We start from the raw sequence: 144,179 nt of genomic DNA, 5'->3' as shown, positions 1-144,179 counted from the left end.
TAATTCTGTACTCTTGAAATATTTCAAAGCCTAGTCTGGACACCTATTTTTAAATCTTAAAAGGCAGGTCATTCAAACCCTCTAGAATAAGGGAAAGAAAGCAAAAGAATAGGTGCATTCCAAAAAACCGTAGAGATGGACATTTCCTTTATCCTCTTTAACTTAAAAGTCGATATCTTCAGACCACTAGGAATATTGTTAGCCTTTTCTTGATGGCAAAAGGGCCATTTGTCTTTGCAAATTCATACAAGATGCATACGTGTTTAGAATACTTCCAGGTAATGTCCCTATTTCCTGTGGAACGTAGTGGAAATACTGAAGGAAAACTATGATGTCATTCATTTTTCTACACCTCAAAGTAGGCAGACCAATTTGCCAAGGCATATCTGGTTGAAATGTTGGACCAATGAAGTTTTATTATTATGCAAATTCTGTCACATATTTTTCAGTCTCAGTATAACCCTCACAGGGTCTAATATGATCTCATATGAGGATTTCAACTTATATTAAGCAAATAGTGTTAGGCACTGGGATGCCAAAGTAAATAAGATGTATTTCCTACCCTAAAGTTACTCATATTTAGCAGGAGAGCAGCCCAGTTAACAACCAACTACAACGCAATGCAATATGTGCTTATTAGAGATGTGTGTAGCCTGCCACCTAAAGCCAGTTAAGGAAGAGGTTACTTTATTTCACCGATTCTGAGGTGCACATTAACAACTCTGAAACTGAGAGGCATCTTACAATTGATGGTCTCACAATTATTATTGACAGATTTTTTTTTCCTAAACGACACACAAAAACAATGGTGCATCTTACAATCAATGGTATCTTCAATGAAATACATTGGTTGTGTCCTAGGGTCACACAAGAGATGAGAGAAGGTGATTCTTGAGCTGGGTCTCTGAAGAATGAGTAGGATTTTCTCTAGGTGGAAAAGCAATGTTCTGTGGCAAAATCCACCAACTCTAAGCTTTAGAGTCGGAAGATCTAAGTTCTAACTTCTGAGACTTTGGGCTATTTGTTGTTCAACAGTGGGAGTGTTGTGAGGACAACAAATAACAGCTAATTCAGTGTGTGCTGTGTGTCTGGCAATGTTCTGAAGGCTTTAAGTGTATTAACTCGTTTAGTCCTCAAAACAAGCCTGGGAGATAAGACGCTGTTATTAACTCCTTTTTAAGGAGGGGGAAGCTGCAGAGATTAAATAAATTGCCTGTGATTACACAGCAAATAAGTGGTGAATTAAAACCCAATCACTGATATGAAGCTTTCAAACAAGCGCTTATCAGAAAGCCTCTCTTCATGACGGACGATGTGTTATACAAATATTCGTTATTATTTATTGCACGGAAGAGGGCTTTTCAGGTTAAGGGGACAATCTGAGCAAAAGTCACAGTATTTTAAAGCGATCAGGAATTTCTTTTGGCCAAACATTTTTGGTAGAGAAAAGGTTGGTATGGGCTGGAGTATCATTAGGCAGGAAGCTAGAACGTTATATTGATGTCAGATAATTAAGTGCATTGTAAAATATTTGGCTTTTGGACTTTAGATTATAGAGAAGTGTTGAATATTTTTGAGCTGGGGAGTGACTCAACCGTATCTGTCATTTAGAAAGATGAGAGTCAACAGTGGGAAAGATGGATTCAAGTGGAGCAGGACGAAAGGCAGGGAGACCAGTTAGGAGACTGACTCTTTCATGCAGGCCAGACAATTAAGGCCCAAACTTGGGCTGCAGTTCAGATGAAGAGTAGAGGGTCAGGGTGAGAAATATTTAGATGGAGATCCTAGTCAGCCCAGATGAAGACAAGATTGCTTGCCCTCAAACAGCGTGTGGGAGGGATGGATATGTATTGTCAGAGGGCAGGCAAACTAGCCAATACAGGAGAACAGGCCAGGGATTTGGCATCCAGGAACTGCCAGGTAAACCCGGCTGATTCGCCAAGATGTCCCATAGAGATTGCTTTTTTGTTTTATTTTGTTTTGGTTTGGTTCTTAATTTGATATGCAGAGGTCAATGCTCTAATCGTGACCATGCATTACCTTATGTGTTTCTCAAGCGACCCAGAGTGGTCATGGTGGCTATTAGGTGACCTGGAAGGAATGGAGTGGAGTGGCCTACGTTGGTGGCAAAGACTTCAGTTTCCAGAGGAGTCTGGTAAGAAGAGATTCCACTGATAGTCAAGAGTAATCGAGTGTTCGTTGTGCCCAGAACACCAGGGTAGAGACTAAACAACTAAGACAGAAGATAGATGAGCTGCTTTGGTCAGCTGGGAGGTCAGAAAGCGAACACCTGAAATAACACAGCAAAAAATCAAATGAAAAAATGAACAATGCAGCATAAACTGAGCGGAGAGAAGCAGTTGCCTCTGCCACGTGTGGCCATGGTATGCACTCTGGTTGGCTTAAGCTGGATGGAAGCTTAAGTGGCCTTAGTGGAAATGCTGGGTATTCTAGGCAGGTTGAGGCAGGAGTGGATTGGGACTGAAGCAGATTCCTGACAGCTGCCTCAATTGCCTCTGGTTCAATTTTCATAATCCAAAAACTGTGGCAAAAAAAAAAGTTTAGGGGGAGACAATCTCACCAAGAATCTCTGAATTTGGGAATGTAATATTTACAGCTCTGTGATTCTATTCATTAAGTTCTGAGCCACCACCCCGCGAGCCATGGCTGGTTCCTCATTAAACCAGAGAGCCCTTCCTCCACCATGGGAGGAAGCAGTGACCCCCACAGAGCAGTGGGATCGTGTCATTCTGTGTCACCCTGAGCATCGGACCTGGATGACCCCCATGATCCTAACAGAGGCTCTAGGGATCAGCAAGGCGCCATTCACCGCCAGCGCAGGGTGGGAGCTGGGAAGCTGGGTCAGGCAGATCCCCCCAGCCCCCCACCTCAGTTTTCCAAGCAGTTCTAAGTGCTTCCCAAAGCCACCAGAGCAAAGAAGAGGGAGGGTACGGCATTTTCTGGGGAACTTGGTCTGCCTAGCCCAGAACTGACTAATAGAAATATACTTTGAGCCACATATGTCATTAAACAAAACTTAGCAGCCACACTATGAAAAGTTAAACGGGTGAAAATATTATCATTTTACGGGAGAAAATATTATCATTTCAACATGTAACCAATATAACATTTTATTTTATTTATTTTTTAAAAAAATTTTGGCCACACCCTGCAGCATGTGGAATCTTAGTTCCCCGACCAGGGATCAAACTCAGGCTCCCTGCACTGGAAGGCAGAGTCTTAACCACTGGACCACAGGGGAAATCCCTAAAATTTTACTAATGAGGTATTTCACTTAGTTCTTCTGCACTGCTCTTCACATTCTAGTGTGTAATTTGCACTTACATCTCAGTTTGGAACAGCCACTTTTTAAGTGTTCAGTAGCCAGGTGTGGACACGCACAGGTCTGGATACCTACACATGGGGCTGTAAGCAAAAGAGCCAGAAACTTTTTCTCTGGTTTCCCTGGGCAGAGGCTGGAGTTTCTCTTCTGCACAGGGGGGTCTTGAAGCCCCTCATCCTCTATACTGAGGACTGCACTGCATCCCTCTCATGTAGTTTGCCAAATTCTGAAAACTTTCTTAAAAGACTGAAAGGGGAAAAATGTATTTGCATGTCTAGATTCGTGATATCCAGGCCCTTCAACACAGGGCTCAGGGTAGGGGCACATCTTGCTCTGCCCTAAGGCTGGTATTGGAGGCTTGCTTGGTAACTTTATTTCAACTCCGGGATCAAGCGAAGGCAAAACCCAGTTCTGCCTCTGGACATATGTGTGTCCTCTTTTCTGCTTGAGGCAGAGTAAGAAGGTTTTCTGCCAAATATACCTAAGGGCTTATTATTTCCTTTTATGGATCTGGGACTGGACAGTCACAAAGGGCCTTGTCAAAAATCCCTCTGCTGCTGGTGCTATGCAAACAAGTTACTTTCTGATTGTCAATTATCCTATAGATTTCTCTAATTGTAGGTAAATAGCTACTCACAGGTTTGTTAAGCCTTTTAAATAAATGTGTATGTTACCGAAATTCTTATTTCCACAGCATTCTTCACTCATTCCAAATGTATGTCAAACCTGTAAAACATTTCCCCGGAGCATCAGTAAAAAACAAAATCTCAGGAATATCAAAATTGCTGAACAGAAAAAATATATTCCTGTTCCAAAAATGGGATATTTCTATATAATAAGAGTAAACAATCAGAAAAGGAAGGTAGGAAAATTCCAATTTTAATAGCATCAGAAATATTAAAATAAACGTAACCAAGGATGTGAAAGACATGCACTGAAAACTACAAAACATTGCTGAAAGAAATTAAAGAAGACACAAGTAAATGGAAAGACATCCCATGTTCATAGATTGGAACACTTAATATTGTTAAGATGTCAATACTACCTAAAGCAATCTGCAAATTCAATGCAATTCCTATCAAAACCCCAATGGCCTTTTTTTCTAGAAATAGAAAAAACATCCTAAAATTCATATGGAATCTCAAGGGACCCTGAATGGCCAGAACAGTTTTGAAAAAGAACACAATCGGAAGACTCACATTTCCTGATTTCAAGACATATTACAAAGCTACATATTACAAATCAAAATAGTGTATTAGTGACATAAAGACAAACATATAGACCAATGGAATAGATTAGAGAGCCCAGAAATAAACCTTCATATATATGGTCAAATGATCTTCAACAAGAGTGCCAAGACCAGTCATGGAGAAAGGATAGTCTCTTCAACAAATGGTGTTGGGAAAACTGGATATCCATTTGCAAAGGAATGAAACTGGACCATTATCTTACAGTATATACAAAAATTAACTCAAAATGGATTAAAGACCCAAAATTAAACTCCTCAAAGGAAGCATAGACAAAAACTTCAGACACTGAATTTGGCAATGATTTCTTGGGTATGACAAAAGCACAGGCAACAAAAGCAAAAATAGACAAATGGAACTACTTCAAATTCAAAGACTTTTGTGCATTAAAGAACACAATCAGTACAATGAAAAGGCAACAAACAGAATGGGAGATAATATTTGTAAATCATATATCAGATCAGGGGTTAATATCCAGAATATATAAAGAGCTACAGCTCTAAAGCAACAAAAAATCAAATAGTCCAATTTAAATATGGGCAAAGGGCTTGAATGAACATTTCTGCAAAGACAATATACAAATGGCCAACAGGTACATGAAAAGATAGTCAAAATCCCTAATCATCAGAGAATTCAAACCCACAGTGAGATACCCCCTCACACCCACTATGATGGATATTTAAAAAAAGAAAAAAACAGCAAAATATAAGTTTTGGCAGGGATGTGGAAACGTTGGATTCTCAGGCAGTGTTAGGATTGTAAAATGGTGTAACTGCCATGGAAAATAGTATGACAGTTCCTCAAAAAATTACAAACAGAACTACTGTATGATCCAGCAACCTCATTTCTGGGTATATACCCAGAAGAATTAAAACCAGGGTCTCAAACAGATATTTGCACATTCACGTTGACAACAACATTATTCATAATAATCAAGAGGTAGAAGCCACTCAAATGTCCATTGACGAAAGAATAGATAAACAGTATGTGGTATGCACATGTAGGGAATATTATTCAGCCTTAAAAAAAGAAGGAAATCTTGTCGTGTGTTTTAACATGGATGAATCTTGAGGCCATTATACTAAGCAAAATATGCCAGTGTCAATGTACAACTCCATTTATATGAGGCATCTAAAGTAGTCAAATTCATAGGAACAAAAAATAGAATGGAGGTTACCAGGGGCTGGAGGAAAGGGGAAGTGGGGAATTATTGTTTAATGGGTATAGAGTTTCAGCTTTGCGAGATGAAAAATTTCTGGAGATCTGTTTCACAACAATGCAAATATACTTAACACTACTGAGCTATACGCTTAAAGTGATTAAGATGGTAAATTTCTTAAAAAAGAGATGTGGTCTGGCTCTTTTCCTTTCTTAATGCACCTGTGGTTCATTAAGATACACATTCTTCCATGAACAATCTTACTTTCTACTCAAGCAGTGGAGATACACACAATTATCAATTCACAGACATGATCTGAGATATTTTAAGGCAAAATCTGTTTATGGGTAGGAAGACAGGATGGTGCCTTTCTCCCCCCCCCCCCCCCCCCCCCATTCATTACACACCTGATGTCTTTTTTTGTAATCTAATCTCTAAGTGACATCACACTCAAAAGGGAGGGAAAATACATGGTATGAACACTAGGAGGAGGAGACCATTGAGGGGCACTTCAGAGGCTGCATAACATGCTAGTGGACTATTGTTTTAAAGGTACAGCTCTATACAGCACTTGTGCTTATCATGTTCTTTACCATAGCTTTTATTAGGTACTTTAAATGGCCATTTCATATGGTTCTTCCCATTCTACAGCTGAGTATGTCATGTAATTTGTTCAGGGTCACAGAGCAATAACCATGATTAGATCTCACAGGTCTGAAACTATTAGGTGTTCTATTCCATAGGATATCTTTTTATTACTATTAAATACAAATCATCTTTTTAAAAAATTTATGGAAAATCAAAGGTGTGCTTTATGGCACTATATAAATAACAGGTTTTGGAGAAATTGTTTCATTTTTATTTGTTATCTATAAATTTACTCTTCTTCATATGTCACAATTAGTTTATTTGAATCAGAACCCAAACAAGATGTATACATTACATTTGGTTATTTTTTCTCCTAATTTTCTTTTCTTTTAGAGTGATCTCCTTCCCTCTTCCCTGCTGATTTTTTTTTAATGTCATCAACTTATGGAAGAGACTGGTTTCATTGTCTTATACCATGTCCTATATTGTGGATTTGCCTGTTTGCTTCCTCCTGGTGTCATTTAACTTATTCTTCCATTAACTTCCCCATTTCCTATAAATGAAAGTTAGCTCAAGAAGCTTGATTAGATTCCGTTTCAATTTCTTTGATGAGACTATTTCAGAGGTGGTGCAGCCATTGGTAATTTAATATGTTCCTACAAAATCAAGCAATGTTGGATTATTTCAGGAAGCATTTGGAAACTTTCCTAAAGACTCACTGTTATAGGGCATAAAGAATTCCCAAATCCAGCCACTAGCTTCAACCTTTTTTTCTGCTCCTTGCTAATGTTGGCCAGCATTGATTACCTATTTTTGTCTAAAACAGAGATAATAATGTGAGTGTCTAGCTGGATATGGAATGTGTGCTAAGAAAGAGTAGGTATGTATCCTTCTGGTTCTGATAAGCAACAGAAATGAACTCTGCCTAACTTATTAAAAGTACTGTATTAAAAGCATATAGGATAGGGCTTCCTAGGTGGCACAGTGGTTAAGAATCTGTCTGCCAATGCAGAGGACACAGGTTCAATCCCTGCTCCAGGAAGATCCCACATGCCGTGGAGCAACTAAGCCCGTGCGCCAAAAAAAAAAAAAAAAATTGTTCTCAAAAAGCATATAGGATGGATTATAGAATCTGTAGGTAGGCTGGAGAACCAGGCTCAGAAAAGGGACAGAAACCCCAGGAAAGCACCCAAAACCAAGGTCACCCACAGAAACCTGCCGGATGCTCTGCTTCCACCACCAGCATTAGATACTCATGCCATTTGCTGCCCTAGACCCTGCTCAATGAATGAATTCTAAACCATCCCTTTGTCTTTGTGTTAGTTGCTCAAGGTTAAGAGTTCCAGGCAAGAGCAACTAATTTGCCATTTTGGCTCACATGTCTATACCTTGTTCCCAGAGGATTGGAAGAGAGAATATCTGGACCCTTTGGCATCCACAAGGGTAGAAATACCCTTAAGACTCATAAAATGAGAGACCAATCGTAACAGAAATGGATTTTGGAAGCTGTGTAGCCACAACCTGACAAATATCCATTGCACAAGATGAATTGGATTAATGGTTGGACCTGTTTAAAGGATAGATAAATAGGAATTACTGAGGGGAAGGCAGGTTTTCAAAAAAAAAAAAAAAAAACCAAACAACTGCAATCAAGGGTTTAGGCTAAACACATACATCTGATGACCTATAATGGTTCTCAAATATTATCATGCATCAGAATAACCTGGAGAGCTTCTTAAACTACAGAATGCTGGGCCAAACCTCCAGAGTTCCCGATTCTGTAGATCTAGGATGGTGGTACAAGAGTTTTACATTTCTGACGAGATCCCAGGTAATGCTGGTTCTGCTGGTCTTGGGTCCACACTCTGAGAACCACTAATTTAGGTTCCAGGTCAACAACTCTATTATGCTCTCATGGAGATATGTGTAAAAGTTATAATCCATGATTCAAGCTGTAGATGGATATGTGGGTGAGATAACTTCTGAGGATTCTTCACACATGTGAGTCTATGGTCCAATAATATCCTGTAAATATAACTTCTTTTCCATATACCATTCAAGTTCTCAAAGCCAGCTATCATGCTTTCCCAACTTATTTTTCTCTAAAGTCCTTGATACCATTACTGTCCTTCTTGTGTCACAGATTTAATTTTGTTCATCACCCTAGTCGCTCACCTACGGATTCTTTTCAGATGGCTGTTGTTCCCATTAACAAGAGAGACCCAGAGTTTGCAGCATCTTCTAGATGGGGTCTGACAATTATAGAGCAATCACAAGAAATACCCTCCTTATTTTGTTCCCTAAATGTGTATTAGTTTCATTCAGTGGCTATATCATATTATTAGCCTCATTTTGAGGTTCTTATCCATGAAAAGTACAATCCTTCCTCCTTCTCTTCCTCCCTCCTTCCCTTCCTTCCTTCCTTCCCTTTTTCCTTCCTTCCTTCCTTTTCTACTCTTCCTTTCTTTCACACTGCAAGCCTTAATGCCTATAGCTTCTCATTGTAAAATTGATTGCAGAAGCCTACGTTTAGGATTTAACATTTATCCTTAAGAAATTTCATTGTTTTAGCCTTGACCTATCACAGTTGCCTATAATGATACTCTAATTTTAAATTTTCCATTTGATATAATTATTGCGACTTGAAATTTTGTGACAGCTAAATATATGATTAGCACAATCATTCATTCATTCGTTCACTTATTCAGTAGGTATTTATATGTCCTACCATACTATAGTCACTGCTCTGGTCCTGAGCATTAATAAAATGTCGATCAGAACAGGGCCAAGGACGGAGCCCTGTTGTACCTGCTCCCAGACGTACAGAGGCTGCTGATCAGCACTCTGAGGGCATGGTTATTCTAGTCATTACGCCTCACCTAGACCTACTTTCACCTCCTTCCCTGACTCTATTTTGTTTACACATGTATCTTTAGGCTTCTGACAAACGCCTGATGAAACGAGGCACACCATCAAGAATCCCATCCTTTTGCTAGACCAAGAGATTCTGTGTTTCAAACAACATTGTGGGTCACGTCTGGGGTCCCTAGAACTGGACGTGCACATTAGCTTTGCACCTAATACTTGAACCTGTGGCAAGTCACTTCAGTTCTCAGGGCCTCAGTTTCTTCATCTCCAAAGAGGACAACAAATCCAATCTTGTGAGGTCGTTTATGAGGATTAGATGTAATGTATTTAAAATGTCCAGTACATTCTACTTTTTGAACTTGGCAGGTGAAAAAAATAGTAAGAAGAGCAGGATTCCCAGTGATGGGAAACTAGATTTTTTCAAATCCTGTATAAATTCATGAAAAGCTTTGATTCGGGAATTTGAACATCAGAAAATTAAACAATATATACAAAAGTGATTATCAAATAATTACTTTTTTTTTTTTTTTTGCCAAGAGGCTTGCGGGAATCTTAGTTCTCCCAACCAGGGATTGACCCCTTGGCCAGGCAGTGAAAGCACTGGGTCCTAACCACTGGACTGCGGGAATTCCCTAAGATATTTTATTATAATCTTTAACATCAATGCAATTATTTTTCTATTTAGTTAAAATATACAATATGGTCATGTTGGTTATTTCCTTTATAATCTGTAGGAGAGTTTCCTTATTATTATTGTATTAATGTATAATAGAAGTCTTTCCTAAGGTTCAGAGAAAATAAACAATTTTTATTTTCTCCGTGCTTCATATGTAGAATAAGGACTTTGTATAGAATTCTGGAAGGATTATATGCTATGACACTTTGGGAGTTACTCAAAAAGAAAGGTTAAAGAGACACTAATAAAATATATATATATTTGCATCTGGTTTTTTAAAATTAGAGAGAAACAAAAAAAATGTTAACTGTAGTTAGGGAGGGATATTAGGTGGGTGGAGGACAGGGAGAGAGGGAGACTGTTTTTCCACTATTGAAGCCTTTGTACCTTTTGAACTTTGTACCATGTGCATATTTTACTTATTCAAAAGATAATCCTTTTTAAGCATTGGAAAAATATATTTTTTTCTTTTTCTTTTTCCAGCCATGCCATGTGGCTTGTGGGATCTTAGTTCCAGGACCAGGGATTGAACCCCAGATCACAGCATTAAAACGCTGATTCTTAACCACTGGACTGCCAGGGAATTCCCAGAAAATTTTAAATTACACTATCCTTTTCCCTGAGAGCTTCTTTTTATTAAATTTCAGGGGGAGGGAAAAAAAATTCAAAGCTTTGATAACAAAAAATACAAACTAAATTCTCTGAAAAGTCCCATTCAAGTCTGATAATGTATATGAGTTAAACCAGTTAAATGAACTACATTAAAACTGATTTACTTTATGACAACTGCTAAACTGTGCCTGCTGGGCATTCAAATGAACAATACATTGTTTCTGCAAAGATGCCTGATTGATTGCAAAAACTCTAATAAGAACATGGAATTTTTAAACATGGACACTTTTAAAATATAACAAGCAGGATAGTAAGCTCGATGTAGATGTTAAAATATCAAAATCTATTTTTTCAAAATTTTTGAGTAACTGTATTAATTTTACACATAAAACTCTTTTTGTAGTTTCATACTTGATTTTTGTGACAAAATCGTATCCTATGAACTATCAACCGTTTACATAAATCCTGACTGCCTGTTTAAGGCAAATAAAACAACGTTTTCCAAATAAGACTGTACACGAGAGAGAGATTTAAAACATCAACCATCTCCTAGGACTGCTTAGATCATTTGCTTTAATGAAACAAAGTGAGAGCCCTTCAGTTTGTAAAATTTCATGCAAAAATACTTGCTTAGGAAAATGTGTATCTTGAGGTATTAGACAGCATCCTTGAAATTTTCATTGCCCCAGAAACTGCTGTGAAGCAGACCCTATTGCAGAGACCTGTTTTAGGTGATTTGGGAAATGCCAAAATTCTTGCACTTGAGGAGTAACTGAATCCCTGAGGATGTAATAATTGCTTGAGAAAGTCTGTAAGAATCTGTGAAGTATTGGAATCAGACTATCGAAATTATATTCTACAAATATTTCGTGTAAGTATATCGCATCATAGAAGACATTGATTATCCATGCACTTTCAGTGCAAGAGGACTCTTCCTTTCATTTTGTTCAGAAAACCAGAAGAAAATGATTTGTTTCTCGTAATAGTCATATAAAAGTTTGCTTTTAAACTACATATGAAATTTCATGCTAAACAAACAGTTGGAGGAAAGACTTCCCCCTGATTAACCTGTTGCAATGCTACCTTCATTGTGAAGTTCCTGGCACAATAGCAGGTATTCAGTAAATGTAAGACTTCTTGTCTCCTTCCTCACCAACTGCAACAGCCCAGGTCTCCCAACTCCTGCCTCCAAGTTCTCCTAAGTGGTCAGTCCAATTGCAGACAGGAGAGAAGACCACACCAAAGGGCCACTAGAGCAGGAGAACCAAATCTGCTATTTCTGTTGGCATTCAGGGAAAACTCCAATTCACAAGGTGTAACCTCAGACCACCCAGAAAAGCTCTAGGCGCATCCAGAAAGCATCTAGTACATCTCCCAGAGAACATTTCAGGGGTTCTGAAATCTTTACCAGATGGTGTCAACCCAGACCCAGTTGGATGTAGATGTGAGAGCCAATGATTTTCCCTGAAGGTGTGTGTAAGGCATTGCTGCTCTTCAATAAGCTGTGTCGTGACCAAGCAGACACAGGCACACCCCTCAAAGCTAATATTCTGTTAAACAATTACCAGGACTCACTCATGGCGTTCCAGCAGATGTCTAAGGACTCCCAGGGGCAAAAGGCCCCAACCGAAAGGTCTGGCAGTTGTTCCAATGCCACATCAGATTACTGCAGCGCCTTCTAGCCACGCAAATTGAAACTGCCCTGGTCAAACAGTTCCTAGGAGCAGCACAGTGATCCTTTAACTAGCTCTTTGATCTTTTTTTTTCAGGACAGGAAGAGACTCAGAATAATAAAAAATATAACGATAACTACCTTTTACTGTGTTGCTTTGTGCCAGACACTGTATAAGTGCCTAGTATCCTACACCAACCCAGTATTTCTTCACAACGACTTCCAAGGAAGTATTATTTGCATTTTGCAAATAAAAAAGTTGAGGCTCAGAAAGGTTAGGTAATCTATCCAAGTTCATATAGATAGCAAGTGGCAGCTCAGGACTGACTGGCATTAATACCCATGCTCATTCCACTCAATACACAGCTTTATAATTACATGTAGAGGTACAACATGCTTCGTAAGGTAAGAAGTCTCTAGCAACACAGGCTTTTGTTGTTGTTGTTGTTAGTAAATGAAAAAACATGAACGTACATAGCCGGTTGCCTGGCATACAGTAGAAACTCAGTAAATGTTTATTTTTTAAAAATCATTATCTCACATCCTGGAACATGTGCAGTGGAGTAGGATAGGCACACAGTGGTCCTCTACAGGACTTTAAATGGGTTCTAGGGATGACTATTATATATTTAAAAATAGCAACCCTCACATGGTTCCACAGTAAGTCAGTTGGCCAAGACAAAAATAGTTTCTAAACATAGCAAGAGCAGAAACTCAATCTAGGATACCAAGTCATGGAAAGCAGTGACAGCGGTTACAACAACAAAAAAAAGAGGAACATACATAAACAGATTGTGCATTTGTATAAAATCATCCATGCTCCATTTCAGATTTGGTACATCCCTTCCCTACAGCAGAAAGTACATATCTACATGTGCAAATAAATAAAGGTGATATATTCTTATTTATTCGTCTGCAATAGCATTATTTGCAAACCTATTAATTTTGAAACGTCAGTACTTATTAACACAAACTAATATGCATTTTCTTAAAATCTTTAGGTGGAGGAGAGAGTACAGTTAATGTTTAAAACGTTTGGGATGCAGATGCACACATGGCTAGACTGGTAGATAGCTAGAAAGGATGGGAGACAGAAGGTACATTCCTAACTGTTCCCTCTGTGTTCAGTAAATTTACAGTGGCAGACTGAGAAAGTTGGGTTAACGCTCCATCATTCTGTCATTGGAAACCCTGGGAGTTGGTGTGCCAGATAAAAACTCTTGTCACTATGCCCAGGGCTCATTCCCCAGGATCATAGTGGCTTTCAGGAGAAGAGATGAAGCTTAGGGACTCCTTTAGTGCCCTACTTTTAAAATGTTGTCTGGAGCACACAATTAGTTGCTAGGGTGCCCCAGCTGTAGGCATGATTATTTAGGGAAGAAGCCGTGAAATGTGTGTCCTTAAATCGCATAATCTTATTCCATAAACATCAAGAAGAGCATGACAGATGGGTATGTATTATAACTTGAAGTAGTGGCACATCCCATCGAGCAAATCTTTCTGTAAGAATACAAATATAAAAATAGACACATTTAAGGAATGCATTTTTTGAGTACAATATAAAGGATTAAACAAACAAACAAAAAACACAGAAGGTTTATAAAATTGGTTTACAAATTTAGGAACATTAACCTTTCTCCTTTGGAAAAAAAGTTTGAAAGAGGTTTATTTGTAAAATATGATGCAAAGTAGAGGAGGATTAGGGACAAAAACATAGGAGAGTAGTTAACAGCACAGGTTTTGGTGTCACACTACCTGAGTTCAGGTCTCAGTTTGGTCAAAGGCAAGGAATCTCACTTTCTGGGCCACAGTTTTCTAAAACGTCAAGTGGGGATAATCATAGCATATACCTCACAGGATCATTGTGAGTGTTAAAGTCCTATATGCTAGCTGTCGGCCTAGCACCATAGGATTCTAAATATTAGCCCTTGTCCTTTACAAAAGTAACAGAGGCAATAGGTGTTACTAAGTACCTGAGAAAAGTGGATTACTATAATCGAGGGCTGATTTTCCCCAAGATTTAAGTTAAAAAAGACAGATTTTGCTTTATGGCAAAGAAACAATAAACATTCAGCAATGAAGACTACCCAGGGACTTCCCTGGTGGTCCAGTGCTTGAGAATCCGCCTTCCAATGCAGGGGACATGGGTTCGATCCCCTGGTTGGGGAGCTAAGATCCCACATGCCGTGGGGCAACTAAACCCGTGCGCCACAACTACTGAGCTCGTGTGCCTAAGTAGAGAAGAGAAAACCCACACGCCACAACTACAGAGAAGCCCACGCGCCGCAACAAAAGATCCCACATGCCGCAACTAAGACCTGATGCAGCCAAAAAACAAAAAAAAAGACTATCCAAACTTAAATAGGAGGTTATTAAATGAACCTTTTAAATACAGGACATTGCATGGCATAGCATATATTTTCAATGGCAGCTTTGCACATGACAGAAATAATTATTTAAGTGAGGCACCTTTTGTCCACTCTAAAAGAGCACTACATTATAACTTATGGTTGGGAACTGAGACACAATCTGAGTTCTTTGCCTTCTGACTTGTAAGAGTACAGCATGGAAAATCCAGAAAAATGGACAGATGAAAGAATTTCAAATGACTTATATTTTAAGTGTATCTTTAGCAGAACAGGGTCATGGTTTATTCATAACTATTTCATCTCAATTTTTGGTTCAACAAGTATTTGTTGCAGGCAAAGATACATGGGTTACAGAGATGAATAAGATGCATTACTCTTTTTGGCCTTATACATTCCACGTGTGGATTAAAGAAAGAGTCACATGCTTTAGATACTTGAGGTGACAGAGGAAGCCTTATATTGATATAAAAATGAGAGTCAAATGTCTCTTCTCCTCCCAAATAAAAAGCCAGGTCTGTTGGTGCCATGCAGAATGGGGCTGCCTGCTGATAGAATCATGACAGCATTTTACTTGAGAAAGAGCTATGAATTAACTCAAACACGAGGGTAAGTTCATGGCTCATCTGTCAAGCTAATTTGTTCATATAATGTGAGGAAATTGTTAGAGCCTGAAAAACTTTAAGATAGATTTAATCAGCCCTTTCCTTTATTCACAAATTGGCCCTGTAGATTTTGTCTGATTTCCAGGAATAGTGACGGTATTTTGGTATTAGATTTAATTACTTTGCTCTGTGCTCCCTCAGCTCTTGGCATTTCTCAATATAATACTTTTCTTATTGTATTGTCTTCCTCCTGTAAATTCTAAGTTTCATTAATTGAGCCAAATTATTTAGAATATAGATTACAAAAAAGAGTTGTGGGACACAGACCCACTTCAAACAATTTCTCAAATGGATTAGTACATTAATTAATCCAGTGTTTCCCAAACCTTATTGTTACTCTTTTTTTTTTTGGCTGTGCTGTGAGCCCTGTGGGATCTTAGTTCCCTGGGCCCTTGGCAGTGAAAGAGCCCTAACCACTGGACCACCAGAGAATCCCATGCTCTTTACTTCTGGTTTTTGTCATATCCCTGATACCTGTATACTTAGATACTTAACATTTTCATTGATTTGACATAAATTGACTAATTTTAAAAAACAATCTCGTCTTAAGAGATGTTGTTTGTGAAATCATAGGTCCAAGGTACTAGACTTCTTAATATACACTAAAATAAAAATAGAACTATCTAAATAAGCACACACACACACACACACATTTGAGCCACTTAAAATAGTCTTCTACTCACTTTGGCGACAAGAAATTAAGAAATTAATGAAAGAACGGAAAGGCCTCTTTCAGCTTCTCTAATCCATCCCAGAGTTTCACAGAGTTTGAGACCCAGCCAAAGACACCAGCCAAGAGAAGTTAGGGGTAGAACCTCAGTCTATAGTTTGTCACAAGTTTAGTGTTTCCTTTTTTTTAAGATTTTTTTTTGATGTGGACCATTTTTTAAAGTCTTTATTGAATTAGTTACAATATTGCTTCTGTTTTATGTTTTGGTTTTTTGGCCCCACCCCAAGGCATGTGAGATCTTAGCTCCGCGACCAGGAATTGAACCTGCACCCCCTGCATTGGAAGGGGAAGTCTTAACCACTGAACACCAGGGAAGTCCCGGTTTAGTGCTTCCTTTATCATGTTTGGTTACAAACTGTGCCCCCAACTAGCTGAGTAGCTATTTAAATATGGGAATTCCTACCAAATAAAATAACTTTAGTCTTGTGTAAATGGTGCCAAAGAAATTCTGTCAGCAGCCAAATTCTGTCAGGTCCAACTGCTTAAGATCACTAGTATACTTACTTTCTTATTCACCAAAGCAAGAGCTGTCTTCAATTCTTTAAATGTAGTAAAAAGAATACATTAACGCACGATTTTTTTTCTTTTTTGGGTTTTGGGGTTTTTTTGGGTTTTTTTGTTTGTTTGTTTTTAATAAATTTATTTATTTATTTACTTTATTGGCTGTGTTGGGTCTTTGTTGCTGCACACGGGCTTTCTCCACTTGGCGGCGATTGGGGGCTACTCTTCCTTGTGGTGCACGGGCTTCTCATTGCGGTGGCCTCTCTTGTTGCAGAGCACGGGCTCCAAGCGCATGGCTTCAGTAGTTGTGGCACATGGGCTCAATAGTTGTGGCTCACGGGCTCTAGAGTGCAGGCTCAGTAGTTGTGGCACATGGGCTTAGTTGCTCCGCGGCATGTGGGATCTTCCTGGGGCAGGGATCAAACCCATGTCCCATGCATTGGCAGGCGGATTCTTACCCACTGTGCCACCTAGGAAGTCCAGTTTTGGGTTTGTTTTTAATGCAGGATTTTAATAATAGGGGAAACTGTGTAGAGGGAGCTAAAAAACAAGTATATATGGGAACTCTACTTTTTGCTTAATTTTTCTGTAAACCTAAAACTGCTATAAAAGTAAAATCTATTGATAAAAACAAAGGATGATATTGAGGCCAGTTGTTTACAACTGGGTTTATATCTAGCTGATATCTTTCTCATTCACTTTATTTTAATAGCAGTGTTTGCCATGGGGTATAAAGAAGCGTTCATTGCCAGGACAGCTCTCAAGACCAGACAGAGATGAGAGCACAGCAGATCTGGATGGCATATAGGTGTATACACCCTGGACTGGATATGAAATTTGCCTTTCATATTATCAGGGTAAGATAATGACTCTATTTAACATCTTCAAATTCCATTCATGTTGTTACTAGGTAAGTGACACAACAAAAGAGATCATAATTCTCATCCTAAGATTTCAAAGCGTAAGTGGTAAAAATGTGACACCCGTTTTAAAGAAATGGAGGCAAAGAAGTCTAATAAATATTCCACAGAAATTCCAGCAGTAGATATTCCTAAATAACCTTAGAGCAAAAATAGAAATAAAATTCGAGATTCTTGGGCCTGGTTATCCCATTATGCTGTTCCTTCTTACAGTGATTATTCTTTTAAAAACAACGTAAAGAAAGAACACAGTCTACTGAGCCCTCATATCACCCACATTTTAAAGAGAAGGCCATTAAAAAGAAGACACATTTTAAGTGTTATTTCTGTATAGGCATAGTTATATAAGGTCATCCAGGGAGAGTTTTGTGTTTGTGGACATCGATTTTTAAAGTATTTATTACATTCTTGGTTGTATATTTTTTTCCATGAAAAACATTGTTGTATGATTATAATATACACTCCCCTCTGAGAGATAAGCCATGGTTAGTGCTAAATTTCCAGTTGATATTCTACTTAGTTAAAGGTCTATGAATTCAAAGGCCTTGGAACCCACTCCAGGCACTGAAATAAAACAACCTAGTGAGGGACTTCCCTGGTGGTCAAGGGGTTAAGACTCTGAGCTCCCAGTGCAGGGGCATGGGTTCAATCCCTGGCTGGGGAACTAAGATCTCACATACTGCATGGCGTGGCCTAAAAAAACAAACAAAACCAAACAAACAAAAAACCATCCTAGTGAACAGACTTAGTCAAATTAGTTAAAGTTATCTCCTGGAGAAGAGATACCATTAGTTCAATCCAATGGATAACTACTAATTGATCACACACCTTAGATACAAACCATTGTTGGGTACTCAGAGACTATGGGAAGGGTATAGTACACAGTATACATCATATGAAGGAGAACGCAGCTTTGGTGGGTGGGTATTTCGGTTTTGTGAGCCAATAATTTTGTAAACTTTAGGACAAAAAGATTGGATGACAAAAAAACCCCCAAACACCCAACCCCCCAAAATTGCCAGTTTATGTGTTTGGCTGAATGACAGGGCTTGTAGGATCTTAGTTCCCCAACAGGGATTGAACCCATGGCCTGGTAGTGAAAGCAGTGAGTCCTAACCACTGGACCACAGAGAATTCCCAAAAGATTGCTAGTTTAAAACTACCAGCTCTAAAAGCATTTCAGCAAATGGAAAGCAGCTATCACCTATCATGTCTGTGTACTCCCTGTTGTGCCTAACAGACTGTGCTGCACACAGGACATAAAACACTCATGTCTTTGCTGATAACTGAGCAAAACTTCCCCCTCCAAGAATGCAGAGGGAAGCTAAACTGAATAGGATCACACCTCCTGCCCAGGAGTCTGCAGCTGCCTTTCTTTTAGTACTTGGTGAGGAAGAATTGTGAACCTGTAGGAAGAAACAAGAGGGAGGAGAGAACTAAGTAAACCCTTCCCCAGTTAACCAGCTTTCCCTTGGCTTAGCCACCCTGCCCCCACTCCCTGTATGGAATTGACTTTCCCTTCCCATCCAAACTTTCCTAAAAATAACTTCCTAACCTCTCTTTCCTGTCACCACTATTCGCTCCCAATCTCACACCTTCCCTTAACTTCTTGAAAATATAGCTGACTTGTAAGAGGAAAAAAAATAAAAATAAAGAAAACCCTAGCAAAACCTGTGAAGATTTAAAAATCTTTTTATGTTTGTATTGTTTTGCTCAGTGATGTTCTCTCTTGGGGATGGGGTTGCAGATCTCTGTTCTAGCGCAGTTACTAGGTAATGTTGAACTTTATCAAGGAGTTGGCTTCCAATGCACGAGAGTGGGTAGTCTCAACTGATTGCTATTCACAGGCATTTTATTAAGTGTAAGTGGCCATGGGCCAGGCCTACAAAGTCAAGATGAGGCACAGCACTGAGTCATTTTCTGATCAATTCTAAAGCTGCAAACAGTATTGGAATTACCTGTAAGACAAAATAATAGTACAAATTTACTTTTCAGTATCTGAAATTTAAAAATCCATATGTCTCTCAAAGACAAATATCATATGATATCACTCATACATGGAATCTAATTTTAAAAAATGACACACATGAACTTATTTACAAAACAGAAACAGACTTACAGATATTGAAAACAAACTTATGGTCACCAAAGGGGAAATGTGGAGGGGGAAGGGATAAATCAGGTGCTTGGGATAACACACACACTACTACATATATATGATAGATAGCCAACAAGGACCTACTGTATAGCACAGGGAACAGTAGTCTATATTCTGTGATAAGCTATGTGAGAAAAGAATCTGGAAACAAATAAATATATACGAGGGTGAGTCAAAAATTATCCGCACTCCAGTTATATTAAAACTTCTCTTGGCCGTACTGTCTTATCAGTTCTCTACATTCAAGGCTGCTGTCTCCCCAGTCATGGCTGTGCAGGTGTGAATGTGTTACATCAGTTCATTTGTAACTGTGGTGTGAGCAAAAATGGATGCCCCACTTATGATTTGCATGAAAGAGGAGCAGTGTGCCTACCAAGAAAAAGTTAAAAAGTCAACCATCAGCTGGAAAACTGATGCTTACATTATTCTGAGATTCTCAAGGGCCAGTATTAGAACATTATCAGGAAAAACGTTCAACAATCAACAGTACTCGTTGCAGTGAGTTGCTTATTGAAGAGCTGAAGCCTAAGCTTTGGATTAAATGCAGAGGACTGCTATTCAAGGACGTTGTGATCTTGCATGACAACGCACATCCACACACTTCTGCCTACACGGTCAACACTCTGCAAAAACTTCGTTTTGAGGTGTTAAAGCATCCTCCGTGTAGTCCTGATCTTGCTCCATCAGACTTTCACCGGTTTGGTCCCCTGAAAGCAGCCCTATGAGGACAAAGATTCACTTCTGATTAAGAAGTGAAGACAGTGGTGTATTCATGGCTCGCAGCTCAGCCTAAAACCTGTTTTAATGAGGGAATATGAAAGCTTGTTGACAGATGGACAAGGTGTATTGAAAAGCAAGGAGATTATGTTGAAAAATGCTGTATTTGTCTTTTCTAAAAGTTAATTAAAATAAATTCTACAGCCAGAGTGCAGATAATTTTTGACTCACCCTCATATAGATGTATAACTTTGCTGTACACCTGAAACTAACACACTGTAAATCAACTATAATCCAATAAAATTAAAAAAAAACCCATGTCTACATAAAACTATATCCTAGACTTTAAAATATTTATTTATTTATGTATGTATTTATTATTTATGTCCTGTAAGAGCCACATGGACTATCATTAATCTGTATAAACTCTGGGAAGGAAAATTAATTAATGGCAGTATTGGAATGGCAGAGTGAAGGAACTGCCAGGTGTGCCAGGCACATGCTCTTACCATCTCAGAGACAGTCAAGAGCTTCATGAATCAGGAACATTGTCTGTAAAATTCTTCTAAGTTTCCAGGATGTTTATAACATCCCCATTTATTAATTTTATTATCCTATCTCTTTCCCCAGATGTCAGTTAGTGAAACTCTTAAAATTAGAAAAAAAAAAAAGCCTACATGGTCGTACCAAGGGTAGCAGGGAAGGTGGAACTAGAGAGACTGGGACACTCCAGCCCCCTCACAGGCCCCCTCTTCACCTCATTGGCTGGACAATACCTCCGTCAAGAGGCAGGAAGGGGAGGAAATGGAAAATCCAGAGGAAGATTCTGAGGAAGCATCTCAGGAAAGACTTTGGGGCTCCGTAGCAGAAAAGCCACGTTTCCTCTCAGAGAAGCAATTTTGGGATCTTAACTCTGGTTTTCTTTATTTTTAAAAGGGAACCATATCAGTATCCTTCTTATAGGGTTAATGTGAGGATGTAAAATGCTGGGCATAGTTCCTAGAACATAGTAAATGCTCCAATTACTATCACTATTGGCCCTAGAATCAGTAGAGTCGTATGGCCATAGTCTAAAGAAATTAAATCAGGCCAGAAGTCAAGAGAGAAGCACAGATGGCCTCCATGTCCCAACTGGTCATTCATCTCCTCACCTCCATGTAACCTCAGATGTGGAAACTGAGGTTACAGAGGAGAAATAACATGTCCAAAGTCACGGAGCTAACTAATGAGCAGTGAACTGAGGTTCAATCCTGTGTCCATTCACCTCCTAATGCTACTTGCTTAATTCTTCTATATAGTTCTGTCTCCTAATATAAACATAATAAGAAATGAAAGTTAAGTTCAAAGATTTATTTTTGAAGCTGAAACTAAAAAAAAATTATTCCAAAGTCAATTACCTGTATAATTCTACACTTTTCCTCTATTTTCACACTAAGGGGGAAGAGGTTATATGAGAGATCATGAACATTTTTTGAATTTCTGGGTCAGCTATCACCCTTCCCCTCGCAGGTCTGATTTTCAATGAGTAGAGAGACTCATCAAAAGTTGCTTAGCAATGAGTGTCCCTGAAAAGTACTGCTTAAAACAGGAAATGCTTAAGCAATGAATTAACAGTAACTTGTTGTGTCAATGTGTGTTCTTAAGGGAAACAGAAAGAAACGTACTTTTGAGAGAAGTAGGGCCAGCATCGTTATTTTTCCAAATGCTTTAAGAGTTGTGGTTTCATGTAAGATTTACTTTCAAGCTGCCCACAAGTGTTGCAGTTCCAGCTTCCTGCTCTGGTCTCCCTGAAAAGCCTGAAGGAACTCTGGCACTGAAAATGCTCTTGTCCAGAGCCAAGGATTTAACACAATTCTCCCTCATTACCGAGAGACCTGAAACCTCAATCTGCAGAAAGGTGGGAAGGAAAGAAAAGGTGAGCAGACCCATGGGGCACGGTAGAAGGGTGGGTTTCCTCTCCTCTCCTGCCATCCAAAAGCTAGGCATTTACTTTAATTCTTTCAGACAAGGACACCATGCATGTCATTATCTGGTTTCTTTAAAGTCCCTTAGAGTCTCTGCCAGCTGCTTTGGTTGATGTTTTCAAGCAGTGAAAGAAAAAAAAAAGTGGGGAAGGAAGGTGACTAATTCTGCCCAGAATTTTTTTTTGCCCTTAACATTCTTCTCTAAATATTCAGGTTACTAAATAGAATATAACAATGATATCTTACATTTATAAAGAAGAAATATAGCACAGTGGCTCTGGAATCAGAACTAGATTCCTAGCCAGCTCTCTTACTAACTAGCTTTAGACCTTAAACAGGCCATAAATGTGAAGATGTAGCTTTTTCATCTGTAAAACAAACAGAGATACTATCAGCTTCATAAGGATTAAAAGAGAATATATACAAAGTATTTAAAAGAGTTATTTTTAGTATTATACCTGTAATGAAACTGTACCCTTATTCTGTTGTACTCTGATAAGGTCCTCCTTTTGAGGTCACCAGGTAAGGCTACTCACCTTATGGGTAGGAGTAGGGTAGGAGTAGTGTCTTCCTTGAAGGGCTGGACATTCTTGATGTTAATCATCCAGGGAAGGGATGCATCTTCCATTAGAAAACTGGAATTAGACCAGAGACGTAACACCCTCCCTTTTCCTGGGCCTAGACCCCAAGGAATCTAGATATGCTTAAGGCTGCTCATGCTTGGTAAGGTTTAAAAATGGCGAGGTAGAAATCAGTGGCCACAAACTTAAGATGAAGCTCTATCATGTAAGCTAGATCACATCAGGCAAGCAGCAGATTCTAGTTGTAAACTGTGTAAGACCTGGAGTCAGACCACCTCCTGCTGTGTAGCTGAAACAATGGAAAAGCATACTCTCCAAGTGGGAGCTGAATCTCAGGAAAAAAGGTGGGGTTTGACCTCTGAGTACTCTTTCCTGCATGGAAGTGGGGATTCCTTGCAAGTTCTCTAAAATTTTCAGAGCTTTCTGTTACATTTATTGAGTCTCATGAAAACTCTCAGACAAGGAGCTTGGACATTGCTATCTCCATTTTTCTAAGTTAACTAAGTTTTAAACAGATTACATGCCTTGCCAGGGTTCATGAGGTCAGTACAGGGCAATGGGTGAAGAAAATTCAGTTTAAAAAAAAAATTATTCCTAGTCCAAGGAGATGTCCATGATCTCCATATTTGGAAAGCAAAGGTGCTGTGAAGATTTTTTTTTTTTTACTATCATTTTGCTTTATTCACACCACTTACCCTTTCCACTTTACCCACATCTTAGGTAACTGAATCAACTGTATTCAGAAGAATACAGAAGAATGTGTCCCTCATGGGCACAGAACTGATGCCTGTATGAAGAAATTTAACACACTATAAATTCAATCATGCAAAAAGACATAACCTATACATATCCCTCTGGCCCCACTCACTTGCATAGTGGGCTTTTATTTTGTCTTTGGATAACTATTTTTTTTTCACTTTGTGGAAAGTTTTCTAGAATAATTACAGACTCCTATGTCTAATCAGCCAATTAGTCAGTTGAAAAGTATGTATTAAGCTCCTAGTATGTGCCCCAAATTGGGATAGGTACTGTGGGTATACAAAAGGAGCATATATTAGGATCCAGTCTTCAAATCTAATTGGGGTCATCCAAATTTAGGGAGTGTTGTCTTAAATATGCTGTAGGAGTTCAGAGAAGTAGAGATTAATGTGGCTTGAAATCTAAATAATACAAAGCTGTGCTTCTCATTGTCATTGAGAAGACTAAGTTCTGTCCTAATTTTAAAAATGCACATTATTTTAGACATAAACATTGAAAAGTTGTTCTAGGCACTGGGGCTATATGGCAAATATAGCACTTCCTGTCCTCAAGAGCTTACAGTTTGGTAGGGGGAAACAAGTAAATAAAGTGACAGGGTCTACAACATGGCTATGGTACCTCAGAGGAAGGAGTTGACAGGGAAAGTTTCAAGGAGTACATGACCTTCAAGGAGGTCACTGACAACAGGGAGGGGACAAATGTGTGTCTGTGGGAGAGTGAATGTTAGGGCAGAGATAGAGGCGGGAAAGGCGATCCAGAAAAAGGAAACTGAAAGCAGCATGTGAAAAGGCATGGTACTGAGCCTGAAGACTAAAGCTGGGGTTTCCCACGTTTATTTCAGACCTTCATCGTCTATATGGAAAGAGGTGTCTTTAAAAAACAAATAACTAGACCATAAAGAGTATGAAATTTAAACATACATGAGTGCTGATTACTTTCCCCTATTTTTCGCCATTAACTCACTGTTCACTATTGCATTCATTTTATACAAGTATCTATCTTCGAATAAGAGCCATTTTGTGAAGATTCAATCATTTATAGTCAATTTCAAAGAGAATGCTGATCGCAGCACCATATAAATATCTTCTACAGAAAAAAATACTTATTTTAATAAAGAATATTTGCTTTCTTTAGGGTTTACCGAGGGATTATAGAACCAGGATAAAAGGAGCATAAAAACTCAGTAAAACCATTAAATACCTGACATTTTGCAGGCCCCTTGATGTTTACAGTTAACAGTTTATAGTAGGTTTTTACATAAAATCAAGTAATTTAAATGAGTACATACATGCACTTAAAAATCATCTAAAACTCGTTTAAAATATATATTCGCTTGAACCACACCATTAGGCATATTATACAAAAACCACTTTTAAAGAAAATATTCTAGTATAGTGAACTTTTTCCTTCACATGAGACAAAAATTTAACGTCATGCTACAGCTTCAAACTTTAAGAAAAGCGAGATTTAAAACTTTCCCTCAGTAATGTTAACTGGAGGGCTTGTCAAATTTTACAAGCAAGCACATCTTCACGTACGTAACAGTGAGGATAAGATGGGCACGTTTTTGTTGCTATGAGAACCTTCTATTTTGTACCAGAAATCGCAGCCCTGACGACCCAATGTTTGCGCCTACTTCACACATGTTTTTCTACAGCGATTCCGCTCCCCCAGTAATAACAGTCTAATGGCTCTGGTTTCCTCCCGCGCCGGCCCAGTTCTGTCCCAGCTCCAGCTCTCGCCCGCCGTGCAGTCCCCGTCTCTGGGAGCGCGCGGCGAGCACCGGACGGGAGTAAACGCGGGGCCAGAGGTGGGGCAGGTCCGGCCTTCCCGCGGGCTGCGGATGGGAAGGAAAGGCAGCGGGACTGCGGGTTGGTCCTCTCACCCATCCGGACCCGAGCCCTGCACCCAGCTCTCCAGCTGCCTTTTAAAATCTGCAGTGAAAAAACCGAGCAACGCCACATCCTACACGCTGGAGGGGAGGGGGAGAGCAGTGTGTCCACAAATGGATCCGAAACAAGGGAAAGGAAGGGTTCGGAACTTTATTATTAAATACGTCCTCCACGCCAGAAAAGTCAGGGCTCAGGTCTCGGTACTGGAGGGACTAGGCTGAAGCCCCGGACACGGCTTGGGGGGCGCGGGCGGCGGGTCCGGGCTTCCGGTCTCCCGGGCACCAGACGGTCGCGGCGGGAGGGGGGAGGGCGCGCGCTCGGAGCTTTCCCTCCCCCACCCCCGCCCAAGGGTCTTCTTTCCTCGGGATTCGGTGCCGCCCATCCTCCAGGGCCGACTGGCCGCGGGGCTGAAGGGGGCCAGGACGCCGCGACCTAGCTTCGCGCCAGGCCTCTCCCCGGCGACGGCGCCGCAACAAGATGGCGGACGACAGAGATAGGGAAGGCACAGGTAAGAGGCGCCGCGGGAGCGCAGCCCTCGACGCCCGCCGCGACCCCGGGCCGCGCCGGGGACCTCCGGACAGGGTGCGTCACCCTGCCTCTGCAGCCCCACCCGCGGGGAGAGGGCTGACCGAGCCGGGGCCCGCCGCCCGCCCCGCAGGGGAGCCCCCTTCCCGCGTTCCGCCGCCTCGCCCCGCCCCCCCCCCCCCCCCCCGCGGTGTCCTCATCCCGCCCCTCCCGCCCCTCGGATCCAGCCCGGCCCTCATCCCGGCCCCCTTCCTCGGCCCTCCTTCCGAGCCCTGAGCCTCGCTTCCAGCGTGGGTTGCGGCCCAGGCGCTGGCAGGGAGGGCCCTAATGGCGTCCTCGTTCACGGTCTCGGGGACGCCGCTGCTAGCCCTCGCCCGGGGCTCTTGCTGCCGTAGGCGCCACGCCGGCAGCTGCTCAGGCTGTGGGCCCCGGGGACGGCCAGGGTGAGGAGCGATCGGGCCACCAGGGTCTGGCGGGCTCCTCCCCGGCCGCGCCGAAACCCCGCCCGGGGGGCCGGCTGGCGTTCGAGGCCACCATTTATCCTCGGTAGTGGGGACGTGGGAGGACGGCCTGGAGGACACTGCTGCTGCATCCGCGCCTCCAGGCTCCGAAGTGTCTGCTCGGTGGCAGCACTGCGCTACCCGCCTGGTGTCTTGTCTTAAACAAACAAAACCCAGAAAACAACCTTAATAAAGACGAAAGAGCAAACTCCAGAGGGCGCGCGTAGAGCCCAGCGCGCCGACCGGTCCAGCGCGCGCGGTCGCGGCGGCAGAGGCTGGACTGGGCCTCGGGGCGCTGGGTCGCCAGATCGGAGGGTTTGTTGTGTTTCATGGGCGGGGAAGCGAAAACCCGGTTATCCATGTTTATTTGCAAGGCCGTTACGTTGTTTTAATTCTGAGGTTTGATTAAAAACATGATCCTTGGTTACCATCCTCCGTTAGGTACTCAAAAATACTAGTCTGTTTATTTTGGTAATTGGCGAACTCATCGCAGAAACATCAAAAAAAGCCATGAAACTGTAGGGGTAAATAGAAATGAAAATAATACTCCACGTTTGTTCTTGAGTGCTTGAAACATATCAACACACCATTTTTCTCAGCATGGAACAAAGATGTAATCAGATTAACGAGTAATATTTACAAGTGTAGAAGCCAGCCCCTAAGATATTTAGTCACTTGTCATGGTGACCACATGAAACCGCCAAAGAGCTACCTACTGATAGCAGTAATAGTGTTGATTTTGTTTTTAATGGTACCGTTAATCTGAAAAGTCAGACTTATTTTTTACATGTTACCTTTCCGATGCCCTTATAATTTTATTGTGCTGCTTTAAAAGTATAAGGGACATCCTAAGAAAATGATTACTTTTTTAATATTAGTTTTAAAACTTCCCCAGAAAACTAGATGAGTTAGTTACTTTTATTTATTAAATTCTTATTTATTAAAAAGTGGAAGAATCATTAGGAGATAAATTAACAAGTTAACCATGGATTTTTTAAAAAGATTTGATTAGGTCAGCCTGAGGAAAAAAATGCACTGGATTATGCTGCAAGTACAATTTTTTTCTTTATTTAAAAAAGATAGATTGAAAGCTTTTTTTCTTTTCCAGTTTTCAAAAATACTTTTCTATTTAAAATAAACTAATTCAAAGAAGAAACAATTCGGTCTACCCATAGAAGTAATGACTGTTAAAAGTTGGGTGTCATTCAGTTGGCATGTGTGTAATGCCTACCATATGGAAGGCATTCTGATTAGGTTAGAACTTTGGAGGATACAAAGATTGAAAAAACCATTTTTTTTCTCCCAAGGAAGATGAGATCCGTAAGGGAGATAAGACATTCACAAGTAGGAGGGAGCAGTCGGCTGGACTGAGCAGCGTGTGTGCCAGCTACTGTGCCAGGTGTGTTATATCCTCTCTTGCTGTGGGCAGCAGCCTGGTATCACTGGGAGCATATAAAAAAGGAAGGAGCTCAGTCCCTGCCCCTGACCTACTGAATCAGAGTCTGCATGTAAGCATACCTGCAGGTGATCTACATGCACATTAAAGTTTGAGAAGCACTGTTATATGGTGTGTCTCATTTACTCTTTACAACAGTTTTATTATGAGTTAACTGTAATTGCAGTTTGAAGGGTTAAAAGTAGGGTTGAGGGTAAACTAGAGACTTATTTGCTGAAATCATCTTTGTATACACATATTCCACTCCTATATTCGATTCTCAGCTCTGAAGTTTCAGAATTTACATCTAACCAATTAATTGGAATAGACCAGGCTTTGAGGATTCACTCAAGCTAACTAAACTCAAGAAGAGTGATATGCGAACCTGAATACTGATTTATTAATTTACATAGGGGTATGTTGATACATTGATCAGAAAGCTGACCTCTACAATATTGTATATTGTTTTATGTGTAGTAAGCTTTTGGAGAGGGCAAATTTATATTTCTAAAGTTGCTTGATGAATGTGGAATCATGCAAAAGGAAAAGGATAGTTTTGAAGGATATATCCGTTACCTGATAAGCTCCAAGAGGGTGGGGATCATTTCTTTACACTCAGTGTCTTGCAGAGTGTACAGCACATGGTAGGAATTCAATAAATATTGTTGCATTCAGATCGTTTGTATTAATTAGAAGTGTTTATGTTTTAATCAAAGCATTATTTACTGTTTCCCCCAAAATCTGCAGTTAAAAGCACATAAAACTATTGTTAGGGGTTCTTTCCTCTTCCTTTCAGGTAACCTATATGCTTTTATTTCATTTGGCTCAACAAACATTTTTTTGAGAGCCATGGTATTCATTGGCATGTCTTTAAAAAATAACAATATATGTATATTTTAAATTGTTCATATTTAATCTTGAATTTTTTTAAAGTTGTAAAGGAGGATTAAGTTTCTGGGTGGCCATCATATCTAGTTTTTCTTCAATATTTAGGGATTAATCTTGATAGAGGTAGTGAGGATATTGGTTGAGAAAAAAATAACTAAATCTATGATGGGCTATTTTGCTCTATTTATAAAATTTTTCTCTGAGATTATGTACATTGAAATCATGCTTATTTGTAACATTTTTGTACCTTAACATAGTGTAATTTATCTTTTTTCCTAGATTAAAAAACGTAACATAGTTATGTTACCTAAAAAAGAATTAAAAATTTTAGAATCAAGTTAATTTTTTAAAAACAATTTTATTTGTTTTACTGAAAGGAGAATGTTCGAAATGAAATACAACATTACTTTTGAAGTTCTGTCATTTCTGTATGTTTGCTCAGCCAGAGCATTACAAGTTTTTTTTCTTTTCCTCTGTTTTATTTGTTTAAAATAGAGAATCAATGCAGTTGTTGATTCTTTGCATCTTTAAATCTTGCTTTAATGTTTTTGTCTCCTAGAGAATTTTATATAGGACTGGAAGGATATTCTATTTGTGATTAAAATCATGTCTGGGAAACAGACTGCTTAGGAATAACATTCTAATTTTTGGCAGGGTAGTGAATTTTGGAAGGTATGTCAGTTTTTTTTTGTTTGTTTGTTTTGTTTTTTTCTTTTTAAATAAGCCTCAGACACTCAAAGTTCTTTCTAGGATTTACTATTTTTGTTTGTATTAAGCTATTCTTTTGACCTTGCATGCTTTGATAATATTGCCTTGTAAAGTGCTTCCAATCAATTACCACATCCTAGACGGAAGAAGTTTTACAAGTTTGTTTTGTTGTTTCCGTGTATTGTGCCATTCCTCTCAAAACCCAACATTTGGAAACCTAAAGTAAAAAATAGTAAGTGAACTGTTGATGGTACATAATATTGAATAGTAGAAAACGCGAGCTTTGGAGTAAGATTTGAATTTGAATTACAGCTTCCTCAAGGTCTGTCGGATCTTAGACAAGATGCTAAACCTAAGGATCTTCAGGTTTCTCAAATGTAAAGTGGGAATAATTATACCTATTTCATAATGTTGTTGTAATGTGGGCAGTATCTTTTTATTCATGCTTATAGCCTCATCACCTACCACAATGCCTGTCACTAAAGGAATGCTGAATAAATAGGAAGGAAAGTGGTCGGTACATTCTAGGGAATTAGTAGCTGTTTAGATTAGTAGATTCTATATGCATGACGTGGAATCTAAGGGTTAAGAAAAACTTAAATCTAAGTCTTACCAATTATTGATCACACATGATGCATTCATACATGTTTTTTGGGCCGTTTAATAAGTTTTCTCCCTATTTTAGATGGATAAGCATTTAGGTAGAGACTAACTGAAGAAGAAAACTAATTCACAGAAACCTAATTTGCTTCCTCTAATTCAGAATTAATAAGTTTAGAGAGGGAATTCCCTGGCAGTCCAGTGGTTCTACTGCTGGGGGCCTGGGTTCAATCCCTGACTGGGGAGCTAAGATCCCGCAAGCTATGTGGTGTGGCCAAAAAAAGAGAGAGAAAAGTTTGGAGAAAAATTGGACTGAAATTTATTTGTACTAATCTATAAAAATTTGTCAAAAAATTCATAATTTAAGAAATCAAATGGACAAGGGGATACCACTTCATACCCATTAGGATGACTACTATTAAAAAAAATCCAACAAAATAATGTATTGGTGAGGATGCAGAGGAATTGAAGCCCTTGTGGACATTTAACTGGGAATGTAAAATATAAAATGGTGCAGCTCTTGTGGAAAATAGTATGATGGTTCCTTAAAAAATTAGAAATTTCATTGCCATATGATCCAGCAAGTCCACATCTGGGTATATATCCAAAATAGTTGAAAGCGGGAACTTGAACAGATATTTGTGCACTTGTGTTCATAGCAGCATTATTCACAATGGCTGAAAGGTGGAAGCAGCTCAAGTGTCCATCAGTGGATGAACAGATAAACAAAGTGTGGTATATACATAAAATTAAATATTATTCAGCCTTAGAAAGGAAAGAAATTCTGACATATACACTGCATGGATGAACTTTGAGGACATTTTGCTTAGTGGACTTATCCAGTCACAAAGACAAGTGATTACACGTATATGATTACGCTTGTATGAGATACCTAGAGTAGTCAAACTCATAGTAGAATGGTGGTTGCCAGGGGAAGCATAAAAGGGAGATTGTTGTTTAATGGGTATAATTCTGAAAACTTGGCCTCTGTGCACCAGTGCCAAATTGAATCTCAGAGACGGAATTTTGGGTGAAGTAGAAAAGAATAGCGTTATTGCTTTACCAGGCAAATAGGAACACAGTGGGCTTGTGCCCCTCAAAACTGTGTGTCCTTCCCCAGAAGGATTTGGTGAGGAGTTTTATAGCAGTGGTTCAAAGGTGGGGTTCCTGATAAGGATTAGGGTGTGTGCAGGGCCTGTACTCCTTTAATCTGGCCTCAGGTGATCTGATGAGTTTCTGTGGTTCCTTTAATCTGGACTCAGGTGGTCTCTTGAAGAGCTTCTCTGGTTCCTTTAATCTGGAATGAAGAATGCTAAGAGCTTCCAAATGTTGGTGGTTTTAGTTCTGTAAAGAGCTCAAGAATGTTATGTGTATTCCTTGAGGAGGAACCAAGACCCTGCTGCACTATTGTTTCTTGACTGCTCCTCTCTTGTTTGTGTATCCCCTCACTTCCCAGATTTGCTCACATTTGCCCTTTGGGACTCAGGGAAGGTCATGGAGGCTAGAGTCTACTCCCTACAAATAAGAATTAGGGGTCACAGAAAGGCCTCTGTGCCCAGGAGCCCCACAGAGTCCTGCTTAGTTTCTTTCCCTGCTTTTCTTTGATACTTCTCAATCTTGAGAACAGATGTTGCACAAGAAAGGGAATAATCATTTTGGATAGGAACATTAATCATAAACTTGGAAGATGAACTTGGTTTTAGGGGGATTCAATTTTATTCTCCTTTTTGGTTTATCTTTCTCCAGATTTTCAGGGAATGGGGCGACTGCGGAAATGGGGCATAGTCCCGCCTAAATTTTGGGGAATGAGTACCAAATTAAAAATATTTGAGTTCCAAGTCCTGGCTCCAAGTCTTATATGATTAAGACCTCAGTCCCTTGGTCTGCCATTTTGGTGCAACAGACCCAGTTAGAAGTAGGAGGAGTGACGACTGGAACTTACACAATGGTCACTTAGTTTTACCTTGGGTGTCTGAACCATAGTTATTCCATTTTGACTTTCAAACGTATTCCCCTCCTCAGTGGCCAAAGCAGATGTACAATCCATGTCCAAAAGGCCACAAAATAGGCCACTTTTTAAAGTTAAACCATGAATAAGCCAGAGTGACTTCCCCATACCTCAATATATGCAGATTTTTTCCCTTTCATTTCCCATTTTGATTGCAGGTCTTTCAATAGAAAACATTGATGATCAAAATAGCTGTCCCTTGATGCTAGGGTGATTCAGCTGTTTGCTCTGGGTGTAGATCATGTCCCTCCTAGCACCATGTCCCAAGGTGCTAGGCCTCCTTTATATTTGCTTTGGTAGTCCACTTTGGAGGAAAACTGATTAGGTATTGTGAACAAGCTCAGGGGTATATTAATGAGGAAATGCTTTATATGCCATATACTTTATCATTTATACCCAATTGTCACACGAGCGTTGTATATGTGCTTTTAGCAGTAGAACCAGTTCAGCAGTATGATGTGAAATTTATCAGAGACCTGTATTTGTCAAAAGGATCCTTCACATAAATCCTCTTGAAGCACTTTTGCAGAAGTATCAGGGTACAATATTGGCTGTCTATAAATCACAGAAAGACTTAAAAAGTCATGGTTATACATTTGATCACAATGTAATTGACAAAAGAAACTTAGTTATTGCTGTGACATACAACGTTTAAAAGTAACTGGAATTATGACTGATAAAATTTTACCAGGACATACTAGATTTTTAGGAGTTACTTGACAATGCTTCCCATGTAATTCAGCTTGTCAATTTAGCATTTCTCTGAGATGCCTTAAGTTTCCTCTGAAGCATCTAAAGTTGATTGGAGGCCAGAAGAACTTTTAAAATGTGCCAAACAATACTTAAAGTGAAAAGATTTCAAAGGCAAATACAGATCACTTAAGGGCAAAGAAACTCAGAAAGCTGTTATCAAAAGAAGTATTCCAAAAAAACTTCAGAGAGAGAAACCAAATCCATTCTTGCCCCAGCCCACTCCCAACAAAATCCATTTACCCAACTGGATTTAATCTGGTCTTAGAAAATCCTGATCATGCACAGCTCTTTTCTCAGTGTCCTTTTTCCACATATTTTCCATCACATTCTGCATCCATATTGTTTTGTCCATTAATTTTTTCCCATTCAGAAACAACCAGCTCTAGGACAAGATGACTTTCTTTTCTCTTTGTACCATCAGCCTATTACCTTACTGTTTTCTTTCTTTATTATGTAGCTGCATAAATGCTTGAACATACGAAATTTCTCCTGTCTTTCCATTCCTGTGACAAAACAACTCTAGCTGGACGATAATATAGTAAGTTAGGCTACCATTCAAAAACCACCTTTCCTCATTTTCAAGAATGTATGTTGGCCAAACAGAATTACAATAGCATCTCTTTCCTTTTTCTTAGTCATAGGTTTATATGGTCGACCAATCCTGGTTGACCAGTCTACCAGGATTTTCCCCGGGGGGCTATCAGATGGAATTTAAGAAGAAGCACTTCTCCTGCATGGACTAAGAACAAACCAAAATCCTCACCAGCAACAGAAGCTTTGAACCAAAGAAACCAAAAACCAAACAGAAACCAAAAATCAAACAGTGCAAGGCTCAAATCGACTTCCAAGTCCCAACTTAGCTTGTGACCTCTGTCCAAGCGGCATGCCTTCCAAATGGCATTTCCTGGGACAAAAAAAAAAATCCCCCAACTGGGAACCAAGGTTCCCCTAAATGGACAGGGACAAAAGGGCCTTAGAGTGCATGCCAGGGGACTTACCACATGCTGGCCGAAGTGTCACGACACCCCAGACACTACTTTTCTCCTTCCCTAAAATAATTCCTCAGAGTAGGACATTCAGGCTGGGATGGGCAGGAGGATGAGAGGCATGTCCTTGAGAGGAAGGTGACCTCGGCAGCTGCTAGGATGGTCCCTCTTCCTGCATTTGTTCCCACCTTGGAGTTCCAGCTGCCAGGTTGGTAGAATGGGTATGACTGGGGCTTGGCCTTTCCAGGCAAGGGTTCCAGGCAATCTGGCCTTTAAAGGAATTCTCCAATCCTCTGCTCTCTTGAAAGAGGCTTGTGTGGAAAAAACTTTGGAGCATCCGATCCAGCCATTGGACCCCTGTGGGGCTGTCCCCGAGTGAGCCCCACATTTGGTGCCAAATTTGAAAGCTGAAAACTTGGTCTCTGTGCATTGGTGCTGAATCAAATCTTGGACACAGAATTGGGTGAAGTGGAAAAGAATAGCTTATTGCTTTGCCAGACAAAGGGGGCCACAGCAGGCTTGTGCCCTGAAAAACTGTGTGTCTCAACCTGATAGGATTTGGTGAGGAGTTTTATAGCAGTGGTTCAAGGGTGGATTGCTAATAAGGATCAGGATGTTTGCTGGGCCTGCAGTCTTTTAATCTGGCCTCAGGTGGGCTCCTGATGAGTTTCTTGAGGTTATCAAGCTGTGACCTTCTCTCTGGAACATCTTCTATTTCTTGGGGGTTTTAGTTCTGCAGAAGAGCTTAAAGATACAGTAAGTCCCCTACATATGAATGAGTTCCATTCTGAGAGCGTGTTCATAAGTCCAATTTGTTCATAGGTCCAACACATTTAGCCTAGGTACCCAACTAACACAATTGGCCATATAGTGCTGTACTGTAACAGGTTTATAATACTTTTCACACAAATAATACATAAACAAACACAAAAAATAAAACATTTTTTAAAAATAAATTTCTTTATTTTATTGGCTGTGTTGGATCTTTTTTGCTGTGTGCGGGCTTTCTTTTAGTTGCAGTGAGTGGGGGCTGCTCTTCGTTGTGGTGCATGGGCTCCTTATTGCTGTGGCTTCTCTTGTTGCAGAGCACAGGCTCTAGACATGTGGGCTTCAGTAGTTGCAGCACATGGGCTCAATAGTTGTGGCTCACAGGCTCTAAAGCACAGGCTCAATAGTTGTGGCACACGGGCTTAGTTGCTCCACGGCATGTGGGATCTTCCTGGAGCAGGGATTGAACCCGTTTCCCCTGAATTGGCAGCAGATTCTTAACCATTGCGCCACCTAGGAAGCCCAAAATAAAACATTTTTAACCTTACGTACAGTACCTTGAAAAGTACAGTAGTACAGTACAACAGGTGGCATATAAGGGCTAGCACTGGGTGAACAGAGAAGAGTTACTTACTGGAGGAGGGAGAGGAGGTGGGAGAGGGTAGAGCTGAAGCACCGTCAGCAATAGGAGGGCAAGCTGCAATTTCACTCACACCTGACATTGATGAAATGCACGTTCACATCTTTGAAAGTTCACAACTTGAAAGTTCATATTGTAGGGGACTTACTGTATTATTATGTGTATCCCTTGAAGGGAAACCAGGACCCTGCCCCAAGGCTGCACTATTGTTTCTTGACTGCTCTTCCTTTGTCCCTGCATCCCCTCCCTTCTCTGACTAGCAACTGTTCAAATCTGCGCTTTGGGACTCAGGAAAGGTCATAGAGGTCATCTATTCCCTACAAACGAGAAATGGGGGACACAGAAAGGCTTCCATGCCCGGGAACTCCACAGGGTCCTGCTCGGTTTCAGGAATAGTGTTCAGTTTTGCAAGATAAGAGTTCTGGAGATCGGTTGCACAGCAGTGTGAATATCCTTGATGCTACTGAATGGTAAAGATGGTTAAAATGGTTAAGATGGTTAATTTTTTTTTTTTTTTTTTTGGCACACGGGCTTAGTTGCTCCGCGGCATGTGGGATCTTCCTGGAGCTGGGATCGAACCCGTGACCTCTGCATTGGCAGGCGGATTCTTAACCACTGTGCCAGCTAGGAAGCCCAAGATGGTTAATTTTTTATGTCCATTTTACTATACTTGAAAGAAGTCAAATGGAGATGTTTCATCCAAAAAAAAAAAAATTGTCATTGTTTTTGCAAGGCACTTTGGAAATTTGTATTATTTAAAGTTCTTTGTAAATTTGGAGACATGGATAAAATCTACTTGTCCAACAAATGGGGTTACAAAGTAAATTGTTCTGTATTGACTTGTTGGATTGTAACCATTTAAAACTATATAAAAATTATAAGTGTAAATGTGTAAGAATTGGATTTCCTAGGTGGCACAGTGGTAAAGAATCCGCCTGCCAATGCAGGGGACACAGATTTGAGCCCTGCCCAGGGAAGATTCCACATGCCACGGAGCAACTAAGCCCGTGCACCACAACTACTGAGCCTGTGCTCTAGAGCCCATGAACTACAACTACTGAACCCATGTGCCGCAACTATTGAAGCCCACGCACCTAGAGCCTGTGCTCCACAACAAGAGAAGCCACTACAGTGAGGAGCCCGCGCACCACAATGAAGAGTAGGTCCCGCTCACAGCAACTAGAGAAAGCCCGTGTGCAGCAACGAAGACCCAATGCAGCCAATAAATAAATAAAATAAATAATTAATTAATTTTTTAAAAATGTGTAAGAATTACAGGGGAAAACAGGAGAAGATGATATCAGGGTGGTCAAATTTTTCCAGGGGCATTTATTTTTAAAAGCATCATATCATTTCTACAAAAATTTTAAGACCCATTTAACAACTATTTTTATATTTTAAAATATGTATGCTAATTATAAATTCTTACCATTTGTGAAAACATGTTTACCAAGTCCTTTACTTGACAATGCTTTGTAAACCTCTAGTATGGATTTTTTAGATATTAAGAGTGTAATAAAATAGGTTAGTTTTAAAATGTAGCAATAAATTTGGAGCCCAAGACCTGGGCTTGAAATTGGACACTGCTTTTTTTCAGATTTTACTTGGGCACGTCACTTAATTTATTTAAACTTTAGTTCAAAGAGTTCTCAATCTAATGAGCACTTTGAAGTAGGCACTGGGCTAAATATTTTACATGAATTATGTTATTTAATCCTTCCAACAAACCTATGTGGGAGATACCTCTTTTATCCCCTCTCTACAAATGAATAACAGGGGCTTGGATGGTAAAGCAGAATTCCAATTTCAGCTCCAACAGGTATGAGCTTGGAAGTCATCACCCCTGTTGACATGAACTGGAAGAAATTGGTAATTTTGGTGAATAGCTGAAGATTGTGTGGATGCTGTGTAAGTGAGAAACTTGTGGGAGCCTACAGTCTTGGGAGGTCCCTGTCACACTTCCTTGGTTTTTACTTCCAGGAACCCCACTAGGCTATCAGGTAGTGTCAAGAAAGCCCTCCCTGTTGCTCTAGTGGGGAAGAGGGGGAAAGTAACAATTTTGAAATCTCTAGAGCATTCTTCATAACAAAGATCTGCTCTCCAGAGGGCAAAGACCTTACCAGAGCCTTGTCTTACCTATCTATATTTAACCAATTCCAGGGCCCTGTAGCCTTCCTATCTCATCTAAAAGGATGGGGAGAAGCTAAAAAACACTTGTGAAGGTTCTAGTCCAGTGACCCAGGTCCATTAAAAAACTGAAATATAATCATGAGACTATAGAATGCTTTTCTTCAGCCACACCTCATCACCACATCAACAGGGCCACAGTACAATAACAGTGGGTTACAACTGGAAGATGTGTGAGAAGCAAACTGTATTTAAGGAGGAATTCTCAGAGGAATCTGGCATCTACAGCTATAGCAAACACTAAACACACCCTATTCCTAGTCAAATTGACATAAAGCCTCACACTAATGACCTTCTACATTAATTCCTATTGCCTGATTGATCATGTGTGGTTTTTAATAAAGAGTTATAAGGCATGCTAAAAGGTAAGAAAAACAACCTGAAGAGAAAGCAAGCATCTGAACCAGACTCAGATATGTTATAGAGATTTTGGAATTATCAGATAAAGAATTTAAGAGCTATGACTAATATGTTAAGTGCTATAATGGAAAAAGTGGACAACATGCAAGAGCAGGTGAGTATTGTAAGCGGAGAGATGAAAACTCTAAGAAAGAAAAGGAAATGTTAAGAGACCAAATGCACTGTAATGGAAATGGAGAATGCCTTGATGGGCCTAGCAGTAGATGCAACATGGCTGAGGAAAGAATCACTGATCTTGGAGATGATGTCAATAGAAACTTCCCAAACTGAAATGCAGAAAGGAAAAATGAAAAACCAAAGCAAAACCCAGAGCATCCAAGAACTGGGACAATTTAAAAAGGTGTAAGATACACCTAATTGGAATTACCAGAAGGAAAGGTATCAAAGAATGGAGCACAAGAAATATCTGAAGTAATAATGGCCAAGAATTTTCCAAAATTAATGACAGACACCAAAGCAGATGCAGGAAGATAAGTGAACACCATCAGGATAAATACCAAAAAACTATGCCTTGGTATATTGTATTCAAACTGCAGAAAACCAAAGATAACAAGAAAATCCTAAAGAAGCCAGAAAAAAAAAAAACACCTTACCTAGGCTTCTTGTCAGAAACCATGTAAAGCAGGAGAGAGTGGACTGAAATATTTAAAGTGCTGAAAGACAGGTAAAGCAATGTGACCAAGGCCACTTAGCTAAGTGCTGAAGCAAGGACTCCAAAGCCAGTGCTCTTAGCCTCTATACCCCATATAGAGACGTCAAGGGGAATTTTAAATAAAAGGAAGGAAAAACTGGCCCATGATCTCATTATCTAGAGCAGTAGTTCTCAAACTTTAGAGTACGTCAGCATCACCTGGCGGGCTACTTAAACCATAGATTGCTGGACGCCATTCCCACAGTTTCTGAACCAGTAGGTCTGGGGTGACTGGGGTGGGGGTTGGGGCCTGAGAATTTGCATTTCTAACAAGTTAGCATAGAATGAGGATGCTATTAAAAAACCATGGATCTAGAATCCAAAGTTTGCCATTTTAATGTATTTCTCTCCAGTTTTTTCTAGGCAGATTTGTATTTTGTTTTACTGATTTGAGATTACAGTGTATATTGTTTTACACCCAGTTTTTCCACTTACTATTATAAGCACGTTTTCATGTCATAAGTATTTCTCAAAAACATTATTTTTAGTACCTGCATTCATTATATGTATGAAATATATTTATTTAAGCTTTCCCTGACTGTTGGATGTTTATACTGTTTCCACATTTTCTGTGCTATAAATAATGCTGCAGTGAAGTTTCAGTGAATGTCTTGTGTCAAGAATCTTTTGACACAGCTTTGATCCCCACCCTCTTTCCCCTTTGGAAAAATGATTTCATTCAATCTCGTCTTTGTTGGTTCTTACTAGTTGTAATACTTATGAGTTATAGAAGATAATCTAATTTCTAAATTCTATGAGTACCTTGTTGTGATCCTTTTGTACTAATCACATTATTTTCTTTTTTTTTTAAAATATTTTACTATTTGGTTGCAGCAGGTCTATCTATCTATAGTATACATCTTTATTGGAGTATAATTGCTTTACAGTGTTGTGTTAGTTTCTGCTGTGCAACAGAGTGAATCAACTCTATGTATACATATATCCCCATATCCCCTCCCTCTTGAGCCTCCCTATCCCAGCTCTCTAGGACATCACAAAACACCGAGCTAATCTCCCTGTGCTATGCAGCAGCTTCCCATTAGCTATATTACATTTGTTAGTATATATATTTACTCTCTCACTATGTCTCAGCCTCCCCTTCCACCACACCCCTCTCCCCATGTCCTCAAGTCTGTTCTCTGTGTCTGTGTCTTTATTCCTGCCCTGCCAATAGGTTCATCTACCATTTTTCTATATTCCATATATATGTCTTATTTGCGGCAGGTGGGCTCCTTAGTTGTGGCATGCGTGTGGGATCTAGTTCCCTGACTAGGGATCGAAACTGGGCCCCCTGCATTGGGAATGTGGAGTCTTAACCACTGTGAAACCAGGGAAGTTCCCATACACTATTTTCTTCTAAAAATGTTTAAGTAATCAAAGATACATAATTACCAGTTGGAGCTTACGATCAGGGTAAGATAACATATTTGCTTATTGTCTGTCTCTCCTGTTATAGTGGAAACTCCATGAAGACAGATTTTATTTCACTTACTGTTGAATCCCTGGAATTTAGAGCAATTGTAGGATGTAGTAGTCACTCTGTATTTGTTGAAAGAATGAATGAACCAGGAGTAACACACTGAATAAAGAAGTTTAATGTCATCCTGCATATTCTTATTATGGGTAAATGTATTTTTCTGTTAACCTAAAAATATTGAAAATAGCTCAAAGCTACCCTCATTACATTTGCAGAAGCACTCAGATTGGAAATTACATATTTAATCCAACCTCATCACTTAAAAACTAGAATGGCATTTCCACTTCAACATGATGATTGATCACACATGTTTATTTTTACCTTTCCTGAAACCCCACTAGAATGACAGTAAAGGAATTTAAAAAAGGCATAGACTTAGAAAGATAGAGTAGGAGAGGAGATAATAGGGGTTTATGAAAGGACATTGCTAGAGGAGATAGTAAATTATTAAATTGATGGATGAGTGGCAACTAACTTAGTAGAACCACAGAAAATAAACGTAAGCATATAGAGGAGGGAAAGGAACAAAAAAGAAACAAACCAAGTGGAGCTGTAAAATCTTGGAAAAGTTTAGGATCCGAGGCAGCAGCTGTCTCTCGTGGTCTGTGTGTGGACTAATACTATATATAGGAGGTTTGCATGAAAGTCATAACTGCAAATGGTTTGATCTGTCATCCCTTGGAGTAACCAGGTGATAATTTCCCTTCCGTCCATGCAGAAAATTGGAATTTTACTTTATTTATTTTTTTAAGTTTATTTATTTGTTGGCTGCATTAGGTCTTCGTTACTGCTCATGGGCTTTCTCTAGTTGCGGTGAGCAGGGGCTATGCTTTGTTGCAGTGCATGAGCTTCTCATTGTGGTGGCTTCTCTTGTTGAGGAGCATGAGCTCTAGGTTCTCGGGCTTCAGTAGCTGCGGCATGCTGGCTCAGTAGTTGTGGCTCACAGGCTCTAGAGCTCAGGCTCAGTAGTTGTGGTGCATGGATCTAGTTGCTCCAAGGCATGTGGGATCCTCCTGGACCAGAGCTCGGACCCACGTCCCTCGCATTGGCAGGTGGACCCCTCAATCACTGCGCCACCAGGGAAGTCCCTGGAAGTTACTTTAAATCAGAGAGATTTAGGATTTAGGGATACCTGGCTCAGTTGATGGTAGGGGGTGATGTGCCATGACTATTACCTACTTTGACATAGTAGCTGAAATATTAACATTTGTATTCAATGTAATATTATCACACAGATTAAATACTTCTGAGTAGGACCCAAGATAATAAATCTGAAAAGTGGTAGTATGTCTAATAGGATCTCAAAGAGATGGGGATTTTAAATTCTGTTAATTAAGATCTTCATTAGTAATGAGGAAGAAGAGCTACGTACCTCTTTAATTGGTAAGTATGTTATGAAATAGTGTAAGCACTAAAAGCTTCAAAAGAAGAGTGAAAGGGAATTTAGAGATTAAAAAACCTCAGGTGAAATCAGTAAATGAAATTTCATAGAAACTGTGAAGTATAATGAAATGAGAGGCAAACTGTTCCAAATGTGACCTCAGTTTCGGTGACTTTTATCTCCGTTATACTTCAGCTGCCCACTTTCACGGCCAAACTGTATATTGTGTCATCTAGAATTTTGCCACCTCTGATAGCTTAAATTCAGATATTTTATCCTTAACCTACCTTCTTATTCAGCACTGATTATTTTTAAAAATAGTTTTGTATAGTAATTTTGTGAAATAATTTCAAATTTACAGAAAAATTAGAATAGTATAGATATTCACATATTACCTTTACCCAAATTAACTATTTTCAACATTTTGTCACATTTTTATCATTCTCTCTATAATATATATATATTAAAAATACTCGTTATGTATCTATTATATATGTATATTTTTTACTTGAAACATTTGAGAGTATGTTACATACAGTTGTGCCACTTTATTCCCTAATACTTTTGTATGTATTTCCTAAGAACAAAGATAATCTCATATAAAATCTCTATGAAGTTTACTTAGATACACTGTTTTTTGTTGTTTTTACTGAAGTATTTACAATATTGTGTTAGCTTCAGGTGTATAGCAATAATTCACTATATATATATTTCAGATTATATTCCATTGTAGGTTATTGCAAAATATTGAAAGTGCCCTATACTATACAGTAAATCCTTGTTGCTTATTTATGAGAGTGAGTCAAAAATTATCTGCACGCTGGCTGTAGAATTTATTAACTTTTAGAAAAGACAAATACATCATTTTTTGACATAATCTCCTTGCTTTTCAATACACTTTGTCCATCTGTCAACAAGCTTTCGTATTCCCTCATTAAAAAAATGTTTTAGGCTGAGCTGCAAGCCACGAACACACTGCTGTCTTCACTTCTTCATCAGAAGTGAATCTTTGTCCTCGTAGGGCTGCTTTCAGGAGACCAAACAGGTGAAAGTCCGATGGAGCAAGATCAGGGCTATAGGGAGGATGCTTTAACTTCACAATGAAGTAATTCACAACAGACTTAGGTTTCAAAAAGTTTGTGTGAGATGGATACCAAAAGAGCTCATGGAAGAGCGTAAACAGAAGCATTTGGAATCTGCAAACAAAATTTGGACCAATACTCTAAGGCAGGTGAAAGTTTCTTAAAGAGAATCATTACTGGTGATGGGACATGGATTCATCACTACTAGCCTGAGAGTAAATGGCACAGTATAGAATAGAAACATCCTTAATTGCTGACCAATAAAAGTTCAGAAGTCAACCATCAGCTGGAAAATTTCTGCTTACGGTTTTCTGGGATTCTCAGGGGTCAGTATTAGAACATTATCAGGAAAAATTTCAACAATCAGCAGTGCTCATTACAGTGAGATGTTTATTGAGGAGCTGAAGCCTCAGCTTTGGATTAAACGCAGAGGACTGCTATCCAAGGCTGTTGTGATCTTGTGTGACAATGCACGTCCACACACTTCTGCCCACACTGGTGACACTCTGCAAGACCTTAGTTTTGAGGTGTTAAAGCATCCTCTCTATAGTCCTGATCTTGCTCCATCAGACTTTCATCGGTTTGGTCCCCTGAAAGCAGCCCTATGAGGACAAAGATTCACTTCTGATGAAGAAGTGAAGACAATGGTGAGTTCGTGGCTCGCAACTCAGCCTAAAACATTTTTTAACAAGGGAATACAGAAGCTTGTTGACAGATGGACAAGGTGTATTGGAAAGCAAGGAGATTATGTTGAAAAATGCTGTATTTGTCTTTTCTAAAAGTTAATTAAAATAAATTCTACAGCCAGAGTGCGGATGATTTTTGAATTACCCTCGTATTTTATGTACAGTAGTTTGTATCTGTTGATTCCATACTCCTAATTTATTCCTCCTCCCTTTTCTTTCCATTTTGGTAAACATTAGTTTGTTTTCTATGTCTGTGAGTCTGTTTCTATATTGTGTATAGATTCATTCATATTACTTTTTAAATTTCACATATAAGTGATATCATACAATATTTGTCATTCTCTGTCTGACTGACTTCACTTAGTATAATATTCTCTGGGTCCATCCATGTTGTTGCAAGTGGCATTCTTTTTTATGGCTGAGTAATAGTCCATTGTGTGTGTGTGCACGCACGTGCATGCATGTGTGTGTATATAGGTCTATTTTTAGTTTTTTAAGGAACTTCTATACTGTTTCCCATAGTGTCTGCACCACTTTATATCCCCACCAACAGGGTAGGAGGGTTTTCTTTCCTTCACACACTCTCCAGCATTTATTATCTGTAGACTTTTTAATAATAACCATTCTGACCAGTGTGAGGTGATACCTCATTGTGGTTTTGATTTGCCTTTCTCATTAGTGATGTTGAGCATCTTTTCACATCCCTGTTGGCCATCTGTACATCTTCTTTGGAGAAATGTCTATTTAGGTCTTCTGCCCATTTTTTTGATCACGTTGTTTGTTTTTTTTTTTTTTTCTTTTTTTTTTTTTTTTTTTTTTTTTTTCTTAAGGAGGAGCGCGAGGGCCGCGCCCGCCCGCGTCCCCGTGCCCAGCCCCCGCGCCGGGGGCGGCCGGAGGACCCGGGCGATGGCGCGGTCGGCGGCACGCGCGTGCCGCCGCCCCCCCCGGCCCAGCGGGCAACCCCCTGGGAAAGGGGCCCGCCGGACCGCCCTGCGCCGCTCCCCGCCCCTCGGTCCGCAACCGACCTTCCCCCGTCCCCGTCCCAGCCCGCGGGCGGAGGGGCCCACGGCGGGGCTCGGGAGGAGGCACGGCGCGCCGAGGTCGGGAGGCGCCGCGAGGGGCGCCCCCCTTCGGCCGTGGACGACGCCCGCCCCACACGCGGAGCGGGGGGGGGGCGCGTCCCGGGGAAGGAGAGGAGGAAGGAAGGAAGGAACGGACGCCGAGCCCTCCCCGGCCGGGCCCCGCCGCACGCCGCCGCGGCGTGCGGCCGGAGCGACAAACCCTTGTGTCGAGGGCTGACTTTCAATAGATCGCAGCGAGGGAGCTGCTCTGCTACGTACGAAACCCCGACCCAGAAGCAGGTCGTCTACGAATGGTTTAGCACCAGGTTCCCCACGAACGTGCGGTGCGTGACGGGCGAGGGGGCGGCCGCCTTTCCGGCCGCGCCCCGTGTCCCAGGACGAAGGGCTCTCCGCACCGGACCCCGGTCCCGACGCGCGGCGGGGCGCGCCGCGCCGCGCCCCGGGGGACGCGGGCGACGGCCCGCCGGCGGGGACGGCGGGGGACCGGCTATCCGAGGCCAACCGAGGCTCCCGCGGCGCTGCCGTATCGTTCCGCCTGGGCGGGATTCTGACTTAGAGGCGTTCAGTCATAATCCCACAGATGGTAGCTTCGCCCCATTGGCTCCTCAGCCAAGCACATACACCAAAACGTTGTTTGTTTTTTGATAGTGAGTTTTATGAGCTGTTTGTATTTTTGAATATTACCCTTGTTGATCACATTATTTGCAAATATTTTCTCCCAGTCCATAGGTTGTCTTTTCATTTTGTTGACAGTTTCCTTTGCTGTGCAAAAGCTTTTAAGTTTGATTAGGTCCCATTTGTTTAGTTTTGCTTTTATTTCTTTTGCCTTGGTAGACTGATCTAAGAAAATATTACTATGAGTTATGTCCAAGAATGTTTTGCCTGTGTTCTTTTCTAGGAGTTTTATGGTGTCATGTCTTATATTTAGGTCTTTAAACCATTTTGACTTTATTTTTGTGTATAGTGTGAGGGAGTGTTCTAATTTCATTGATTTGTAAGTAGCTATCCAGCTTTCCCAACACCACTTGCTCAAGAGATTGTATTTTCTCTATTGTATTTTATTGCCTTCTTTGTCACATATTAATTGACTGTAGGTGTGTGGGTGTATTTCTGGGCTCTCTATTCTGTTCCATTGACCTATGTCTTTTTGTGCCAACAGCAGGCTGTTTTGATTACTGTAGCTTTGTAGTATTGTCTGAAGTCTGGAAGGGTTATGCTTCCAGCTTTGTCCTTTTTCCTCAGGATTCCTTTGGCAGTTCTGGGCCTTTGTGGTTCCATGTAAATTTTAGGGTTATTCTAGTTCTGTGAAAAATGTCATGGGTATTTTGATAGCGACGGTATTAAATCTCTAGATTGCTTTATATAGTATGACCATTTTAACAATATTAAATCTTCCAATCCAAGAGCATGGGATATCTTTCCATTCTTTGAATCATTTTCAGTTTCCCTTATCAATGTTTTATAGTTTTCAGCATATAGGTATTTCACCTCCTTGTTTAAATTTATTCCTAGGTTTTTTTTTTTTTTGACACAGTTTTGAATGGAATTATATTTTTACTTTTTCTTTTTGATACTTCATTGTTAGTGTAAAGAAATGCAGCAAATTTCTGTATATTAATCTTGCATCTTGCTACCTTGCTTCATTTATTAGTTCTAATAGTTTTTTTTTTTTTTTCTTCTTTTAGTTCTAATAGTTTTTGTGTGGAGACTTTAGGGTCTGTGTATAGAGTATCTTGTCACCTGCAAATAGTGACAGTTTTACCTCTTCCCTTCCAATTTGGATATCTTTTATTTTTCTTGTCTGATTGCTGTGGCTAGGATTTCTAATACTATATTGAATAGAAGTGGAGGGCATCCTTGTCTTTTTCCAGAATTTAGTGGGAAGGCTTTCAGCTGTTGAGTATGATGTTAGCTGTGGGTTTGTCATAAATGCTTTTTATTATGTTGGGGTAGGCTTCCTCTATACCCACTTCAGTGAGAGTTTTTATCACGTATGGATGTTGAATTTATTGAAATGCTTTTTCTGTGTCTATGGAGATGATCATGTAATTTTTGTCTTTTGTTAATGTGTTGTTGATACATGATTTTAATTTAATTCAATGGTCCATACTCCAATTTTGTCACTTTTTCCCAGTTGTCAATAATTCCTTTTATAGCATTTTCCCCTTCTAGTACAGGTTTCAGTCCACCACATATTGTATTTAGTGTCATGTCTCTTTAGTCTCCTTTAATCTAGTACTTTAGTCTTTCTTATCTACCATGATATTGATAAACATTGATTCATTCAAAAAGAGTTTGGATCATCTGTACCAATTCATGATCTCATGTCTCTAATCCCCTTATCTCCCTATTCATTTTTTCACTTATATGACATAGAGAATACAAGCCATAAAATAGAAATTCCCTCAATTTCCTGACACATACACATTTATCTGCATCTACTGGATTATTGCAAAAGCCTCTTAATTGTTTTACTTATTTTCATTTGCTGTGTTGAAAATCTGGTTATCTGGTGAAAAATTCTCTGTTTAAAACCTTTTACTGTTTTCCTGTTGCCTTAGGATGGTCTTAACTCTCTAACACAGCAGACTATGATATTTTATTTCTCCAGGTTTTTCTCTAATCACAAGTCTGATAGATACCACCCTGCGTGCACTCTATACTTCACCATAATGAACAGTTTGAAAGTTCCTGTAATGAAAGTACTAAGCCTGTGCATATGTTGTTTTCTCATCCTGGGCTTCATTGAATAAATGATATTGTTTAGTGGTTAAGAACATGAAATCCATAGTGACTCTTCATGGGTTCAAATTCCAGCTTGGCCACTTACAAGCTGGGTAACTTTAGGCTAGATACATAACTATTCTAACTTCTTCACATGTCAAGTGAGGAGTATAGGAGAACCTACCTCATATGGTGGTAAAGCATGTAGCAGAGAGCTTCACATGTAGTAAGAGCTCCGTACATGTTATCATACGGTACGTATTATGTCAGCCACTGTGTTGGGCATTTGGAGAAAAGAACATACTTGGGCCTTGTTCTCAGAGAGGTTATATACTGTAGAGGGAGAACGACAATTACATAATTATTTAATGATATTTGGGGATAATTTTTAAAAGTTCTAAAAGAGGGATACCTGACTTAATTTTTCCTTACTTCAGGGGCTTTGAGTGTGGCATTCCCTGTAATGAAAAACCTACTAGTTTTCAGCTCATGGAACTGCAGATTCAAAAGCCCGAATAGATAATGGAGCATGGCTTTTTAGAGGAATTGAATAAGGGCCAGTGTAGCTGGAGTGGAGAGGTGAGAGTGGGTAAGACTGTAAGACTGGTGTGAAATGAGGTTTATAAAGTAGGCAGAGGCCATACCTATTAGATGACCAGGTCAGGGGTGCTGATCTCTACCCAAGAGCAAGAGGAAGTCATTGAAGCATTTTAATTAGGGAGATAATACAATTCAGTTTATGTTTTTAAGACCTCACTTGCCTGTGCTATGGCAGATTGGTCCAGGGCAAGAGCAGATGATGATGGTGGTATCTCCAACCCTAACCCTAACCCTAACCCTAACTCTAACCTCTGCCACAGCAGAGGACATAGCCAAGAAGGTTTGAGAGTCTGGAGATTCTAAATTTCTTTGTGACTGGATGTTGAGCTTTGGAGGAGAGGGTTAGGGATGAATTAACACCTCTCCATTTCAATTTCTGACTACTTCTTCTGTTCTCTACCTAAGTCCCACCCTCAAAACTGAGGTGGGTGCCACTCTTGTGCTTCTATAGCACTGTCTACATACCTTGCTGAGTTTTAGCATATCTGCTGTTACAGTTTACTGTAGCTGGTTTGTTTTCCTTTTAAATTAAAATGTATTTGTGATAAGTGATCAATAGATATTTGATAAATGAAAGCACGTATTAACATAAAGCTAGATGATGAGTGAATACGGTATTTTATTTTTAAGCCAGGTGTTTTGGTGGTATATTGTTTTTGGATCAAGTCATTTATAAAATAAGAATTCATTAAGAACTCCTCCCCCAAAACACCTTAATTGGGTTCTTGACTTTTTTTTTTTTTTAAACAGCATATCTCTGGAAGAGGTATTGGCATTACTTGGGTCAAATAGAACAATAAAATTGTTTGTACTTCTAGTTTATTAACCTGGAATGCATTTCTTTACCTTCTTTGTTGTGTGTTTTAAACAGTTCTCATGGTAAGGCTTATTATTTTCTAATTTCTGTAGGTGGGGTTTTGAGTACCTAGTTAAATATTTAAATATGTATACAGACATCTTAGTTTTAGTGCTGTTTATTTAAAAACCTCTCTATTTTCTTAGGCAGTTTGACACATATTTTGGTTAAGATAGCTCCCTCTGTATTTATTATCATTAATTTCTTCTTTTGAAATTAAATGTTAAGTTTTTTTGTTTTTTTCTTTGTATGGTTTGATTTTAACTTGGTATAATAGATTGTTTTTAGCCTATCTATTAGCATTTCCATTGCTGAAAAACAAATAATGTCAGATTGTTGGCTTTGGTAGTGCCTAATATGGGAAGAAGGAAAAAGGAATTACTAGGTAATGATATAACTTGCCTCTGAGATTTCACCATTTAAAGGCATTTTTTTATTGATATATTAATTTAGTTACATTTATTTTATAATAAAGAAGTCTGTTGTATGCTTTTGTGACCTAGAAGAATAGGAATGACTAAGAATAATGTAAAGAATATATTTTTAAAAGAGCATGAAATATATAGTTTTATTTAGTATTTAAAAAAAGATGATTTACATATCTAACCTGCTATAATAATTATAGTAATTACTAGTTCAAAAAATATTATTATTGAAATACCTACAGATTCTAGTAAGGTTTGTGACTTCATGAAAACTAATGCTAATAATCCTGGGTGTGAAATTAGATTTTTGTCTTTCTTCTCTTTCTATATATGTTTCATGTAAATAAGTACAGTTTACCCTTAAACAATGTGGGGTTAGGAGTGCCAACCCACAGCATAGCTGAATGTCTGCGTATAATTTATAGTTGGTCCTCCTTATATACGTGGTTCCCCTGTGTCCATGGTTCTGCATCTCAGATTCAACCAACCATGGAGCTTGTAGTACTGTAGTATTTACTACTGAAAAAAATTTGCGCATAAGTGGACCTGTGCAGTTCAAACCCATCTTGTTCAAGGGTCAACTATAACAGAAAACTTAATTTCTCTCAATCAAATCTGTATTACTTACTTTCCTGAGGTACTAAGCAACTTCCCCCAAACTAGAAAAAATTAGACTGATAATGGGTAGCTTTTTTTGAATATTACTGTAGTTCAATAGTAGCTTGCAAAACAACCTTGTGACGTTAAGATAGTTTTGATATCTTTTTACAGATGAGAGAAACTGAATACCTGAACACACCCATTCAAAAGGTTACAGAGCTAATGATTGGTGGATCTGATCTTTAAACCTAGGTAGTCTGGTTCTAGAATTTGTGATCTTAACCATTATATTGTGCTGCAACCTTGAAGTGGTGGCAAAACTTTTTCAAAGTAAGATGTTAATAAAGTAATTTTTTAAATTACCTAAAGCCATACTTTATTCAGATTTTCTTAATTTTTACCTAGTATCCTTTTCTGTTTCAGGATCCCATCTTTGATACTACATTTATTTATTTATTTATTTATTTATTTATTTATTTATTTATTTGGAGGAGTAGGAAGGAATGGCTTTATTACTTTGCCAGGCAAAGGGGAAACACAGCAGGCTAGTGCCTCAAGAACGGTGACCCCCTCTCTGGGGAACAGGGAGAGGTCTTATAGTCAGGGCTCGTGGTCAGGGTATGTGATAAGGATCAAGGCAGTCACAGTCTTGCATTCTTCTGATGGGCTGGTGGTGAGGGAAGTAGGAGTCAGCATCATCAACCTTCAAGTCCAACTGGTCTGGGGTCTGCATGCTTGTGAGCAGCATCCCATCGTTAATCATTAACTTCTCCCACCCGGCAGGTGTTTCAACATCTAGTTTCAGGACTTAATGAAGCTCAGGTTCTTGATGTCTCCTCACAGAAAGAATTTAGTGAGAGACAAAGTGATAGGTAAGAAGTGGATTTATTTAGAGAGAAACACACTCCACAGACAGAGTGTGGGCCATCTCAGAAGGTGAGAAAGGCCTGATACTGCATTTAGTTGTCTCCTTACACCCCTCTTGGCTGTGACAGTTTCTCAGACTTTGTTTTTCATGATATATTTTGATATTTTTGAGGATTAATGGTCAGCTATTTTGTAGAATGCCCCTCTGTTGGAATTTGTATCATGTTTTTCTCATGATTAAGCCAGGTTTATGGAATGTGGGAGGGAGACTACAGAGGTCAAGTGCCATTTTCCTCACATCATATCAAGGGTACATACTATCAATATAATTTATATTGTTGAAGTTTACCTGAATCACCTGACTTGAAGTAGTGTTTGTTAGGTTTCTCTACTGTAAAGTGACTCTTTCCCCTCTTCCCATACTCTGCTATTTGGAAGGAACTCACTGTGCACAGCCCATACTTAAGGAGTGGAGAGTAATGCTCTGCATTCTTAAGGGCAAAAAATCTACATAAATTGTTTGGAATTCTTCTGCACAGGAGACGTGTCTCTTCTCTCCTTTTTATTTGTTTGATCAATCATTCATTTATGTCAGTATAGACTGATGGATATTTGTTTTATACTTTGGGTTATAATCCAGTACTACTTTATTTATCTTATTGCTGAAAATTCTTCCAGCTTTGGTCATTGGGAGCTCTTTCAGTTGGCTCCTGTGTCCCTTTGATATAGTTCCATCAATGTGAGGTTTTTTTGTTTTTTAAATTAAAAAAAATTTTTTTAATTTAAAGCACATCCTTACTTTCTGACAACAAGATACTCTGGGCTCATCCTTTATATTTCTTGCCCCAGTCCTAGAATCAGCCATTTCTCCAAAAGCCCTGGTTCCTTTTATTGGAGAATGGTATGAGAAACCAAGATCTAGGTTCTAGGGGTGCTCGCTGCTACTGGGGTGTTGTTGCTTCTAGGTGCTCCCGGCTGACAGAGCAAGGAGATATATGTGTTCACGCTAACATGTGTATATGTATGTATCTATGGAGATTTATATGTGTAACCATCAGTATCAATACTAAGCGGAACATGAGTTCATGTTGATATTTCCAACGCTAACCCATTATTATATGGGTCATTCTAACCTCCTACTATTGCTTATCAGTAACATTCCACCCTGACAGTGAGGAACCTGGCTCATACACTGTCCATTTGCTTTGCTGTTTAATTCCAGCATACATGTAAAGCAGTGTCAGAATTGTTAGCTCATATCCCCATGGGAAACATTTATCAGCTGGGGTACAGTGCTTATGTGCCATTCGTTACTTTTGTCTTTAGTCTTACAGATCCCACTCATTTCTAAAATTACTTAGGTCAGCATCTTTCCTCCTCCATTTCCTTCAGTGAGATTGTTTTATACATTTGTAATACAGTTTCTTTTGTCACAATCTGCATCCCACCCTGAGATTGCCTCCACCTCCTAAATGATTTTCTTTGTAATTGGCATACATTAATGTTCATACTTTGTGTTATATAAAGTTCTGTGGCTTTTAGGGACTTCCCTGGTGGTCCAGTGGTTAAGAATCTGCCTTCCAACGTAGGGGATGCGGGTTCAATCCCTGGTAAGGGAACTAAGATTCCACATGCTTCAGGGCAGCTAAGCTTGTGTGCCGCAACAACTGGAGCCCATGCGCCACAACTAGAGAGCCTGCAAAGAGCCTGCACACCACAACGAAAGATCTTGTGTACTGCAACTAAGACCGGAACTAAGATTCCACATGCTTCAGGGCAGCTAAGCTTGTGTGCCGCAACAACTGGAGCCCATGCGCCACAACTAGAGAGCCTGCAAAGAGCCTGCACACCACAATGAAAGATCTTGTGTACTGCAACTAAGACCCAATGCAGCCAAATAAATAAATAAATAACTTTTTTAAAAGAACTTTTATTGAGATACAGTTAACATACAATAAACTGCATATATTTAGAGTGTACAATTTGATACCCCAATCTCCCAATTCATTCCCCCCAAACCCTCCCCGCTCTCCCCACTTGGTGTCCATGTGTTTGTTCTCTACATGTGTCTCTATTTCTGCCTTGCAAACGTGTTGATTTGTGCCATTTTTCTATAGTCCTCACATATGTGTTAATATATGATATTTGTTTTTCTCTTTCTGACTCATTTCACTCTGTATGACAGTCTCTAGGTCCATCCATGTCTCTAAAAATGTCCCAGTTTCATTGCTTTTTACAGCTGAGTAATATGCAATTGTATATATGTACCACATCTTCTTTATCCATTCATCTGTTGATGGACATTTAGGTTGCCTCCATGTCCTGGCTATTGTAAATAGTGCTGCAATGAACATTGGAGTGCATGTGTCTTTTTGAATGATGGTCTTCTCTGGGTATATGCCCAGCAGTGGGATTAAAAATTTTTTAAAATGTCCTATGGCTTTTGACAACTGCAATGTCATGTATCCATTGTTACAGTATCCTATAGAATAGTTTTACCACCCTAAAAAATGCCATCACTTATTCAGCCATCTCCCCCTCTCTTTCTTTGTGTTTTTCAGACTCTTGACAAATGAGCTTTTTTGCTGCCTCTATAGTTTTGATTTTCCAGAATCTCACATTATTGGAATAATATAGTATATAGCCTTTTTAGGGTGGTTTCTTAGTAATATACAGGGTCACTACATGTCTTTTCATGGCTTGAAAGCTTATTTCTTTTTTATCACTGAATAATATTCCATTATATGGATGTGCCACAGTTTGTTTTTTCATTCATCTATTGAAAGACATCGTGGTTACTTCCAATTCTTGGCAATTATGGGTAAAGCTTCTGTAAATACTCTAATGCAGATTTTTGTGAGGACATAAGTTTTCAGCTCATTTGGGTAAATATCAAGGTGTGTAATTGATGGATCATGCATGGTAAGACTTGTTTACCATTGTAAGAAACTACCAAACTGCCTTTCAAAGTGACTGTGCCATTTTGCATTCCCACTGGCAATGGATGAGACTTCCTACTGCTCGAAATCTTTTTCACCATTTGATATTGTTAGTTTTTTTAGCTACTCAAAGAGGTCAGTAGTGGTGTCTCATTGTTTTAAAATTTTTTTTGCTATTATTTATTTATTTATTTATTTTTATTGAAGTATAGTTGATTTATAATGTTGTGCCAATCTCTGCTATGCAGCAAAGTGATTCAGTTATACACATATATACATTCTTTTTTTATACTTTCCATTTATGGTTTATCACAGGAGACTGAATATAGCTCCCTGTGCTATACATTAGGACCTTGTTGTTTATCCATCCTAAGTGTAATAGTTTGCATCTGCCATCCCCAAACTCCTAGTCTATCCCTCTTTCCCCTCCTCCCCCTTGGCAACCACAAGTCTGTTCTCTATGTCTATGAGTCTGTTTCTGTTTTGTAGATATGTTCATTTGCTGGGTTACATGAATTCTATTTTTAGTTTTCTGAGGAACCTCCCTACTGTTTTCCACAGTGCCTTTACCAACTTACATTCCCTAAGGACTCCACACAAAAACTACTAGATCTAATAAATGAGTTCAGCAAGGTAGCAGGATACAAGATTAACATTCAGAAATCAGTTGCATTCCTTTACACTAACAATGAAATATCAGAAAGGGAACGTAAAAAAAAAAAAAAAACAAACCTTTTAAAACCACACGAAAAAAACAAAAACAAAACCAAAAAAAAAAACAAACCCAAAAAACCTAGGAATAAACCTGACCAAGGAGGTAAAAGACATATACTGAGAACTACAAAACATTAATAAAGGAAATAAAAGAGAATTCAAATAAATAGAAAGCTATCCCATGCTCTTAGATTGGAAGAATTAATATTGTTAAAATGGCAGTACTATCATTGTTTTAATTTTTAACTCTCTGATGACATATGGTATTAAGCATCTTTTCATATATATGTACATATATACATATATATGAGAGAGAGGGAGAGAGGGAGAGAAATGAAAATGCCCATTTTTGCCTATTTTGGGTTATTTTTTTCTTGTTTAGTTAATAAAATAAGTTTTAATGGATAATTTTCTTTTTGGTATTAGTCTTCCTGATTATCATTCTGGTTACATTAGTGAGAGCTTGTTTACTACGAGCCAAGTTTAATACTAATCTCTTTATATATATTATTATATTTAATCTTCATAACAACTCTATGAAGTATTATTCTCACTTTACAGATAAAGAAATATGCTAGTAGGAGGCAGCCTGTTTGATCAAATATATAGTTAGTAATAAGCAGGGCTTATGCTTTTACCTGCTATTTTAAACTTTTATATTAATGTTCCAAATTTTTAGATAATCATGTAAACATCTTGACAATTACTTAAAATCAGTAAATGGTATACACAAGGAAACTATGTTTTTTTGGTCACTCTGGTTTTCATAGTGCAGAAAGTAAAGAAAGCTGTTAAAATTGACCAATTAATTCAAGAAAAATGTCACTTGAATTTTATAAAAGTCCTTTTACATTTTGTGACTGTGTGTGTTTTAAACCACACCAAAAAACAGAGATAAGAATAGCTGATGGGAACTGAAAACTGCAATAAGCTTTCTTCTAAACAATAAAGTGCAATTGATAGACACCTTTTTATAGATATGTGATTGTACACTGTTTTTACGCTTGAAACTTTTTTCATCAAGGAAAACCTTTCCTTAAAATTTGTTAAAGCTGTTTACAGTAAAATAGCAAACTATGAAACACAGAAACCTATCCAGCTCATTTTAAAGCTGTTGGCCCACATTTCCCTTAAAATGCAGATCACAGCAGCAGTGGAGCACAATTAGGTATATGTTTAGTGAGTCAGAGTTTTTTTACACTACTTCCAAAATAATTTTTCAAACCTTAAATTCTTTATAAAATTTAGATAATGACAAAGCCAGATGAGAGAGGAGAAAAGGAAAACCAGTCAGATTTAGCAAAATTTGTTAAGCAACTAGGATTACAGAAGTAAAGGAATGAATTGGACATGGTCCCAGTATTAGTTAATTATTGCTGTGCAACTAATTACTTCCTCAAACTACCAGCTTAAAACAACTCACCCAATTTCCAGATGTAGCTTTACTGGGGGATTCTGGCTTAGAGTCTGTCACAAATGTGGGGCTCACCTACATGGCTGTTGGCAGGAGGCCTCAGTTCCTTACTGGCTGTTGGCCAGAGGCCTCAGTTTCTTGATGCATGGGACTCTTCTTAGGCCATCTGAGTGCCTTATAACCTGGCATCTGCCATCCCTCAGAGTGCGGCATCCAAGAGACAGACAGAAAGACAGATCAAGACAGAAGCCACAATTGCTTGTATAACCTAACCTCAGAAAAGACATACCATTTTTTTTTTTTGCTGTATTCTACTGGTGACGTCACTGGAATAATGGTGGAGACAGCTACACAATGGTGTGAATGCCAAGAGGTGGGGATAATTGGGAACCATCTTGGAAGCTGACTACCATAGTCATCCCTCTGGTCCCCAATGATTCACATTCTTCCCACATGTAGAATATTACTACCCTTTTCCAAGACCCACCAAATCCTCATCCCATTATAGCATTAGGTAAAAGTCCAAAATGTTATATCTAAATCAAGCCCAGGTGTGGATGAGGTTCTTTGGCTGTAGTTACAGTACAGCTCCTTGAGTATAGTTTCTCTCCATCTGTAGACTTATGAACTAAAGAAACAAGTTATTTGCCACTTACCACCTGACATTCAATGATAGAATAGGATTTTTACAGCCACATACTTTGTTTCATGTTTAGACTGTGTTTTCCTGACAGCACTCCAAATTTGATCTTTGCCCAGAAGCCATTTCTTACCTTCAGGGAGGGAGAGTGGGAGAGAGGAAGAGAGGGAGAGGGAGAGGGAGAGAGACAGAGACAGAGATACTAAGATAAGAGCCTAATAATGAACGTGACATACCATTATTTCTGCCTTGTTCTATTGGTCACACAGTCAACCCTGGTATAATGTGAAAGGGGACTATGCGTATGTGTGGAAATCAAGAGGCAGGAATCATTGGGAGCCATCTGGAGGTTGTTTACCATGTTCCTGCCTTTAAGAATTTCATAGTGTAGTGAGCGTTTATTAGTGCCTATAGGTTCTAGGCACTGCTTTAGACAGCCACATGTTCATTTGGTAGTTGCAATCCTGAAAAGAACTGCTCTCCCCAATTGAAGCTTAAAGAGATCAAGTAAGTTGTTCAAGAGTGCAGTAGAGAACATAGATTTTGAACCTAAGTTTGGGAAAAAGACTTAGGAGCCTAGGCCGTCGGTAAAAGAATAGATAACTAGTCCATAAGATTATTGTCTTTGTATTTAAATATGAATTTTCTTCAGTATACTTATGAGCAGCAGTTGCTATTTGACTTTCATTTCATATGTGGAAATCTCTGCTCGATTATCTTTTTTTTGTATTTCTTCTCTATATAGCTCTGACCTTATTCTTCTGACTTCTTCTTACCACATTCCTTGGAGTCCTTTGGAGCCTCAGACTTATTCTAAAGTAAATAAACATCCTTCACATCTCTTTTACTTAAATTCACCCTAGCTTTTCTTTTCTTTTTTTTCTTCTGGAATACCACTTCTTTTGGGGTCATCTTGGGTGAGGGCTATTCATTCTCCCATGTCTTTTTGTCTTCAAGTAGTAAATTGAATCAGCCTACTTCCAGTTCCAATTATTCTCATTTATTGTTGTATAAAAGTTCTTCTTCCTTTGAAATTTGTTCCATCTTATTCACCTTCTCTCTTTGTCACTGTCATTTATCAGTCTCCCTCTAGTTTACTCTTCACTGATCAAAGCCTTTGGTGCTTCTTTATCAGTTTTCTCTCCATTCCAAATTCTACCATCGTTCTGGGTGACTTCAGTGACAAGGTGGACCATTCATCTAACAGAGTAGTTTCATAATTTCTTGTTATTTTCAACTTCAGTGATCTTCTACTCCTTTTCAACATCCTACTTTCCTGGCTAAACCCTGTGATACACTTTGAAATCTTTACTCTTTCATTTTATCAGCCAACTACAATCTCCTAGATTTCCAGTGATGTTCTGCTTCTTTACATATAAAATACCTGCTGTTGGATCTTATCAAGACCTCTAGTTTTCTTGATTCTTCTCTCCCCTTCCCTCCTCTTAGTTTATTAATCAAACAAAACTGATTCTGGCTAATGTAAGTAGAAAAGGAATTTATTAGAAGATAGTAAGGTGTTCAGAAAATCAACAGGGAAGCTGAGAAACCAGCTTGGACAAATGGTCAAGAACCAAGGAGGCTCAGCAGCCTTTCTGGTTAATGTGCCACTGCTGATGCCACTGCACCAGACCACTGCTACTAAATTCTTGCTGTTATTGCTTCTGCCATCCCCATAAGTAATTTAAAAATGATCTCTACATTTTTGTATTACTTCCTTAAGATTCAAAAATCCTGCACAAGAACATCTGATTGGCTGAGCCTAGGTCACATGCCTGTTCCTTTGTCACCAGAAGACTAGGAGAGGGAAGATCTATCTTTTTTTTTAATAGTGTTAAATTTTGCATGTTTTTAAAATTAATTAATTAATTAATTAATTTATTGGCTCCATTGGGTCTTTGTTGCTGTGCGCAGGGTTTCTCTAGTTCCAGTACATGAGCTTCTCATTGCAGTGGCTTCTCAAGTTTCAGAGAATGGGCTCAGGCGTGTGGACTTCACTAGTTGCGGCACGTGGGCTCAGTAGTTGTGGCTCATGGACTCAAGAGCGTAGGCTCAGTAGTTGTGGTGCATGGGCTTAGCTGCTCTTCAGCTTGTGGGATATTCCCTGACCGAGGATCGAACCCGTGTCCCTTGCATTGGCAGCCAGACCACTGTGCCACCAGGAAAGTCCCAAGATTCATCTTTTTTGACTTACTTAGTGAGAGAGAGAACACTGTATTCTAATACTATATACAAAGGGATTCCTTCCAAGCAGGAAGAATTTTTGGATTCTGGGTGCCAAAAAAATGAAGAGGAAAAGGAGAGGAAGAAGAGGAGGAAGAGGAGAAAAAAAGGAGAAGAGGGGAAAGGGGAGGAGGAGGAGGAAAAGGAGGAGATGGCAACATCCACAAAGTCTGCTTTAGCCTGATACTGGCTTGGGGATTGGGGAAGTCTGCCTTTAAGCCATCTGACCCAGCTTCAACCTCCTTATTCTCAGTAGATGATCTTGCTTGAACTTAAAAAATGGTAGCCATTAGACCTGAACTCTCTTAACTTGTTATCTCTACCTATAAACACACTTTCATCAAGACTCTCCTTTCTCATCTTCCTTTAGTTATCTGAGTAGAAGAGCTGTTTCTGTTCTTGTTCAAGGCTAATTTTCTCATTTGTATTCATGATCTCATCATGAATGAGGTACTCCAGGACCTTCCTTCATTAATTAAGCCTTCTTCCCCTTTAGTTAAGATTATTTATTAATACCTCTTTTATGCCAGACATTGTTAAATGCCAGAAGATATAAAGATGAATTTGATATATCTTTGAAGGAGTTAGTATTTATTGGGGAAAAGACAGACACAAATAATTGATTGCAGTGCAATGATTTAATCACAATTATTTGTGTAATTTGTTTACTATTTAATTTTCCATTAGGATATGTTTGTTTTGTTCTACCCTGTGACATCAGTGTCTAGTACATAGCAGGAACTCAATGAATGAAGAGAAGGAAGTAAGCACAGGGTGCTATGCAGTCACTGAGGATGGGTTCTTGGCTCAGCGTAGAGAATGAGGGAGGGAAGATTTGGGATGTGTCATAGAGGCTTGGTGGAGGAGATTGCAGGAGCAGAATCTTAAAGGTTTAGAAGTCAGCAGAAAAGAAAATAAGGGGAAAGTACCAGGCAGAGAGGAGTATGAACAAGGTAGGGAAACAAGGTGGATGGTTTGAGCACTTAGGTGTTAGAGTTATTAACAGTTAACATCTACTGAGTGTTTACTTGCATAGTTAGCATATGCTTACATACATCTTCCAAGTATGTACAGTTTTCTGTGGATAGAGTATTATTCCCATTTTAGAAAAGAAAAATATCTTCTGTCCTTAGGGAAACTAAACAATTTACCCAAGGCCATTTAGCCTATAAAGAGTAGAGCAAGAGTTTTGGGGTCTTTTTTGGCTGCAAAGCCTGATGTCCTTTATAACTACCATGTTATATTAACCAAACTTGGCTGCTCATCAAAATTCCTTCAGGTGCTTTGTGCAAATACAGATTCCTGGCCCTACCCAGGATATCCAATCAGAATTTCTAGGGCCAGAGCTTATAGCTACATATTATCAACAAGCTCTTAAGTGATTCTCATACAGTTGGCGTGGTACTGGTTTTCTCACCCTTGAGAATCACTGTGTATGATGTCAAGGGCAAGGCAGGAATAGCTAGATCAGGGAGATTTTCTATGGATTGCTAAGGATCTTTGACTTTATCCTGTAGGTGATGGGGAAATTCTGAAGGGTTTTAAGCTGGGAAGTGATGTAATCAGATATGCAAATTAGGCACACCACTTTGGCAACAATGTGAAGGATGTAGCTGAAGGTACAAGATTGCAGGCAATAAGAACCTATATCTTCAGATTTCTATCTTTACAGGTTTCTTCCTTTTTGCCCACAAAATTCTCAGATCTCTAATATTTTTTTTCTCTTAGTCCTGCCAACTTTTCAGTTGTGTCTGTTTCCACTTTTTCCTTGCTAAAATTGTAAAAGAAACAGCTATACTTAATGCCAGGTTTCAATCAGTTCAAGAAATATCACTTCTCATTTTCTCCATTTACTGCCTCACCCTTAACAATCCAGCTTTCACCCCATTATCCTATGTCTTCTCCAAGGTCATCTTTCATTCAGTATTCACTGAATGTTATTTGGAAGCATGATCCTTTCTCAGATTTGATTTGAAATAAAAATACCTGGGATCTAAGAAAGGGATCAAAAGGAATAAAGAGAATTGGCCAGTGGTGGAGAAATCACACTAGCCTGTTTAAGAACTGGAGGCATGAGCAAAGGGACTGCAGGCAATTATAATTCATAGGACCCTCCATCCGTAGATGGGTGGAAGTTCTGATAGAAAATCAGTTTGGTTTTGGATAGGTTGAGTTTCAGGAGGTGAGAAAGGTAGTAGAAATATAAGACTCACTTGGGTGAGAGAGTACTTAAAGTTAAACAAATAGATTTGGTAGTCTACAACATGAAGTGTCCAGACTCTGAGGGTGTGTAATTAATGCATTAAATTCATGAAATGTTTTTGTAACAATTCATTTATTTTTAGTTTATATCTTGAAAACAAATTCTTCCACTAAGGGAATGACAGGTATATCATGAGAAGTTTAGTTTATCATGACATATTAGAATTTAAAATTACATAAGGCGGCATTCTCTGGTGGTCCAGTGGTTAGGACCCAGTGCTTTCACTGCCGAGGGCCTGGGTTCCACCCCTGGTGGGAGAACTAAGATACTGCAAGCCGCATGGTGTGGCCAAGAAAAAAGAGAAGGATTCAGTTTGACTTTGGTTTGGATCATAATCATATGAGACCCTCCCATATGGTTGCATTTTACTAAAATAAAAAGCACTAAGTTTCTATATATTTTCTGTACTCCTTCCTTCCATTTTCTATATGTTTTCTATTCAAGCTGTAATGTCCTCATTTTAGTTTTTCTGTTCATTCTGTTTTTCTTTTTATTGCTTTATTCCCCACTGATTTGTCTCTGTTGAAGAATGAGAACCAACCTAATTCTGTTTTTAAAAAGTTGGGGCTGGGAATTCCCTGGCGGTCCAGTGGTTAGGACTGCGCGCTTTCAGTGCCAAGGGTGGCAGTGCGGCTCAGCCAAAAAATAAATAAAATAAAATTTGGGGTTAAGTTTTCACTGTTTTTGTTGTTGTTGTTTGTTTGCTGCTTTTTGTTGTTCTGAAATGTTCCCTGAAGCTGGGTAAGCAGAAATATAAAATATAAAACTTGCTTGCAAACGTTCATGTCTGGTTAGAACCCCTACTGTAGTATGTAGTATGACTACAACTTTCAAGACCCTATGATGGAATCATAGTAAAAATAGGCTGTAAAACTGGTCATAGTTGGAGCAGTTATCTTCAGTAGGAAACAAAAACTTAGGATGCCTAAGTCCTATTTCATTGTATGCCATATATTAATGTAAAATTATACAATTCGTTGTGTCTTTTTTTACAACTATTACAGCATTATCAAATTTATACATATAAACGTTTCAAAGATTCAGCTTCCTATTTTGCAGAATTATAAACATATCAATCTTTTTTTTATTAATTAACTAATTTTTTTATTGGCTGTGTTGGGTCTTTTTTGCTGTGTATGGGCTTTCTTTTAGTTGCAGTGAGTGGGGACTATTCTTCATTGTGGTGTGCCGGCTCCTCATTGCCAAGGCTTCTCTTGTTGCGGAGCACGGGCTCTAGGCGCGTGGGCTTCAGTAGTTGCAGCACATGGGCTCAATAGTTGTGGCTCACGGGCTCTAAAGCGCAGGCTCAGTAGTTGTGGCGCACGGGCTTAGTTGCTCTGTGGCATATGGGATCTTCCTGGCGCAGGGATCGAACCCATGTCCCCTGCATTGGCAGGTGGCTTCTCAACCACTGCGCCACCTAGGAAGCCCAAACATATCAATCTTAAATGCCAACTCTTTTATATGGTAATATTTATTTATAACATAATCAATTTTTTAAAAGCAATGAGAAGCAAAGTAATGTAGCTAAGAGAATAGAATCTTTGAAGCCGTACAGACTTGGGCTTGAATCTTTAATTTCTCATTTACTAGATATTTGTCCTCAGGTCACTTATTTAACTTTTTAAGCCTCAATAACATCATCTTTTAGATAAGGATATCAATGCCTAATTCAGATGATTTTTGTGGGAAATAATTATGGCAGCTGACATCTAAGGAGCATGCCTGTGTGCCAGATCCTCTACACACATTGTTCCCTTCAGTCCTCACAGCAGCATTGCAAGGTCGTTGTCGCCGTCGTCACCACTTTACAGATGAGGAAACTGAGCCTGAGGGAAATTTGGTAATTTGCTGAAGCTAGTATGTGACTTTGCGGATTCAAGCCAGTTTTGTCTGATGGCAGAGCTCTAGCTTTTAAATAAGATCATGTATATAAAACCCTTTCGTCTGATGTATAGTACATGTTTAAATTTTGTTTGTTCAAACCTATTCCCCACACCCATCCTGTAAATGAAGTTAAATGTTCCATATTTCACATTTTAGGATACAAAGTAAAGGCAATCCCCAAGTTACGAATTCCCAATTTAACACAATAAAAATAGCTTATGTTTTTGTGTGCTTACCATGTGCCAGGCACTTCACATAAAGCGTTTAATGCCCATTGTGGCGCTATGGAATAGGTAACTATCATTAGCTCCATTGTGCAGACTGAGGACTAGGGCACAGAGAGGTTAAGTAACTTGTGCAAGGTTGCATACTACCTTGGCAAGGATGGGATCTGAGCGAGTCCAGAGCATATGGACTACATTATTTATAAATATTTTAAACAACGCAGTGCCTAGTATATAAGGGATGTTCAACAAATATTTGTTGAGTAAATGAATCAACTAATGAATGAAACAAACATGGGCTCTCCTTTACCCTTTTCACTCTGAGCCTCCAGTTAGTAACTAACTTATTCTGGTAATACCATCTGAATTATCTGAACTACTATTTCTTTCCCATCATCTTCCTCATTCTTTCAAGAATTATATAATTGCTATATTTAAGTTCTCAAATGTGGCCAAATATGGTGGTGTGTATCCCTAGTCACAGGTGATTAGGAGAGGCTGGCTTGTCTCAGCTATAGCATGCAGTGCTTATTGGGTATTGCATCTATGTGGGGGTTTTTTGGGCTGCATTTGGTCTTCATTGCTGTGCGCGGGCTTTCTCTAGTTGCGATAAGCAGGGGCTATTCTTTGTTGTGGTGTGCAGGCTTCTCATTGTGGTGGCTTCTCTTGTTGCAGAGCATGGGCTGTAGGTGCACAGGCTTTAGTATTTGCGGTGCATGGGCTCAGTAGTTGTGGTGCTTAGGCTCTAGGGCATACGGGCTTCAGTGGTTGTGGCGTGACAGCTCCAGAGTGTAGGCTCAGTAGTTGTGGCACACGGACTTTGTTGGTCTGTGGCATGTGAGGTCTTCCCGGACCAGGGTTCGAAATTTCATTGAGCGCTAAGTACCCACAATGTGTGTGCTTTGTGCCATGGCCTGGGGATATAAAAGTGATGAGAACAGATGAAGCCTCTGACTTTACTGAATTTAGAGTCTAACGGGGTTCGGGGAGGGAACAGTCAAACAATTACAATGTTATGGGCACAGCGAGGATACATTCATCTTCTGTTCTCTGGATCACTGTGTGACTCTCCTAACCATTTCTTTGCTTCCAGTTGAGTTTTCCTCATAGCAGCTAGAGTGATCTTCCTTGATTATAAATCTAGTCAGATTCTCCCTACTTTATAAATCCTAACTTGGTGCCTATTTCACTTAGAATAAAATCCAAATTCCTTTAATATGTCTTACTAAAAAAGACCCTTAATAATATCGAGTCTGTCCCCACCTTACACTCTCTCTTCTAGTTTCATCCAACTATAAATAAGGAAGTAAAGGAGCAGAAACTTGAACTTTTCCTCATACTTTTTAGTTTCTTTTCTGAAACTGTAGTACGATTTTGTTTTTTATTATTTTGAATTATTTTTTAAGGAAGAGAAAAATAATTGACCAAAGTTAACATAAAGGATATGAGTTTTAAAGGTGCCGTTAATTAAGATCTAATAAATACCCATAAGAATTCATGGGAAATGGAGGGTACACAACTGAAAAGTGTTCCTACTTGTTGACACTCTTAAAAATACTTCTAAGATTCTTATTTTATCAAAATAGATGAACCTCCCATCATCAGTATACAATATATTTAAAAATATACAAGATACTCTGACATATTACAATTGTTCTGTTATAAAAAATGTGCTTGTTAACTAGTATTTCTGATATTATTTCATCACCTTAGCATCTTGTAAAAATGCTTATTTCCACATATGGTGATTCCATATTTTCCTAAATGGGCACTCTATGAAAAGTAACATTTTTTTTTTAGAACACCTGCTAAACATGACATTTCTGTGAAATAAAATATATTATTGCTAAATATTTTCCCCAAACTTCACAAAATTGCATCAACCTTACTGAAAACTTACGTATAATGTTTTAGCTTTATTTAATATTTGAGATAGCATCTCTTATATTGAATTAGATGTAACCCTGAATTAAATAGACAGAATTACTTGGATTATCAACCAAGCTTTTTTTTTTTTTTTTTCCCTCCTGGCCGTACCACACGGCTTCGGGATCTTAGTTCCCAACTAGGGATCAAACCCGGGCCAAAGCACCAAGTGCTAACCACTGGACCAACGGGGAATTCCCAAGCATTTTTTCATATATGTTAAAGTTACAGTTTAAACATATTCTGTAGCAAGAGATTTGTTATTTCCAGAACACATTTATGAATTATGACTTTACTTTTCTATTGATATGACTAATAAAGAGGTTTAAATGAGACTTTGTGCCTTATGAAGGAGGACTGAGTATGGGTCTTTTTTGTTAAGACCTGTGTAAACACAATTTTCATTAATGGTGGCCTTGGACAATGCAATGCTTCTTAAAAACAAAAACAAAAAGAAGTGATTAGTCAGACAGCAGAGAACAAAAACCAAACCCTGATCCATGAGCACACATAAGCACATTTCAGAGGGAATTTTCCCATTAGTTGAGAGGGCTATATGACTTATAAATTTTCTTTCCGTTTATGTTCTGAGGTTTTTAATTGAATTTCTTTCTCTACTGAACTAAATATGTCATCAGCCAAGCACTTCATGGAAGTTTCTCAAAAATTTGCATAAAATCTTAATCTGGTGTGTTAAAACTAATGGAGACGTAATGGGCCAACTTAAATTAAATTAGTACCAACTTACAATAATATTACATATACACAAATTTAAAGAGAGAAGCACTTTGATTACCAAGATATTTTTTTAAGTTAGTGATAACACAACTGATCACATTACATTTAATTTTAATAAACTTTTAGGTAAAAAAATCTATTTCTTAAAACATAAAATCATTTCCTTAAGTACCTCATTTGTTACATTCTAATAATCATAACTTTGATTGATTTTTGTATGTTGAACCAATCTTGTGTCCCTGGAATAAATCCCACTTGGTCATGATGTGTAATCCTTTTAATATATTGCTGAATTTGTCAACCACTACATTTTACTGTCTTGTCATTTTGTTATTACTACCTTAATTCTTTCCTTGCCAGTTTCTTACCCAACAGATAATTCTCTTGTTATACAATCTGTTCTGTAACATAGAAAATAAAATTAAACATTACCCACTTTCATTATATGAAGGAAATAAATATAATTCTTTTAATACCCAACAAAACACCAAAAAGAGAAATTGTGAATTGTCATAATCAAATGGGATGTGGGTTATCTCACATGCAATTATTAACTATTTAGTAAGCATTTATTGAGATTTTAGTACATTCCAGGCAGTGTCAAAGTTGTTCTCAAGGTGTTTGCAAGTATGGAAGGGGAGACAAATAAGTAGACCACTGATTACAATATCCATGGATGCTACATGATTACATAGGAGGGTACCTAATTCAAAAAGAGAATGAGGGTAGTGTTCAGAAAGGTGTGTTACTCTTAAACTGCCTTAAATAATGAGTAGGAATTAGCCAGGAAAAAGGAGAGGACTGTACCATACAGAAGGACTGTCATTCACAATGACAACGAAAAAGCTTAATAATTGAAAAACTACAAAGATTTACAAGGTGGAGAACCCATATGGGAAAGTGTTGAGAAATGACATTCTTGAGAGGGCCAGTTTGCAAATGGATTTGTATACCTGATTAAGGAGACTGAATGTTTTTTTGAAAGACCTTGGGAACCATGGAAAGATTGTAAACCAGGAAGTCATATGAGCACACTGTTGTTTTAGAAAGATCATCCTAGCAAAATGTGTTTAAAGGATGGGATGGGAATGGAGGGAAAGAAGACTAAAGGTAAAAAGACAGGAAGTGACCGTATTAATCCAGGCCAGAAGTGATGAAGGTCAAAACTTAAGCAGTGGCAGTGGAAATGGAAGGAGGGAGACAGATTTCAAAAGTATTTAATAAATAGAATCAAAAGTTGTTGATGATCAAATAGAACTGTGAGGATGGGTTGTTGGAAACTGAATTAGTTGGGATGATAAATTTGGAGGAAGTGATCAGAGAATCGGTAGAAGACAGCAATAAGGAGCAGTAGCAGGTGATATGTCCTGAAGGAATGAAACTTAATGGAGAAGTAGTCTTTTTTTTTTTTTAATTTTATTTATTTATTTATTATTTTTGGGGGGGTACACCAAGTTCAATCGAGAAGTAGTCTTTTAACATGAAGGTGAAACAAGAACTGCTATTAGACAAGTCCAGAATGTAGGACATTTTATAAAGCGTTGCATAGCCTGGCCTCTTCCACAAGCTAATTTCATAGGGGGATAGGAGACTAGGGAAAGATGAAGGGTAGTTTAAAAGAGACCAAAAAATATTAAAACCAAATGTAGTAAATAAACTTTAATTAGAGTGTAGGTTGAAAAATTAACTATAAAAAAGACATTATGGTACAATTAAAAAATTTGCATATTGAATAGATATTAGATGATCTAAGTGAATTTTAAAAAATTTTTAAGGATGTCATAATTATACTGGGGTTATGTAGGAGATGTCCTTATTTTTAGGAGGTGCATGTTGAAGTATTTAGGGATGAATAATTGTAATGTCTGCAATTTACTTAGAGACAGAGACATAGGGAAGAAGCAAAAAATGGCAAGATATTATTAGTAGTTTGAGACAGGTGGTGGGTATAGAGTTGTTTACAATACTAAACTTTCAGTTTCAGATTCAAACTTGAATTTGCTGTGTGCCCAGCAACTATTTATATAGCATTTACATTGTATTATATATTATAAGTAATCTAGAGGTGATTTAGTGTATACGGGAGGATGTGTGTAGGTTGTATGCAAATACTACATTTTATATAAGGGACTGGAGTGTCCTTGGATTTTGGTATCCATGATCCTGGAACCAATCTCCCTGTGGATTCCTAGGAACGACTTTTTCAAATTCCAAAAAATCAGATTTTTAAATATAAGTTCCTCAATTTTTGATACTTTATTACCAATGAGAAATTTTATATAAAAATGCAAAAGCATTTTTCTCAACCACTAAAAAATTTAAAACAGTTGAAATTACATTTATAATTTCAAAAACTTATCCTTTTTAAACTGAAGTGTAGTTGATTTACAATATTAGTTTCGGGTGTACAACATAGTGACTCAATGTTTATAGATTATACTCCATTTAAAGTTATTACAAAATAATGGCATATTTTTCTGTGCTGTATAATATATTCTTGTTGCTTATTTATTTTATACATAGTAGTTTGTGTATCTCAATCCCATACCCCTATCTCACCCCTCATCCCTTCCCTCTCCCCATTGATAACCACTAGTTACTAGTTTGTTCTCTGTATTTGTGAGTCTGTTTCTGTCAAAAACTCATCCTTTAATTAGTAAATATAACTTAGAAAATTTTGTGATATAATGCAAATGGTTTTTTAATCCAGTTGAACTTTCTCATATCAGTTATTTAAAAATAATGGTGAAGATTTAATTTATATAACATGTATGTGTTAGAGCCACGCAGCAAGCTTGGCTGATCCTAAAAGGGCACATCAGCTGCAGAGCTAATCCATATATTGGATGAGCCAATATATGTGAAGATAAGGATTGGGGGCTATTTCTTAGAGCTTAAAGCCCCCTCAATCCCAACATTGAGTTGCATACTACGTTCCTTGGGCATGTGGAACACGAACTATTCCAGTAGCTCCATGGCTTCCTTGTCCATGGTGAGCGGTAGTACATTTGATTTCTGGCTTCTGAAAGAGGAGCCCATGTGGTAGATCACCTGCATGGCAAGTGTGGAACAGTGGGTACCTGATAGCATTTGTTGTGCTTGCTGTCTGTGTAGACCAAGGGGCTCACCATCAGATCCTGTACTGCTTTGAGCCTCCTGCTAGGAAGCCCTGGAATAGATGCTTTCATTTGCCCAGCCTCAATCTGGCCACACTGAGAAATGAGAGGATCAGTATTTTCAGATGCCCCTGTAATCCATTCACCTCATACCTGTGGCCAGTGGGTGAGGATTCCTTGATTTAGGAAAGTTCCAAATGTCAGTTAAAGCATTATTTATTCCTGACAGATGACAACTGGAAAAAGAAGATTCCATGATCAAGTAAATTTGGAAAATGCTGCATTAAAGTTAACTAGTTTCTTTAGAGCATCTCAGAGACTTAAATATACTAATATGCATTACAAATCCCCAACAGGAGACTATAATATTCAGTTTCCCAGATATTTTTGATCATTGAAGCCTTTTATTAAGAAGCACCTCGAGGAATGAGTGTGAAACAGAACACAGTTTAGGAAATTTAGAAAACATTGATAAGAGATTGTTAAAAGTTAGTAACTGTTCTCAATATAAAAATGTGGGCATAGGAATGGAAGAATACTGCCTTAGATTTATTAGTAATACCTATTTAAAAACACAAGTCAGCATTATATTTACTGGTAAAAGATCAGTATTCTAATCTATTAATGTTTTTAAAAGGCAAGGGTTATCATTATCATTTTATGAATTAAATTTGTTTTGGTGGTTCTGGTCAGTGTCATAAGTCATGCAGGAGAAATAAGAGGCATACATTTTGGGAAGAAGAGACAAAATGAATGATCAGAAAATGCAAAATAATCAACTGAAAAGGGATTATAAAAATAAAAAGTTTTGGGAAATATCAATAGATGGATATAAGGTCAATAGCAAATTTTTAAAAATCAATATTTACCTCAACTTCTAGAAGTTCCAAGGTTTCCAAAAAGATTCCTTCACAATATCGACAAAACCCATTAAATATTGAGATGTAACCTTCTTGGAGAATTTGTAGCTTATATGAGGAAGCCATAATATATAACATTTAATTTAGAGATATAAAATGGGCTATGTAGCTAATATGTATCTCTTAGATGTGAAAACTATTTTTTATTCTTTTTTGTTGGGGGGGGTTGGGGCATGCTGCAGGGCATGTGGGATCTTAGTTCCCAGACCAGGGATCAAACCCACGTTCCCTGCATTGGAAGGGCGTTGTCTTAACCACTGGACTGTCAGGGAAGTCCTGTGAAAACTATTTTAAAATGTTAATTCTTTCTCAGTGTGTAGCTTCATTGCAATAGTAATAAAACTCCCAATGATATTTTGTTTGGAACTTCTAAATTTTATTTGGATTTCTAAATTTCATTTGAAAGAATACACTGGTGAGAATATTGAAGAACATTCCTACAAAGAAGACCAATAACAGTGGTAATAAGTAAAATAGGATGGTAATGGTGTAAGATTAGAAATGCAATTCAGAATAGAATTGATAGAATAGGCAGTCACTAAAAGTAGTCTCCATCACATAAAGGACTATAACACATTGCAAAGTAGGAGGAAAGAACTCAAGTGCTTATTAGTAAATTAGAAATTACTAAAATAAGATTAGAAATTAATCTTTCACTTTGAATCATGCCAAAATCACTTTCAGGTGGATTTAAGAGTAAGTGTATTTTTAAATTGTAAAAGAAAATAGAACTGAGTATTCACCAAACCTATAGAAAAAGGATGATTTCTCCCTTTTTTGGTGGTCCTTTCAAAGGATATGTTTCTCAACTTTAAAGGATGAGAAGAAATCTCAATAGATGTGACTAAAATAAAAATAAAAGGTAATGTACTTAAAAAAATCTTAAATTTAAAAAGCAAACATCAGTTTTGTGCAATGGCAGTATTAGAAACAGTGAGATTTTCCCAAGGTACTATTAAGACTAATAAGAACCTTCTCAATATCTAACACAAATTCAACTGCATTCAGCTTACTGTATTTCAGTGAGATAAGAAGACAAATGCACAAAGATGAATTGGGAAGAATGGTTCACTCAAGAATTATTATAACAAGAAAAAATTGGAAACTAACTAAATGTTTACAGTCAGGGAGTTGGTTTAATAAATTATGATAAAGTTCTATGATGGAATATCAATCACTAACAATTATAATGTAATAAATATTCTTTGATAATGAAAAGATGCTCACAATTTATTGTTGAGTGAAAAGTTAGAGGACAACGTTGAGAGTAGTTAACTCTGCATGGTAGGATTTGAAGTGGTTTTTACTTGGTCTAAACTTTCATTTTTTTTCCTTGAGTAATCGTGTGATTTTGATGATCATAAAGGAGATGGAAATGTTTTCATTTTAGGAAAACAAATGCAAACAACTGACCTGGAAAATTGTTTTCAGTGATTATGACATAGGGTTAAGTCTTTATTATTTAAAGAGCTCATACAAATTGTTAAGAAAAAACGGAAGATCCCAGTAGGGATGAGCAGAGAAGGTGAACAGACAATTCATGACATAGGAAACAGAGGTGGTGAACAAGCATAAGGATCACTATTCAGACTTACTTGTAAGCAAAGAGCTGTAAATTTAAATAATGAGATAACACTTATTTGCTTATTAAGCTAGTGGAAGTTTGCTGCCATGTTATTCATTATAATAAAGAAAAATTAATAATATCAATAAGTTGTTATGTTCCTTTAGTACTCTTCAAAATTGAAGGTTATGTTGCAACCTGGAAAAATAAAACATTTGAGTTAAGTAGTTAGGAGAATGAATGGTAGTTATGAAAGGTGGCGTATGAAGAAAGGAAAATACAGCAAAATGTTTAGTGGTTATGTTACGATAAAGGGAATGCGAGTAATTAAAAGTTTTCCCATTTTCTACAATTTAATGGTATTATATTTATAATTAGAATAATTATCTAAACTCATAATCTTTCCAGTTTTCTAGAAAAGCTGTTTGTTTTTCAAATAGTAAGTGCAATATTCTCTCATGTAGAATGTTGCAATAGCCTCCTAATTGGTCTCTTTGCTTCCATCCTTGTCCCTTTCCAGTGTATTCCTAACATAATAGCCAAAGTGAATAGAAGCCAGACCGTGTCACTTCACTGCTTAGAACCCTCCAGTGGTTTCTATTCTCATTCAAGTATAAGACACCATCCTTAAAGTAGACGGCAGAGCCCTTACAGAATCTGTCTCCACCCTAAACTTACACCTTTCTGACCTTATTTCCTACCATTCTGTCTTTCTTGTACTCTCTGCATAAAAACTCTTCCTGAACATATTCACAGGGCTAGCTCTTTCTCCTCCTTCAGGTCTGTGCAGATGTCACCTTGTCACTAAGGCAGGCCTTTCCAAACCACCATACCATCCTATTCTCCCTTACCCACATTGCCAGTGCTCATGTCCCTTCCTGGCTTTATTTTTTCTAGCACCATTTGACTTACTCTGTATTTTACCAAATATGTATAAGCTTATGTATCTATCTCCTCCAAAATAGCTCCGTGGAGGCAGTAATTGTCTGTTTTCTTCCTTGCTCTAACCATAGCACTTAGAATAGTGTGTAGTACATAGGAGGTACTCAGTAAATATTTACTGAATAAATGACTTTTTAATTGTTTCATATAAGTAAGTTTTAGTGTCAAGACTAGTTTGAAAGCTCTTTGAGGGACAGTCACACGTTGCTTTTGTATGCCTCCCACTCCCCAACTTCTGTCCTCAAGCGTAGAGTAAAGCAACACAGGTGGACACAGTAGAGAAACAATACCTGTGGCACTGGCTTCCTTCTGCTTCTCAGGCTAGGATCTACCCAAACTGAGCTGGAAGATAGGCTGGTGCAGGAAATGTGCTATACCTTGATCTGGGTGGTAGCTCAGTTCTTTGACTATATACATATGTAGAAACTCAGTAACTGTGTACTTGAGCTTAGTGCACCTTTGGTACTTCCTTGTTTGTGTATTATGCCTCAGTAAAAAGTTTTAAAAAATGCTCCATTCTTTGAGATCTCTAGAGGAAGTTAAACATGCTAAATGATACATTAAGAATATTAGGAATGGGGAAAAAGTAAATTGCAAATATCATAACATTTCACTCTTAAAGACTTAAGCATGCCTCTTCTAAGAATAAAGAAATTTTCCTACATAGCATCCCCACCCCCCCAAAAAAAGAATATTAGGAAGGAGTTCTGCACATTCTTCCTTCCTAGAATTTCTAGTTATTGAAATTTGTGTTTTGAATTTAAAATTAAAGTAAAATAATTTTATTTACTTTTTCTTTTGCAGAGATTGCAGTAGCAGAATTTCACAAAAAAATCAAAGAAGCTTTTGAAGTTTTTGACCATGAGTCAAATAATACAGTGGATGTGAGGTTTGGAAATGTTTTCTTCTAATTCTAAATTGCTGATACAACTTGTAAAGTAGAAGAGGATTCATTTCTCCTCTGTTTACATTCTTTGGATTTATTATGCTGTTTATAGTATTTATTTTTCTATGCCCTGCAAAAGGTCCTTTCTGTCTATTGCTTCGGATCAATACTGTTTCTTATCCTTCACAATCTGGTGGAAAGAATATATATCCACATTGCCTATTCTAACCTATAGACTAAATTCTGTGAGTGAGACGAACTCTGCTATAGCTTTAGTGCTAGACACATAGTTGGCACTCAGTATATATTTGTTGAGTGAATGAATAGAATTTGCTTTTAAAATACATAGGTATGTATTATCAATCCATGAATGGAATATTACAAAGAAGCATAATACTGAAACATGATACACTCCTCAAGTAAAATAACAAAAAGAACCAAAACAAAAGAACATAAAAAGATGAGAAAAAGACAAGTATACTGGTAGAGCTAGAAAGGAGGACAGGAAGCAAAGAATACCTTGGAAAAAAAAGAAGCAAAAGGTAGAGGGAGATTATACATGCATATAATAGAAGCTCTAGAATCTATGCCTCATATGTACATCAAAGAAAGGCATTGAAACCCTTCTTCCGGGAGGCCAAGGTGAATGATGGGATGGATCATGATCTCAAGAGTTAGAAACTAGTACAGAGGCTAGAAAAACAGTGGAAAGTTACTAAGTGCTTTTATTTTTTCCCACCGCATGGCTTGTGGGACCTTAGTTCCCTGACCAGGGATTGAACCCAGGCCCTCGACAATGAAAGCGGGGAGTTGTAACCACTGGACTGCCAGGCAACTCCCAAGACTAAGTGCTTTAAATTTGAGCTGGACTGAATGAACAATATGAAATTTTGTGTATGACAAATTTTAACTACAGTCGTCCTTCGGTATCCACAAGGGATTGGTTCCAAGACTCCTCCCTGATTGCCCCCCAATCCCTCACCCCTCAAGGATACCAAAATCTAGGGATGCTCAAATCCCTTATAAAAAGTGGCATAGAATTTGCATATAACCTACCTATAGCCTCCTGTATATTTTAAATCATCTCTAGATTACTTATAATCTAGTACCTAATAGTACTAGTACCTAATACAGTGTAATTGCTGTGTAAATAGTTGCCTGTGGCATGTGGCAAATTCAAGTTTTGCTTTTGGAACTTTCTGGTTTTCTTTTCCCCCAATAGTTTAGATCCGTGAATGGTTGACTCTTCGGACGTGGAACCCATGGGTAGGGAGGGCTGACTGTATATGTATTCCTTAGTTTCTCACACCTGAAGGTACAAGGTGTGATTACGGGAAAGGAGAGTGATAAGTACAGTCATTTTTTCATTACTTTATAGTAACACCTTACAAAGTTTTATTTGGTACCTCAACTATGTTTATGGGCTTTACTACAGTGGATAAGGTAGAGAATGTAAAGTTCCAGCAATGCAACTACAGTCAGCCTTGTGGGAGCCTTGGCTCAGCCATTGTCGAGGATGTGTGAAGGTAAAGTGCAGGGCTAAACACTGCACAGCTCCAAGGGGCGCCAGTCACACTGCGTGCGTTGTGAGTGACAGTCCATAGTGTGAGTAAGCTAGCAGGAAACTGGGTGGGACAGTGGTGGCGGAGATAGGGTTTGGGATGGGGTGGGGAACTTGCAGCTCTTGTCTGCAATCTGAATGACTAAATATATGGATGGCACAGGCCTTTACCTCAGACCCCTCACTGGAGCAGAAGGGTTCTCCTGGGGAAGGAGAGGAGAGGTATTGTCAGAGAAGTCAGGGAAAGTGGAAGAAGGACCAAGATAGCTTTATGAGAGAGAAGGAGAACAGAGAAGGGAAACCAGCATTTACTCAAGCCTTGCTATCTGATGTCTACCTATAGTTGGTGCTGGGGGCTTTGTGTACATTACCTCATTTTAGTCCTTTTATTTATATGGTAAGAATTGGCATCTCCAGTTTTTGGAGACTAGGAGAAGGTAAACAGTTTACTCAAGGTCAAGTCAGGGTTTTTCTAATTCAGAGTCTTGCTGTGCTTTGTTGCCATCCCTCTCCTCCCCTCCAGCCCACCCTTCATGGACTTCATGGGCTCATCTCCTGCTTTGAGGCTTCCTGAAAGTAGCAGTGAAGAGAAAATCTTCCAAATCCCTTAGAACAGTGATGCCAGGCCTTTTTTTTTTTTTTTTTTTTGATAAAAGGGCCAATTCAGGGGAAATAAACACGTTTACAGGATACATCTTTTTCCCAGTCAGAGTTAAAATAATTGTACTTAGGCCCCAAGGAAAAGTGTATGTTCTTACAACTTAAATTGTCTACTTTATAAAATAAAGTTACTAAGAAGATTGGCATTATTGTTTTTTGTTTGTTTGTTTTTTCTTTTTTTTTAGAACTTTTATTGAGATACAGTTAACAGACAATAAACAGCATATATTTAGAGTGCACAATTTGGTATCCCAATCTCCCAGTTCATTCCCCCCCAACTCTCCCCGCTTGCCCCACTTGGTGTCCATATGTTTGTCCTCTACATCTGTGTCTCTATTTCTGCCTTGCATTTCCTCTTTCATAGTTGTTAGCATTTGCCTTATGTATCGAGGTGCTCCTATATTGGGTGCATATATATTTATAATTGTTATCTCCTCTTCTTGGATTTATCCCTTGATCTTTATGTCGTGTCCTTTCTTGTCTCTTGTAACATTTTATTTTAAAGTCTATTTTATCTGATATGAGTATTGTTACTGCAGCTTTCTTTTGATTTTCATTTGCATGGAATATCTTTTTCCATCCCCTCACTTTCAATCTGTATGCGTCCCTAGGTCTGAAGTGGGTCTCTTGTAGACAGCATATATATGGGTCTTGTTTTTGTATCCATTCAGCCAGTCTGTGTCTTTTGGTTGGTGCATTTAGTCCATTTACATTCAAAGTAATTATCAATATGTATGTTCCTATTACCATTTTCTTAATTGTTTTGTTTTTGTTTTTGTAGGTCCTTTTCTTCTCTTAACTTTCCCACTTAGAGAAGTTCCTTTAGCATTTGTTGTAGGGCTGGTTTGGTGGTGCTGAATTCTTTTAGCTGTTGCTTGTCTGTAAAGCTTTTAATTTCTCCCTTGAATCTGAATGAGATCCTTTCTGGGTAGAGTATTCCTGGCTGTAGTTTCTTCCCTTTCATCACTTTAAATATATCATGCCACTCCCTTCTGGCTTGCAGAGTTTCTGCTGAGAAATCAGCTGTTACCCTTATGGGAGTTCCCTTGTATGTTATTTGTCGTTTTTCCCTTGTTGCTTTTAATAACTTTTCTCTGTCTTTAATTTTTGTCAATGTGACTGCTATATATCTTGGCATGTTTCTCCTTGGGTTTATCCTGCCTGGGACTCTCTGCACTTCCTGGACTTGGGTAGCTATTTCCTTCCCCATGTTAGGGAAGTTTTCAACTATAATCTCTTCCAGTATTTTCTCGGGTCCTTTCTCTCTCTCTTCTCCTTCTGGGACCCCTATAATGCAAATGTTGGTGCATTTAACATTGTCCCAGAGGTCTCTTAGGCTGTCTTCAGTTCTTTTCATTCTTTTTTCTTTATTCTTTTCTGCATCAGTGATTTTCACCATTCTGTCTTCCAGGTCCCTTATTCGCCCTTCTGCCTCAGTTAATCTGCTGTTGGTCCCTTCTAGTGTATTTTTCATTTCAGTTATGGTGTTGCATATCTCTGTTTGTTTGCTCTTTACTTCTTCTAGGTCTTTGGTAAACTTTTCGATCTTTGCATCCAGTCTTTTTTCAAAGTCCTGGATCATCTTCACTATCATTATTCTGAATTCTTTTTCTGTAAGGGTGCCTATCTCCATTTAGTTGTTTTTCTGGGGGTTTTTATCCTGTCCCTTCATCTGGTACAAAGTCCTCTGCTTTTTCATTTTCTCTGTCTTTCTGTGGCTGTGGTTTTCAGTTCCACAAGATGAAATACTGCTGATACTGCTTGATACTGCTGTCTGCCCTCTTGTGGAGAAAGCTATCTAGGAGGCTTGTGGGTGCTCCCTGATGGGAGGGACTGATGGTGGGTAGGGCTGGGTGGGCAGAGCTCAGTAAAACTTTAATCTGATTTGGTGGGCGGAGCTCAGTGACACTTTAATCTGCTTGCCTGCTAATGGGTGGGGCTGTGTTCCCACCTTGTTTGATGTTTGGCCTGAGGCTACCCAGCACTGGAGCCTGCAGGCTCCTTGATGGGGCTAATGGCGGACACTGGGAGGGCTCACGCCAATGAGCACTCCACAGAACCTCTGAGGCCAGTGCCTCTGTCTCCTCGGTGAGCCACAGCTACGCGCCACCTCTGCAGGCAAGCCCCCAACACCAGCAGGTAGGTCTGGTTCAGTCTCCTATGGGGTCACTGCTCCTTCTCCCTGTGTCCTGGTGAGCACACTATTTTTTGTGTGCCCTCCAAGAGTGGAGTCTTAGTTTCCCCCAGTCCTGTGGAGGTCCTGCAATCAAATCCTGCTGGCTTTCAAAGTCTGATTCTCTGGGGATTTCTCCTCCCGTTGCCAGACCACCAGGTTGGGAAGCCTGACATGGGGCTCAGAACCCTCACTTTAGTGGGTGGACTTCTGCGGTATAACTGTTCTCCAGTTTGTGAGTCACCCACCCAGCATTTATGGGCTTTGATTTTAACGCGATTGCGCCCCTCCTACCGTCTTGTTGCGGCTTCTCCTTTGTCTCTGGATGTGGGGTGTCTTTTTTTGGGGAGTTCAAGTGTCTTTCTGTTGATGATTTTTAGCAGTTAGTTGTAATTCCGGTGCTCTTGCAAGAGGGAGTGAGCCCACGTCCTCCTGCTCCGCCATCTTGATCCTATCACCCGGCATTATTGTTTTTAGCAATAAAATATTAATGCATAGCAACATGGATAAATGAAGTTTCTAGTCTTTACTCCTTCTGCTAATTTGTATCACACTTTAAAGTTTATGAGTGTTCGCATGCTGCCAATATCATTACTATCCACTCTTTATAAATCAGATTAAGGACTGAGAAGCAAAATGACTTGCCCAAGATTGAATAATAGACTAGCAGCAGAGTGGAAACTCAAATTAGTTTCTTCTGTTTGGGGCAACTGTGCCACAGCCCTGGAAGAGGCCTGGGAATGCGATGCTGAATAAAGTCTGGTCCTCCCTTGCTCAGCCTTGGCAGACTCCTCTATTTGTAAAAACAGTTAATCTAGCTAGAATTTATTTTGGCATATGATTAAAAGTAAGGTCTAAGTAGAATTTTTTTTCAGATTACTAAACTGTTCAGATTATTAACTTCTTGAATTATTAGACCCTCTTTATAATTATACTGCATTTTCTATGATTGGGTCTAATTTGGCTATGTATTCTGATTTATTGCCTTACCTCCCAATCATATACTAGGACAATCCCACATTAATTGCTATCAACTTATAGTATGCTTTATTGTCTGATAGAACTAGTCTCTTTAATACTCTTCTTTTTGAACATTCTAATTAAGAATTGAACTCAGTATTCTGTGTAGATTGAGTGGTGTAAAGAGGGGTCTGAATGGAGTGAGAGTTCCAGAGCAGACATAATAGTTCAGTTTGGAAGAGAGAGCTGTTCCTTGAGAGGTTTCCGGGGCATTTGGCTGTTCCTGCCCTAATGTGCATGATCCCTCAGTGATGCTGTTTCCCTTGAAGGGCAGACCAGCACCACTTACCTCTGCTTTGCATGAACTGAAAGATTTAATTTGAAATTTTATCACATTAGATGGAGTGGAGGTCTGGTATTGTGACTGCCAGGCAGCCAGTGGCTTTTGTTTTGTTTTTTAATCGTTTTGTAAAACATTATGAAATGGGCCCCTGCTGCTTTCCTTCTGGCTCTGAGGGGCACCCCTGGGGACTGGAATCAGACTTTCTGGGTTCATTACTAGCTTCGCGACTGTAACTTATTTATTCTCTCTGTGCCTCAGTTTTTTACATTTGCCACACAGGGTTGATATAAGTAAGTAGTTCTCAAAATGTTTGGGAGACCCCTGTGTATTCCCAGGACTCTTTCAGGGGTCTGTGAAATCAAAACTATTTTCATAATAAATCTGAGACAGTATTTGCCATTTTCATTCTCATTTTTCACAAGTGTATATTGGAATTTTTCAAAAGCTACATATGTGATATTGCAAGAGATTAAATGCAGAACCAGATATGAGAATCCAGCTGTCTTCTATTAAGCCAGACATTAAAGAGATTTGCAAACATGTAAAACAGTGCCATTTTTCTAATTGTTTATTTTTTGTTTTGGAAAATAGTTATTTTTCATAACAGTTTTATTTATGTAAGCGTATAATGGGTTTATCGTTATTTCTAAATGAATTAATAAATATTTTTAAACTTTGAGGTTTAATTTTTAGTATGGTAAATATAGATAAGTATAACTCACATAAACAAAAGCTCTTTGTGGGTCTGAATAATTTCTAAGAGTGTAGAAGATGTTCTGAGACCAAAAAGTTTGAGAACCGCTGTTGTCAGTGGACATTTTTAAAGCTCTTGGAACAATGTTAACTTGGAATAGTTTGGGATTTAAAGCTTAGAACAATATTAGCTAGTATTTTTATTCTACTTTATATTCTTGAAGTAAATAATTTAGGCTTGTTTTTTCTCTATTTAATCTGGATTAGCAGTGTTATATTTTACTCTCATAAGAACTTTTTACGTATATCTGTGTGTTCTGTTTTGATCTTTTAAGTTCTGAGGCAGTTCCTTTTATTTTCTATTTTTCTTGTTAAATAGTTTTTGAAGGTTGCATCTTGAAAAACATCGAGGCAGGTTTTCAACAGCAGTAATTAGGGGCATTTTTATTTTGCCTTGTACAAAACATAGACCATAATACATTTTGACATATACTTTTTCCTGCTCTATGTTCAGATTTCAATCAATAAGTGTGATTGAAAATTAAAATTTTGAATAGATAATATGTACACATGGGGTAAAATTCTAAAGGTACAAAGAATATATAGTGATAGGTAAAAATCTTCACTTGGCTATCTGGTTCCCCTTCCTAAAGGCAAGATTTATTATAAGTTTCTCTAATTCTTCCAGAGATAGTCCATGAAAGTATAAGTGTGTGCATGTGTGTGTGTGCATTTTTTATTGTGGTAAATATACATAACATAAAATTTATGATTTTAACCATTTTTAAGTGTATAGTTCAGTGGTATTAAGTATATTCACATTATTTGCATACATCTCCAGGACTTTATTTTCCCAAAATGAAACCCCATACCCTTTAAACAATAACTCCCCATTCTCCCCTCCCCTTAGCTCCTGGCAACCACCATTCTACTTTCTATCTTTATGAGTTTGAGTAGATTAGGTACTTCGTGTAAGTGGAATCATACAGTATTTGTCTTTTTGTGTCTGACTTATTTGACTTACCATAATGTCTTCAGGGTTCATCCGTGTTGTAACATGTATCTGAATTCCATCCCTAAAGACTGAATAATATTCCATTGTGTGTACAGAACACATTTTGTTTATCTATCCATCTGTCCATGGACATTTGGGTTATTTCCACGTTTTGGTTATTTGAATAATGTTGCCTTGAACATTGATGTACAACTGTCAAGTCCCTGCTTTTAATTCTTTTGGTTGTGTAACCAGAAGTAGAATTGCTAGATCATGTGGAAGTTCTATGCTTAATTTTGTGAGAAACCTCCCTACTGTTTTCCACAGTGGCTAATCCGTTTTACATTCCCAGCAGCAAAGCACAAGGCTCCAGTTTCTCCACGTCCTTGACAATACACTTTGTTTTTTAAAATAACCATCCCAGTGGGTGTAAAGTGGAATCTTGTTGTGGTTTTGATTTACGTTTCCCTAATGATTATGATATTGAGCATATTTGCATGTACTTATTGGCCATTTGTACATCTTCTTTGGAGAAATGTCTGCTCAAGTCCTTTTCCCATTTTTAAACTGGTTTGTTTTTTTGACATTGAGTTGCAGGATGTGTGTGTGTGTTATTTTTTCCATAAGTGGTGAGATATTATATAAATCGCTATGCACTTTCTTATAAATATATTTTGATGACTATTCTTTATTAGTACATAAAGAGCTTCCTCATTTCATTGTATGGATGAACCATAATATATCGAATTAATCTCCCATTGATGGATATTTACATTGTTTTTAGGCTTTTGCTATAATAGTCCATGTTGCAAAGAATATCTGACTATGCATGTCATTTTGCAAAATTGAGACTTCTTCTCTAGGATAAATTCTTGGAGGTGTTGCTATCTTGACAATGTATTCTCTCACATCATTATACAAGCTTGCCTGTTTCCCTGCTTGCTCTTAAAGTTTAGGACTTTTGCCAATCTGATATGTGAAAATTCAAAACTCAGAGTTAATTTTCATTTCCCTAATTATAGACATCTTTTTGCATGTCTAAAGACAATTTGTATTTCCTTTTGTTAGAACTGGCAGTTCATGACCTTTCCCCATTTTTCCATTTAGGGATTTATCTTTTAATATATGAAAGATCTTAGCCTTAGGCTGTGAAACATATGCCATCTATTTTTTGACTATTTTTACTTTCAGGTATTCAGAAGTTTTAGAAAAATTAATCATATGACACACCTTGTGAGTATGGGTTTAATTTTTGGAAACAAGTCATTAGAGTAGTTTTTCTTTTTTTGTATATATTCATATATTTTTTAGCTCTTTATTGGAATATAATTGGTTTACACTCTTGTAGCAGCTTTTGAGGCACACCAAAGTGAATCAGCTGTATTTATACTATATCCCCATATCCCCTCCCTCCCGTGACTCCCTCGAACCCTCCCTGTCCTGGCCCTCTAAGGCATCACCCATCATCGAGTTGATCTCCCTTTGTTATACGGCAGCTTCCCACTAGCTATCTATTTTTGCAGTTGGTAGTGTAAATATGTCTATGCTACTCTCTCACTTCATCCCAGCTTCCCCTTCGCCCCCCCCACGCCGTGTCCTCAAGTCCATTCTCTGCATCTGCATCCTTATTCTTGCCCTGTCACTGGGTTCATCAGTACCATTTTTTTTTTTAGATTCTGTATATATGAGTTAGCATACAGTATTTGTTTTTCTCTTTCTGGCTTACTTCTAGAGTAGTTTTAATAGAATAAATTTAAGTTACCCTGAAAAAAGCTAGTTTGGTAAAAAATGAAACACGTCCCACAAGGAATGCCCCTAAAGTAAGGAAGCTTGACAGTTCCCTGATGGTCTAGTGGTTAGGATTTGGTGCTTTCACTGCCATGTCCCGGGTTCAATACCTGGTTGGGGAACTGAGATCCTGCAAGCTGCATGGTGCAGTCAAAAAAATTAATTAATTAAAAAAAGTTCCTTACTTAGCTAATTTTTCCATGTAGTTGATAAATTTAATTTGAAAGTAGCTCTAATCTTTTTCACAAACATATCTAGTTTTTTATAATCAATGTGCTTCCATCTTTGATTCTAACAATAAAAGTATGCTAGAAGTTAGTAGAGCCAGTTGCTGGCTCTGTCAATGGTTTTTTGTTTGTTTGTTTGTTTTGTTTTTTATTAATTAATTAATTTATTTATTTTATTGGCTGTGTTGGGTCTTTTTTTGCTATGCGCAGGCTTTCTTTAGTTGCGGTGAGCTGGGGCTACCCTTTGCTGTGGTGCGCAGGCTCCTCATTGCCATGGCTTCTCTTGTTGCAGAGCATTGGCTCTAGGCATGTGGGCTTCAGTAGTTGCAGCACATGGGCTCAATAGTTGTGGCTCATGGATTCTAAAGCGCAGGCTCAATAGTTGTGGCGCACGGGCTTAGTTGCTCCGCGCCATGTGGGATCTTCCTGGCTCAGGGATTGTACCTGTGTCCCCTGCATTGGCAGGCGGATTCTTAACCACTGCACCACCTAGGAAGCCCTATCAATGGTTTTTAAAATAAGCCACCTCTTTTTCTTTCATTTCGCTTATTTGTAAAATTGAAATAGTAATACCTGCATGACTTAAGCCACAAGAGTATTGAGTATCAAGCGAAAAAATATGACTTTTGAAAAGCATGTAAACTTAGATCAACTTACATATTTTTAAACACTCAATTTTAATCAATTCCAGAACTGACTGATACTCAAGATTTGGTGAGCTAACGTGACGTAGGGTCCAATCCTGGTTTTAAACGTTCTAGTCTTTCCCTTTTCTCCAACCATATCCATCTGTGCCATTCCTAAGGTTCAGTGCCTTTGCAGAGTGACCTTAGTAGTAGTATTCCAAACTATTCCATGTTTACTTTATACCTGCCACATCTATAAGAGATTTTTCCTAATATTTTATTGTTGTTTTTTTAGTCTTTAGGCAGACTTTATGCAGTCCAGCAACCTCAGGTGTCCTTTTGCAAATGCAGAGAGTCTCTTTTTCACAGCTTTCATCTGAACTCAGCATGAGTTTCTGGGGGCACACAACACCCCATATTCTTCTGTTTTACAGATAAGGAGACTTAAGTTTCTTAAGCAATTGGGAAGAACCTTAAGTGTATTAGATCTTGTCTAAAGTTCAATAAGATGTAGGTAATAAGAACCTTTTAGTAATGATTTAGAAATAACTCTTCCTAAGAGGACTGGAGGTGCCATAAATATTACTTCTATTTCTTCACTTTTAATACTATTTTTGAAGAGAAGTTAATCAACATTTCACAATTCATTTTCATCCAGTAGTAAAAAGTGTGAGCAGTGTGGAAAAATGGCATGGGCAGTTTCCCCAAACAATTATTATCTGAGAAAGCTTGGAGCCACTCAAAGAGCTTTTGAAAAACTGCATAGGTAAATGGGTCTGCATTTTGTGGAATGGAAAAGTATATTGCAAAAGAGGAATGGGATTGTTGGACCCACAGACCCCTTGATAAGGAATAAATTTTTACAATTTTATTCATACAATGGTAATTCATAGACATGAATAAAATGAACGATGAAATAAGAAACTACGTAACTTAGATAAATTTCAAAAATAATGTTGAGTTTAAAATATTCCAAAAAGAAGTGAGCATTATGATAACCATATAATGTAAATTTTAAATATTCAAAGTGATATTCTATTGTTTATGAAGACAAATACATGCATGAGAGTGATAAACATTACCCTCAGAACAGCGGTTGCACCTGAAGATGGAGGGAGAGGGATGGAGAGTGGAACTTTAGTTGTTTCTGCAATGTTTTATTGTTAGGGAATAAAATCTGAAGCAAGTGTGGCAAAATGTTAACTTCTGTTCAATCTTGGTATTGGATATGTGGCTGTCTGTAATGTATATATGTGTTTTTTTTGGCTGCACCGTGTGACTTACAGGATCGTAGTTCCCTGACCAGGGATTGAACTCAGGGCCTTGGCAATGAAAGCGTGGAGTCCTAACCATTGGACTGCCAGGGAATTCCCTGTAATAGTTTTTTCTGTACTTTTCTCTGAAATATTTTGCAATTATCCATAAAAATAATTATTTTAAAAGAGTGGTTTATATCTTGTTATTTCACCATTTCACTTTCAAGTCGCTTTGTAAAAAATTGGTTTGCTTGTAATAGTCCTTCTTATCAACTGTGATTGAAGAATCACTTAAAGACAGTTTAAAAAAATTATCCCAAATTCTACCTCTTGAAATGACAATTATTAATGTCAGAGAACTATTATTCTAGACCTTTTTTATCCATGTGTAATAGGATAAATGGATAAAAGGGTGGGGAGTTAATAAGAAAGAAGGAAGGAGGAGAGGGAAGGAAGGAAAAAGAAAGGAATTTTGGAAGAAAAAAATCTAGCATATAATCTCCACCAGGGCAGGGATTTCTGTCTGTTTTGTTCACTGCTGTATTTCAGCACCTAGAACTGTGTTTGGCACGTAATAGATCACCAATAAATATTTATTAAATAAATGAAGGAAGAGACTATTCCTATAAAAATAAGGTCACAATACTCATGCTTTTTAAAAATAAAAATATTAATTTTACTTGAATGTAACACAAGAAAAAAATTAAAGTTGAAGAAATTGTAGAATTTCAAATGTTTGTTGGCCATGAGAAACATTATTTATTTTAAATTCAGAAAAGATAACAGGAAAAACATTAAGAGATTGTAGTCACTGTGTTTTTTTTTTTAAATTACCCATTTTGAATACAAAAGTATCAGTTGACTCCCTGCAATAGAAGATGAGGATGTTAGTACTTTCAAAATTCTACTTTTTCTCCTACAACCCCCCCCCCCAGTTTATCTTAGGTATGTTATTATTAATATTTTTACATTGACAAGGTAGAATGTTCATACTTTAGTATTTATGCAGTCTTTTAGTATATTTTTTCCACAATTTAATAGAATTACTGCTAACCACCATTTCCTCCTCCATTCTTGAATTCTTTATTTTGATTTATTTCAGTTGTCTAGATTCTCTGTTAATTTTTTAAAAAATTAATTAATTATTTTATTTATCGACTGCTTTGGGTCTTTGTTGCTGAGCACCGGCTTTCTCTAGTTGTGGTGAGTCGGGACTACTCTAAGTTGAGGTGCACAGGCTTCTCATTGTAGTGGCTTCTCTTGTTGTGGAGCTCAGGCTCTAGGCTCGTGGGCTTAATAGTTGTGACTCCTGGCCTCTAGAGCACAGGCTCAGTAGTTGTGGCGCACAGGCCCGGTTGCTCCTTGGCATGTGGGATCTTCCCGGCCCAGGGCTCAAACCCGTGTCCCTTACATTGGCAGGTGGATTCTTAACCACTGTGCCACCAAGGAAGCCCTCTCTTGTTACTTTTTGTTCAGAAGGTACTCATGAGTATTATTCCCTGAGTTCTTTCATCTTTATTTTTTAATTTTTATTTTATATTGGAGTATAGTTGATTTACAATGTTGTGTTAGTTTCAGGTATACAGCGAAGTGATTCAGTTATACATATATCTATTCTTTCTCAGATTCTTTTCCCATATAGGTTATTACAGAGTATTGAGTAGAATTCCCTGTGCTATACAGTAGGTCCTTGCTGATTATTTTATATAGAGAGGTGTATATATGTTAATCCCAAGAGATCTTTCATCTTTAAAACATTTGCTTATACTTAAATACTTTGTACTTAAATGACATTTTATAAATTTATATTATTATTTTTAATGGCTGCAAGGCATTTCATAATTTGACATATCTCTTAATTTTGGAAATTTGGGTTATTTGTGGTATGATGTTACTATTGCATCAAGGCTAAAATTATTCATGTGGAATTGTTCAAAGATTTTATCCCTTTCCTAGAATGCCAAAAAATAAATCCTGTAAGCCCAAGTTATTTTTTACCTTTTCCTAAAGAAGATTTTTATTATTGTTGCTGGGAGATAGGGTATCTCAATCTGCATGATTAAATTTTGACAGTAGGATGGTGGAGGGGATAAATAAGAAAATGCTACGGTCTGAATGTTTGTGTTCGCCCAAGTCTCGTATGTTGAAATCCTACCCTCCAGTGTGGTAGTATTTGCAGGAGGGGGCCTTTGGAAACTGATTATGTCATGAGGGTGGAGCCCTCACGATTGGGATTAGTGCCTTATAAAAGAGACCAGATAACTAGCTCATCCTTTCCACTATGTGAGGTTATAGCAAAAAGATGGCTAACTAGGAAGCAGATTCTCACCATACACCAAAACTACTTGCGCCGTGATCTTGAACTTCCTAGCCTCCAACTGTGAGAAGTAAATATATGTTGTTTATAAGCACTCAGTTTGTGGTATATTGTTACAGCAGTCTGAACAAAGAGAAACTCACTCTGTGAGGTTGAAAGAAGAAGTTGTTAAAGATGTTAAAGGAGAAAGTAAGATTTGAGGGAGAGTAGTGTATCTTAAACAGTTACGGGAGGTAAAGAGAATAATCAGGAAAGGGAATTAAATTGTTTTTCAAAAATATTTTTGAATACATAATATATACACATGATTAAAAATGCAAAGAGAACAAAATACAGAGAAAAGTCACTGTAAGCCCCTTCCACCACCCATTCAAAACCCCTCTGAAGTATCAGTAACGAAAATACTAGTTTCTAAGGATCACTCCAGAAATATGCTATGCATATACAAGGAAATGCATCTATAATATTTTCTTGCCCCGCCCGCGCCCCCCCCCCCCACCCCGTGCTTTTTTTACTTAGATGGTTACATTCATAGTATGATACTGTTCTCATGGGATGGGGGCAAACCTGTGATGAAGTTTATTTTTATGGTTTCTCAGAGGCATTCAGAAGTCTGGAATGGATGTAGTTCTCCAGTTAATCTTAGGCTGGGTGCATAAATGTATTGGTTTTAGTGTATTGGAGGGCATCAGAAAGGGTGTGAGGTTCTAGGTATCGCAGTAAACCATGACTCAGTCTTTTTTTTTTTTTTTTTTCCTGCATTTATCTGAGGTCTTCTTTTTTTTTTTTTTTTTTTTTTTATTTTTTTTATTTTTTTTATTTTTTTGGGGGGTACACCAGGTTCAATCAACTGTTTTTATACACATATCCCCATATTCCCTCCCTTCCTTGACGCCCCCCCCCTCGATTCCCCCCCACCCTCCCTGCCCCAGTCCTCTAAGGCATCTTCCATCCTCGTGACTCAGTCTTTATAGATGGAAGTTGATTAATATGATGGCATTGTAGCAGAAAAATAACACTCGGATTCAGGCTATCCTGTTCAGGGTACTTAACTGCCTGCTTTTATAAAGAAGACCCCTTTTATATTTTGTATCTTTGGAGGTCAACTTTGCTTGACTCTGGATTGTACTTAGCTGTCTGTTGTACTTATTGTATTATCTAGATCAGGTGCAGGGTTTGCTGCATGTCTACAAAAACTGGGAGCCAGAGGCTCTCTGAGTATTGGTGGTCTCAGGGAATGTACTTCCTGGGATCTCTGAGCATATAATTCCTGTGGCCTCTGGGTATGTACCCTTGTGGCTTCCTAGTTCGGATTCCTGCAGCCTCAACCTGTTCTCTTTAACATAGGAAATAAAATACTGGATTCATTTGAAAACTGTCAGCGTTGTTAAATGTGGAAGACTTGATGCAAATGCATAACAAAGAACAGTTCATGGCAGTATCTTCATTAGCTTTGAAAGTTAGAGGGGACACAAACCCAAGAAGCATTACTGTGTGCTCAGATAGCCACAGGCATGTTTGGGAATCCAGCTCCCTCTCATCATTCTGTTGGTTGCACTCTTTCAAGTTGCGTGGGACCAAATAATCTTTAAGTTTTCTCAGTTATTGCAAGTGTATTGTAAGGATTAATTTGGAAATAAGTGATATAAAAAGTGATTATTTCTTATAATCATAAGGGATAAGCGAAAAACTTACTGCAGTGGCATTCAAGCCTCTTAGCGCACTGAAATGACATTTGTTGCCGTTAAGGGAACACAGCAATGTTCCCTCTAGTGTCTCAGCAATCACCCTGTGACTCCACTTCAACTCTGGTAATCTAACAGTCTGGTGGTTTGACTCATACACTTCTTTTTTTTTTAATTTCTATTTTATATTGGAGTATAGTTAATTTACAATGTTGAGTTAGTTTCAGGTGCTAACCCAGCAAAAGTGATTCAGCAACATGATTCAGTTATACATATACATGTATCTATTCTTTTTCAGATTCTTTTCCCACATAAGTTATTACAGAATATTGAGTAGAGTTCCCTGTGCTATACAGTGGGTCCTGTTTATGTATTTTATATGTAGTGGTATGCTTATGTTAATCCCAAACTCCGAACTTATCCCTCCCCCCAAACTTTCCCCTTTGTTTACTCATATACTTCTATTCCCTCTCTTCCAGATTCTTCTTCCTACTTTGCTACTGACTAATTTGACCTCCACTGTGTGTCTCCTGTCCCTTTGCTTCTACTTACTTATGGCTTCTGATGCCTTCCAATTCTGCTGTTTTCTCTCTCTCTGTCATTCCTCTTCCGTCTGTCTTTCATCTGTATTTCTCTCTGTTTTTCTTCCTTTAAAACTCCCAAGGAAGAAGAGAGAAAAGTCTGCTTTGGCTATTTGTCAGTATTGAGTAGAGAATGCTTTTGTTGAGCAGAGTTCTTACAGTAGGCAACTTCATAGGCCTCTCTTTTGCAGGCCTGTGGAGAGAGAGATGATTTTTTGGTGAAGTGGCCATCTCTAGTTAAAGCAGCTGTGCCTGGGGAGGCAGGGCAAGTGGCACAAAGCGCAACAATCTATTCATTAAGAAACTCTCAGGAAGACTGTGGATCTGTCAGGTGCCTTACTGCCTGTCTGGTGCAGTTACCCCCAGTGACAACCTCCTGATGAGGCTGTATAAGCCTAATATTAGGCCATTCCAACCCAATTTCTAGGCCACTTGGAACTCTGTGATAAACTCACTAGTTTCTTAATACCCCCTTTCCCTGGTAGTGCTAGTGATTGGATGGTCTAATTCTGTGTCCTCTCTCCCTGAGCACGGAATAAACTATAATTCCTAGAATCTCTTGCAGATAGAGGGAGGCTGGGAATTATGACTGAGTTTTGGCCAGCGGGATGTAGGTGGAAAAGATGTATGCCACTTCTAGGCCTGATCCATGAAAACCTCCACGTGTGATCCTTCAGGCTTTTTCCCTTCTGGCTGATGCAGGCAAGCAGAGTGATGTTGAAAGTCATGTACTGAAAATGACAGAACCACAAGATGGAAGCACCTGGGTCCCTGAATGATTTTTTGGAGGAAAACCACCTATTGAGCGGGAAAACTCACTTTGAATTTAATATAAGCCACTTCTGTGACAATTATGCCACTGGAGGTTGGTGTTTGTGATAACAGGACCATTATCCTCACAGATTGTCATTATTGAATTTTCTTCACAGTAACTCAAGGAAGGGAAGGAAGGGTGTGGGGCCCCTAGATATTTTACTAAGCTGTGTGCTAGGCTGAATGAAGTTGTATGATAGGGTGGCCCCTTCAGAGGGGGCTGCTAGGGTAGAGAAGAAGAGCCATCATTGTTTTGCTACGCCAGTCAAGCATGACATGAAGAATGTCTCCCTTTAAGATTTCTTCCACAAATCACAAGCTATGGATATCAGATACACGTTTGAAATTGCCCCAAATTTAGTTAGAGGGCAGTAGGGGTGTCTAGTGGTTCCACCCTGTACACAGAGCAAGTAACTTTGTCTAAACCGTAGTGAATTGCAGCAGTGGAATTCAGTGTTCTGTATATTCTAGATAGAGTGAAGGACAGAAAGTGCATCCATTTCATCTACAGAGATAATAAGGCAAGGTGTTTAAATCTCCTCTTTCCCTGGGGGGAGGTGAGGAAGACTGGACAGGTATGGGTTCTATTCAGGTGGCTATGAAAGGGAGAAGATTTGGTTATAGTAGCAGGGTCCCAAGGAGCATGGGAATTCATTATTTTTGTCTTTGAAGGATTCAGAAACAAGTGTTTAAAGGTGCCACTGTATTATGCACTAATGAAACCAGGCCAGAAGCCAGGCTGTAAGCACTGTAATTCAAGTCAGCTCTTGGTTAATTTAAAGGCATGGTAGCCACACCAGCTCCTAACCCATTGCCTTCTTCTGTTTTAGTTTTCGAATTACCTAGAAGTGACATTCAGATGTCTACTTTTTTCCTGAAAACTATTTATACATTTTGTAATAGTTTCTAACCTTCCTCTGAGAGCTCATTTTAGGCTTTCCTTTGCTAACTTAACTCTAAGAATGTTTATATTTTTATATGAAAGCTTATATTCTTGTCTCTCCTAAGTTAGAAATTTACTAAAGACACATGTATTTAATATTTGGGTTCTGTAATGTGTACAATATTGTCTATATACAGCATTAGTAATGTTAGCAGAAGGCATGTAACTAGTTGTGAGGAGTAATTAGAAAATGAATGTGTAAAAGTGGGTCAGGGGCCAGACAGTGAGTGATTGTTTGCTGCCCTAAGGAGACTGGATTTGGTTATATAGGCAAAATAAATCCATAAATGTAGAAAAGTGAAAGGACTAGACTAGGGTTTTTAGGAAGGGAATTAGCCGCGGGATGGTGGACAGGGTGGCATGTGGACTAGAGCGGTAGTTCCTCGTGCTGGGCACACATTAGAATCGCTTGGGGAGGACTTCCTAGATGGCACAGTGGTAAAGAATCCGCCTACCAATGCAGGGGACATGGGTTCGAGCCCTGCCCTGGGAAGATTCCACATGCCACAGAGCAACTAAGCCCATGTGCCACAACTATAAAAAAAAAAAAAAAAGAATCACTTGGGGAGCTGAAAACCTGAGGAGCTAAAAACCACAGAAAAATGAGTAGACCTGAACCAGGAACTTGAAGAACAGGCTTTAAGGCTACAAAATCTCGCAGTAGCAGGTATACACAAGGGTATATGGAGCAAGAGGGATTCCCAGACTCTGCTCAAAGGAATCTTAGTTAGAGCTTGGGAAAACTTTTGGATGACCGTGTCTGTGGTGGCCTCACAGAGCTGCCCACAGGCCCGATTGTTAGGAGTGCAAGACAAGGAGTAGCACAGAGCTGGCACGGAGAGCTCTCCAAGCTGACAAAGCCTGGTGGCTCTCCTGAGCCCATGGCCTAAAGCCAGGCAGAAACAAGGATGTCTCCACTGAGGCAGACATGGATAGTGTAAGTGCCTTAGCCACACTCTCACAGGTAATGATGCCTTTTGATAACTAAGCTTTCTTTGGCATTCACCTTGGTCTCTGTATTCTGCTGAGTTATCCTCTTCCTGAGGCAGTGAACTTGGAATGCCCTCCCCAGCTGCCTAGGTTGGGGGAAGGGTACAAAGAATTATGGATGAAAAGCCTCCACTATTATTCTAAATTATTAGAATATAAAATGTCTCCCATATAAAACAAACAAAAACAACAACAAAAACTTCTGCCCAATAACCCCCACCGGAGATAATGTTCTATCATTGGCTTTCTCCTCATAGCTAAGAATCTTAATAAGAAAAGAGTTTGCTTTAATGATAACCTTCACTCTCTTCTTTCTTCAGTATGCAGTTTGTAATTTGACTTCTATCTTGCAACCCCATTCCCTTTCTAACTGTGTCCCCCGAGGTCACTAATTGTCTTGTCCCTCGTTTTCCTTGACATCACCTTTTGTTTTCCAACATCTCCTATTTAACTCTTCTTCTCAGCTCCTTTTGGGGACAACTCTCCCTCTTTTTGGCTTATTAATGTTCACTAGAGTTTCATCTCCATCCATCTTTTTTACTTTACACTCTTTCCTGGGAAATCTCATTCACACCCAAATTTGGGACTCAACCTAGAAAAATTTTAAAGTCTATACACAGTTCTTAGGTCAAAGGGGAAATTTTAGGACAATGAAATTGAAAACTTCTTGAAAATAACTGTAATGAAAATGAGATGTGAAAATGGAAATGACATCAGAATCTATGCGATATAACCAAATCAAAACTCATTAAATGCCTATATCATGAAAAATAAAAGCATAAAAAATGAATAGAACATTCAACTCAAAAAGTAGGAAAAAAGGGTGAACTGAGAGAAAGCAAAGGGAGGAATTAGAGAAGATAAAAACAGAATTAATGGGGCTGGAAAAAGGAAATAGTAGGAACTAATAAAACAAAAAGCTGTTTTTTTGTAAAAGGCTAAAAGAAAAAAAGATAAACCACTGGCAGTTTTTTTTTAAAGAAACACAAATGCACAGATGACTTGGGGGAATAACCATCAAAACAGAGGAAATTTTAAAATATTGTAAGAGAGTGGTCTGTACAACTTTATAAGCAAATTGGAAAATCTGCTTATAAAGCAAAAAGCTGAAAAAAGCAACTTTCTAGTTAAATGTAATTTGTCAAAGCTTATCCTAGTCTTGTGTACCTGGACTGGAACACTTAATATTGTTAAGATGGCAGTACTCACCAAATTAATCATCAGGTTCGACACAATCCCTATCAAAATCCCAGCTGCCTTTTTTTTTCTTCAGTAATTGACAAGGTGATCCTAAAATTCATATGGAATTGCAAGGGACCTAGAATAGCCAAAAACAATCTTGAAAAAGAAGTATAAATTTGATCTCATACTTCTTGATTTCAAAATTTATTACAAAGCTACAGTAATCAAGACTCTGTGATACTGGAATATGGCATAAGGCTAGACATGTAGATCAATGGAATAGAGTTGAGAGTCTAGAAATAAACTCTTACATCTGTGGTCAATTGATCTTCAATAAAGTTGGGAAGTCAATTCAGTGAAGAAAGTGGGGCTTCCTAGGTGGCGCAGTGGTTAAGAATCTGCCTGCCAATGCAGGGGACATGAGTTTGATCCCTACTCCAGGAAGATCCCACAGGCCGTGGAGCAACTAAGCCTGTGCACCACAACTACTGAGCCTGCACTCTAGAGCCCATGAGCCACAACTATTGAGCCCATGTGCTGCAACTACTGAAGCCCACGCGCCTAGAGCCCATGCTCAGCAACAAGAGAAACCACGGCAAGGAGGAGCCCACACACCACAACGAAGAGTAGCCCCCACTCACTGCAACTAAAAGAAAGGCCACACACAGCAAAAAAGACCCAACACAGCCAATTAAATAAATAAATAAATTTATTTTAAAAAAATTCAGTGAAGAAAGTATAGGCTTGTCAACAAATCATGCTGGTACAACTGGATATCCACATGCAAATGAATGAAGTTGGACCCCTGCAGTGTACCATATACACAAATTAACTTAAAATAGAGGAAAAAACCATAAATGTAAGAGCTAAAACTATAAAACTCTTGCAAGAAAACATAAGTGTAAATTTTTGTGACCAAGGATTAGGCGGTGGTTTCTTAAATATGACAAGTAAAGCGTAAGCAACCAAGGGAGAAAAAAATGGGTAAGTTGGACTTAATCAAAATTAAAAACTTCTGAGCCTCAATGGACACCATAAAGAAAACAACAAACAGCCACAGAATGGGTGAAAATATTTGCATATTATATGTCTGATAAGGGCCCAGCATCCAGAATATATAAGAACTCTTATATCTCAATAGTAAAAATACAAATAACGCATTTATAAAGTGGGTAAACGATTTGAATAGATATCTCTCCAAAGAACACACTTAATGGCTAATACACACATGAAAATATGGCAAACATCATTAGTTGTTAGGGAAATGGAAGTCAAAATCACAATGAAATACCACTTCAGATCTACTAGGATAATTTTAAAAAGTAAAATAACAAAAGTTGGTGAGGATGTGAAGAAAATAGAACCCTCATACTCTCCTGGTGGGAATCTAAAATTGTGTAGTTACTTTAGAAAACAGTTTTGTAGTTCCTCAAAAATTTAAACATAGAGTTACCATGTGACCCAGGAATTTCATTCCTAAGTATATACCCAAGAGAAATGAAAAAAAACATGTCCACACAAAAACTTGTGTACGAATGTTCATAGCAGCACTATTCATAATACCCCCAAAGCAGGAACAAGTCAGATGTCCATCAACTGATGAATGGATAAAGAAATGTGGTGTATCCATATAAAGGGTGTTTTTCAGCCATAAAAAGCAAATGAAGTACTGATACATGCTACAGCATGGAGGAACTTTGAAAACATTATGCTAAGTGAAAGAAGCCAGACAAGAAAGGCCATGTATTGTATTACGCTTATATGAAGTGTCCATAATAGGCAAATCCATAGAGACAGACAGTAGGTTAATGATTGCAAAGAGGTAGGGGGAGAGGGGAATGAGAAGTGACTGCTAACAGGTATGGGGATACTTTTGGGGGTGATGAAAATGTCCTAGGGTTAGTAGTGGTAATGGCTACTCACCATTGTGAATATACTAAACACCATTGAAATATACACTTTAAAAAAAGTCAGTTGCCAAAAATGAAAAGCAAACCAAAACAAAGAAACTGATCCCAGTAATGATAGAAAATCTAAACATACTAAATTCCATAGAATCAGTAGGCAAGTTTTCTAAGAGCTCTTTCACAAAAGGCTTCAATCCAGATGGTTTCATAGGAGAATTCTATTAAACCTAAAAAATTTTAGTCCCAGTGGTGCTTAATCTCCTCTGGAAAATAAGAAAAGAAAGAAACCTTCCAGATTCTTTTTCTGAAGTGACTATAATATTGATAAAAAAAACTTAATAAAAATTGCATTAAAAAACCCTACAGAACAATCTTACTTATGAACATCTATACAAAAATTATAAATAAAATACTTGCAAGAAAATGCAATAGCACATTAAAGCAAAATGGGATTTATATCAGGAATGAAAGAATAGTTTATGTTGGGAAGTGTATTAATGTATTTCATCATATTAGTAGATCTGAGAAGAAACAGCATAGGATCATATTTATAGATACTTAAGAGGCATTTGACAGAATTCAGCACACATTCATAATTTTAAAGATATGTATATCTTTAACATACAGAGAGAGAGAGAGGAGGGGATTTATTATAGGATTTGGCTCATGTTATTATGTAGGCCAAGAGGTTCCACGATCTGCCATCTGCAAGCAAGCCAGTGGTGTAATTCATTCTGAGCCTGAAGGCCTGAGAACCAGGAGCATGGTTGTCCAAGGACAGGAGAAGATGCATGACTCAGCTCAAGCAAAGAGAACAAATTTGCCCTTCTTCTCCTTTTTTTGTTGTATGCAGGATCCCAACAGATTTAATGATGCCCAGTCAAGTTGGGAGGGCGATCTTCTTTACTGGGTCTACTGATTCAAATGCTAGATTCTGGAGACACCCTCACAGATGCACTCAGAAATAATGTTTTACCAGCCAACTGGGCATCCCTTAAGCCCAATCAAGGTGACACATAAAATTAGCCATCACACTCAGTGAAGTAGATTTTGAGGAAATAATTCCGTAACATGAAATATGTCTATCTCAGCCTAAAATCCAGTTTCTTAATGAGGACGCACAATCGGCATTTCCATTAAAGTCAGGAATAAAATAAGAATATCCATATTCACCATTATTATTTAGTATTACTTAGGACTTCAGTCAGCATTTAGACAAGTAATAACGGAGGCATAACTATTGGACACGAAATGATAGAATGTAGAAAACGTAGAAGAAAGAGAACTGTCTCTATTTGCAGGTATGAAATCATGAAATATCTAGAAAACCGAAAAAAATCAATGGAAAAATACTGCAAAGAAAAAGAAAGTTTAATGAAGTTGTAGAAATGAAATTAATATACAGAAATCAAAAGCTTTCAATTATACAAATGATGAACAGTTAGGTGATATAATGAAAGGTAAGACCCATTTACAATAGCAACAAAATGTTAAAATTTATAGACATAACAAAAAAATGCAATGCTACATTAGGAAAACCTGAAAATTATGTAAAAATAGACTTGAACAAATGGAAGGATGTATGCTGTTTTTGGATAGGAATACTTGAAATCATAAAGATGTCAAGTAATCCCAAATCAACTTATAAACTTAAACACAGTTAATACTAACAAATCTTTTCTGGAGCTAGACAAGTGAATTTAATGTTCATATGAAAAAATAAATGTGCAGAATGGCCAAGAAAACGCTGTTAAAGGAGAGCAAGGAGGTAACTTTAGCTTTATTTGATATTAAACATATTACAAATCCTTTACAAGTAAAAGAGTATGGCATAACAGACCAATGAAATAGAACAGAAAATTCAGAAATAGTCCCAAGTGCCAATGGAAAGGTAATGCATGATATAGGTGACATCTCAAGTAAGTGGGGAAAAGATAGACTTAACAACTAGATAGCCATTTGAAAAAAATATAAAATTAGATCTGTACTTCAGGTTTTATACCAAGATAAAGTCTATATGTGACAAAAATCTGTGTAAAACATAAAATCTTATAAGTATTAAAGAAAAATACATGGGTGAATTCCTTTATGAACTGGGAGTAGAGAAAATGACTCAAAATCCAGAAGTAAAAAGATTGACCCATTCAGCCACATAAAAGTGTTTTTCAAGGTAAAAAAAATTAAAAATCAAGAGATAACTTGAGAAAATGTTATATTGTAAATGGCCAATATCCCTAATATGTAGAAATGGTAACTCTTTTACAATATCTGATTAACCAGAAATCTCCATTCTTTGCCCATAGAGAAAAAAGGAATTTAGTATGCCATTATTTTAAAATTTAATGTTTTTGATGTTTTTATTGATTGATTGATTGGGGGGTGCGTTGGGTCTTCATTGCTGCACATAGGCTTTCTCTAGTTGTGGTGAGCGGGGGCTACTCTTTGTTGCTGTACGCAGGCTTCTCTTTGCGGTGGCTTCTCTTGTTGTGGAGCACAGGCTCTAGGTGCACAGGCTCAGTAGTTATGGCACATGGGCCCTAGGGTGCAGGGGCTTCAGTAGTTGTGGCACATGGGCTCAGTAGTTGTGGCTCACGGTCTCTAGAGTGCAGGCTCAGTAGTTGTGGCGCACGGGCTTAGTTGCTCCATGGCATGTGGGATCTTCACGGACCAGGGATCGAACCCACGTCCCCTGCACTGGCAGGAGGATTCTTTTTTTTTTTAGAAATTTTATTGATATACAATAGACATACAATAAACTGCATATATTTAAAGTGTACAATTTGATTTTTTTTTTCTTATTAGTACTGTATATATGGCAATCCCAATCTCCCAATTCATCCCACCCCAACCTCCTCCAACCCCGCCCCCGTCAGATTTCTCCACTTGGTATCCATATGTTTGTTCTCTACATCTGTGTCTCTATTTGGCAAGCGGATTCTTAACCACTGTACCACCAGGGAAGTCCTTGATGCTTTTAAAAACATTTTATTTTGAAATTAATTTTAGAGTTACAGAAATGCAAAAATAGTACAGAGTATTCCTGTGTATCCTTCAACCAGCTTCTCCTAATGGTCACGTCTTATATAACCGTAGTACAGTTATCAAAATCAAGAAATTGACATTTGTTCAAAACTATGAATTAACCTATTGATCTTACTGACTTGTACCAGCTTTTCCCCTAATCTCCCTTCTCTCTTCCAGAATCCAATGCAGAGTCCTATGTTGCATTTAGTTATTGTTTCTCTTTAGGTCCTCCATTTTGTGACAGTTCCGCAATCTTTCTGTCTCTCATGACCTTGATACTTGTGAAAAGTCCTGCTCAGTGATTTTGTAGAATGTCCCTCAGTTTGGGTATGTCAGGTGTTTTCTCCTGAGTAGATTGAGGTAATGTATTTTTGGCAAGAATACCAAAGAAGTGATTTTGTGTTTTTCTCAGGGCACCATGGCAGGGGTACTTGATGTTGATCTGTCTCAGTGCTGATGTTAACCTTGCTGTCTTGGCTCAGGTAGTGTCTGCCAGGTTTCCCCAGTATAAGGTTGTTATTTTTCCGTTTGTAATTAGTAAATATCTTGGGGAGATATTTTAAGACCAGGCAAACATTCTATTTCTCCTCAATATTTGCCCACTAATTTTAGCATCCAGTGGTTGATCTTTTCCTTAACAGTGATTACTGTAGTGTTTGCCAAATGGTGTTTCAGTATTATTTCTTAAACAGGAAACTACAGGACAGTGAGCTTTTTATTTGTTTGCTTTGTTTGGGTAGTGAGCAGCCATTTGGCAATGTTTAATTTGGAATTATTTAGTCCTTTTGCAACAATGAAAAATGTTTTAGTCAATTAATTTAGTAAGCTTTTATTAAACTCTTGTTATAACCAAAACATCCATGAGAAAAATGCAAAGGGCATAGTGATTCTGATCTGCATCTGAATCCTTTTCTCTGTACTACTTTTCATCCCAAATTACACTAACCACCATGATTTGTTCTGAGAAGATGTTATTACAAAGAGTGCTGAGAGACAGAATCTCAGGAGTCAGAGAATGGGGACCAGCTTCCAGTTGTGCTCCATGCTAGTTATGTTCCTAGAGTGTAGGTCAAATGGCTTCTCTGAGTTCCAGTTTCCTTATTTTTATTTTTTTAAAAATATTTTATTTATTTATTTATTTGGCTGTGCCAGGTCTTAATTGCAGCATGTGGAATCTTTAGTGGTGGCACGAGGGATCTTCATTGTGGCACGCAGGATCTTTAGTTGAACTCTTAGTTGTGGCATGTGGGATCTAGTTCCCTGACCAGGGATCAAACTGGGGCCCCCTGAATTGGGAGCATGGACTCAGCCACTGGATCATCAGGGAAGTCCCCAGTTTTCTTATTTTTAGTTGGGATTATAACATGGATTGATGTGAGAATTAAATGAGTTAATGTATAGAAAAGTATTTACTGAGTCCCTGTTAGGTGTGAGCTCCTTTTGAGTGTTGAAATATAGCAGTGAAAGGCTTCTGTCCTTATGGAACTTGTATTTTAGAAAGAAGAGACAGTATACAAGCAAACAGATAAACATACAATTTCACATAGTAATAAGTGCTATAAAGTAAGTAAAACAGGATGAGGTAATAAAATGTGCTATAAAGAAAAGAAAATAGGATGAGGTATTAGAGAAGGAGGGGGGTTAGGTGGGATGGAACAGTTTAAACATTCTGGTCAGGGAGAGTTTTTCTGGAGGTAATTTTTGAGTTAAGATCTTTAAGATTAGGAGCCAGCCATGAGATGAACTGGGGGAGAGCAGACATGAAGGCCCTATGAAGGGAAGGGGTTTGTGTGTTGGAGAAAAGCGAAAAGGACAGTGTAGCTACGAGGAGAGTGGTATAAGATCAAGGCAGAAAGGTCAGTAGGGGCCAAATTACGTAGAGCCTTATAGGCCATGAAAAGGAGTTTAGATTATCAGTGCATTGGGGGAGCCACTGGAGTGTCTTAAGCAGAGGAAATTACATGCTATGATTTTCATTTTTAAAAGATTGTTCTGGCTCTGGTGAGGAGAATGAGTGGAGGTGGTTTGTAAGAGCCGAAGCAGAGTGACTACCTGAGGGCTGTGGCAGCGATTCAGGCAAGAATGATGGTCAGAGAAGGATGGTGGGAGTAGGAGTATAATAATAATTATTATCGTTATGGGCTGAATTGTGAACTTATGTCTCCATTGCCCAGCACCTCAGAATATAATCTTATTTGGAGATAAGGTCTTTAAAGAGGTGATTAAGTTAAAATGAGTGCATTAGGGCAGGCCCTAATTTAATCTGATTTGTGGCCTTACAAGAAGAAGAAATTCGGACACACAGAGATACCAGAGATGCAGGCACACGGAGGAAAGACCATGTGACGACACAGCAAGGGGGTAGGTATGTGCATGCCAAGGAGAGAGGCCTCAGAGGAAACTAAACCTGCCAGCACCTTGATCTGGGACTTCTAACCTCCAAAACTGTAAGAAAATGAATTTCTGTTGCTTAAGCCACCCAGTCTGTGGTGTTTTGTTATGGCGGCTCTGGTAAACTAACACAGTGATGCTGCTGCCACTGGTGCTGGTGCTGGTGGTTTCCTCATAGTATTTATCACTGCGTAAAATTATCTCATACTTGTGTGTGTGTGTGTGTACTTTCTCCTACCTGATTGTGAGTTCCATGGTTAGAGCAGGGACTTAGTCTATCTAATCCATGACAGTAACCACAGTGCTTAGGGAAGTACCTAAGCCATAGCAGATGTAAAAGTAAAGATGTCATTGAGTTATTTACTTATTGTATCTCTCTATATAATGTCCAATACTTTACAGAGCCTTTTCTTCTGTGAATACACAGGAGATCCAGTGTTCCTTATTTGGAGGCTGCGAACTCTAGCACATAGGAAAATATAAAGAAATAATAGAACGTTTTCAGAAAGCATATTTTAGCAGTGGAAAAATGATTCTCACTTGATTATAGGGAACTTTGGAGAAAGAGGCCTCTTTTTTTTTTTTTTTTTTTTTTGGCTGTGCATGGCATGCAGGATCTTATTAGTTCCCTGACCAGGGATCAAACCCACACCCCCTGCGGTAGAAGCATGGAGTCTTAACCACTGGACTGCCAGGGAATTCCTGAGGCCTTTTTTTGAACAGATTAGCTCTGTTAAATAAGGAGGTGAGCCATTATTTCAACTTCATTTCATGGCTTTGCCACAATAAGCTTAGTCTGTGAAAAAATGCCTTCCACAAGGTCAGGGTCCTCGTTTTGTTTTCTGTTGTACCTGGCATATAGGAGTGTTCAATAAATATTTAAGTAAATAAAAATCATTTTCAAATCCTACTTTGTTCCTTCTTAGACATTTTTGAATTGCTTTAAACGTTTTCTCATACTTAGCCTACTGTTAGCTATTTCATAGCAGAGGTACAATATTTTGCCTGTTCTTTTATCCCTTAGAATTGGAATTGTCCTGAATCAGGTCTTCACTTTGTGATCTTTTTGACCTTAGACTGCCCTTAAACCGAAGACTCACAACCTAGCTCAATGCCACTGGCTCCACCTTGTGTCAGGAACGTGATACTGCACTCACCGAAAGCTAGCCTACGGAGAGCCAGCCTGCCCTGGCCAAACATTTTAAGTGGTCCAATTGCCGTATATAAATTAAATGATGATGCCGTTATTGGACAACCTTATTGTGACTCATTTGTTGTGAAATGATTTCACCTCCATGTATACTACTCTGTAGTACTCTTTGTGCAGGTGGAAACAAATTCTTAGCATTTAACCAAAAAGGCTTTTAGAGTTAGTTTGTAGTTCTTATCAATATAAAAGAAATCCACTCTGACAAGAGAAATGTCTCTGCAGATTTTAAGGACTTTAAATGAAACACTTGATTTTCATTTTCTCTGAAAGCCCTACCAAAATTGAGGTGTTGGTTATTTTTTAAAAGTTCCCATGAAATTGATTTAAAAGGAAGAAAAATTTTTTTCCAAAGGGAAAATATATATACATATATATGTATAAAATATGTATTTTACATAGATTGTGTTTGCTTTCTGTTTTGTGTATATGGTAGAACACTGAGTCGGTCCTAAGTGGTCTGGTTGTTCAGGAGATGCATATGTCTAGAGAGGGCAGGGCAAAAGTCACTTGAGCTGTTGAATGAAGTGATTAGGACTCACAGGATCAGCGATGCGCTAGAGTGAAATCACGTTGACTTGTACCAACTCACAAGAGCTGTTGGGTAAGTTTTCAGGAATTCTGCAAGCCACTGTTAAAACCTAATTTATATAAAAAATAAGTTACATAAACTTACAAGTAAATGACATTAAAAACAAATGTGCTCATGTGGGCAGCACTTATGATAAAATTGGAATGGTGCAGAGAAATTAGTGTGGTTTCTGCACAAGGGTGACACACAGACTCATGAAGCATTCTATACTTTTTCAAGTTGTTCTGCGTAAAATGCAAAATAAACATTTTTATTACTAGTGTAAAAAATAACAAAAGTAACAAATACTCAAAACTTACCACTTCCTAATTACTGGATATATTTTAGTCTTATTTATGCTCTGGAGATGATTTATGTCTCCTGTATGGTGAGGGTACCATGTGATGGTGTGCTATTTTACATCTCTTCCCAACTCCACCTTGAGTGACTTCACATTGGTAGCTTGAAACTGGCCGTGGTGGGTAGATTTGTACAATGGAGATGCAAATGCTCCTGATCAGGGCTTTTCCTCCTGAGGGACCAGTTGACCAGACTCACACTCCTGTATACAAGTACGTTTGTTTATGCCTTCTGTCTCTATCTACTCTTCCAAAAGCCTGACAGAAAGACTTTAAAAGAAATTATTAAAATTTAAAAACCATTTTAATTTTGTTTTACTACGTTGACATCATTGTTTTTTTTTTATTTGTTTTGTTTTTTTTTTTTTTTTTGTGGCACACGGGCTTAGTTGCTCCGCGGCATGTGGGATCTTCCTGGAGCAGGGATCGAACGCGTGACCTCTGCATTGGCAGGCGGATTCTTAACCACTGCGCCACCTAGGAAGCCCCGACATCATTGTTTTTTAAATAGTTCTCTTAAAAGGTAACTTTAATAATTTTAATAATATTAAAATAGTTTTAAAAGATTAGTTTAAAATAATTTTCAATCAATTCACTTGATTCACAATCTCATTCAGTAGAAGTTAAATAGATTAATCAGCCTTAATATTATATAAAATTCTACCAATTACTTTCTTATTTCATATTTTTACTTCATTTTCTTTTTTTAAGAACTTTTATTGAGATATAATTGACATACAATCAACAGCATATATTTAAAGTGTACAATTTGATTTTTTTTTTCTTATTAGTAATGTATATATGGCAATCCCAATCTCCCAATTCATCCGTCCCCAACCGCCCCCCCACCACCTCCTGCTTTCCCCCCTTGGTGTCCATATGTTTGTTCTCTACATCTCTGTCTCCATTTCTGCCTTGCAAACCAGTTGATTTATACCATTTTCCTATATTCTGCATACGTGCTTTAATATATGATACTTGTTCTTGTCTAATATCTTGTTTCCTCTTATTTATGGACTTCTTTCTTTTATTTTCATCATTAAGCTTTGACATATCTATTCCTTGTCTCCTAAAACTATGTTTTCACCTCTTTCAGTGTTTTCTTATGTTTTCCTTTTTAGATCTTTTCCTTTCCAGACCTCTGTATCTTCCTAAAAAATTAATGGCCTGGTCTTTTTCTGGCCTCTGTTCTTTCTTGCGTTTCTCTTTTTTTCTTTGCTCACCTTTGGGAGCCTTACAACACATGGGGCTGAATGTTCACAATATGGTTTCCCTCAGAATGGCCAGGGTCTCAGCCCCACCCAGATGCATCTGGAGTTCTTCAGAGCCCACCTGACCCCTTCTGCTGCGTCCCGTGTTCTCAGCACTAGGATGATAATGTGAGAGCAGGTGAGGGGGTCATTTGGTCTTCGGTGCTTCTGGCCTTGTATTTCAGGACATGCGAGAACAAGGGAAGCTCCGAGTCACCTTTGCTTCTGCTGTCATTTCCCTTTACTCTCCTTTCGGGGACTCTGTTTAGGAACTTGGGAGGCCTCTTGAAATATGTTCACCTCACCTGCTATCATATGAAGGAAGAGCACACGTGAGAGGAAGGGGCTATGAGTATTTAAACATCACCTCCCTTCTCCACCTCCCTTGCCTTAGCATTATTTTCTTCTCAGTCACCCTCTCTGTGGCCTTAACTGGGTGGTGCAATCAACCGATTGCCACAGAAAGGTGCCTCCTGGACCAGAGGCTGATCTGACAGTTCCGCTGGGACCTGCTGTTCGTCTTTAGAGAGCCTGAGCCCAGTGCTTGTTAGTCACTCACAAAAACCAGCCCTTTTCCTGCAGCAGCAGGAACAGTTCCCAGTGCTGCCTTGTCACTGTTTGGTCGAGGGATGAAAAGGGTGCCATCCTTTCCATATGCTTTTCTTTTACTTGCAAGAATGGTAGACTGGTATCCAGCCTCATCACTACTTGTACTTCATGAAACAGAATATTTTAGATGTATCATCTTGCTAAGTTTTCAATATTAAATTCTAAAATACTGAAGAAAAATGTTGTACCTAATATATTTTATTGTGAAACTGAGGGCTGAGACATCCTTAATATATCAACTTTCCAAGCTAAAATGCTAAAAATAGTATAACATGAAAGAGCAAATTGTTTTATGAATAGTTTATACAAGGCAGAATTTCTGTTATCTTTTCTTACTACTTTGGTTTTTATTATGAGAATGAAATGAAGTTTAAAAAAGTTCAGACTTATGGGTAAATAGTAAATGGTACACTGAACTCTTCTGTACTTTCACTTAGATTCACCAATTCTTTTTCTTTTTTTAGATTCACTAATTGTTAACATTTTGCCACACTTGCTTTTGATTGTGTGTGCTCTCTCCATATATATGTACATATAAGTATAGGTATACACATATTAATGTGTATACATGCATATATTTATGTGTATGTATTTATGCATTTTATTATTGTTTTCATTTTGCTGGACTCTCTGAGAGTAAGTTGTAGGCATTGGGACTTTTCCCCTTAAATACTCCAGTGTGTATCCTCTGAGAACAAGAACATTCTCTTTTATAAGCCACAGGTTTTTTTGTGTGTGTGTTTTTTTTTGTTTGTTTTTTTTTTCATCCGTTTTTATACACATATCCCCCTCTTCCCTCCCTTCCTTGACGCCCCCCCCAACCCCCCCCCACCCTCCCCGCCCCAGTCCTCAAAGGCATCTCCCATCCTCGAGTTGGACTCCCTTTGTTATACAACAACTTCCCACTGACTATTTTACAGTTGGTAGTATATATATGTCTGTGTTACTCTCTCGCTTCGTCTCAGTTTCCCCTTCACCCCCCGCCCCCTCCCATACCTCGAGTTCTCCGGTCCATTCTCTGTATCTGCATCCTTGTTCTGGTCACTGAGTCCAACAGTACCATTTTTAGATTCCGTATATGTGAGTTAGCATACAATATTTGTCCTTCTCTTTCTGACTTACTTCACTCTGTATGACAGACTGTAGTTCTATCCACCTCATTACATATAGCTCCATCTCATCCCTTTTTATAGCTGAGTAATATTCCATTGTATATATATGCCACATCTTCTGTATCCATTCATTTGTTGATGGGCATTTAGGTTGCTTCCATGTCCTGGCTATTGTAAATAGTGCTGCAATAAACATTATGGTACAAGTTTCTTTTGGGATTATGGTTTTCTTTGGGTATATGCCCAGGAGTGGGATTACTGGATCATATGGTAGTTCTATTTGTAGTTTTTTAAGGAACCTCCAAATTGTTTTCCATAGTGGCTGTACCAATTTACAGTCCCACCAACAGTGCAGGAGAGTTCCTTTTTCTCCACACCCTCTCCAACATTTGTTGTTTCCAGACTTTGTGATGATGGCCATTCTGACTGGTGTGAGGTGATACCTCATTGTGGCTTTGACTTGCATTTCTCTGATGGTTAGTGATGTGGAGCATCTTTTCATGTGTTTGTTGGCCATCTGTATGTCTTCTTTGGAGAAATGTCTATTTAGGTCTTCTGCCCATTTGTGGATTGGGTTATTTGCTTTTTTGGTATGAAGCTTCATGAGCTGCTTGTATATTTTGGAGGTTAATCCTTTGTCCGTTGTTTCATAGGCAATTATTTTTTCCCACTCTGAGGGTTGCCTTTTAGTCTTGTTTAGTGTGTGTGTTTTTAAAAATAATCTTAGAGTCAGAGCACTTGGGGAGAATTTTAAGAAGCCGTTTGGCTCCTTCTCCTGCTTCTTGCAGGTAAATTCCTAAACAGTACAAAATTGATATTTTCCAGGAATGATAAACACAGATTCCTGCATGGACCAGGCCTGTAATTATAAGTGTGTGAATCAGAGGTGTAGGACAGTTCTCATGATATTTAAGTATGTCCCCTCTAAACAAAGAAGCAAATCAATGCTATGCTAAGCAAAACCTTATCTGAGGGCCACATTTGTTCCTTGGGTCATCAGTTTGTGACCCCTGGATCTATCTTCAAGGCTCCACGGGGTGGCATATCCACAGCTTTCTTTAGAGGCACCTTGTTATAGTCAAGAAGTTCTCCTTCAAGTCTAATTAAATGCTCAGTTGAGATTTATGAGAGGCAGCAGTGTGCAGTGGTTAAGAGTATAGATTCTAGCTTGTGTGTGTCTGAATCCCATTTCCACTATTTACTATGATCTTGGGAAAATTACCTGACGTCTCTGTGGTTCAGTTTTCCTCATTTGTAAAATAACAGTACCTACCACACAGAGCTATTGTAAGGGGATATTTTTTCTCACATCCATACAGATCATGATCATGGTATAAGGGACATGAGTGAGATGCGAAGTCTGTTCTTTCTAGAAGTCTTAGAGGAGATGTCCATTCCCAAGCCAGAAAGCTAATGAATCTACTTTTCTCATATCAGGAGAGATTTTGTTTCTGTTCTCACCCCCATTCTCCTCTTGTTAGACTTCTCCACAGCTCTCGAGATTTCCCTGGTCCCGAGGAACTCATTGCTTTAACATATTGGCTGTATGTGACCTCAGGCAGATTCTTTAATGCCTTTGGGATTTAATCTCTTCATCTGTAAAATGGAGATAATAGTCGTGCCACCTCACGGGGTCATGAGCAGGATTAACTGAGTTGATGCGTGCACTGTGCTAGAGTGTGCCTGGCACAGAGTGAGTGCTGTGGAGCTGTGAGCCGTTAGGTATGATACACATTCTCTTCAGTAGCCATCCTCCTCAATGTGTATTCTGTACTTGTGGTCTAGATTTTCTTACCACTAGCACTCTTGAAGGCGGGGGGGAGGTTCTCTTTCTCTCTCCTCTGCAAGTGCTGTTATTAAGATACCAGTGGTCTTCTTTTTGTCGAAATCTAAGATACTTCTTATTCGCTTAGCCTTCTGTAATATTTTTAACAGTAGAGATCACCTTGCAACTAAGGGTACTGGGCAAGGGGCACTTAAGGGGGTTACAGGGAGAAGAGAGGGTCAGATGAAGGTAAGGGAGGGAACGAGGGAGTGAGAGAGACACATGGACTGGCAGATGGGTCGAGAGCCGGTAATGGCAGGATTTTAGAGAGGGGTTAAGTGTGGAGTGGATGAGTGGAAAATGGAATCGACAGTTATGAGATAAGTAATTTAGAAGAAGTGTTGTGATAGCAAAAGAAAGCTGAGAGCTAGAATGGTTGGAGGTGGTAGAGCACCTATCAGAAACTTTTTCAAGATAAAGAAGATATGTGAATATTTTACAGCAAAAAAGGAAGCAACTAATAAAGGAAAGGATGAAGATGCTGAGAGAGGCAGGTGTGTCAAGAACAAGAGCCGTGACTAGAACTAAGAAAAACTGACAGGCATTAGCTTTATAAGGAAGAGCACTCTTTATTCCTCCAAGGTTGAGAGCATAAGAAGGGAGGTATGTAAATACTTCTAAAGCGGTGTGAGGGAAGTGCCTGGAAAGGTAGTGGTATGAACTGAATGTTTGAGTCCTTCTCAAATTCATGTGTTAAGGCCCCAGCCCCCAGTGTGATGGGATTTGGAGGGGGGAGCTTTGGGAAGTGATTAGGTTTAGATGAGGTCATGAGAGTGGAGCCCCTATGATGGGAGTGGAGCTCCCTCTCTCTCAAAAGAAGAGGGAGACCAGAGCCTGCTCTCCTCCCACCCTGTGAGGACTCAGCAAAAACGTGGTTGTCTGCAAGCCTGGAAGGGGGCTGTCACCAGACCCTGAATCTGCTGGTGCCTTGATCTTGGACTTCAAGCCTCTAGAACTATGAGAAATAAATGTTTGTGGTTTAAGCCACCTAGTCTGTGGTGTGTTGTTAGAGCAGCCTGAGCTGACTGAGGGTGGTTGGAGGGTTGGTGATGGTGCCAACCTCAGCCATTTCATTTGTTCAGTGAAGCAGGTGACAGGGTTTTCTGCTGAAATTAAGGGGGTCGGTGCTTCGGAGCTTGAGGCAAGAGAGGATTCAGAATAGCCGTTTTGGAAATTTGCTAGGGAATCAACAGGAGATGAAAGAAAGGATTGTCAGGCAATGTCCAGGACACTCAGTGCTGGATGGCATGAATTTGTAGTGGGCCATGGGTTTTTTGTTAATTATTTTCTTCCAGCAGTGTTTTGCAGTAACAGGAAAGTAAAAATTAGAGATGTTCAAGGTTATGGATCAATAGAGCAGGCAGGATGGAAGGCCAAAGGGGCCCAGAATCCAAGATGGCGATAATGGCAATTTTGAATGGTTGACTGTAGAATATTGAGCAACCGTATGTGCAAATGAATTAACTGCTAAACATAGCTGCATGAGTGAGCCCAGGGGAAACCTTCCAGCCAACCCACAGAATTATGAAAAATAAGAACTTGTTGTTTAAGCCCCTACATTTTGGGCAGTGCGTGACCCAGCAACAGAAACCTGCAATGCTCTGCCTTGTGTTGGGCAACCGCAGCCGGAAGCCTGTTGCATGACAGACTAGAGGTAAAAGATGTCACATTTCTGCATTTTTCTAAATCTAATCAAATTCCATTTTCGCATGTGCCAAGACCAGGAAATGTTCAGCATTAGCAGTTTGGTGGTTCCTTGTCTTCCTCTCTCATATTGCACTGGGACCCCAAGGCTAATGCAGTCTTTTTTTTTTTAAGCTCTTTATTGGAATATAATTGCTTTACACTGTTGTGCCAGTTTTTGCTGTACAACAAAGTGAATCAGCTGTATTTATACATATATCCCTGTATCCTCTCCCTCCCACGACTCCTTCCCACCTTCCCTATCCCAGCCCTCTAAGTCAACACCAATCATCCAGTTAATCTCCCTGTGTTATGCAGCAGCTTCCCACTAGCTGTCTGTTTTACATTTGGTAGTGTATACATGTCAATACTACTCTGTCACTTCGTCCTGGCTTCCCCTTCGCCCCACCCCACCCCGTGTCCTCAAGTCCATTCTCTATATCTGCATCTTTATTCTTGCCCTGTCACTGGGTTCATCAGTACCATTTTTTTAGATTCCACGTGTATGAGTTAGCATATGGTATTTGTTTTTCTCTTTCTGGCTTACTTTGCTCTGTATGACAGACTCTAGGTCCATCCACCTCACTACAAATACCTCAATTTCATTCCTTTTTATGGCTGAGTAATATTCCATTGTATATATGTGCCACATCTTCTTTATCCATTCATCTGTTGATGGGCATTTAGGTTGCATGTCCTGGCTATTGTAAATGAACATTGTGGTACATGTTTCTTTTTGGATTGTGGTTTTCTCAGGGTATATGCCCAGTAGTGGGATTGCTGGGTCATATGGTAGTTCTATTTTTAGTTTTTTAAGGAACCTCCTTACTGTTTTCCACAGTGGCTGTACCAATTTACATTCCCACCAACAGTGCAGGAGGGTTCCCTTTTCTCCACACTCTCTCCAGCATTTATTGTTTCTAGATTTTGTGATGATGGCCATTCTGACCAGTGTGAGGTGATACTTCATTGTGGCTTTGACTTGTAATGCAGTCTTTAAGAAGAACAAAGGCAAGGAAGACCACGGTGCTGCTGAGATGTCTAGGCCTGAAGGCAGGGGCAGCATCCCCTTCCTCTGTGCCAAGCTCAGCCACAGGGATCCTAACCACAGCTTGCAGAGCCCCAGGGCACAGAGGAAGAGATTCGCTTTCCACAGGAGGCAGGGTGGGTGAGCTAGCAGGCCTGTTTTTGTGTACAGATGAGCTCTTGAGTTTTGTATTGTTCTTTAGGCCACTGTGGACTCATCAGCCGAAGGGTCTTTGCCCTCTTGTCTTATATCATCAGGCCTTTGTGTTTCAGAACTAGAGAGAAAGAAGTTTCTTGATGCTTAGAGGGCATCATTAGGCTTTGTTTTCTGTGGTCTACCTAGGCTAAGTAGAAAATCTAGGTAGATGCACTCAGAAGAGCAGAAGATAGTGATAGGTTCTTCAAAGGGAAGTAGAAAGAGGGATAGAGTAAAATTTTCTAAGACTGCAAGAAGGAACCTGCCACCCTCTCACAGGGAGCAACTTGCTGGTGGTAGGACCTCAGATCGGATGGCCGTGTGGACACAGCACTAAGCACCTGTGGTACTTCCTACCTCCTCAGGAAGCCAACCCGCTCAGTTGATGGTGCCCTCATCAGCCTTCTACTTCACACTGGCTCATTCCCATTGGTATTAATACATGCTCACATCTTTTTGGTCTTAAATTAAAAAAAAAAAATCTTCCTTGACACCATGTCCCGCTCCAGACATCTCTTCTTCCCCTTCACATCATAGATCCATCCACCTCAACCCAGTGCAATCGGATTTCTCCCCTACTTTCAAGTGAAACATCCTTGATCAAAAATCAGAACTGATTTCTTTCTTTTCTAAATCCAGTGGACATTTCTCATAACTTATCTCACTCGTCCTCTCAGCAGCATTTAACACCAAAGATGACTCGAGTTTTTCCACTTCTTTCCTTAGCTTCCATGACACCACCCTGTCCGGAATTTCTGCTTACCCCCTGGCTCCTCTTCTCTGCATTTAGTGCAGGTTTCTCATCTTTGGACCATCGTATCAGTGTGGGTACTCCTCTGAGCTCTTCCTGGGTTGTCATCTCTTCCAGTCAGGACACTCTTCTTAGAGGAGCTCTTCTGCTCCTGTGGCTTTATCAGATCTGTGTTTCCAGACCAGATTTTCTCCTATGCATCCTTATACGTGTCAAGTCTATGGTTTGATTTTATCCCCCTTGCAAGCTAGTAAGTTAGTCTGTTACTCTTTCATGGATGTTGGCAGAAGACTTGAGACCAGGGTCAGTGACAAAGGACTTCATTTAAGTATGGTTGAGGGACTTCCCTGGAGGTCCAGTGGTTAAGACTCCATGCTTCTACTGCAGGAGGCACGGGTTCGACCCCTGATTGGGGAACCAAGATCCCGCATGCTGCGAGGTGTGGCAAATAAATAAATAAATAGTTGAAAGTTTTGCAGAGCAGCACAAGAGAGGATTGATTATGTTGCTGACATAGCACAGTATATTTCTAATTTTCTCTTTATGTGCCATACCTGTCTTTGCAAAGTGTGAATCATGATGGCAGCTATTCCCTAGAAAAGTACCATCAAAAGGAGTATTACATATATAATTTAAAATTTTCTAGTAACCATATTTTAAAAAAGTAAAAGAGAAACAGGTAAAACAATATGTCTAAAATGTTATGATTTCAGCATGTAATCAATTAAAGATTATTGAGACATTTTACATTCTTTTCATACTAAGTTTTTGAAATCCATGTATATTTTTTACTCAGAGCCCATTTCAGTCTGGGCTAGTCACATTTCCAGTGCTCCATAGCCAGATGGAGGTAGTGGCTACTATATTGCATGGGGGGCTCAGGCCTGAAATTCCTCTTTTTTTCCCCATCCCACCTCCCTTTGATTTCTAACCTGCAAGGGTCTTCAGGCCCTTCCCTTTTCCCATCCCTACCCTCCCTTTGTTTCTATGAGTTAAGGCAGCGTTTATTCTTGTCCTTCTGAGTCTGGAGTTGAAGCAGTTCTCTGATTTGCAGAACAGAAGGCCTAGAAGGTTACAGAGGGGATAAATCTATGAATACTTCTCAAATTATATTTTTTGTCCTTGCCTCATTACCTGTTTGTTCTAATGGATGCAATAGCCCATCTGATGTTACAAGAATATTACTACGTTGGTGTTAGCCAGTTTCATGGGTCATCCTTAGGGGCTTCTTGAGAGAAAGTATAATCTCAAAAAATATTTTTAGTTTCTAGTAACAGCATCATTTTCAGATCCTGCCTCAATGAAGGATGTGGGCATGAAAAGCAGTGCAGAAGTGTTGAGACTAAGGTGCTCAGGGAGGTACGAAATAGAGTTGACATGAAGACATTACATGTTTAGTTGGCCTTCAAATCAATCAGTGAACACTGAGAATCCTATCTTCCACAGTTATTGACTTTAGGTTTCTCTCTTAAGTTTATACTCATCCTGCGGCCTCCTTAAGTGAAGAACTTAAGAATTCTTACTTAAAATGTTTTCTCAGTAAAATAGAGAGTAAATATAACACCACCAATATTAGCCAGAATGGTAAAGAAGTTAAATATTCTAGGGACTTCCCTAGTGGTCCAGTGGTCAAGAATCCACCTTGCAAGGCAGTGGATGCAGGTTCAATCCCTGGTCAGGGAACTAATATCCCGTATGCCATGGGGCAGCTAAACCTGTGCGCCATAACTAGAAAGTCCGTGTGCCGCAAACTACAGAGCCCATGCGCCCTGGGGCCCGCAGGCCACAACTAGAGAGAAAAACAAAACAAAGCAAAACTCTGCATTCCACAACTAGAGAGAAGCCCCTACACCACACAAAGAGCCTGCACCCAGCAACGAAAGATCCCACGTGCTGCAACGAAGACTCAACACAGCCAAATAAATAAGTAAATAAAATATTTTTAAAAAGAAGTTAAGTATTCTAGTTAAGTGAATATTTGTAAAATTAACATTCAAATATCACAACTTTTTAATCATTTTAAGTGGAAATATTTAATAATCTATTATAAATCCCCTGTCTCAGCATCCAGGGAGTACTGAATATAATTTATGCTTTTCTTAGGTTATTTGTTGAATTGAATTAAACCACTGTAGGGGAAGGGGTGGGGAGAACTAATATTCACTGAGTGGCTACTCTACCAAGAGCTGTGCTTTGTTATGATGGCTCATGTTATTTAACCCTTAGAGTGTTCCCAGCCCAGTTCTGAGTATTTCAAGGAAGATGCTGTGTTTTACCTGCCAGGTAGGCTTATGCACACAGAGATTAACCTGCCCAGTCTAGCAAACTGCAGGGCTGGAGTTTGAACCCAGCAGTCTGTCACTAGAGGTCATGCTTTTAGGTACTCTGCCACTAATGTAGACTTCACCACATTAGACATTATCATCCTCATTTTACAGATGTGGAAACTGAGGTTCAATGAATCAACTAACACTTAAAACCAGTTAGTAAGTGGCTGACGTTTCTTTTTCTTATTTCCCCCTCCTTTCTTTTCCTTTTCTAGAACTTTTTTGATTTTGGCTCAGGCAGGGCTTGCAATTGCCAGTCAACACAAACACTTCTTTCTTCTCTATTGGGTTCACTTGTCTGCGTTTTCCTTTCCTCAGGAAATATCTTCCATCCTCTTGAGGCAATATTTATTGCATGACTTTGCTATGCTACACCTGCTCTGAAATAATTTAGAGAAACATAGCACTGTGTTTTCAGTGTTTATATTCTAAAACAATTGACTACTTTTTTTCCCCAGAGAGATTGGAACAATTATCAGGTCATTAGGATGCTGCCCTAGTGAAGGAGAGCTACATGATCTGATTTTAGAGGTAAGTAGGGCTAAGAAAGTTCCATTCAGCAGACTGCGCAACTTCATCTTCTTGTAATTAAAAAAAAAAATCCTTACCTGAAGTAAAAAATGCCCTAAACTACCAAATGTGCTCAGTGAAGACATTAGGACAGCTATATGAATTAGCAAATCAATAGGATCTAAAAGAATTAATATCAGATCTTGAAGAAATGTTTATGGCCAAGTAATGCAATGGATCAAGTAAGGACCTCACTTTAGATATTGCACACTTTATAATTAGCTGAAGAAAGGCCAGTAGACATAGGGGACTGGCTATATGCAGAAGGAATATTGACAGATGAAAGGAATATAGTAAATAATGTCAGTTCAAAGGGAATAGAAACAGTAGAGACTACAGAATGTATTTGGGGAAATTAAACTTTTAGAAGCAGTAGTAAATAACTGATGATGTTGAATTTTGAAAATGCTTATTTGTAATAGTGTAGATGAGTTGCTGGAGGGAATTATCTCATAAAGCAGTGATGGAAAGCCCAAGACCAGAGAGCTTAATGCCCTGTTTGGTTTCCCAGAGAAGTGTCCGATCCAATTTTAAGTACAGCTTTCAATTCAACAAGGCAGAGGCCTGAAGGGGAAAAACAAACAAACAAAAAAACTACCTGGGCAACCCCAGAAGAATCTTTTCAGAATTGCTTATCTAGGTGTGTGGGTTTTGGTGGAGGCCAGGGATCAACAAAGAGGATAAGGAGAAAGGCAAGGAAGTGTAATTTGATTTATCTCCTTATTCCTTGCACAGTACTTGCTTGTTTAGTGTTACACAGAAGAGAAGGAATTGTGACTCTGGGTGAGTCACTTAACCTCTGTGAATATCAGTTTCTCCATAATAACACCTACTTCAGAGTCTGCTTCAAAGATAAATGAAATAATGTATAAGAAGCCATGTTTTGAATTCTAAAGCACAAGGAAGATTAGAAAGATGACTCTGTTGTTCCACATTAGCATTTTGATAACTAAAAAGAAGTACCAATTTTTCATTAGCATTTAAAAGTATTCAGTAAATCAGGAAATTGTTTTTCCATTTTGAGATCCAGTAAAACTGTTTTCACTGAGCAGAGGGGAAAAAAAATCTTACTTTCCTTCATTGGTTCTCACTATTTAAAAAAAGGTTTTGATCACTCCCCTAAAGTGATTATCGTCAAAGCTAGAACTTGTTAGGGAGAGCAAAGTTAGCACTGTGGAAGAGCTAGGAACTGGAAGATGAATTTACAGTGAAATCACAATTACTGTGTGTATTTGAATAGAGTAAGTGGAGCAGTAATGAAAAATGCCTCTGAAAGTGGGTAGAGGAGAAACTTTAGAGCCTAATTCTTTTGTGATTTGCTTGTATGTTTTAATCTGTCTACCAAATCCAGTCTACCACCTGTTTTTGTAAATAAAGTTTTATTGGAACACAGCTGGACTCATTTACTTATCTATTACCTATGGCTGTTAACTTACTACAAGAATGGAATTAAGAGACCATATGGTTTGCAAAGCTTAAAGGATCTGGCCCTTTACAGAAAAAGTTTGCCAACTCTTGATCTGTAGGTTTCTCTGGCAAAGTAGAACAAATACCACACCTAGTATCAGGAGATCTAGGTTCAAATCCCATAGCTACCACTTACAGCCATGTAGCCTTTGGGGAGCCACTTAATCTTTCAAAGGCTGGTTCCACATTTGCAAAAGGAATGCAACAATACCATAGTGTTTTTTGAGGCGTTAAATTTAATAACTGTGAGGAATCAGCTGTTACTTGGTGACCCCTCAGTGCATATTTGGGTTTGCTTGCTCTACCAGAATGCCCCCACAGGTTTGAACAGTTAACCACAGTGGGTGCTCAGGTCCCAATGTTTTATTTTGTCTTTGCTGTTTTCTTAGGTACATTGACACAACTTTTGAAAATTACAGATATGTAGACTAGTTATGGGACCAGTAGGGATCACTGAGCTATCTAAGCTCTCTAAATGTTTTTCTATACTTGTTCACAATACAGTTTATTCAAATTAAATTCTAGCAATATGCTTAAAAAGCTTTGGGTGTGACTATGCTTTTTAAAGTTTCCCAAATAATTGAGAGGAAAAAAGCACATAGATATTTGTATGTATCAAATACATTTAGAAAATCAAAGCTACATAATAGTAAACATCTAGGGGTAAATGTAATATTGCTAAATGCTCTGTAGTAGTTTCAGAACTGAAACGGTTTCTGCCTCATTTGCTCTGAAATGAAACAATGACTATGCTTTAAAATTATTTTATAAAAAATTGAAATCTGTGTGCAGTTCTCTGGTTGTCATTTACTTGAATTTTAGTGTAAATCTGATATTTCTCTTGAAATAGATCATTTAAAAAAATCACTCAGCATTGATCCCTCCACTTAATATTCTGTAGTTAGCCACTTGCCACAAAAAATCTCTGCCTGTTTGGAATATCACAGAACTCAGCAACTGTGAGAAAGGTTAATGAAAATTTTACCAACATATAGGTTACTAAACAATTCTTCCTTTAATATTAAGTTAGAGCCATCTAGGATCTTCATTGCGCAAGAGCTGGGAGGAGATAATGGCATTTTAGTACAAGTGGAAAGAACATTTAGATGTCTACATCCTTTAAAGTTCAAACCTAAGTGGAATTATGAGGAATTTAAAGTAATTACAAAGGAGAAGTAAAAGATGTTTGGAAAATAATACCAATGTTGGTGAGATTATTACATTGCACAGGGATTTAAAAAAAGGTCAATTCATCAGGATGGTCTACAAATCATAAATGTCTGTGTACCTAATAACAGAGCTTTAGTATATATGAAGCAAAAATGGACAGATTAGAGGGAGAAACATACAATTCCACAATCACAGATGAAGATTTCAGTAGCCATCTCTAAGTATTGTAATTGATAGAATAGCTACATAAAATATCAGCAAAGATAGAGAAGGTATGAACAACACCATCAACCATTCTGACCTAACTGATATTTATAGAACACTTGAAAGAAATACACGTTCTTTCAAGTGTACATGGAATGTTCATTAAGATAGATTAGGGACTTCCCTGGTGGTCCAGTGGTTAAGACTTCACCATCCAATGCAGGTGTTGCAGGTTTGATCTCTGGTCAGGGAGCTAAGAACCCACATGCCTTGTCGTCAAAAAACTAAAACATAAAACAGAAGCAGTATTGTAACAAATTCAATAAAGACTTCAAAAATGGTCCACAGCAGGAAAAAAAAAATCTGTTAAAAAAAAAAATACATTAAGTACTGTGCCACAAAACAAGTCTTAATAGATTTGTAAAAATTAAAATCATACAGGATATGTTTTATGATACCAAAAAAAAAAAAAAAAAAGGAATCAAGTAGAGAATAAGACCACTAGGAAATACTCAAATATTTGGAATTAGGCAACATACTTCTGAATAATTCATGAATTGAAGAAGAACTCACAAAGGGAATTAGAAAATATTTTGCCCTGGATAATAATGAAGATACAACTTGTGAAACTTTGTTGGATGCAGTTAACACAGCACTTAGAGGACAATTTACCACCTTAAGTGTTTATATTAGAAAAGGCAAAAAGATCTAAAAGTCATTATCTAAATTCTCATCTTAAGAAACTAGAAAAAGAAGAGCAACATAAACGCAATATAAATAGAAGGAAGAAAATTATAAACAGCAGAAATCAGTGAAATAGAAAATGAACAGAGAAAATCACTGAAAGCAAAATGCTAGTCTTTTCAAATACAGTTCATAAACTTATAGCTAAGGACATCAAGATACAAATTACTAATATCAAGATTAAAGGAAAACACAGGGAACTATACACAATAACCTGTAATAACCTATAATGGAGAAGAATATGAAAATCTACCTATCTATCTATCTATCTATCTATCTATCTATCTATCTATCATCTATCTATCTATCTAACCTATATATATCTGAATCAGTTTTCTATATACCTGAAACTAACATAACATTGTAAACAACTATATTTCAATAAAAATTTTAAAAAATTATCTTTCTGTTTAATTATAAAATTTCCCTTCCACCAATTCTTAATAGTCACTGATCCCTGTTTCTTGAAACAAAAATTAAAGAGTAACTTCTGTGTAAAAAAAAAAAGAGAATTAAAAAAAAGAAGATAAAGGAGGGGTTATCATTATCCTTCACACATTTTAAGAGGGTAATAAGGAGACATTATGAAAAACTTTATGCCAATAAATCTGGCAACTTAGATAAATGGACAGATTCCCTTAGAGACACAAATTACCAAAACTGATCCAAGAAAAACTGGAGAATTTGAGTAGTTGCATATCAATTACCAAAATTAAATTTATAATTAAAGTTTTTCCCACAAAGAAAACTAGAGATTCAGGTGACTTCACTGGTGAATTCTCTCAAACATTTATGGAAGTAGTGCCAATTTATACAAAATTTTTTTCTGAAAATATGATAGGAAAGAACACTTTTCCAACTCATTTTTTGAGGCTAGTATTACTCTGATACCAAAACCAGACAATCATATTACAAGAAAAGGAAACTATGTACCTTATTAACATAGATGCAAAAAATCCTTAATAAAAATTTGCCAAATCAATTTCAACAATATGTTAAAAATGATAATACATCATGAGCAAGTGGGGTTTATCCCAGAAATTTAAGGTCGGCTTAACATCAATCAATGTAATTTACTATATTAACAGAACAAAATAGATAAACCATATGATCATTTAAATAAATACAGAGAAATCATTGAAAATATTCAACACCCACTGAAGATAAAAATACCCAGCAAACCAAGAATAAAAGGGAACTTCTTAACTTGGCTAAGGGCAAGGCCAACATCTTACTCAGTGGTGAAAGCTCAATGCTTTCTACCTAAAATCAGGAATGTGTATGTTCATCACTCCTATTCATCCATCATTGTACTTGAAGTCTTAGCCAGTGCAACAAGGTAAGAAACAATATTAAAAAATATACAGTTTGGAAAATAAAAAGTAAAACTATATTTCAAACAACATAATTATTCATGTAGAAGATCCTAAGAAATTTACCAAAAAGCCATTAGCACTAGTATATAAATTTAGCAAGGTCACAGGCTACAAATTCAACATACAAATTTAATTATATTTTTATAAACTAGAAATTAACAGTTTGAAAAATGAAGTAAGCAATTCTAATTATAATAGCATTAAAAGGGAAATAATGAATAAATTTAACAGAGCAAGACTTATACACTGAAAACAGCAAACATTGTAGAGGGAAATTAAGATCTAAATGGATAGATATACATGTTTGTGAATTAGCTCAATACTTTTAAGATGGCACTTCTTCTCAGATTGATCTATAGATTCAAGACATTTTCAACCAAATCATAGCAAGCTTTTTTAAAGAAATTTACAAGCTGATTCTAAAATTTGAATGGAAAAGTGAAAGACCTAGAACAACCAAAATAGAAGGGGCAAAGTTGGACTTATTTTACCTCACTGCAAGATTTACATAAAGCTGCAGTAATCAAGACAGTGTTACATTTGTACACATATTGTGTGGTATTGTGCAGAGTGTGATATTGTGTACACTGGTCTGATTGTTGTGGCTAGAACTTCCAGTATTAAAAGCTGTGAGAGTGGGCATCCTTGTCTTGTTCCTGATCTTAGAAGAAATACTTTCAGCTTTTTTACCTTTGAGTATGATGTTGGCTGTGGGTTTGTCATATGTATCTCTTATGTTGAGGTATATTCCCTCTATACCCATTTTATTGAAAGTTTATATCATAAATGGATGTTGAATTTTGTCAGAAGCTTTTTTTCTGCATCTATTGAGATGATAATATGAGTTTTATTATTCAGTTTTTTAATATGGTGTATCACAGTGATTGATTTGCATATATTGAAGAATTCTTGCATTCCTGGGATAAACCCCACTTGATCATGGTGTATGATCCTTTTAATGTGCTGTTAATTTGGTTTGCTGACATTTTGTTGAAAATTTTTGCATCTATGTTCCTTCATGATATTGGCCTGTAATTTTCTCTTTTTGTGGTGTCTTTGTCTGGTTATGGTATTAGGGTGATGCTGGCCTCATAGGATGATTTTGGAAACATTCCTTTCTATTTTTTTTTTTTTTGGACTAATTTGAGAAGGGTAATTGTTAACCCCTCTTTAAATGTTTGGTAGAATTCACCCATGAACTTTTGTTTGTTGGGAGTTTTAAAATTACTGATTCAGTTTCATTACTGGTAATTGATCTATTCATATTTTCTATTTCTTCCTGATTCAGTCTTGGGAGATTGTATGTTTCTAGGAATTTATCCATTTTTTTCTAGATTGTTTTACTGCTATAAAATTGTAATCTCTCGTAATCATTTGTATTTCTGTGTGCAGTTGTAACTTCTCTTTCATTTTGGATTTTATTTATTTGGGCCCTCTCTTTTTTTCTTGAGTCTGATTAAGGGTTTAGTAATTTTGTTTGTTTTCTAAGAACCAGCTTTTAGTTTCATTGATCTTTTCTTTTTTTTCTTTTTTTTTTTTTTAGTTTCTATTTTGTTTATTTCTGCTCTGCTCTTTATGATTTCGTTCCTTCTACTAACTTTCAGTTTTGTTTGTTATTCTTTCTCTAGTTGCTTTAGGTGTAAGGTTAGGTTGTTTATTTGAGATTTTCCTTGCTTCCTGAGGTGAGTGTGTATCACTATAAACTTACCTCTTAGAACTGCTTTTGCTGTGTCCCATGGGTTTTGGATCATCATGTTTTCACTTTCATTTATCTCTGTATATCTTTTTATTTCTGCTTTGATTTATTCAGTGATCCACTGGTTGTTTATTAGCATATTGTTTAACCTCCACGAGTTTGTGGTTTTTGCAGTTTTTTTCTTAAAATTGATTTCTAGCCTCATGGCATTTTTTTTTTTAATTTATTTTTTATTTATTGACTGCATTGGTTCTTTGTTGCTGCATACAGGCTTTCTCTAGTTGTGGCGAATGGGGGTTACTCTTTGTTGCAGTGTGTGGGCTTCTCACTGCAGTGGCTTCTCTTGTGTGACATGGTCTCTAGGCAAGTGGGGTTCAGTAGTTGTGGAGTGTGGGCTCAGTAGTTGTGGCTTGTGGGCTGTAGAGTGCAGGCTCAGTAGTTGTGGCACATGGGCTTAGTTGCTCCATGGCATGTGGGATCTTCCCAGACCAGGGCTCAAACCCATGTCCCCTGCATTGGTAGGTAGATTCTTAACCACTGTGCTACCAGGGAAGACCATAGCCTCATAGCATTGTTGTTGGAAAAAATGCTTGATATGATTTTAATTTTCTTAAATTTACCAAGGCTTGTTTTGTGGCAAAGCATGTGATCTATCCTGGAGAATGTTCCGTGTGCACTTGAAAAGAATTCAATCTGCTGCTTTTGGGTGGAATGCTCTATAAATATCATTTAAGTCCATTTGGGCTAATGTGTTATTTAAGGTCAGTATTTCCTAATTGATTTCCTGTCTAGATGATCTGTCCATTGATGAGAGTGGGGTGTTAATGTCCCCTACTATTATTGTATTACTGTTGATTTCTCTTTTTATGCCTGTTAATATTTGCTTTATGTATTTAGGTGCTTTATGTGTTTGGTGCATATATATTGGTTTGGCAAAAAAGTGCCTTTGTTGTTTTTTATTTTTTTTTCCCAGATCTTTATTGGAGTATATAATTGCTTTACACTGTTGTGCCAGTTTTTGCTGTACAACACAGTGAATCAGCTGTATTTATACATATATCCCCAAATCCCCTCCCTCCCATGACTCCTTCCCACCCTCCCTATCCCACCCCTCTAGGTCATCACCAATCATTGAGTTGATCTCCCTGTGTTATACAGCAGCTTCCCACTAGCCATCTGTTTTACATTTGGTAGTGTATATATGTCAGTGCTACTCTCTCACTTTGTCCCAGCTTCCCCTCCCCACCCCTGATGTCCTCAAGTCCATCTCTACATCTGCATCTTTATTTTTGCCCTGTCACTGGGTTGATCAGTACCATTTTTTTTTTTTTTTAAGATTCCGTATATATGAGTTAGCATATGGTATTTGTCATTCTCTTTCTGACTTACTTCACTCTGTGTGACAGATTCTAGGTCCATTTACCTCGTTACAAATAACTCAATTTCGTTCAATGTATGGCTGAGTAATATTCCATTGTATATATGTGCCACATCTTCTTTATCCATTCATCTATCCATGGTCATTTAGGTTGCTTCCATGTCCTGGGTATTGTAAATAGTGCTGCAGTGAACAATGTGATGCATTTGTCTTTTTGAATTATGATTTTCTCAGGTTATATGCCCAGGAGTGGGATTACTGGGTCACATGGTAGTTCTATTTTTAGTTTTTAAAGGAACCTCCATACTATTTTCCATAGTGACTATACCAATTTATATTCCCACCAACAGTGCACCCTCTCCAGCATTTATTGTTTCTAGATTTTTCGATGATGGCCATTCTGACTGATGTGAGGTGATACCTCATTGGTGGTTTTGATTTGCATTTCTCTGATAATTAGTGATGTTGAACATCTTTTCATGTGTTTGTTGGCCATCTGCATGTGCTTCTTTGGAGAAATGTCTGTTTAGGTCTTCCGCCTATTTTTGGACAGGGTTGTTCTTTTTTTATATTGAGCTGCATGAACTGTTTGCATATTTTGGAGATTAATCCTTTGTCGGTTGCTTCATTTGCAAATATTTTCTCCCATTCTGAGGATTGTCTTTTGTCTTGTTTATGGTTTCCTTTGCTGTGCAAAAACTTTTAAGTTTCATTAGGTCCCATTTGTTTTTTTTGTTTTTATTTCCATTACCCTAGGAGGTGGGTCAAAAAGGATCTTGCTTTGGTTTATGTCATAGAGTGTTCTGCCTATATTTTCCTCTAAGAATTTTATAGTGTCTGGCCTTATATTTAGGTCTTTGATCCATTTTGAGTTTTTGTGTATGGTTTTAGGGAGTGTTCTAATTTCATTCTTTTACATGTACCTGTCCAATTTTCCCAGCACCACTTATTAAAGAGGCTGTCTTTTCTGCATTGTATATTCTTGCCTCCTTTATCAAAGATAAGGTGACCATATGTATGTGGGTTTGTCTCTGGGCTTTCTATCCTGTTCCATTGATCTATATTTCTGTTTCTGTGCCAGTACCATACTGTCTTGATTACTGTAGCTTTGTGGTATAGTCTGAAGTCAGGGAGCCTGATTCCTCCAGCTCCGTTTTTCTTTCTCAAGATTGCTTTGGCTATTTGGCATCTTTTGTGTTTCCATATAAATTGTTTAATTTTTTCATTCTAATTCTGTGAAAAATGCATTGGTAATTTGATAAGGATTGCACTGAATCTGTAAATTGCTTTGGGTAGTATAGTCATTTTCACTATGTTGATTCTTCCAATCCAAGAACATGGTATGTCCCTCCATCTGTTTGTGTGGTCTTTGATTTCTTTCATCAGTGTCTTATCGTTTTCTGCATACAGGTCTTTTGCCTCCTTAGGCAGGTTTATTCCTCGGTATTTTATTCTTTTCGTTGCTGTGGTAAATGGGAGTGTTTCTTTAATTTCTCTTTCTGCTCTTTCATTGTTAGTGTATAGGAATGCAAGAGATTTCTGTGCATTAATTTTGTATCTTGCTGCTTTACTAAATTCATCAATTAGTGTTAGCAGTTTTCTGGTAGAGTCTTTAGGGTTTTCTATGTATAATATCATGTCATCTGCAAAGAGTGACAATTTTACTTCTTCTTTTCCAATTTGGATTCCTTTTATTTCATTTTCTTCTCTGATTGCTGTGGCTAAAACTTCCAAAACTATGTTGAATAATAGTGGTAAGAGTGGACACCCTTGTCTTGTTTCTGTCCTTAGAGAGAATGCTTTGAGTTTTTCACCACTGAGAATGATGTTGGCTGTTAGTTTGTCATATATGGCTTTTATTATGTTGAGGTAACTTCCTTCTATGCCCACTTTCGGGAGAGTGTTTATCATAAACGGATGTTGAATTTTATCAAAAGCTTTTTCTGCATCTGTTGAGATGATCATATGGTTTTTATCCTTCAGTTTGTTGATATGATGTATCACATCGATTGATTTGCATATATTGAAGAATCCTTGCATTCCAGGGATAAACCCCACTTGATCATGATGTATGATCTTTTTAATGTGCTGTTGGAGTCTGTTTGCTAGTATATTGTTGTGGATTTTTGCATCTATACTCATCAGTGATATTGGCCTATAATTTTCTTTTTTTGTGACATCTTTGTCTGGTTTTGATATCAGGGTGATGGTAGCCTTGTGGGATGAGTTTGGGAGTGTTCCTCCTTCTGCTATATTTTGGAAGAGTTTGAGAAGGATAGGTGTTAGCTCTTCTCTAAATGTTTGATAGCATTCACCTGTGAATCCATCTGGCCCTGAGCTTTTGTTCTTTGGAAGATTTTTAATCACAGTTTCAATTTCAGTGCTTGTGATTGGTCTGATCATATTTTCTATTTCTGTCTGGTTCAGTCTTGGAAGGTTGTACTTTTCTAAGAATTTGTCCATTTCTTCCAGATTGTCCATTTTATTGGCATATAGTTACTTGTAGCTGTCTCTCACAATCTTTTGTATTTCTGCGGCGTCGGTTGTTACTTCTCCTTTTTCTGATTTTGTTGATATGAGTCTTCTCCCTTTTTTCCTGATGAGTCTCACTAATGATTTGTCAATTTTATTTATCTTCTCAAAGAAGCAGCTTTTAGTTTTATTGAGCTTTGCTATTGTTTCCTTCATTTCTTTTCATTTATTTCTGCTCTGATCTTTATGATTTCTTTCCTTCTGCTAACTTTGGTTGTTTTGTTGTTGTTGTTGTTGTTCTTGTTCTTCTTTCTCTAATTGCTTCAGGTGTAAGGTTAGGTTGTTTATTCAAAAATTTTCTTGTTTCTTGAGGTAGGATTGTATTGCTGTGAACTTCCCTATTAGAACTGCTTTTGCTGCATCCCATAGGTTTTTGGTCATCATGTTTTCATTGTCATTTGTTTCTAGGTATTTTTTGATTTCCTTTTTGATTTCTTCAGTGATCTCTTGGATATTTAGCAGCTTGTTGTTTAGCCTCCATGTGTTTGTATTTTTTACAGTTTTTTCCCTGTAATTGATATCTAGTCTCATAGAATTGTGGTCAGAAAAGATGCTTGATATGATTTCAATTTTCTTAAATTTATTGAGGCTTGATTTGTGACCCAAGATGTGATCTCTCCTGGAGAATGTTCCATGTGCACTTGAGAAGAAAGTGTATTCTTTTATTTTGGATGGAATGTCCTATAAATATTGATTAAGTCCATCTGATCGAATGTGTCATTAATTAGTTAATTAATTAGCTGCACTGGGTCTTCGTTGCTGCACACAGGCTTTCTCTAATTGTGGTCAGTGGGGGGTTACTCTTCATGGCAATATGCGGGCTTCTCATTGCGGTGGCTTCTCTTGTTGCAGAGCATGGGCTCTAGGCACGCAGGCTTCAGTAGTTGTGGCACGTGGGCTCAATAGTTGTGGCTCACAGGCTCTAGAGTTCAGGCTTAGTAGTTGTGGCATACAGGCTTAGTTACTCCGCAGCATGTGGGATCTTCCCAGACCAGGGCTCAAACCTGTGGATCCTTAACCACTGCACCACCAGAGAAGTCCCTAATGTGTCATTTAGAGCTTGTGTTTAATTTCTGTTTGGATGATCTGTCCATTGGTGTAAGTGGGATGTTAAAGTCCCCTACTATTATTGTGTTACTGTTGATTTCCCCTTTTGGGGCTGTTAGCATTTGCCTTATGTATTGAGGTGCTCCTATGTTGGGTGCATAGATATTTACAATTGTTATATCTTATTCTTGGATTGAGTGCTTTATCATTATGTAGTGTCCCTCCTTGTCTCTTGTAATAGTCATTGTTTCAATGTCTATTTTGTCTGATATGAGTATTGCTGCCCTAGCTTTCTTTTGACTTCCATTTGCATGGAATATCTTTTTCCATCCCCTCACTTTCAGCCTGTGTGTGTCCTTAGTTCTGAAGTGTGCTTCTTGTAGACAGCATATATATGGGTCTTGTTTTCATATCCATTCAGTCAGTCTGTGTCTTTTGGTTGGAGCATTTAATGCATTCACATTTAAGGTAATTATCGATGTGTATGTGCCTATTAACATTTTCTTAATTGTTTTGGGTTTGTTTTTGTAGGTCTTTTCCTTCTCTTGTGTTTTCCTGCCAAAAGAAGTTCCTTTAGCATTTGTTGTAAAGCTGATCTGGCGGTGCTGAATTCTCTTAACTTTTGCATGTCTGTAAAGCTTTTGATTTGTCCATCAATCTCTGAATGAGATCCTTGCTGGATAATCTTTTTTTGTAAGTTTTCTCCTTTCATCACTTTAAATATATCCTGCTGCTCCATTCTGGCCTGCAGAGTTTCTGCTGAAAGATCAGCTGTTAACCTTATGGGGATTCCCTTGTATGTTATTTGTTGCTTTTCCCTTGCTGCTTTTAATATTTTTTCTTTGTATTTAATTTTTGATAGTTTGAGTAATGTGTGCCTTGGCATGTTTTTCTTTGGGTTTATCCTGTATGGGACTCTCTGTGCTTCCTGGACTTGATTGACTGTTTCTTTTCCCATATTAAAGAAGTTTTTGACTGTAATCTCTTCAAATATTTCCTCAGACCCTTCCTTTTTCTCTTATTCTTCTAGGACCCCTATAATTTGAATGTTAGTGCTTTTAATGTTGTCCCAGAGGTCTCTGAGACTGTCTTCAATTCTTTTCATTCTTTTTTCTTTATTGTGCTCTGTGACAGTTACTTCCACCATTCTATCTTCCATGTCACTTATTCATTCTTCTGTCTCAGTTATTCTGCTATTGATTCCTTATAGAGTATTTTTTTAAACATTTTATTTATTTATTTATTATTTTTTGGCTGCATCCATACTTTATCTAATTTTAAAAAACTAACATTTTAAGAAGGCAATCCTGTCACATACTGTAACATGGGTGAAACAGATATTATGATACATGAAAATACTAGGCACAAAAAAGACAAAGAGTCAAACTCTTAGAAAGAGAAAGTCTGTTGTTGAAGATACATAGAGAGTTTGAATAAAATTGCTTCATAAAATATGAAAATAAAGAGTGATTTTTTAATTTAACATGTTGTTATAAATGTGATTTTAAATGTATCTGTGGAGCTAATAAAGTTTATTCAGTATTTGGATATTTATTGTGCTAACAAAATCTTAACCAAATCTCAATCCAGGATAGAGCTTTTCCTCCAATCTTATTGCAACACAATTTTAAACAATTGCTTTTGATGTAAATGGGTAGGAGATTACCTTAATAGGGACAATTGCTTAGCACTTACTGCCTCCGTCAAATAGGAGAGGGGTCTACTGAGGGTAGGGAGGGACACTCAATGGCTTGGTGGAGAGAAACTGAAACTGAAGGGTGTGAAACAATGTGTAGCTGGAGCCCCTTACCTTCCCCACCCCGCCAACCCTGGCCTGAGGATAAAATGGGGAAGTTAATGGCTTGGCAGCCACTGACACCCCCATCTCTTCGAATTATAAACTTACAGTTGGAAGGGACCTTATTGATTACATGGTTTAGCCACCTGTTGATTCTCAGGATCTCTGATAGTCCAGCCGAAAGATGATTCAGTCTTTTTTGATAGTTCCAGCGATAAGAAAAGGACTTATAACCCAAAAGAAGTATATATCCCCATTTTTACACAACAGCCTCTGGAATGTTTGGCATAAATAATTTTACTAAAGTAGGTAGGTTTAAGATTTTTTTTATTTGTAAAGATAATATAATTGGCAAATGCCAATGGATTTTTGTTATTATTTTATTCTATCCAAAGTAGAGAAATATTTTCTAAATTGTAATTGTGTTTTGGTTTTGAAACATGATTTGTGTCAAAATTTGTATATGTGGTATTCAAGTCTAACTTGAAATATCTCATTGTTATATTTTTTACTACAAATAGTTAAAAAATTAATATGTATATCTTATTTGGTGACCTGGAACTAGATGAAATGTAGGTGCTTTATAAACCATCTTAACTATTGGTATTATCTTGCTTTCATGAAGCATGAAATAGTTCAGTTTTTTGACTGATTGTATGTCACTGGGGAGAAATGAATTTGCACTGTGTTTTATTGCACCTATTCACTGAGTTCAGCATTAAAATAAATAATGCTTTAAAGAAAAAATAGATGGCCTAATGATTTCACTGTGAGAATGGGAGAAAGAACTCTGGGCTGTGATCCCATCAGAACACCTGACTGACTTTGAGGACCAAGATAGGCACTTCACCTCTCTGTGCCCAAATTTCCTCAGATTCAAAACAGATTAAGAAAATTGACTTTTACCAAAGTAGAGTGAGAAACAGTATTTGCCTCATGCTTTGAAACTTACATATTTTTTGAGACTTCTCTATATTCGGCATGAGGATACAGAGAAACTATGGAATGTCTGAAGGCACTGTGCTAGCCTTTAGGAGGTGGGCTCCTTTGTGTGGAAAGGAAGCAGTGTATTTTCTTCAGGTTGCTTCTGCCGCCATTGTTCTTTGGAGGAGGAGAAGCCAGGTGTATTGGGGTGGACACCTGCTGGCAGGCTATTAAGATGAATTCACCATAAATGGTACTTGAAGGCTAAGCTGGGGCTCTTCCTGCAAAAAGGTTTTATTTCCTTTGCATCCATAAATGCTACTGAGGTTACTTTCTAATTATTACCTCATTTCAAGAACATTAGCCTTTCTCTTAGATGAAACAGACTAGATTATAACCTACTTTGCCTCATTCATGTTTACAGTAACAAGATATATTGGTTTTGTTTGTTTTTCTCTTTTGAAGAGGAGGGAGGTGTTTGGTGGCTGTCTTTTAATGTCCCTCTCCTATCACTCCAAGAAGCATGAAGGGGAACAGGAGAGGTGGAGACATCACTGCTGCTAATCCACATACCCTGTCCTTTAGGCAGGGGTCCAGGGGCGAGGGACAAGGTATTGGATATGCCTAGCAGTTTAGTACACTCACATCACATTCCATGTGACATTTTACAGATAGGAGGCAAGATCAGAGTTCTGTAAAAACAGTCAGGTCCATATGGTTGGTCAAGGAGGATGTGTCTAAAATTTTAGCACCAGAGATTGATTATTTTAGGAGGAGGTGTCATTTTATGATATGTAACCAGAAGTGTGTACACTATTGATTAAAATAATAATAATCATAATAATTCAAGGTTCACAAAGCATCTTTATGTCATATCTCATGTAAGCTTCACAACAATGTATATATGTGTGTATATAAAATTTGCTAGAGCTGCTGTAACAACATACCACAAACAGTGGCTTAAACAACAGAAATTTATTGTCTCAGTTCTGGAGGTTAGAAGCACAGAATTATGGTGTTGGCAGCATTGGTTCCTTCTGTTGGCTATGAGAGAAGGGTCTGTCCCAGGCCTTTCTCCTTGGCTTGTAGATGGCTTGTCTTCATGTTCACATGGTATTCTTCCTGTGTGCATGTCTCTGTGTCCAAATTTCTCCTTGTTATAAGGACACCAGTCATATTGGATTAGGGCCCACCCTAATGACCTCATGTTAACTTGATTACCTCAGTGAGTACCCTCTCTCCAAATAAGTCACATTCTGTGGTACTGGGGGTTAGGACTCCAACAAATGAATTTTGGGAAGACACAGCTCAATCCATAACTCTCTCTATATATGTATATATACAGTATACTATAAAGTATGGTTCAACATTTGATTATTTCTATTAAATCTTAAAGGCATTTTAATATATGGATTTAAATAATCATTGAGCCATCATTGCATAACAGTTCTAGAAAGGAATGTTTTTGTCCTGTCTTACTCACGGCCTCATAAAGTTAACTAGTTTGTCCTGCACCAGAATAATAGAACCATCATTTACCCTCCTACTACCCATCCATTTCCAGATTGCCAGAAGTGGTGTTCTACCCTACTTTCTTGTTTTTCTTTTATGATAGAGGAATGTAGCAGATTTTTTTAAATGCCTTTTATTTTTTATTTATTTTTTTAAAACAACTTATTTATTTTATTTTTGTTTTTTTGGCCACACTGCACAGCTTGTAAGATCTTAGTTTCCCAACCAGGGATTGAACCTGGGCCCTCAGCAGTGAGAGCATGGAGTCCTAACCAATGGACTGCCAGGGAATTCCCTAAAATACCTTTTGGAAAACCAATGGAATACAAGTAAAGCATGGAGTTTAGTAAATATAATGTGTCAATTATGGTGCATTAGTTGTGACAACGAACCAAGTATAGTTGTCCCATGGTAATATAAGGGTAGACAGTAGAGGAAACTGGGGCAGGGAAGGGAGGCTACAATATATGAGAACTCTCTACTATCTTTACAACTTTCCTGTAAATCTAAAACTATTCTAAAATAAGTTTATTTAAATAATAAAAGACTTTTTATAATATAAAGTAGTATATAGTATAGTTCATATATATAGTTCATTAATACTGTACTTAGAAATATCGTATAATTGTATTGTTTTTATGCCATTGCTTGTACATCTTCTAGTACAAAAGAACAGGTTAGATGTGACCTCTAGAGGACAGTGTTGAGTCATAGAAAGATTTTTCACAGTATGCCCAAGTTGAAGATGGACTTACATATTTTTCTTCTTACTTTTTAACCCCAAGGCCCCTGTTTGTTTGTTATCCTTCTTTAAAAAAAAAAAAAAAGAAGAAAGAAAGAAAGAAAGTTAAGGGAAATGTATGCCTCTCCTGCTATGCTGATTGATTGGAGATTTGCTTTAGCTTATTATTTTTGTGCAGTTTTGGAGCTACACAGACCTGTCAGGCCAGAATGATCTGCAGCATTTTCTCCCATGTTCAGAGCACCAAGGGCTTGTAGAAGTTGTGCAGGAGCGTGGCGGTGGGGGGAGGCATTATGAGGGACATAGTATGTGTTTGTGAACTCTCACGTGATGGAGAGAGTGCTATAGAGTTGAACCCCCTTTGGAAAAACTAAAAGTAGTTTGTAGATTGATGAGGATGTTCATAAAATAAGGAGGATTTTTGATATTTCAAGGTCAAGACCGTTTGCTCTGCAGTGGTTTGTTGAGGGTGAGGGGAAAGGGAAGCAAATCATTGCTGTAGCTTCTGGAACAGATTTCTGGATTAATCAGAATAGAAATTCAGCATTTTAATTTAAAAAATTAACCCTCCTAAGGCAGTCTCATGAGATGGCATTTTATTTTTAAGAAGCTTGTGGGGTTGGGAGTTACAGAGTGCTACTCAAGCACATCAGAGCCATACGAACGTTAATTTGCAAAATGCTTGCCTTGGATCTAGAGGCAGCTGAAAACAATTGTTCATGTATTGATGGGCCTAGAAATTCTGAAATACGTCATTCTGTCATGAGATGGATGACTTTTTTGCTGATAGTGGAGTCACATACTAGGTGAGAATCTAGTATAAACATTAAAAAATAGTTGTCACTTGATGACAGTGTGTTCCACTTAGCAGCACCTATAGATTTCTTATTTTTTGCTCAAAGAATACATCTTTTAAAATCTCCACTGTTGAACTGGGATGTGTGAGGCTTTTAATAGAATTTTTGAAAGGGAGTGGAAAATTTACAGCTTCTCCTAAATAGCATGACATGAAAGTTAAAATCAATAGCATATTGTTAGCCACACGATCCAAAGTTGAACCTTGTGGGCATGAGTCTTTCTCATTCTCATCCAATGGGGCTAGGTACCAAAAATTCTTTCTTAGGTGTTGTCTTCTCTTAGTTAGTGGTGATATAACAAAGTCCCATAGACCTTCTGGTTATTTAATAAATATTACAATGGTTTGATAGATATTTTGGTCCTTGAGGTTGAGATTGGTCCCCCAACCTGATCTCTTTCTTACCCAGTGTTCCTTATCTCAGGGAAAAGCATTACTCCAACCCATTTGTGCAAGTCAGAATCCTGGGAGTTGTCCTTGACTCCTCTCTTTCTTATCCTTGTACATAATAGATACAGCACCCAGTTTTATTGGTTTTACTTCTTTAATATTTCTTGAAAGCACCCGCTTCTCTCTCCATGGCCACCACTCTAATCCAAGCCCTTATCCAAGCAGAAGCTGCCTCACTGCAACCAGTGTGATCTTTCAATTACATATCTATGAGACCTTCAGTGATTTAGGGTAACAGTGTCTTAGGAAAACAACCAAAGTCACTTTCATGGATGGTAACGCCCTGCAAAGTCTGGTCCCAGTTTCTCTCTCCAACTTCATCTGAAAACATTCTCCTCCTTGCTCCCTATGCTCCAGCCTCCTGGCCTCCAATGCATCCCACAGGGTCTTAGTGCTTGTAATTTCATCTACCTGGGAGTGTCTTCCCTGCTGTCTTTGTCTGATTACCTGCTACTCATCTTTTATAAATTACCTCAAGTATGATTTTTTCATGTATACCTTTCCCTGATGATTTGGCCCAGAAAACTTCCCTTTATTCTATGCTCTAATAGACCGAAGCTCCTTTACTTCACTGTACTTACATAAACTTAAGATTAGACACTCATCTGTGTTGTTTGTTGATGGATGTGTGTCTCTACTACCAGCATATAAATTCTGTCAGTAGGGACCATGCCCAAGTATGCTCACTATCACATCCCCAGCACTTGGCACAGTGCTTGGGAAAACTAGTTGCTCAGTACATTTGTTGAGTGAATAAGGGCTATTTTTTTATTGAATGTTTAGGTGGAGGAAGAAGAGCCCACTGGATACATTCGATTTGAAAAGTTTCTTCCAGTGATGACTGAAGTACTACTGGAAAGAAGGTAAGAAAATAATGCAGTCGTTAAGGTAAGGCAATGATTAGACTTGCATTAATTTCAAAACACTTGAATTTTTCACTTTATATGTTATACTCAACCAATATTTATCATAGGAGAGCTTTCTTCTCATTTTTCTCTGTACTTCTGAACTGCTAATTGGTACATGCTCAGAAATGTCAACCACTTCAGTATTAATCTAATAAGCAAAGTGTAGTTAAAGGGCAAATTAGCTGCAAAAAGCGTAAATCAACAACATTCTTATTATCTTCTGTTTTGAATTATCAATGATAAATAAGAATTAATCCCAAGTATTTTTCTAGAGAAAGTGTAGCATTAGCTTCCCATAGATGGTTTACTGTAGAAATTTTGTTCCCAAATAAACTGATTTCCATAATAATGAAAAAAGCTAATAGATAACATCAAACATGCTAGTGATTTTTAACTAAGTATTCCTTGTGAACATGGAGTACTTTCAACTTTATTATCTAGAATTCCAAAAATATTTCAGTGAGGGAATATTATCATCCTAGTATGTTAGCAGCTTTTGTGTGTGTGTGTGATCATTTGTTATGTAAAGACTGAGCTATATATACTGTGGCATTTACTCCTTTTATTGCATAATTAGATATAGACCAATTCCAGAAGATATCCTTCTTCGAGCTTTTGAGGTGTGTAAACTCCAGATTTTATATATATTTATATTTACGTGAAAAATTCATCATGTAGAATTTATTCAGCAAACAAGAAATATAATATTTATCTTTTCTTTCCCCCTAGGTATTAGATCCAGCCAAACGTGGGTTTCTATCTAAGGAAGAATTGATCAAGTATATGACTGAAGAAGGTGAGAGTGATTTATTACTTATAACTGTAACTTATTTAAGTGATTAATAATTTAAAAACAATTATTCCAGTTAAAAGGAATTATTTACTATTCTTATTATTTTGGTTTTGGTGTGGTTTCTGTTTTGTGGGGAGTGAGAAGACAAAGAGTGAGTTAAGGGGAGATGGATTACTGCCTTATAGGATTTCGTAAAGTATAATGATACTTTTATAAACTGAAGTCATTCCATTCACTTAGAGTATTTCCAGAATGAAAGGCATGCTGCCAGGAAAACATGAACTATCAATCACTATAAATCAATGCTTGTTACTAGACTGAAGATTTGAATTGGAATCTTTAAAAACTCTTTTTTTTTTTAATTTCGGCAAAACTTTTTCCTTTTTAATTTTTTTAACTTTTTTTTTTAAATTTTTTACAATAAACTGCATATATTTAGAGTGTACAATTTGGTATCCCAGTCTCCCAATTCGTTCCCCCCCAACCCTCCCCGCTTTCCCCACTTGGTGTCCATATGTTTGTTCTCTACATCTGTGTCTCTGTTTCTGCCTTGCAAACCGGTTGATTTGTACCATTTTTCTAAAGTCCACATATATGTGTTAATATACAATATTTGTTTTTCTCTTTCTGACTCACTTCACTCTGTATGACAGTCTCTAGGTCCATCCATGTCTCTAAAAATGTTCCAGTTTCATTGCTTTTTACAGCTAAGTAATATTCCATTGTATGTATGTACCACATCTTCTTTATCCATTCATCTGTTGATGGACATTTAGGTTGCTTCCATGTCCTGGCTATTGTAAATAGTGCTGCAGTGAACATTGGAGTGCATGTGTCATTCCATTCACTTAGAGTGTTTCCAGAATGAAAGGCATGCTGCCAGGAAAACATGAACTATCAATCACTATAAATCAATGCTTGTTACTAGACTGAAGATTTGAATTGGAATCTTTAAAAACTCTTTTTAAAAAAAATTTTCAGTTAGTGAAGTTAGGGATAATATAGCCTCACATAAATATGAATTCATTTATGATTTTTCAGTTTTTTATGCTAATGGTACCATATATATTTGCTTTGCACTTGAACTGTACACACATGCATGTGTGTGCAGACACACATACACACACACAATACCTGCATACCTATACATGCCAACATATTCCCTTTAGAAATTCTCTCTGCTTAGGCTGATGCTTAAATTTGTTTTCCCTGAATGTCAGTAGCTTAATGGACATTCTTTTGAAACCTTTCTCATATTGGTCACCTCCCCTCTTCCCATATGAAGTTACGAGCCCTGTCTCTGTTCAGTTCACTAGTTCATAGATGAGTCCTGAATGATTCAGAGTTGCTATTCACTCGAGACAATCAGAAGTGCAAGGAATTTTGAGTTGGGAAGACTAAGACTGTGTCTCCATGTGCTACTGATTTGACCATTTTGACTTGATCCACCATTAAGTGAGAATACAGGGGGTGAGAGTAAGAATGACATGATCGTCATAGCTGCCACCCAAATAGTAGGAAATGAGTCTAGATAGATTGACTGGGACTGACTGTGGAGACGGGGGTCTCAAGAGAATTCATCCTATGGGCAGTGGAGAATGTGCTGCTGATTTGACCATTTTGACTTGATCTACCATTAGGTAAGAATACGAGTGACACTATAAAACTCCTAGAGGAAAACATAGGCAGAACACCCTATGACATACATGAAAGCAAGATCCTTTTTGACCCACCTCCTAGAATAATGGAAATAAAATCAAGAATAAACAAGTGGGACCTAATGAAACTTAAAAGCTTTTGCACAGTGAAAGAATCCATAAACAAGACAAGAAGACAACCCTCAGAATGGGAGAAAATACTTGCCAATGAAGCAACTGACAAAGGATTAATCTCCAAAATATACAAGCAGCTTATGCAGCTTAATACCAAACAAGCAAATAACCCAATCCACAAATGGGTGGAAGACCTAAATAGACATTTCTCCAAAGAAGACATGCAGATGGCTAACAAACACATGAAAAGATGCTCAACATCACTAATCATTAGAGAAATGCATGTCAACACCACAATGAGGTATCACCTCACACTGGTCAGAATGGCCATCATCAAAAAATCTAGAAACAATAAATGCTGGAGAGGGTGTGGAGAAAAGGGAACTCTCCTGCACTGTTGGTGGGAATGTAAGTTGGTACAGCCACTATGGAAAACAATTTGGAGGGTCCTTCAAAAACTAAAAATGGAACTACCATATGATCCAGCAATCCCACTCCTGGGCATATACCCTGAGAAAAGCATAATCCAAAAAGAAACATGTACCACAGTGTTCATTGCAGCACTGTTTACGATAGTCAGGACATGGAAGCAACCTAAATGCCCATCAGTGGATGAATGGATAAAGAATATGTGGCACATATATACAATGGACTATTACTCAGCCATAGAAAGGAATGAAATTGAGTTATTTGTAGTGAGGTGGATGGCCCTAGAGTCTGTCAGAGCGAAGTGAGCCAGAAAGAGAAAAACAAATACCGTATGCTAACTCATATACGTGGAATCTAAAAAAATGGTACTGATGAACCCAGTGACAGGGCAAGAATAAAGATGCAGATGTAGAGAATGGACTTGAGGACACAGCAGGGAGGGGGGAGGGCGAAGGGGAAGCTGGGACGAAGTGAGAGAGTAGCGTAGACATATATACACTACCAACTGTAGTATAGATAGCTAGTGGGAAGTTGCTGTATAACAAAGGGAAATCTACTCGATGATCGGTGATGCCTCAGAGGGCCAGGACAAGGGGGGTGGGAGGGAGTTGTGGGAGGGAGGGGATATGGGGATATATGTATAAATACAGCTGATTCACTTTCGTGTACCTCAAAAACTGGTACAAGAGGGTAAAGCAATTATATTCCAATAAAGAGCTTAAAAAAAAAAAAAGAATACGAGTGACACAATTGTCATAGCTGCCACCCAGAAACTCATGACCTTGTTAAAATTATCTTAGTGATTAACTTTGATGGAAATGTTATATTTCAAAGCGTCAGCCTAGGGATTAATTTATTTATTTATTTATTTATTTTTATTATTTTATTTTATTTTATTTTTTTGGGGGGTACACCAGGTTCAATCAACTGTTTTTATACACATATCCCCATATTCCCTCCCTTCCTTGACACCCCCCCCTCGAGTCCCCCCCACCCTCCCTGCCCCAGTCCTCTAAGGCATCTTCCATCCTCGAGTTGGACTCCCTTTGTTATACAACAACTTCCCACTGACTATTTTACAGTTGGTAGTATATATATGTCTGTACTACTCTCCCGCTTCTTCTCAGTTTCCCCTTCACCCCCCACCCCCTCCCATACCTCGAGTTCTCCAGTCCATTCTCTGTATCTGCTTCCCTGTTCTTGTCACTGAGTTCATCAGTACCATTTTTAGATTCCGTATATATGAGTTAGCATACAATATTTGTCTTTCTCTTTCTGACTTACTTCCCTCTGTATGACAGATTGTAGTTCTATCCACCTCATTACATATAGCTCCATCTCATCCCTTTTTATAGCTGAGTAATATTCCATTGTATATATATGCCACATCTTCTGTATCCATTCATTTGTTGATGGGCATTTAGGTTGCTTCCATGTCCTGGCTATTGTAAAGAGTGCTGCAATAAACATTATGGTACAAGTTTCTTTTGGGATTATGGTTTTCTTTGGGTATATGCCCAGGAGTGGGATTACTGGATCATATGGTAGTTCTATTTGTAGTTTTTTAAGGAACCTCCAAATTGTTTTCCATAGTGGCTGTACCAACTTACAGTCCCACCATCAGTGCAGGAGAGTTCCCTTTCTCCACACCCTCTCCAACATTTGTTGTTTCCAGACTTTGTGATGATGGCCATTCTGATTGGTGTGAGGTGATACCTCATTGTGGCTTTGACTTGCATTTCTCTGATGATGAGTGATGTTGAGCATCTTTTCATGTGTTTGTTGGCCATCTGTATGTCTTCTTTGGAGAAATGTCTATTTAGGTCTTCTGCCCATTTGTGGATTGGGTTATTTGCTTTTTTGGTATGAAGCTGCATGAGCTGCTTGTATATTTTGGAGGTTAATCCTTTGTCCGTTGTTTCATAGGCAATTATTTTTTCCCATTCTGAGGGTTGCCTTTTAGTCTTGTTTATGGTTTCTTTTGCTGTGCAAAAGCTTTTAAGTTTCATGAGGTCCCATTCGTTTATTCTTGATTTTATTTCCATGATTCTAGGAGGTGGGTCAAAAAGGATGTTGCTTTGATGTATGTCAAAGAGTGTTCTGCTTATGTTTTCCTCTAGGAGTTTGATAGTGTCTGGCCTTACATGTAGGTCTTTAATCCATTTGGAGTTTATTTTTGTGTATGGTGTTAGGAAGTGTTCTAATTTCATTCTTTTACATGTTGCTGTCCAATTTTCCCAGCACCACTTATTGAAGAGGCTGTCTTTTTTCCATTGTATACTCGTGCCTCCTTTGTCAAAGATAAGGTGCCCATATGTGTTTGGGCTTACTTCTGAGTTCTCTATTCTGTTCCATTGATCTTCCTTTCTATTTTTGTGCCAGTACCATACTGTCTTGATCACTATGGCCTTGTAGTATAGTTTGAAATCAGGAAGCCTGATTCCACCAACTCCATTTTTCCTTCTCAAGATTGCTTTGGCTATTCGGGGTCTTTTGCGTTTCCATACAAATCGTAAGATTTCTTGCTCTAGTTCTGTGAAAAATGCCATTGGTAATCTGATCGGGATTGCATTAAATCTGTAAATTGCTTTGGGTAGTACAGTCATTTTCACGATGTTGATTCTTCCAATCCAGGAACATGGTATATCCCTCCATCTGTTTATGTCATCTTTGATTTCTTTCATCAATGTCTTAAAGTTTTCTGCATACAGATCTTTTGCCTCCTTAGGCAGGTTTATTCCTAGGTATTTTATTCTTTTGGTTGCAATGGTGAATGGGAGAGTTTCCTTAATTTCTCTTTCTGCTCTTCCGTTGTTAGTGTATAGGAATGCAAGAGATTTCTGTGCATTAATTTTGTATCCTGCTACTTTACTAAACTCATCAATGAGTGCTAGCAGTTTTCTGGTAGAGTCTTTAGGGTTTTCTATATATAGTATCATGTCATCTGCAAAGAGTGATAATTTTACTTCTTCTTTTCCAATTTGGATTCCTTTAATTTCTTTTTCTTCTCTGATTGCTGTGGCTAACACTTCCAAAACTATGTTGAATAACAGTGGTGAGAGTGGACACCCTTGTCTTGTTCCTGTTCTTAGAGGGAATTCTTCCAGTTTTTCTCCATTGAGAACAATGTTGGCTTTTGGTTTGTCATATATGGCTTTTATGATGTTGAGGTAATTTCCTTCTATGCCCATTTTCTGGAGAGCTTTTATCATAAATGGATGTTGAACTTTGTCAAAAGCTTTTTCTGCATCTATTGAAATGATCATATGGTTTTTATCCTTCAATTTGTTGATATGATGTATCACGTTGATTGATTTGCGTATATTGAAGAATCCTTGCATCCCAGGGATAAACCCCACTTGATCATGGTGTATGACTTTTTTAATGTGCTGTTGCAGTCTGTTAGCTAGTATTTTGTTGAGGATTTTTGCATCTATATTCATCAGTGATATTGGTCTGTAGTTTTCTTTTTTTGTGACATCTTTGCCTGGTTTTGGTATCAGGGTGATGGTAGCCTCGTAGAATGAGTTTGGGAGTGCTCCGCCTTCTGCAATATTTTGGAAGAGTTTGAGAAGGATAGGTGTTAACTCTTCTCGAAATGTTTGATAGAATTCGCCTGTGAATCCATCTGGTCCTGGGCTTTTGTGTGTTGGGAGATTTTTAATCACTGCCTCAATTTCTGTACTTGTGATTGGTCTGTTCATGGTTTCTATTTCTTCCTGGTTCAGTCTTGGAAGATTGTATTTTTCTAAGAATGTATCCATTTCTTCCAGGTTATCCAATTGATTGGCATATAGTTGCTTGTAGTAGTCTCTCATGATGTTTTGTATTTCTGAGGTGTCCGTTGTGACTTCTCCTTTTTCATTTCTAATTCTGTTGATTTGCATCTTCTCTCTTTTTTTCTTGATGAGTCTGGCTAATGGTTTATCAATTTTGTTAATCTTCTCAAAGAACCAGCTTTTAGTTTTATTTATTTTTCTTATGGTTTCTTTCCTTTCTTTTTCATTTATTTCTGCTCTGATCTTTACGATTTCTTTCCTTCTGCTCATTTTGGGGTTTCTTTGTTCTTCTTTCTCTAGTTGTTTGAGGTGTAAGGTTAGGTTGTTTATTCGATCATTTTCTTGTTTCTTAAGGTAGGACTGTATTGCTATAAACTTCCCTCTTAGAACTGCTTTTGCTGCGTCCCATAGGTTTTGGGTTGTTGTGTTTTCGTTGTCATTTGTTTCTAGATACTTTTTGATTTCCTCTTTGATTTCTGTGGTGATTCCTTGGTTGTTTAATAGTGAATTGTTTAGCCTCCATGTGTTTGTATTTTTTGCAGTTTTTTTCCTGTAATTGATATCTAGTCTCATGGCGTTGTGGTCTGAGAAGATGCTTGATATGATTTCAATTTTCTTGAATTTGCTGAGGTTTGATTTGTGACCCAAGATGTCTAGGGATTAATTTAAAGGAAGTAAATCCTAGTTATATTAGGAAATATGAATTTAGTCAAAATGGCCAAAACTGTTCAATGTCATTAGTATGATGTCCCTACTGTGTGGGTGAGGGACACTGAGTGCAATGAGAGGCAATAATACTAAAATCGGCTCCCTTTCTCAAGGAAATTATAGTCTTATTGGAGGAAATAAAACAAACTTGTAAACTAATTCAAAATATAAGACAGTAGAAAAAAGTGAGTCTCAGAAGACCAATGTGGACTGGACCAGCCTGGAAAGCTTGGTCTGGGAAGAGAAAATGGTTTTCTTAAGATGGTAGAATTATATGGGTGAGTTATGGAGAGCCGGGGTAAAATCTGCATTATAGCACCCCCACACATAGTAAGTCTCAGCAAATGTTGGTTGAATTAATGAATGAGTGAGGAGATGAATGTAGAATGGGTGAAGGGGCTGATGAGGGGGAGACATAGATTGATAAAAAGTGTGAACAAAAACTGGAGGGTAGGAACGAGCATGATATTTTGAGAGCCTGTGAGAAGACAGGGCCCAGAGGGTCTTGTTGGCAAACAGTAGGAAGTTAGACTGACTGGGACTAGATTGTGGAGGCCGGGGCTCAGGTAAATTCATCCTATGGGCAATGGAGAAGCATTGTAGGGTTTTGAGCAGGTGAGTCACATGGTGCAAGAGGGATTGTGGGAAGGTTAATCTGGTGCTGGTCGGCTTGTGAGATGAGCAAGAAGGAGGTTAGACTGGGGAGACCAGTTAGGAGGCTAGTTCAGCATTTTGAAGGTACTCTAATAAGGGCTGTATCTGGCAGTGGCAATGGGAATTGAAAGAAGGGATTGATACAGTAGGACTGTCTACAGCAGGATTCACAGGTCGTGATGAGTAACAGAGTGCAGGGGACAAAGATGGGAGCTGAGTCAAAAGTAACAAGGCTTTGGCCTGAACAGTGGGTATTATGGTAATGCTACTGACTGAAGTAGAGGAGTCAGAAACAGACTGCAGTGGATGCAGAGACATGCAACTTTTCACAATATCCACAAAATATTAATCGGCTTGAGAATATGCATTCTAAATGCCCAGCATGTTGTATGATGAACATAGTAAATCACATTGAATCAAGTTCCTGCAAGATAGAAGTCCACATGTCCAGGTGTGTGTATTGTGTCAGACAGTATTTAGCAGCAGGGAAGATCTTGAAAAAAATTTTTAAACAAACATATTGCTGCCTAGGTTCCAGGCAATGTTCTAAGTGCTAATCAAATAATAACACTTAATTCTTATAACAAGCCTATGAGATAGGCAGTATCATTATAATCTCCATTTTATAGACAGGAAAACTGAGACGCAGAGAGGTTAAGTGACTCGCCTGGGATTTTTTTTTTTTTTTTTGGCTGCATTGGGTCTTAGTTGTGGCACACAGGATCTTTGTTAAGGCATGCAGGGTGTTTTGTTGCAGCAAGTGGGCTCTTCGTTGCGGCGCGTGGGCTTCTCTCTAGTTGTGATGTGCAGGTTTTCTCTTCTCTAGTTGTGGTACGCTGGCTCCATGGCCCATGGGCTCTGTAGTTTACCCTCTCATTGAGGTGCATGAGCTCAGTAGTTGTAGCGCGCAGGCTTAGTTGCCCTGTGGCGTGTGGGATCTTAGTTCCCTAACCAGGGATCAAACCCGCAGCATCCGCATTGCAAGGCGGACTCTACCCCTGGACCACCAGGGAAGTCCCTTGCCTGGGATCTTAAAGCTAATGAGACAGCTGAGCATTTGAACCCAGGCAGCCAGGCTCCCAAGCTTGTGCTTTTAATCATTAAGCTATTTCCTCCTATCCTTAATTAAATATTTCATATCTCTTTCCTTGCCCAAGGAAGCAGTTACCACCTTCCGTATTTCACTGTGAGCAACGCCTTGTTCCAAGCAGTTGAGTGTAGTTTCTGGACCTTGAGTTGGACTGCTGGCATGCAGATCCAGATCCACCACTCACTGGCTGGGTCTGCCTGCCTGTTTTCTTTGTGTGCTGGTGTCCTCAGCTGTAAGTGGGAATAACAGTTCTTACCTCTCTTGAGGTGGTGGAGATTAACTTAGTTAATACCTGTGAAGTACTTAGAGCAGTGCCTGGCACACAGTTCTCGATAAACGTTTGTTGTCAGTATTCTCATAAGACCTTACGTGCCCATCAAAGTTCATTGGTGGTGGAGTTAGTATTTAACAGTCAGGTTATAAGAAAGATTCAAAATTTGTCTTTTTAGACATTTTAGGCATTCTTTCTTTCCTTAGAATGTAAGCATGATTTCAGAAGAACTCAAGCATCATCATTGTCATAAAAATCCCCACTTAAATATTTCTGTATTATTAACTGAATTCCACCTTAGAAAGCATTGTTTGTAGTGGCAGGTGACTTAAGTTCAGAATGTAGGTAGTTCTCAGACCTCAGTAATTTACTGCTTGGATTAAGACTCTTCAGGGGTAAGGTGGTGATTTGGATGTTTCTGTATGTTTGCTTAATATCAGGACAAAGTTCTATCTTAAATAGACGACAGCCTTTCCAATGTTCTTCCTGAATTTGCTTTTCATCTTGATGAAACCAATATCCAAGATGACCTTCAGCTGTTATCTGAATCCAACTAAAGCCCACAGGTTTTCTATCCAACTTTTGGTTTCATTTGACAGCAACACTGGGCCAAACTCTAACGACGACTGCTTTGAAATGGCTCGTGAATGGCATGGCTGCAGCTGGCTCACTCCATTGTCCTACCCTGCTTGGAGAATATCCATAGACATTGTTACAGTTTTAAACCTGTTATCTGTTCTTCAGCATTTCTGCATAGCAACCATTTAACCCTTTCTTCATACCCTTACTAAATATAATGATTAGTTTCCCTGTAAAACTATGACTTCAGGTTACTCCTTTGGCAATTTTAGTGGTTTTAATTTAAGTAAATAACCTTATTTATGATGTTTTCACGTCCTCCTGCTGTTTTGGCTAAAACGATTGATTCTATAGGTTGCTTGAGCTATGATATCTGCAAAGTAAAATAACTCCAGAATTTGCCAGGGGTCCAACAGCGTGCCCTTTGAACCTCTGGACTGTCACGATGAGCTGGCTTTATGGACCCAGGAAGAGTGACTAGAGACACAATTGGGGCAGGGGGCGCTCCATGGCCAGTGGAAAGAGAAAGACAAAAAATCAGAGGATTGTAAATGATGAGTTTTTCTTGTTCCTCCCAGGTGAGCCTTTTTCTCAGGAGGAAATGGAAGAAATGTTGTCTGCTGCAATTGATCCAGAATCGAATTCAATTCATTACAAGGACTATATAACAATGATGGTCATAGATGAAAATTAAACACTCTTAAGACTTCATTTCTAATTGAAAGCTAATTTTAAGAATCACTTATTAATTTCATGTTTTGTAATTCCTACATATTGCTAATTAATGCCTTGTGACTATTTCAAGATATTTTGTTTTTTAAAGGTGATCATTACAGTTTAAAATAGAAATTTATTTAATATGTCTAGCCCTATGAAATGACAAATTGCTAATTATTTTTAAACTATTCTTAAAATATTTAACATTATCCATTGGATTGTTGTTAATTTTCTACGATGAAACCCAGGTTAGTTACTTTCAAATTAATTAAGCTGACAAAATGAAGAATGTATTAGAATGACCTCAGGTTTAGCATATAAAGATCTTGAGACAGGGAGGAATGACCATAAATTGAAAATGAGTAGTAATATGATGACAGCTTCTTTTAAAAACAACTTCAACAATCAGAATGTGGAAGGAGAATCATTGAAATGGATATTAATAATTAGTTTCTTATGAGTACCAATTACAAATCTCATTTGAGATGGTAGTAACTTAGTGTAAAAATTTAAATTTGCTGGTCTAGCATGTTACCTACCATTTATGGAATAGCTAAAGGAGTTGAGATAATTGAACCTTGAGAAAAGAAGACTGATTGAAAATTGATAATATAAGGAAGTGGCGATTCTCTTGCAGTCTTTAGAATTCTTACCTATTCAGAATACCTGTCATGCAAATATTGTCCTGAATACTGAGTAAGAATATTGAGAAATTTTATGGTGTGTGGGAGTTACAGCTGTTGAAAGAGCAGAATAAAGTTATCTGAGCACAAAGAATCACAATGGAAAAGCAAAAGGGAGAATAAGGTAAAGAAAAATGAATAATCTTCCATAACCTGTATCATTCTTACACACACACACACAGTGATCTCTATTTAAAGATGCTTCACCACTACATGTGTGTATATATACGTATAAACATTAAATGTTGCTTGTGATTCTTCCTCCTAGGCATGCAGGGGGCTGCTACTCAAGAGACTCTTTATCACTGTTCATTCATTCATGAAACATTTACTGAGAATTATTAGATAATGTACTAGAAACTGGAATTGCATGGTGAATCGGTCCCTAACTAGTCGAGATCACAGTTTAGTGAGGGAGACCTGCAAGTCAATCAGCAACCACATTTCAGGCAAGGCAAGTTCAGGGGACTGTGGAAGCACCTAAGAGGGCAGCTGACTCAGCCTGGGGTGGGGAGCTTTCTACAAGATGAAAGATTCTAGTGAGTAGAGAAGGCTTTCTGGAACAGGTAACACCTGACTTAAAGATGAGTACTTTAC

General features: G+C 38.3%; 1 protein-coding gene and 1 non-coding gene across 7 annotated transcripts; both read left to right on the top strand.

Annotated features, from left to right (window-relative positions):
* Positions 1-25,354: 25,354 nt before the first annotated feature.
* Positions 25,355-143,090, top strand: EFCAB2 (EF-hand calcium binding domain 2). 6 transcript variants are annotated; one of them, XM_057729662.1, is made up of 8 exons: positions 25,355-25,397; positions 72,622-72,706; positions 99,710-99,787; positions 113,192-113,264; positions 131,983-132,062; positions 132,685-132,727; positions 132,837-132,903; positions 142,761-143,090. In XM_057729662.1, the coding sequence occupies exons 1-8, from the start codon at positions 25,370-25,372 to the stop codon at positions 142,874-142,876; spliced, it is 570 nt and encodes a 189-aa protein (XP_057585645.1). In that variant the 5' UTR covers positions 25,355-25,369; the 3' UTR covers positions 142,877-143,090. The 6 variants fall into 6 exon arrangements, with proteins under 6 accessions (XP_057585645.1, XP_057585644.1, XP_057585648.1 ...); XM_057729661.1 differs by lacking the exon at positions 25,355-25,397 and adding an exon at positions 25,418-25,926; XM_057729665.1 differs by lacking the exons at positions 25,355-25,397; positions 99,710-99,787 and adding exons at positions 25,421-25,926; positions 27,751-27,842 and having other exon boundaries at positions 72,622-72,701.
* On the top strand, positions 101,725-101,830 carry LOC130850581 (U6 spliceosomal RNA). Its single transcript, XR_009052948.1, has one exon. It is a non-coding gene; the product is annotated as a U6 spliceosomal RNA (small nuclear RNA).
* Positions 143,091-144,179: the final 1,089 nt, after the last annotated feature.

Source organism: Hippopotamus amphibius, chromosome 3 (genome assembly GCF_030028045.1).
Source record: "Hippopotamus amphibius kiboko isolate mHipAmp2 chromosome 3, mHipAmp2.hap2, whole genome shotgun sequence".
Taxonomy (NCBI): Eukaryota; Metazoa; Chordata; class Mammalia; order Artiodactyla; family Hippopotamidae; genus Hippopotamus; species Hippopotamus amphibius.
The sequence above is the reverse complement of the archived record's forward strand: the minus strand, read 5'-3'. Positions and strand labels throughout refer to the sequence as shown.

What these genes read in the sequence shown, in the direction of transcription:
- EFCAB2 (XM_057729661.1), top strand. Translation starts at nt 25,896, where the DNA reads ATGGCGGACGACAGAGATAGGGAAGGCACAG. An exon ending in AATAATACAGTGGATGTGAG is followed by an intron (nt 72,707 to 99,709) that starts GTTTGGAAATGT and finishes TGGCCTTACAAG; the next exon opens with AAGAAGAAATTCGGACACAC. An exon ending in CAAGTATATGACTGAAGAAG is followed by an intron (nt 132,904 to 142,760) that starts GTGAGAGTGATT and finishes TGTTCCTCCCAG; the next exon opens with GTGAGCCTTTTTCTCAGGAG.